General features: G+C 40.2%; 3 protein-coding genes across 8 annotated transcripts; 1 reads left to right on the top strand and 2 right to left on the bottom strand.

Moving 5' to 3' along the window:
• Positions 1-9,364: 9,364 nt before the first annotated feature.
• FEM1C (fem-1 homolog C) lies at positions 9,365-26,186 on the bottom strand. 2 transcript variants are annotated; one of them, XM_027670893.1, is made up of 3 exons: positions 26,138-26,186; positions 24,856-25,585; positions 9,365-11,906 (listed from the first exon to the last, which is right to left on the bottom strand). In XM_027670893.1, the coding sequence occupies exons 2-3, from the start codon at positions 25,397-25,399 to the stop codon at positions 10,597-10,599; spliced, it is 1,854 nt and encodes a 617-aa protein (XP_027526694.1). In that variant the 5' UTR covers positions 25,400-25,585; positions 26,138-26,186; the 3' UTR covers positions 9,365-10,596. The 2 variants fall into 2 exon arrangements, with proteins under 2 accessions (XP_027526694.1, XP_027526695.1); XM_027670894.1 differs by lacking the exon at positions 26,138-26,186 and having other exon boundaries at positions 24,856-25,851.
• Positions 26,187-54,566: 28,380 nt separating this feature from the next.
• ALDH7A1 (aldehyde dehydrogenase 7 family member A1) lies at positions 54,567-70,767 on the top strand. The gene is made up of 18 exons (XM_027670880.1): positions 54,567-54,742; positions 54,818-54,871; positions 55,881-55,946; positions 57,562-57,642; positions 59,997-60,120; positions 60,717-60,849; positions 61,446-61,490; positions 62,243-62,320; positions 63,182-63,279; positions 64,300-64,341; positions 65,452-65,546; positions 66,399-66,483; positions 66,772-66,878; positions 67,596-67,712; positions 68,165-68,262; positions 68,419-68,492; positions 69,472-69,547; positions 70,275-70,767. The coding sequence occupies exons 1-18, from the start codon at positions 54,635-54,637 to the stop codon at positions 70,327-70,329; spliced, it is 1,536 nt and encodes a 511-aa protein (XP_027526681.1). The 5' UTR covers positions 54,567-54,634; the 3' UTR covers positions 70,330-70,767.
• Positions 70,768-86,269: 15,502 nt separating this feature from the next.
• On the bottom strand, positions 86,270-129,532 carry GRAMD2B (GRAM domain containing 2B). 5 transcript variants are annotated; one of them, XM_027670886.1, is made up of 14 exons: positions 129,318-129,532; positions 103,748-103,870; positions 100,295-100,382; positions 99,913-99,979; positions 98,848-98,951; positions 96,550-96,645; positions 95,497-95,568; positions 95,296-95,376; positions 94,494-94,605; positions 93,675-93,797; positions 93,392-93,479; positions 92,866-92,967; positions 90,988-91,081; positions 86,270-87,540 (listed from the first exon to the last, which is right to left on the bottom strand). In XM_027670886.1, exons 1-14 carry the CDS (start codon positions 129,440-129,442, stop codon positions 87,499-87,501), a joined length of 1,317 nt encoding a protein of 438 aa, XP_027526687.1. In that variant the 5' UTR covers positions 129,443-129,532; the 3' UTR covers positions 86,270-87,498. The 5 variants fall into 5 exon arrangements, with proteins under 5 accessions (XP_027526687.1, XP_027526688.1, XP_027526685.1 ...); XM_027670887.1 differs by having other exon boundaries at positions 86,270-87,534; XM_027670884.1 differs by lacking the exon at positions 86,270-87,540 and adding an exon at positions 89,782-90,108.
• Between the last annotated feature and the right edge of the window lie 14,647 nt (positions 129,533-144,179).

The raw sequence follows: 144,179 nt of genomic DNA, 5'->3' as shown, positions 1-144,179 counted from the left end.
CAAAGGATGGAGGGAAATCTGAGCATTTAGGGTTTTTCTAATTTTTTAAGTAGCTGCCATTGCACATCACCAGCACTGGACCACCACAGGCATCCCGATCAAAGAGGGGATGACTGTTTTGGCAGCTGTCTTTCAGCAGCAGCACAAGGCAAGGGCAGATGGGACCAGGCAGAGTGCACCACTGTGGTCAGAGGGGCATGAGGGCAAGGAAACACTGCTGCACTAAGAGAACTCAAGAGAGTTGGAAAATAAAGCCCAGGCATGGACAGAATTGGGAATCTCAGAAAAATTCCTGCTGGAGGCTCAAGAGAGAGCAGACTTCACTCGGCAGAAGTGTCAGATCCCTTTTCCCGCAGAAGTGTTCTTCACCTGAGACATGTTTTCTTTTACAGATTTCATATAACTTTAAGCTTTTTAATACAACAATTTCTACCTCTGAGAACTGAAACGAAGGGTTTTGAAAAAGGGTGATCATGGAGTCTGGTCTTGCTCATTCCTTGCACTGAGGTCAACAGAAATCAGTACTCAAACAAGGTCAGAACTCTTAGTGACAAACTGGGAGTCATGCTTTCCCCCAACCTTCTTAACAGGCAATAACTACTCATCAGAATTAACTGTGGACCATTTTGGCATGTACAGTGCAACAGTATACAACCAGAGAAGGCCCCAGAATTTCTAATTTTTGAGCAGCTTGGCCAATTCTCATTTACATTCTGTACCATTACAGCTAACTGCAACAACTCAGGACCTAATGAGGGAGATCACACTGTATAAACCAGGATCGTCCATTAGTCAGATGCTACCACCTTGATGAAAAGGTGCAGGAACTATATGACATATGATGTAATGAATGTGTGACATGTCTAAACACTGACCCAATCTGCTGCTCTCCAGTAAAGCCCAGGTTGTGAGCAAAGACTTTTTCATGGTCTTAAGTAATTTAATCCCTGGGTGGATTCTCTCATGCCTAGTAAGACTCAAGCTCCCGTTGAATCCTCTTCTTCAGCTGGAACTGTCAGTATGGACTCTGCCATCTGCTCATTCTGGTGTTCCTAAGGAAGTTACAGACACACATATTTCTGCTCTATTTCTGTTGAGTTTATTAAACTGGCCCAACATGTTCAAAAATTACTAAGATGGACAGACACATATATTAAGACTGTGCAGTGACACTATCCTGATTTCTCTAAGAAATTCTTGGTGGTTTTGTTTTGTTTTATAGCAGACTCTTCATGTATGAAATCACCAACGTCAAACCATACCTGGAGCAAAGAGCCTTAAAATTAAAGAACCCCGTTCCTTGCCACAGCCCAAACTTCCTGTGATCATTTTAAGAGGTCGCTGAGTCTGTGCCTTAGTTTCTGCATTTGTATAATGGAGTAAATATTTCTTTATAACATATGAACAGCATTTTGTACTAAGGTCAGTAATGCTGTCAGGAGGAAGTATCAGCAATACATACAGCAAAGCTGATTCATTTTCCAACAGTTAATGACATGGTAGATACATCTTAGCAATCAACTACATTTTCATTTTCCAGCTCAAAGCATAGATTATGGGATGTTATCCTGGATGGGCAATAACCAGAAACCAGTGTAGGTGCTGGAGCATGTCCAAAGAAGGGCAATGGGGCTGGTGAAGGGATTGGAGCACAAGTCCTATTAGGAGCAGCTGAGGGAGCTGGGGTTGTTTAGCCTGGAGAAGAGGAGGCTCAAGGGAGACCTCATCACTCTCTACAACTACCTGAAAGGAGGCTGTAGCCAGGAGGGTATTGGTCTCTTCTCCCAGGCAACGAGCAATACAAGAGGGCATAGTCTTAAGCTGTGCCAAGGGAAGTTTAGGTTGAACATCAGGAAGTTCTTTACAGAGAGAATGATTGGACATTGGAATGAGCAGCCCAGGGAGGTGGTGAAGTCACCATCCCTGGAGGTATTTAAGAAGATACTGGATGTAGCACTCAGTGCCATGGTTTAGTTGACAAGGTGGTGTTGGCTCAAAGGTTGGACTCGATCTCAGAGGTCTTTTCCAACCTAAGTGATTCTGTAATGTTTAATATCAGAAGAGAAACTGAAAAGTACAGCTACCCTCGTATCAGCAAGGAGCAGATCTGTCACATGGAGAAGCTGATGTCAAGGATCAAAAGTCTGTGACACTTTTGAGGGGGTGAAGTAGGGAATGGGAGAAGATAAGGGGGTTATTTCAGAATAGTCTTCTCCCATGAACTGGACACCCATTAGTGGTCAAAGCCTGTTAGGTGAGCTTTTGGAGCACATTTTTCAGCTCAGCTGCATTCAAAAGGAATCCAGTCTGGGGACTAAGAGACCTCAGTGATACGAACACAAACAAGCAGAGTAAGGACAATCTGGAGACTCATTTGAAAAGCACACCCCTGATCTAAACTACATCGCTGGGGTGAGTGTTCCCTGCACAGACCACCCTTCTCACAGATCTGCTGTTTGGCCCCGGGGTTACCACAAGGTGGGACTGGAAGTGCCATGAGCACTCCTCACGTACAACACACTGGGCATCTCCCTCACCGAGTAGGTGAGGTAATGATAAAGCAGGTGATGTATTTCCCTCAACCAGCAAAGCTAGAAAAACAGAGAAAGAGCACAGTCAGCTTAGGACTCTATGTTACAGGATAGCAAAAAAGGTACAGTGCAAGCCTTGTAGCCACACGTGCAAAAAAAAAAAAAAAAAGCAAGTTCATTATTTTGAAACTATGGGATGGAAATAAAAAATAATCCATGTTTGTCTCATTCACTGAACATTTTGCCTCACATTCTAGTTAGGATAATGCTGTGTGTGTGTATCAGGACGAAGTTGGGATGTTATTATCTTTTGGTCTGTGTTTGGCCCTAGCCACCTGCAGAAGTTTACGTTTTTCTCCTGCCAAGTGCTCTGATAAAGCAGTGAACTTGGCCTTGGAGGGAGAACTTCTGTGTAAACTGTTTTAATTGGTCTGTTGTGATTGGTCAATTGCTCGTCAAGGGCAGTTGGAGGACAAAGTGATGAGGAGGGGAGGAAGGCTCGCCCCCAGACTCAATTAAGAAAGACCCCCAAAACACACTGCGCCTGCGTGAGGGGATTTCCAAAGTCCTCACGCATGCACAGAAGAGATGCACTTACATAACCAAGAGGGTGGGATTGAGAGCCCCTGACGGGGCGGTACTGGCCACACCTCCCCGGGGCAGGTGCTCTCAAAAAACTTTATAAGGGCAGAGGCGCTTCTTGGGGGGCCAGCTCTTCACAATGGACCAAGTTGCTTTCAGTGGGGACGCCTGCTTGAAGTGGGAGCCTGCCACCCCTCCGGAACACGCAGCTGCTGCAGGGAGACTTCATTATGGCTTAGGATGGGTAAGACTTGCTTACAGGTGACACCTGGGTGAGTATGGGGGGGAGCCTTCTTTCTAGGGTCTTTTGTGCACTTTTTCCTCCGCCCTGAACCTTTTCCCCCAGGCGCCTGTTTTTCCCCCTTTTTCCTTGTTTGCCACCTTTTCCTAATAAATAGCTATTTTTGCCAACTAGCAACGGTGTTTGGTTTATTCACGTTCCAGAATCCCTCGAACCTGCTTTTCCCCTTGTTTTAGTAACTCCCCTCCCTGTTACAGGGTGAATAGAAGAAAATAACATCTAGGGACCTAAAAAATCAGAATAGGACACAAGCTGCAGTATCTGAAAACAACTGACTATTTACTGCAAAAATCCCTCCCGTTGTAACAAGGAAAGAATTGGCAATTTAAATTCCTGGTTCAGCAGCAAAAAATATTTAGTGAATCAGTGAATCCTGGTATTTTTGGTAGCATACAACCACGAGAGGGGAAAGGGAGAATGGAACCATTCTGTCAGCTTACCTCTGGATTATTCTGCTTTTCGCTCATCCTTACATCTTGGGGGGTTTTTGGCTGGTTGGTGTAGCCTAACCACATGAAGGCTGAGAAAAGGAACTGGCTGAAGGACAGACAAGTGCTGAAACTATGAGAAGATAAACAAACAACACTGTGAATTGGGAATTAGGGTCCTAATCACTGGTGGACTGGAGTCCCAAATGCCTTCTAAAGAGAAATTTTGGCAAGGAACTTATGACTCAATAAATCTTCGGGAGAATAAGCAATCCTTTGAACTTCAGATAGGAACCCACGTCTTATGATCTGATGGGAGACATGGCTGCCATTTTCATTGTTTACATTGCCTCACACTTACTGGCTTTCAACAAGCACTTAGAGGGACCAGAAAGCAATTATTTTTTTCTCCTGTATGCATAATTCAATATTGCTGTCCCTGATTCCTGAGTATAGCCTCTCCTCAATTTTTCTGAATGCTGGAGATCAGCTGCAAGGTAAGACTTTGATTTAGTGTGAAGGGGAAGGGCTTTCTGCTGTTCACTGTGGATGGCATTTGGCCCTCTGGATATTATGTGGGAAACAAACAAATGGATTCCTTTGCCAGAGTAATATACCACACACTTCGTCTCTTTTGCCCTAGTCCTGCATGACTTGGTATGGTGAGTTTGGGTCTTCAACTGACAGCCAGCATTTCCTACTGCCAAGAAGCATTTTTGCATAGTTACACAGCTTAGGTAACAGCAGACATCCTTCAGCATCTGCAACTGCAGAGGGATGAATAACGATGTAAATGATCCTTTCCAGTTCTTCCCTTTCCTAATTAAGAGAATACATTCAAATCACTAAAGCCATCTGTGTTACAATTATCTTACTGTGAAAGCTTGGATCAGTTTTCCTCTTCCAGAACCTCATCATTTCTGATGCTGTTGTTACTGATTAGGCCTAATCTAAAATTTCAGCTCTCTGAAATGTACACTGCCTTATAGGATAGACTATGACTACTGTGTTTAACTCTAAAGATATTTTGAACTTACAATGATAATGTTCTTCAAAGTCTTCAATTCCCTGCCTTCAATAAGGATCCCCTACTTCTTTCACCCTTGAAATATTTTATTCGTCTATTTTTTGAATTGTTCATGCAATAGGGAAGATACTTTAAGAAGAAAATTAATTTGTACAACCTTCTTGATAAAGTGCCTGTTGCTTACTTCTTCTTCTACTTTATACTAAAAGTACTGTTTCCACAGAATTAATAGTATGACTAACTGCTTTTTTCTAGAAACTGGGAAAATAATCTCTACTGTATCATCCAGTTTAAGCCTTTTCTTTATTATTACTCATTACCAAAATTCAAAGGCTTGACTGGACCACCATTTCACAGAAAGAAAGAGCATGAAACATGACATTTTGTTTAAGGTATAATTCTTAATGACATGAAGATCAAAGTCTAAAGCTGCAGCAGTCACATTTAGCTACTCATACTCAACAGAAAAAGCAGTTTACCAACCAGTACTGCAGTACTCTGAAGGAAACAGATATATAGACTCAGACAGGTGTTCTCCAAAACATATTTTTAATGTAATCTGCATTTGGAGCCTAAGGAGAGTAAGAGCAGAGAAATATGCTTGTTATTCCTTTTTTACATTACTGTTAAAGCTAAATTACTTCACGTAAAAAAGAAACTGCAATATTTCCATACACGGAGCTAGCCCTGCATAGGAAGTCTTTGCAATAGAATGGAACACAAGGACAACATCAGTTAAAACCAAATCAACAACAGCTTTTTGTTCTGCCCTCACTGAGGGCTCAACAGTTACTTTTACACTCAAAGTCAAGAAATAAGAGCAGTCTAGTATGTCTCTCGTCAACTTCCCCAAAATCACTTTGAAGCATTAAATACCAGTTGGCTTCATTGTAGTCACAGAAGGTAAAATTAGTGTTTAGTCTACTTTTTCATGCTTCTCAGCATTTTAGAGTATAACAGTCGTTCCACTCTATACTTCAAAGCATGAGGAAGCTATTTCAAGAGCAGTCATATCCTGCCACTGTCACCTTGCAGCTGATACAAAACTGAGAAGAGGCACATTTTTTTCTCAAAAGATTTTTATCTTCTTATTAATCCTCCTTTAAGGATTTTGCTTTAGCACTGTATTCCTTTTTTTAAAGTAGTGTTTTGTAAAAATGGAAAGAAGTTAATTTTAACCAGTTACAAAACAGTTGTTAAAAGACAGCTCTTTGTGGACTTAGTAAATACACAAAACTACTTCCTTTCTGTTGTAAAGTATATATGGAAAACTAACACACTGTTGCCTTGCATTTCAGAAAGCATCTTTACACCGCACTGAACAAACAGGACAGAGACACCGCAGACAGCTGGAATCTTGTTCCCAGCCTAAGTGATACAAAAATAGGAATAAAATTTTAGAATTTTTTTACGAGAATATTTTTCATCTTCCTTGTTGAAGTGCTTCAGTTGAAACCCAGAATGATTAGAAGCTGCTTTAAGCATATATCCCCTTCACAAAAAATGTAACTTCAGAGGTCTCAACAAGCAAGGAGGTATCAGTGTCTTTATCTCAAGGAAGTTTTAACCTGTAAGTTGTTTAATCAATGTAAAACCTGTTTCACACCTGCAGGGTGTACAATTATTTCCGCAGTGTTGTCAACGTTTTTCTGTGTCAGTAGCTCAGAAACAGTGCATCTCATCAGGAAAAAAAGGCCAAATAGGAAGAAAAGAGAAGAACAGTAAAAGAATGAGTTAAAAATATGACAAAAATAAAACCATTCTTTGTGTTCTGAATGCTCTTTAGTTCCTTGTCCTTACCACAGCTTGCAATACCACTGCATTTAACATTAATATGTTTCACTAAAATAAACTTATTCCCACCTCTGAATAGTAACAATAATAATAATAATAAAAAAAATAAAATATCTGGTCCAGGAAATTGGTATCTATATTGAAGTGGAGACAAAACTCTTTTTATCAGGGCTAAGGAGGCAAAACAGCTACTACCCATTAGCACAGGCCTTAGTGGCACATGCATCTCAGACAGGGCCTGCTCTCCCAGCCCTCCTTCCCAGCCAGTAAATCCTAAACTAATCCCTAACACATTACTCAGCACAGGCTCTGTACCAAACTGTTTTAAAATTAAGAGAAATAAAACAGGGTAGTGTAAACACATAGGGCTAAATGCAAAGTTGCTGTAAATGCATGAACTCTCCTGCTAGGACACGTAAGTCCAAGTTATCTGGCAACATAAGTGTTCAGTAGAGAGGCTCACCACCATGAAAAGTTAAATTCTGCATAGAGGTGATAAGTCTTTTGGATTGATGCACTTCAGTAGATATTTAGACAGAACTACATGCAGTATATCAGCATGTCCTAATAAAATGGTTTGTTTCTAAAGAGTAACTAACACAGTAAGCCTTCCTTGTAGCAATATTCACTAGATTTACATAGATGTAATAGTGATTTGCTTTCATTTTGGGAATGTTTTCCATTTTAAAGATTTGCTAGTAATTAACAATTTTTAGATTACATTACTGGACTAATGATCATAAATCAGAGAATGGTTGGGGTTGGAACGGACCTTAAAGACCATGTAGTTCCAACTCCTCTGTCATGGGCAGGGGCATCTTTCACTAGACCAGGTTGCTCAGAGCCCCATCCAGCCTGGTCTTGAGCACTTCCAGGGATGGGGCAGCCACAACCTCTCTGGACAAGCTGTTCCAATTTCTCACCACCCTCACAGTAAAGACTTTCTTCCTAATATCCAATCTAAATCTCTCCTCTTTCAGTTTAAAGCTATTCCCCCTTGTTCTATCACTATATGACTTTGTAAAATGTCCCTCTCCAGCCCTTTTGTAGCCCTTTTTTTTTTAAGGTACTGAAAGGTGCTATAAGGTCTCCTTGGAGCCTTCTCTTCTCCAGGCTGAACAAGCAAGTAATAATGTCCAGCTAATACTAAACAGGGTATTTGTCAGTTATGACGACATAAATTTAAACTATAACCCCTGAAGAGCAATACAGATTCCAAAGCAAAAACTCTAAAAATCCCTTTCTCTGTGACCTATACAAAAAGAATTATTTTTATGACTTGACATACAATGTTTCTAGCATGGTACGATTTGTTGATTATCTCTACTTACAGATTAGCAGAAAAGCACTGAAATAAATAAATTCAAAAATCAAGCTATGTGTTCTCACAAATGACAAGCTGAGTGGCATGTGTCTTAAGCATTACAAACCAGAGCAATTCAGTCAATTGATTAGAATTTTACTCCTGTGTGATGCAAGCAAAACCTGCATGCTGGCTTATATCAGCAATGGTGTGGCCAGCAGGACCGTCCCCCTGTACTCGGCACTGATGAGGCCACAACTTGTGAGGCCCCACACTACAAGAAAGACATTGAGGTGCTGGAGCATGTCCAGAGAAGGGCAATGGAGATGGACACAAGTCTGAGCGGCTGAGGGAGCTGGGGGTGTTTAGCCTGGAGAAAAGGAGGCTCAGGGGAGCCCTTATCGCTCTCTACAGCTATCTGGAAGGAAGTTGTGGCAAGGTGGAAGTAGGTATCTTCTCCTGAGTAACAAGTGATAGGACAAGGGGAAACAGCCTCAAGCTGAACAAGGGAAGGTACAGATTTGATATTAGGAAAAAATTCTTCATGGAAAGGGTGGTTAAACATTGGAACAGGCTGTCTAGCAAACCAGTTGAATCACCATCACTGGTGGTATTTAAAAGACGTGTAGATGTGGCACTTAAGGACATGGTTTAGTGCTGAACTTGGCAGTGCTGGATTGAGGGTTGGACTCAAGATCTTAAGGGTTTCTTCCAACCTATGATTCTTGTAATTTTATACAATATAGACATAGCAAGGGACAAACAGGTGAAAATTGCTTCAAAATAGCAAGTCTTATAGTGGCAATACACAAACAGCACTGCTTTCAACACATCTTTGCTTAAAAATATCCCCATAATTTTCCTAAGAATGGCTAAGCTAGTAGGCACCATGCTGTGCACTGACAGAAATGCCAAAACAGACCAAAAGCGTGGAAGTACTATTCTTATATGCTCCCAACACACATTCTTCCTCAACTTAAATGACAAAAAATGTTCCAACATCAACTTAAAAAATAAACATTAAGTATTAAAAAGACCCTCCTAATGTAATTAATTTGGATTCTAAATATCTTTCCCTAAAACAACTTGTTGAATTTCTGGAGTAAGAACCCCATAGATACTCTTACTGCCCACCACTGAGATGGGACATTAAGTCAAAAATATCCAGTATGCTAGACCACTAAATTTGCAAGTAACCTGTATCCTATCCAGCAGAAATTAATTTCACTTTAAGACATTTGCAGGGCTAATGTGCCATAATAAATCCTACCAATAATCAACAGTAAAGTGCTGAATTATATTAATTACCTGAATCACACTCACATTTATGATCTTCATTTATAGACTTATCAAGTCAAAAGAGCCCTTTCTGTTGTAGAAGCTAAGCTGTTGTGCAAATATTATAAAAATATGTACTTTAATTAGGAGCTATATACACAACAGAACTTCCGCTTTTGTTAAGTAGAGCTGACACAGTAGAGATGAAAAATCCATGCAAGTATTTCTAAAGATACTTAAAAAGAAGGAAAAAGGACACTGTTATAGAACTTCCAATATCCTGGCAGACAGCCACTTACTATACTAGATGATGTCTAGATCTGGACTGATAAGCATCATGCCACAAACATGCTTTAGTTTCTTCTGTAGATTTGCAGATTTTAAAGTACAGCATATATTTGAACTACTTCTCGTTAAAGTGTATCATTAAGGTTTGAGGTTAAACTCTGAGCAAACTTCACATCTAGTCACATAATCAGCACAAGCAAGACATTAGTGCAAAGGGGAAGGTGTCAGTTGTACATAATGAGGACTCTTCCCCCAGCTGCACGATGCAATAGAACAATTCTCAGATTTAAAGTTCAAGTGGACTACAATCAGAAAAAGCAAGATTTTCTTTTCCCAAATTTAGGACAAATTTCCAGAGGAACAAGATGAAAGCAACCTCAGTTACAGCAGTCAAAAAAGTCAAACCCAAGTTTGGAGAGCTGATAAATAACTCCAAAATTCATCATGCTATGAAGACAGCATTCTCAAAAGAGCTCCAAACGAACTGCAAAACAAAATTGGCATTTAAGTTGAAATTGGCCAAGTGCTGCATAGAAATATGCTCACACACAACAGTCATGTTTAAGCCAGTGCATAGAGAAGATAAAAGCACTTATGGTAGTTGCAAATGTTAACAAGTCCATACAACTTGTACAGTTTAGCAATGAGTCCATAGAAAAAGAAGAGAGTAAGAGTAGAAATGCTCAAGCAAAACCAAAAAAAGATGACCTTCCAACTGTATAAAATCCACATGACAATTACAGTAGAAAGACATCAGTGGAAAATACTCATCTCAGTCCCAAACACCCAACAGGCAAATAAGACCAGAAAAGACAAGCCTTTGGCAGACAATTTGAAAGTCTAGATATGGCATTACATTTCTAAATAATCCACAAAATATATTATATGGCATATTCATATTAAATACTGGGTAACCAATTCTGCAGATCTGATGCTAACAACACTTTAGCCAATGAGAGCAAAATGGAGCAAGCTAAGGGAACGCTGGTGTATCACAACAGTGCTCAAGGAAAATATTATCACCAAGTCGTGCTTCAAAAACAGTGCTCTGGGACACTACCCTATCATCTGTGAAGCAAAACAAAGTTCTCTAGTTTTTCAGGGATGTGCCCTGCATAGGATATGTTATGATTCACTATTACACGAGCAGCAAGACACTGCAAAGTAGTATGATTTATGGGCTGGATTAAATTTTTGGCTATTTCCTTCTCATCCAGCAAATCACTAGCAGTTTGTTTATGGGAGTTTGTGGCATCAAAATGTGAACCTGACTTGATAAGAAGATTCATGATGTCTGGATGGTTGTTCAGTGCAGCAATGTGTAATGGACTGTTGTTATCAGAGTCTCTGACATTTACATCAGCACCACATTCCACCAGGATAGCAGTAACTTGTAGAGAGGGGAATTTACAAACTGGGTAGCGACCGACACAGGTAGTATTATTGTCAACAGCAAGGTGAAGTGGACTGAAGTTATTCTTCCCTCTAGGCTGAAGTTTAAGAAACTTGTAGATAGTCTGCTTCTTAAAATGTTCCTGTTCTGCGCTGCAAGGTACTTTCTCCAATAAACAAATTAAATGCAAAATGATGGAAAGGGCTTTGTTCAGCTGTGTTGGATCAGGAAGACACTGGGTTTGTTTCATGGCTCGTTCTATTTCAAGAACACTTTTGCACAGTATACCCATTAGATCATCAAATGTGACAGTTGTGCCTAGCAGGCCTTTTGCCCTATCCTGAAGCATGAATGAGAAAAGTTCAGCAAATGATAGCAAACTGCTGGCTGTCATAGGGCTCAGTGGATCAAGGTTGCTCTGCTGCATGTCCAAAGCATATTTCCATAAGTTGATGCAACGCTTGAAATTTCCAGAGTCTGCATAGACAGCACCTCTGTATCTAATGTAGTACGATGTGTCTGGGTGAGACGGGCCAAGAATACGTTCTCTAATTAATAATGCTTGCATTCTCATTTCATCAGGGTCTGCAATAAGATTTTCTAGCTCTTCTGAGCTGTTTACCTCTTTAGCATAATCATATGCCATAATTAGTGTTTGTGGCACAGGTTTGCTCAGGATATTAGTCCTATCACTGTATCTCATTTCCATAGCTCGCTTCCAGTATTTCAAAGCACCAAGCAGATCTCTCTTTTTGTCCACGAATGTTGCTCCTAGAAGTTCCAGTGCATTTATGCGCTCAGCCTTACTAGTCTGTACATGCTGGGTCAGAAAGTCCACGATATTTGTGTGGCCTGTAACACTGGCTGACAGAAGGGGAGTCATTCCATAACCGTCCTTTTCCATTTTAGCACAATACTTGAGAAGCATCTTCATGATTTCCAGACTTCCAGATTCAGCACAGTCATGTAATGCTGTATTTCCTGCAAGAGAAGAAACATAGTTATAAAATCATAATCAAATTATAGTCTGAACCCCACCACACTAATAGTTAAAAAAAAGTTAAAAAAAGTCCAATATTAATAGTTTTAAAATAACTTTTTCCACATTTATGTATTACGAAAGTTTAGATGACAAGTCAAAATATTCAAGATCTGATTAAATATCAAGGCTACCAGGCAGTTATAAAAATAAAAACGCTTGATATTATGGCCCCAGGTTTTTAAAAAAAGCAAAACCAAACCAGAATTAAAATGCAAGTCTCCACTACATAAAAGCACAGGAGCAGGAATTCCACTGTGTCAAAAGTCAAGCAAATGGGAGACCAGTTCGGTTGAACAGGGAACTCCTCATGCTGCTCAAGAGGAAAAAGAAATTGTATGATCTCAGGAACCAAGGTCAGGCTTTGACAGGGAAGGTCAGGAATTTGACAGAGCTGTGCTTGATATAAGCAGGGACAAGACACAAAAGGCCAAAGCTCAATTAGTATTGAAACTGGCCTGTATTGTGTAAGACAAGAAGAAGGGTTTTTAAAGTACATTAGTAGCAAGAGGAGGTCTAAAGAAAACATTAGATTGATACATGTTGAAGATGGTAATCTGATTATTAAGGGTGAAGTAAAATGGAGACATTCAATGCTTTATTTTGCCTCAGTCTTTAATAACACACAGGGACCATCCTATGCCCAGTCCCTGGCTTCAGAAGATGACTGTGGGAATCGTGACTTTCCATTTGCCTGGACACTTCTCAGGGACTGTATCAGCTGAATGTTCACAAGCCCACGGGACCTTATGGGATTCACCCCAGAGTACTGAAGAAGCTGGGCGATGATATGGCAGGTCCCACCTCCCATCAGCTACCAAAAGTCTTGGGAGGTCCCCATTGACTGGAAGCCAGATGTTATTTCATTTTATAGGAAGGGCAAGAGGGATGACCCAGGAACCTACAGACGTATTAGTCTAACCTCAGTACTTGGACAAATCATGGAGTAGATCATACTGAATGCTACTGAAAAGTATTTACAGGACAATGCAATCATCAGGAACCGTCAACACAGATTCACAAAGGAAAAGTCCTGTTTTAATTAATTTGATATCCTTCTAGGATAAGGTCATCCACCCAGCAGATGAAGGGAAGGTGGTGGATGCAGGTTTTTTGCATTTTAGTGAGGTTTTTGATAATGTCCCTCACAGCATCTGCCTGGGCAAATTGTCCAGCTGTGGAATAAGTAGGTTCATGGTGCACTGGGTGAAGAACTGTCTGAAGGGCAGAGCTCAAAGGATTGTAGTGAATGGGGCTACAGCTGGCTGGCAATAGGTCACCAGAGGTGCTCCTCAGGGCTCAGTTCTAGGGCCTGTGCTGTTCAATATATTTGTCAATGACCTGGATGCAGGAGTTAAATGCACTACTAGTAAGCCTGCTGATGATTCCAAACTGGGAGGTGCTGTTGACTTTCATGGGAAAAGAGGCCTTCCAGATGGATCTGGATAGTTTGGTGCATTCAGCAATCATCAATGGCACCAACTGAACAAGTACAAATGCTGGACTCTGCACCTGGGATTTAGTAACACCAGGCACAAATATAAACTGGGAGAGGAGTGGCTGCAGAGCAACCTTGCAGAAAGGGACCTGGGGGATCACTACGAGTCACAGTGTGCCTGGAGAAACCCCATCCCGGGGAGCATCAAACACAGCACAGACAGCTGTCCAAGGAGGTGATTATCCTGCTGTTTTCAGCATTGCTCAGGGTGGGGCTGTGCCAATGTGAGCAGGTCTGGGCCCCACAATTTAAGAAGGATGTGAAGGTCCCTGAATGTGCCCAGAGGAAGGCAACCAAGCTGGTGACAGGGCTTGCAAGGAATGTCCTGTGAGGACTTCAGATTTTTCTAGTTTGGAGAAAAGGATGCTGAGAGGTGACCTTGTTGGTCTTTACAGCTTCCTGAGGGGGAGAAGTGGAGAGGGAGGTGCTGAGCTCTTGCCCCAGTATCCAGTGACAGGATAGATGGGAACGGTTCAAAGCTGTGCCAGGGGATGTTGAGGCTTGACATGAGGAACCTTCTTTGCTGAGAGGTGGTCCAACAGTGGAACAAGCTTCCTCCAGAGGTCATTGATGCCCCAAGCCTGTCAGTGTCATTGCCTTTGGTCAATGTCCTTAGCAATTTGATAAAATTTTTGGTCAGCCAGAAATTGGTCAGGCAGTTGGACTAGTGATCATTGTACGTCCCTTCCAACTTGAAAAATCTATTCTGTAAGGGATTTTGTAACTGCTTCCAAGTATAAAACAGAAACTTAAGCTGTCTATCTTCACATTGCTTTACTTTTCCCTCATCCCTTGTTACATTTCCCTCCTTCTCTATCTCCAGCAACAATTAAAAATAGTGAGAGGTGTATGAAAATTAAAGCTGGGATAACCCAACATTGGCTTTCTTTTCATCTACCCTACACCTCTTCCTCTCTCCATCTGCCAACCCTTTTGATGGGTATGTTTTGAAGCAATGACTTTATATAGACAATGCAATCCATCACAACAGACCCTCCATCTCAGCTGGGACCTTTGAGACTGCCAGTATATTCTAAGGGAGCAGAATATTTTGTCAAGGGCATGTATACACCCAGACAAACTATTCTTAATGCTTTCTTGGGCCTTTATCCTGAACTCCCACCTTAATCCCTCTGCTCTTGTAGTTAGGATTCCCAGAGCTAAGAAGAAAAACATGCCCTCAACACACACCATGCAGCCATCTATCTTACAAGCATCTTATCATTTACATGCAGATTATTTTTCATTAGCATGACATTGTAAAGTCTTTTATTTAATGGCATTCCAGTTCCAACACCATGTGAGGAAATTTCTAGTAAGCACTAGTGCCACCTATTTGAAAACTCTATTTATAGAAAATTAGAGAGCAAGTATTGGACACCACAGTTGAATACCTAACTATTAGGCTTCAACTAGATTAAAAGTTTGCTTAGCTTCAGATATGAGCATTTCAATGGAGGAGAATGGAAAGATGGAGACAAACTCTTCTGGTCCCCTCTCAACATAACGAAATCTATTATGTAGTTGACTGCTTTTAAAACCACACAATTTACATTTTCCTTGTTCTTTATCTTATACATAATACAGACACAGGCGTAGAAAGTTTTCAGCCTCACACAAAATTAATTAACAGAAAATTCATGTTAAAATCTGCCCTCCAACCCAATTAAGATCTCCTACATCATTAAGCCTGCAAATTCCAGTTAACTGCCCATCCAATCATCACTTTCTGTTACACTGTCAGCAAGTTTCCACATTCACAAATGAGAACCTAATTTTCTAAGGGTTTGCTGCCCATTCCTAGTAATCAGATTTGGCTTTTAAAAGTTAAGACAGACAAGTCTCAGGAAACTTCCTTATTTGCATTTTATGTAGGCTTTTTTTTAATGCCAACAAGAGAGTGATTTACAGTGTGCTTTGCCATTGTATTTCTAGTCTCTAACAGAACTAACGTGGGTTAGGAAACAATGCAATAGAAATCTTCAGCTCACGTGAGGGATAAGTGTATTTGTACTTATCTGAACAGCTTCTATTTATCTTCATACGCTTTAATTTTTTTCCTGACTCTGATCTCTAGAATGCATGGTTCACTCTTCATTCTAGAGCATTAGTTAACGAAACTCTAGTCAAAAGCATGCTTGAGATCTGCCTTAAGAGCCTAGCACTGTACAGACTTAAATTAAAACTAAAATGAAGGTGAAGTCTTTACATTAATACATTCTTTCTCCCAAGAATGTACAGTTTACACTGGCCTGAACACAGTCAATTCAAAAGCAAAACATGTCAAATTAGTACATATATATCTAATAAGAAAAAGGGTTTCATACTTATTAAATACTTCAAAAATAGAAAACGTATTCCATTTTCAATTATAAGAACTTAATGTAGCTCTGTACAAATAACTTTGACATCTTCTAGCTTTTACATATGTGATTTCATAGCACACTTACCTCCTTTCTAACAGGACACAGTAAGAATACACAAAGTTGAAGAAAAAAAAAACAACCATAAAAGCAAAATTCAGAAATACTAGGTCAAACCATAATGACTGTCCTCTGAATTCCACACCCACTTGTCACCAGCAGATTGAGACACCTTAGATCCACAATGTAAACCTATATTCTGTGCTTTGAATTAGCAGATTGTCACACAGCAGCTTGATTTTATCTTCTGTTGGCAAAGCCACCGAGACAAGAAAATGTTTGCCCAATGCTTTGCAAGTTTTGGTATGCAGAAGAAGTATGTAGAGACTAAAAGACTGTTTAGATGAATATTTTCTAATGGGCACTGGGCATTTTGCCTCGGTTTCCTCACTAGTATCCAGACCATCCACTCATCACTACTTCTCTCCCAATCTTTCAGTTCTTAAAACTTCACATGTATATTGATCTCCTACTTCTTCCTCAAACAGGTTTGTTGACCATCTGAAAAAGAACCCAGCATATTCTAAGGCCTCTTTGTTGTTCTCAATTCCAGCAACCAGAAAACCAGCAATAACAGAATATGCAGTGCAAACTGAGTCTCAATCCACGCTCAGCAGAAATCAAAATTTAGCTGACAGACTAACCAAATTCACACAAAAATGCATAAAAAATTATGTTGAAAAGCCTATGACTTAAGTTTAGCAGGGTTTTGTAAATATAGCAGAGCTATGAACACATTTTTTCCCCCATATTTTAAGTGTAGGATCCAAACATTTGAAGAAAAACCCACAGAAAATATCAGATTGTTTTACAAACTGAAAGTGAGTTTAACTTGCAAAATATTATTTTCCTGAAATATTTCTGAATAGTGGCCAGTGATTTCACTATCATTTACTAACAAGTAAGCAGAGGAAGACACCCCAACACAAAGTGGCACCTGAAATTATCTGCTAGATCGACATTCACAAAGCTGAATCTAGTTCATGCAACAGAAAGTGATTTTCAATCCTTGTAATACTCAGGCAATTTTTACCATTAATAGAGAGCATTAAGTCAATTACAGGTCTGGCCACACTACAATCTCTACCAAGACCAACAAAATTTTCAATTGCAAGAACAAAGATTTAACCAAATTTAGGTGGATTAAGAGTTGGTGAATTTGGTATGCATAATTTATCAGCTATAATTCCCTCTGTCCTTATCACACATCGCAGACCAGAAAACTGTCAATACCTCAATATTGAGAAGGATAACACCTTTATATTCCTAAAACAGGAAGCTGTCAAATGCAGACAAATATACAGACTTACCAACACACATACATTTTAAGTCTTCTTGCTATGCTAGAGAAAGTGTAGTTAAAATGCAACTACAGCAGTTAATCCAGAACTAAAGACTGGCTGGTTGCTCAGACCAGCTGCAATCTGTACTTATTGGTGAAAGCAAAAACAGAAGCACCCAGCTGAGCCACTAGTTAACACAGGCACTTCAAGGTGTATTCAAGTCCATACACTATCCCTCACAGCAGAGCTTTAAAACACTGGAGTTGGCACCTGTTTTCTACCTACAAGTCAATATTTTTTGAGATATTTAAAAAGTCATAACATAAAAGCATTTTAAAGACAAATAAGCCAAAAAGTATCAGTAGCACTGAAGTTCTTACTATTGCTTCACAACTATTAACATACTTTTTGCCATCTTGGACAACAGGATCAACACCAGCTATTCATATTACATACTGCAGATCCATCACCGTATGACTGAAAAAAATCCATACAAAATAAGCTTGGCCATTGTCTGGGTAAATTCAATCCAACAGTCTGTATGCCATTAATTTGCAATGCAGCTATGTAGAACATGTGGAAATATGCTTAAGACTCCTACTCTGTCCAACTGGATATCCTTAAAGTAATTTAGTTTTTTCATTCATATTACAATTAAGTTTAAACAGTTGTTAGTGACAGTTTATCAGAAGTAGTGTTGTTTTTTAGTTATTTATACTCCAGTAGCCCTTAGAGTTAAAATAACCACAGTTCATATTAAACCATGTAAAAATTAGTAACACAAGGCCATCATCACTAATTTTTAGAGGCTGCACCTCACTTAGTTTGACTGGATAGTACAGGTAGAGTGGGAAGAATATACTGTAAGAAACACAAGCTTCCATAGAAAAGTGGGTAGTTGTAGACAGATAGTTAAGAGCTGCCAACTTAAAAAAAAAAAAAGACTAAAACCCAACTTAAACCCCAATCTTAAGAAAGAACAACATTACCAGCCATCTACACCTAGCAAGTATCAAGTTAAATGCGAGGAAGAACTTGAAAGAAAACATGGCAGTGGCCTTAATATCTAATTTGAAGGCTAAGTTCCATACATTGGCCAGGAGTTGAGCAGTTCAAATATGTATGGTAAATCAACCATTATCCCGTGAATTAACTCATCCATTTCAAAACACTGCACTGTCTATATTGACAGTAATAAGTAGTTGAACACAATTCAGTAGTTAGTGAAAGTTTTGTAACATTATTTATTCAGCAACAATCTGAAAATCAATATTATATCTACTGCTGTATTAAGAAGAAAAAAGGCTGAAAATAAGCAAAAGTAATTTGAAAGTCATTCTCTTTGATAAGCCATTTCCAAAGAGACACATATAAAGGTGTTGGCCATATTTAGAGTAATTTTTTAAAAGTGAGAATGATTAGGTTTCAGGTAGTCTTTTCAACCCATTTTTAATTGCAAAATGACCTGCAGGAATTTAATCATGTGTCAGAGATAGTTAATATTATGACAACATGAAGGGCTCCTCCTTCTTGCCCAGACACAAAACTGGAGTAGAGATATTCTGGTAGTCTCAATACCTCTCTGCTAGAATGTGTCACTGTATTGTACTGCTAATACCACTTACAAACCATTTCTATCTGTATAAAACTTTACCATTTACATTATTTAATAATTTTCTCTAATTAGAAACAGCAAAAAGAAACAGAATAACCCCACCTCCAGTCCTTCCAAATCTTGTAAACACAAATTCAGGAAAAGACATGGTCAGTTGGCACCATAGCTTTGTATTTTATTCTTGTGTTAACAGCACTCGTTTAAAAGTGGTTATGAACATTACAGAAACACTTCACCTATCACAGAACTAATTCTCTAACTATCCCGTGTTTCCAAACTTACTGGACTGGGGGGTGGGCATTCAAATTCACAATGAGGACAGGTCTTTCTATGTCAGAAGAAAGTAATTCCCAAAATAGACTGGTAGCTTGTGACAGGAGAGTGAAAGAAAATGAAGCCATGACACAGAAATTGATTTGCTTTGATTTGCAACCAATTAAGTGCATCCACTTCCCAGTACTTACAAAATGCTTGATCAAATTTCCATGTGATAAAACTTATAATAAAATTTAACACCAATCTGATTACATATCCAAGATCATTAAACATAAGAGAAAAAAAAATTATTTAAATGACTGAGCAGTGTGTAAAATTAACCACATGTATATATTTTTGCAGCCCTATAGATGAATCAACCACTTTTATAAAGTGAAATTGTTCATGTAATGTTCGTTTTTTTTCTATCAGAGCACTTAGAGTAATTCAGTCTTCCAAGTGTTTTACTTATAAAAAAAAGTAAGTATTGCTAGATGCACATACACATGGACAATGCACAAGAAAATTGTTACACATCCCTATACTCAGTATGCATGGCAAAGAAAAACTAGAAGTATGTCTTCCCCTTTAGAAGAAATTAAAGCAAAAATTAAGTTAAAAAGTAAGTAATTCAGTAAAAAATGCAAAGAACTGCTAATCTCAATAACTTATTTTAATCTAGTTTCCATACTCTGTAACGGAATAATTCCTGTCTTGCTCACCAAAGTACCTAATGAGAACAAGATTACCAATTATTAGATTAATAACAGTGTGCTGCTAATAATCTAATTTCAACATAAACTTCTTTTTAGTTGAAATTCAAGAATTTATTCCCTTAAATGTGTCTTTTTAATTTAATTTACGGACATTCTTACTGAAGTTCAGTTTCCACACCGTGTCACAAACAATATATCTATAAAATGCAGTGCACTGCACCATGTAATACCTACCAAAAAAGAAAAAAAAGCAACCCCCCAAAAACCAACACAGCACATTTTTAGAGCAAGGGCTTATTCAAAGGGGGGGTGGGGAAAGTAACAACTAACAAAACAAACAAGCAAAAATAAAGCCCAAGGGGCTTTGGTTTGGTCTTTTTTGTTCCCCCCCTGCCTTGCCCCGTCACCAATAAATCTATGAATCTTGGCAAGCAGACAAGACAAACAACCTCAGAAGCAAACAGACCTGTCAAGACTCCTTAATGTTTACTGCAAGAGAAAATGAATTATTTTTAACACACACTAAACCATACTGACCACAAAGGAAAAAGTATGCATCTCTATAACCCCCCTATTTCTGAGTCTGCCAAGTTTGTAAAGGATTTTTCCCTTACTAGCAGGTTTGAATGTTACACTTTCCAGTAGCCCATGTAAACAACAATACTGAAATAGCACTAGCCCTTGATAAAGTACTACTACACATATAACCTTGATACAGTACCCATAGAGACAGAGGTCTGGATGCTTCTGTACTTTCCAAAGTGAGGAAGCAAAGTCAACAAGCCTTGTTTTCCATATTATTCTACAAAGCTATTGTAATCAAACACTGTGCCAGTGGAATTTAGGAATCATAATATTATTTTCAATTTTTAAAATGCAATCAAATGCTCCTGTGAAGATCCCAAGAGACACCTAAAAGAGTGCCTAGTTCAGCAGTTCTTATTAGACTTTCTAATAATCAGAAGGAGAAAAAAAATCAGTCTTTTGGCTAGCTGACAAGTCTGATAACTACAGAAGAGGGATAGAGTTAGTGAAGATGACTTACAAAACCACAAAGATCACCCTGAAGAGACCATATAACAAACATCTGAGGAATGGAAAGACTTATTCAGAAAAAATACCTGCCTTTCAAACAGGTATTTTGAAAAAAAGTCACTGCACCATTGCATTCAGATCATCCTGGCTATCAGCACATGTTTACTTAATCTACAACTTAACTCATTAATTCCTGCAATAATGGATATTCATTCCCCTTCTTTCTGCAAATCTGGTGGAGGAGGATAAAGCATAACACAAATTATCAAAATATGCATTCCAAATTTTCAAAATGCAAGATTTTAAGTGTCACGTCTGGAGTTAAAACAGAAGTATAAGATTCCATTAAAAACAGTCTTCATGAAAAATAATTTTATTGGGGCATTTATATTAAATATTGTATTTTAAATATAAAATCCAACAGTCTCAAAGAGCCCAGATCTGTAATCTACAGGCCCTAAGCCCACTGCCACTTGTATTAAGAGAGTAAGCATTTCCCTTCCTACACATTGCCAAATGAAGATTGTGCACAGAAACACATCAGTGAAACATTGTATTAGAGAACCAAAAGGTCTGTTCTGAAGGTAACAGTAAGGGAGCAGTAGCCTAATAAAAAATCACTGGCAGGCTTTGCAATGCAGCAAACATAAATCTGCATGCAGCCGTCACACAACATCCTCCTCATCCGGCGCAGAGGTAGAGCTCTGCTTCACTTGAGCTTTACTTCTAGGGTTATGCCTCCTCCTGAAAAAAGTCGGGTTCCTGCTACTCTAGCATTATCCACACCATTCCTCCTTTTAGGAGCAGCATAAAACCTTGCCACCTGAGATATTAATATACGCAAGCGAAACTCATTAAGCTTTCTTATTATTAGTCTGCAGCTTCTCAAACCAGTAGACTAGAGAAAGCTATGAATTAGGAACACAGTGGTAAATTACCTATGTAAAGCATTGCTTTGGTTGCTTCACATCTAGAGATACCTTTCCAATTTTCCACAATCATTAAATAAAAAATCCCACCTACCCTTCTTACCCTAGGTATCAGTTTGTCCCTATGGCTTATAAAACATTTTTTAAAAACCCCTTTGCTTACACTTCTGTGGCCTATGTGCTACACAGAAGTTTGGGGAAACTGTGAAAGCTCAGATTGCAAAACAATAGAAACTAAGACAACTAAAGGTTTGTACTTTCAATTCAGAACCATTGCCCACCTTTCACAGGAGAGCACTCATCTACCCCAAACACCTTATAAACTCCTTCTTCAGCACCATCTCCTATGAGACAGTGCCAGACCTACACTTCACCTCAGTGTAGCAGCTTAACTGACTCAGACTCTGAAATCTTTATGAACACCTGTACTTCTGCACTTTCATAACTGTCTTTCAAAACCCTCTGCATTCTGAATTTCCATAGTCCAAAATATAGTTGTGGGATTCTGCCTGTATTTTCGAATAGGTATTTTACCTTTCACCTGCTCTATACATTTAGACATGTGTGAACATACCTATTTTCTCTAATATCAAACTATTTGGATTTTTCCCTGGAACTGCCAACACTTCAAAACATTTTCATATTTACATTTTCCTGGGGTTTAAAATAATGTATTAAATTTGACTTTGCAATATGAAAATCTAGTGGAAAACCACAAGAAACAGTTCAAGTAATTTTTGTCCCCTGTCCCACTCCAGGCTGCATAGTAATCTCCCACAACAGCACCTCTACTGAAGTTACGTAGTTCTGCTCTTACAAGGAGCATTGCAATTTTAAATGCAACAAAATCTGAAATAGTTAAAGCTTTTTACATCTTTCACAGAACAACAGGTTTCTCTATACATGGCCGAAGACAGGGCCTACCTAAAAAGATCCCACATACAAGGGCAGCAACGACTTCTACTGCTGAGGAGCAGAGCACCCAAGTGCTCTGTATGTTCCTGCTACAAGCCCAGACACACTTGTCAGCTGTTTAGTACATAGCAGGGAGGGGTAGAAACTGAAAGTAATACAAAAAGTCTTTGAGGTGGAACATGACAATGTAAAATGAATCCTGCTGGATCCATCTTAAAATTAATGGCATTTCTGCATCCAAAACTGAGAAGGTTACCTGCTGAGTCTCAGAAACTGCAGTGCCCATATTGTCGCAATATTAGGGGCTACCAATTTTCTTCAGTTCTTCTGCCTTTCCACAGATGACTTTCACTTTCAGGGTTTATAGTGCTTGCTTGCTTTACTTCACCACAGCTTAACTTCAGAGATCAGACTTCTTTAATATACCAAAAAGTACGCTCCTGTCCTACCAGAGGGGATTTCCACATACTTACCAGCAGATAACTATTACCTACAGACATCCATTTGTACACGTGGCAGTTCAAAGTATAAAATGAGTTTTAATGAGCTAAACCATATTCAATCCAACTTTAATTACAGATCAATTACATACCTTAAGAACTTTTGCTTGTGTGCCTAGGTGCAAGTCACACAGAAAGTAAAGGAAGAAGTAAGAGAAAGGAATTATGATAATAGACAGCACTGAAAATCCTCAGGAATGTGTGGCTGCCACTCAGTTAGTTAAACAAAGACAAAAATGCTAATGTACTAATAAAGCGAACAAAAAGAACGAGTAAGGTAAAGCCTACTCCACCAACACAAAACGAGGGAGGAAAAGAACTGCAGAGTTACGTCTTTCTTCTCTGTTACATCAAATATTTAACAGCACTGTTCTGTTCATACCTATTGTACAAAGGGATAGATTTAAAACTAAACCCCAAGTTTTTAATTGTTTACACACTTTATATTTAGCTTGCTATTCCAAGAACACTGTTTAGAAAAACAACATTTTTATCCTACCACAAGTCCATGATGATTCATAAGCAACCTCAAATCCTTACAAAGTAAGATTTATTTTGTTCTGCCCACCTCTATGACAAATCTGTAGTTTAGCTTTCTTTACATTAAACCCACATATCTGCAAGATTTGCTGAAAAACCACATATTTAACCAAGCAGCTCTTCCAAAGATTACGCTCATAGTTGGTGTTTACCAATAATAATAATCTAGTCACACAATAATCTAGACACTAAGTATATTTCAACAGAAATAACAGTAAGGTACAGTATACTATTACACATGTAATAGCCTGAAACAGGCTGTAGAAGTATTATACTACAAAAAAATTATAACTGATTAGTAATATATATACATATATATACAAAACCCTAAAACCTGTTGAAATAAAATCCTGGCCCAGTGAGCTAAAACATTAACTGTAACTTGCAGTAACTGGTGTGGTTTTCACGTAAATATCACATCCAAATGGCAGTTTGAGATGTAATAAAACCCCCAGTATTCAAGCCAAGAGATCCAACTTATGATCCCATCAAAAAACACCAGAAATCCTCATTTTGAGTGGTAACACCAGGGCAAGTGCAAACAGGGGCAATTTTGAGATCTGTGCATCACTGGAATTCTTCTGTTGAGATCACAGTCACCTGCAGCTTCATTTCTTTAATCCTATTATGTGTTTTTGTTTACCAACAGTGAAAAAGGTCAAAAATTACTCAATAGTTTGGAGGGAGAGGGTGAAGAGCAAAGTCGTTATTAATTTTTCCAATGTAGAAAGTAATTTTCTCCTTTATGCATACTTCCTTGTATTACCCTTACTGGCACAGGTCAGTTCTACATACAGCATTTTGCTTTGTCAAGAAATAGTATGAAGATCAATAATGCACACTCACATATTTGAGTACGTTGTTACACCAACCTACTACAAAGAGGAGTTCTCAGCAAGTTTATTAGCTTTTAACACATGCATAAATATAACATTTCATATGACTAAGCCTTTTTAAGAATTAGGGGCTTACGATTAAAGCTTATCAATTCAAAGTGAAATTTTATAACCCATGTTAAGAAAAGAGTACATTAAAAAAAAAGTAGAAACACAGCTAAAAACACTTTATCTCTTACTATTTCACTTTATGAAAGCAGATTACTTTTGCATGTCAGCCTCCTGAAGAAGTAAATGAGTACCTTTACCGGCATTCACCACAACAAAAGCGAAGAAACTATCTTACCTTTAACACTTTTTCTGTTAACATCAGCTCCTTTTTCAAGTAAATACTGAGCAATTTCTTTGTGACCTTTGTAACATGAGATCATCAAGCAGGTATGCCCGTGACGGTTTGATACTTCCAGGTCTGCTTTGTGCTCCACAAGGTATTTTACTATTTCCAGGTGACCATCAAAACAGGCAGCTCTGAGCGGTGTCGAATTTGTCAGGGTCGTGTTGTTGACAGATGCACCGTGATCTAACAGACATTGAACCACCTTTAGGTGGCCAGCGGCCGACGCTGCCCACAGTGGCGGAGCCCCCTCGATGGTCTCGCCATCAAAATTCACCGAACCACCAACTTCTATGGACGCAGAGCAATGGTCCAACAAGTATTCCACCATGTCGAGGTGACCATAGCGGGCTGCCATCAGAAGTGGTGTGGCACCGTTGGTTTTCTCTGACATCAGTTGGGCCACCTCTTCCCTTGTTTTGCTTGCCAGTAGCTTGGAAAGGAGCCGCAGCTTGCCATCACGAGCTGCGTTGAAGACTGCTGTCTTTAGATCCATTTAGTCTGTACCTCTCTGCTTCCTGAAGGATACAGGCCTGCCTTTTTCAGAGTCAAGAGCTTAATGGAAGCGCTCAGCCCAAACAGAACGTCCCCAGCTTCTTCTCAGATCAGTCTCATCTCGATGGGACAACATGGAGACTCTGAACAGGGTCCTGACGAAGCGCAGGCTGTGCTTGTCATAAATCTGCAGAAGGAAGAATTCTCAATGTTTTCACCTCCTGTTTGGCAAACAAGTAACCGCATTGTGTTTTCCAGCAGCTATACCCAAACAAGTCGCTGTTGTGGCGCGCCGGCGTCCAGCTGCATTCCATGGGACTCTCCCTGGCCGCGCAGTGGCCCCTGAGGAAAGCTACTGGGGGGGGGGGGGGGGCTGATCCTACCACCGTGTTATCCATACCAGCCACAGAACGATCCTCTTCCCCCTCACAGCGCTCCGAGCCGCCCCCTCCGACTCGCTTCGGAGCGCACCCCAAGCGCAGAGCCCCCCGCTCCCGGCGGGAGCCCCAAGGACACGCACCCCCAGGGGAGAGCCGGGTGGGAAAGGCGCCGGCGGGGCTCCGGCAGAACCCCGAGCGGCGGGGAGACCCCGAGCCCGCCGCCCCCCTCACGGCCGCCCCCCGGTGCGCCCAGAACCCGCCGGCCCCCTCCCTCTCTCCCTCCTTCCCTTCACGGTACCCAGCCCGCCCCGCTCGCCTACCCGGAGCTGGCCGGAAAGGGCAGCTAGCCCGCAGGTTACCTTCCCGCGGCGCTCCAGGCCGCCTCCCGCCGCCGTCGCAGCCGCCCTCAGATGGACGCGCCCGCCGCCGCCGCCCGCGCTCCCTGCGACGCCTCCATGACAGCCCGGCCCGCCGCCCCGCGTCCGCCCCGCGTCCGCCCCGCGTCCGCCCCGCGTCCGCCCCGCGCCGGGCCGCCCCGCCGCCGCCAATCAGCGCAGGGCGCGGGCGCCAGCCAGCCAATCACAGCGCTGCTGGGGGCGGGACTACGCCGCCGCTGGAGGGCGGCGGTGGGGCGAGCGGGAGGGCGGCCGCCAGGGGGCGCCGGGGAGCGCTCCCCGCCCCGCTGTGGGGCGGGGGGGCGGTGCAGGGCGGGTGTGAGGGTACGGGGTGGACTCACGTCATACGGACAAATGCGTGCCTAATGTGGGCACTCGGTATATACGGTACTGTGCCCAGTTCTGGGCTCCTCAGTACAGGACAGACGAGGAGTTACTGGAGAGGGCCCAGCAGAGGCCCCAAAGGTGGTCAGGGGTCTGGGGCATCTGCCTTATGAGGAGAGACTGCTGGAGCTGAGCATGTTTGAGCCTGGAGAAAAGACAGAGGGGATCTCATCAATACATAAAAATATCTTCAAGGCAGGTGCCAGGAGGATGGTGCCAGACTCTTTTCAGTGCCGTTACGTGACAGGACAAGGAGCAATGGCCATAAACTTAAACACAAGTTCCACCTCAACATGACAAAGAACTTTACATTGAGAGTGGCAGAGCACTGGAACAGGCTGCCCAGGGAAGTCATGGACCCTCTCTATCTGGAGACATTCAAAACCCACCTGAACCCGTTCCTGTGTCACATGCTCCAGCTGACCCTGCCTTGGCAGGGGGGTTGGACTGGATGATCTCCAGAGGTCCCTTCTAACACTAACAATTTTGTGATTCTATGATTCTGTATATATATGCTTCATTAATTAATAAGCTTTGGGTTAAATGTCCAATTTTTGCAGCACAGAGAATGCTCTGACCCTGGACAATGTCGCTGTTTGATGCAAAATTTGCTTTTCTTGATTGACATTGCAAATGACTTGCTAAAGGCTTAGCACTGGATGTTCGCTTTATTCCTATGATAATGGAAAGGGAGAAAGATTTTAAAAGAGCAGAAAAATTTTTGTCACAACAAAGCATGTAACCTGCAGGCCTCAGAAAGGAAGAACACCACATGCAGAAACAAAGCCGGAGAAGGACCATGAGCATTAATAGGCAGTAATTTGGACATCAGTTTGAAAAAGAATCTAGTGTCCTCCCTACTCCAGAAGAGAAAAAAAAAAAAGTGAGCGAGAGAGAGAACAGTTCGATTTGCAATTTTTAAAAGCAATATAACACAGCCTGGGTGGCCCTTTGTCCCTTTGCACCCTGTGCTGGCAAGATGGTGCATAGGCTGCTGATTGTTTTGTCTGCAAGCGTCAGAAGCAGAAAGATCAAAAGACAACAGTTGGGAATTTAGAGAAAAGCAATCAAAATTCTTAAGCAGCTGATGCTATTAATTAATGGAGAGAGATTAAAAGATGTAACTGCGTGTAAATGCTAAATTAGAAGTAAGTGGGGGTAAGAAAAAAAGAGAACTTTTTTAAGAGATGTGAGTGGAACAGAGGAATCCTTTTAAGAGCTTTACAAACTGTAGTCAACAGCAATTGGGAAGAAAATGAACAGAGGAAAAGGCATACTTATCGTCCAAAATAAGGAAGGCTCTGTCAAGCCAGAAAAATAATTTAAAAATTGTGGGAGTAAATTGATAGAGTCATGGTGGGGTGTGGAAATCCTATCACATGTAAATAAGATACAGTAGGGAACAGTTCTGTGCCAGAGGAAACACAGAGAGACCTGAGAGACCTTCCCCCTTCAATCTCTGGAGTTTTCAGGGCAGGCAGCACCGATGGACCTGCAAACTACATGGCAGTGGGTGCAGTAATGCTTCTACGAATATCAAACACAGCCTGTCCTCACTCTCTCCCAGCTCTGAATTAGGCCAAGACCTGGGACAGGGTCCTGGGAAGAAAAAATGGTTAGGTAGGCCAGAGGGGAATTGGAATGGCTTCTGCCGAGGCCTACCACCTGGACTATGGCAGATCAATCCTTGAATGCAAGCACAAGGCTTGCACTCAAGGGGAGTTTAGGCCCTGCCTGTCAGACTACTGGGATTCTTCTTTAAATAAAAATCTCAATCTTCTGTGGCAAATAATAAATCTGTCTTGGTATTTCAGAAATCTGCCTTAGAATCATGAGTATAAGCATCTAAGAATTAAGCAGAGAAATGAATTATTAAAGAAATTTTACAGGAGTTATACTTCTTAGAGAATGAATCGCCCTTCTGCCATCTTTCATATCTCAGTACACATATGTCTTCAAGAACAATTTAATCATATTTATATTTTAAGAACATTCTCATGGCATGAGTGGATTTAAGAAGGTCTGACAATGTGGCTGCATCCTGACTGCTGTTCTAGGAGTTTCACACTTTCACACTGCCCTATGGAGGGAACATTTACTTGGCAGTACTTGGCTCTTGGGGGCAGTGGGACCCAGCATGGTGTGGCCTCAGCCAGCACTTCCCATAGCAGTTATTTTCTGACTCCCAGGAAGAACCTAAGCGCTACCTCCCAAGGTAAAAAGTAAATATTTTGACACAGTGTGCCTGAAGCATAATGAAAAATGAGAAATACCAATAACTTCTTTAAGGTTTCAGCTTTAATCTTTTGTGTCGTGGGAACACAGATCCAGGGACAATTTAATCTCTTACCTTCACCTCTCTTTGGCCCCATTCTGGATGTAGGAAGAATGACTGCATGTCCACAGGGAAGAGAGATGTTGTTGTCAGGCTGGGATTTCTGGTGGTGCCCCAAACATAGCCCATGCCATAGAAAAGACCAAGTTAGCCTTGATGCTTGTTCAGTTTTGCAGTTTTCTTCTCCAAAACTCTCTGGTTTTGAAAGCTGTGAATGGAGAATGGTGTTAAGTTAAATAATAACTTGTGTTGCAATTACTTAGTTCTCACTTCAGGGTATTCTTGTCCTCACAGCTGATCACAGTAGACAGCAGAAGGGATTTGTCACATACACAAGGGACCCGCCTTGAAGACACCTATGTGCTACCCACCTTGAAGACACCTATGGTTTGGTGTGGAATGATTGTCCCTTCAGTGTCTGGGTCACAGCTCTGTGGCACTGTGTGTCATAGACCAGTGCTTTACTGTTGCGTTCACATCCTTCATTCCAGACTGAAGAAGAGATGTTAATTTAGTGTACAAATGGTAGCACTATATGGAAAAAATTGTCACTAGACCATTCTTGACAGAGTGCTTGGTCTGAATCAGCTGGATGGTTTTCAGGATTGCCATTGATAATATTTTGGGAGTCAAATTCTGATTTCAGCAAGAGATATGATTGTAAAGTGTTGTAAAATTTAGTTCCAACCCTTCACTTCTCTTTTCCTATGTCCCTAGGTGCAGAGGTTTCTTTCTTCTTGAGGCAGACTATGCTCAGCAATACGGCAAAGAGAAACCTCATCTATATCTCAGCTGTTAGGTTTGGCACTAGAAGCAATATATATACATTAATACAGTGATTTCCTCAAATTTTTGATCTTGGTTTTAATTAGGCAACAGATGGTATCCCCAACATGACTATACTTCTGTTAGGCCCTGAGCTAACTCAGAAAGCTCTGTGTTGCATTTTGCAAGGTGGACAGGCAATCCAGCTGCTCTGTGTGGTGTCTGTAGTGTGTGTCTTACCTAAACTGGTACCCAGTGACCTATACAGATCTGGCTGAGAGTTGGGTCAGGAAGGCAGTACAGGGTATTAGACCAAGCAGGCTTCCAGAAAGGGAGGCTGGAGCAAATGGTGAGCTCAGCAGAGAGATGCCTAAAGCATTTGTGACCAAATACCTGAATGTGAGCTGAGACCAAATTATTCAATAAACTGAAACATCTGTTGAAGCGCAGCCTGAATCCTAGGTCTTCCTTGAGGTACTTTGACCACTGGGCAATGAGGCGGAGATGGTAAACTCCTGTCGACTGCTGCCAAGCTTACTTTGTTAAAGCCCCTTCCTGGCTGCCATACCTCTGGCAGCCCTAGTGGGCTGAGACAACCCTGAAGCAGTGGGAGACCCCTGCAGTGGAAGCACTGACCAGGGTATGCAAACCTGCTTCCCTGTGCTGGGGTGAGGGTTCCAGCAATGTCTGCATGTCTGCTTCATAACATATCCCTCTCTCATCAGGACAGCAAGCACCACATGCCTTAGACATATGCTCAGGTTGGGGAAATTGGATGCATGAGGTAGTTGCATATTTAGGCTGTCTTCTAAAATGTGATTGCTCACATTAGATGACAATAGTGATCCAGATGTTCACCCTTCAGTTTAAAACCCCAGCCCTTCATACGCAAGTGCACTACGGACAAACTCGATGACAAAGTTTCTGCTTCTTTAGCTGGAACCTCTTGTTTCTATCATCCTGTCAATAAAATTCTGGGAGCCAAATTCATCAGTTGTTGTAAGAAAAAAATATCGTGCAGAGTAGTGCTAAAACTGTAAGAGAGGGGGCTGGAGATGTGAGTCGGCAGGATCTGAAAAGTTTTGGCAGGTTTGCTGAACCCCTGTGAGCTGTGAGCTTTCTTTGTCCTTTGGCATTTAAATCACAGTCAACAGCAGAAACTGTCTGCAGTCTGCCTGTGGACACAGACTGAGACAGAGAAGTCTGGTCTTGGGAAGTACCTCATTTCTTAAGAAGAAATAGGCATCTCTGCTTATTCACCCTGGAGTGTAAGGGTGAAATTTTGTTTCCAGTGAAGTCAGCTAAGCCAGGGTCTTTATTTCTCTCCATAGCAATATTTGGCTCACTAATTTTCTGTAGCTGTACTATGAAAACAGGGAAGTAAGGAAACAATGATAATCAGTTTGTTTACAACTTGTAAAAAATTTTACAAGTAATACTAATTTTTAAGCTAATAAAGTATGCAGTTTTATATGTGTATGTATGTATATATTTGCATACAATGGAATTAGTTTATAGATTAACTTCCCTAAAATCCACACGGTAGTTTAGTAATGGAGAGACACTACAGGACACAGGTTCTATGCCATGTGATATGGGCATTCCTAACAGGTATAAATAAGGCAGTTTCACAATTATCGTCATAAAGGGAGTTCAGAGTATTTAAACAGTCTAATTAATCTACATCTTTCCTCACTATTCTGGTATTTGATGTGCAAGCTGCAAAATTTCCTTTCCTCTCTCCACTGCCTTGGTGCTCTTTCAGGAGATTGAAAGTACTTCAACAGAGATTGCAATTTTCAGAATTTAAACATTTATATTTTTTAAATCAGTGGAAGTTGTGCACCTAGCTTTTAAAGCAGTATTTGCCAAGCTTGTGAAAGCTGAGTTTCTCTCCAAGACAAACACAATTTTCTCCCTCTCCTGGCAGTTCCTAGCATGCATTGTAAAAGACCTGCATGTCTGAATTCATAAAACCATATGACACTCCTACTTGCCAGTGCATGACCATCTTCTTCAGTAACCACAACCTGACGTTCTGGGAGAGGCTGCCCTAGGCTGCATAGCAGATCTTGAGCAGTAAAACTTATAAATTTAATGTGCGGAATTTAAATGGAACAAAGTCAACTACTAGAGTAAAATTCACTGCCAAAGCAACATTTGCAAAATACGAAGCTGTCTCAGATTCACCAGAACAGTTGTTTAAAGTCAACAGTTGGCTAAGATTAAAAAATGCATAAAAATACCTTAACATTAAAAATTAGCTCACTTAGCTCTCTGTACTTTAACCATGCCATTATTAGGTAAAGCCAGTAGTGGCCATGCTGGGATTGAACAGTGCTGTGCGATGGTGTGAACCTCTACCAGAGACATGTTGGGCATGCACTGCGATTTTGCTTACAATCAATTGGTTTGACTAATCCTTAAGCTCTTTTAAACTTTGAGTTGTGCCCTTCTGACTGCAGGAGCCTCTTCTGTCCTGCAAGACTGTAGCCATTCTGGTATATTATAGATATGAAACTTTGAGAATAAGCTGCTCACAGTCTCTTTGCTGCCCTTTTGATACCCTATTTAAGTTATTACCATGTTGTTTTTCCTTCTTAGCTTCCAGGGCAAGGAAAAGATGGGCCCAATAGTGTTGATAAAGATAAACAGAATTTTAGCTATTGAATTCACAAGATTTCCACAGTGGGTGGAATAAAAAAAATACATGGCATCCTCTGCTTTCCAAGGATAGAACAGACATTTCACCTACAATGAAACCTACTAGGCTAGTCATGATACTTGAGAATATACATATTTAACTCCCAAGCATTTGTACAGACCCCTAATTGCTAATTCACTGCCGTGAAAACCTACAGAGCTGATCAGCCAGGGAGTACTCTGGGCTGACAGAATGCCCTAAAGGCTCCAGGGGGTCCAAATCTGTTGGAACCAAACATCTATGTGGTAAAGTTACTTTTCCTCAAATAGATGGTAATAGAAAGGGGGTTCCCGGGGGTAATAGGATAAATACTCCATTTACCATAAGCTGCAGCTAGCACAGGCACAGAGAGCAAACAAAACAGAGTACGAGTGCTAGGCAACGGTCTGGATTGCGGCACGCCACGCGCTGCCGCTCCTGCAGAAGCTGCTGAGCGGCTGGGAGCGTGCCGGTACTATTTCAGTGCTTGGCTTCAGATACGAGTGCCGTGAGCATCCCTACGTTTTAGTCATCTGCAGCTGTAACTGTCACTGGAAGTCTGCAGAGGCATCGAGCTGTTCAGACCAGCCATGACCTTTTACATTGCCATATATATCCTGAAACCATTCCATCTGTCAGAAAGAATCCCAGTTCCCAGTGGTTTCTGGCCACGTGGGTGCGTGTGTGAGTATGCATGCACCCTGTCACATGCTTACGTGCTTTGGAGAGTTCTGCTCTCATTTTCTGCCTTCTAACCATTTCCACGAGCAGCTGGTCAGAGTCAAGTGTGTGGCCTTTCAGCAAAGAGTTCTCTGGCAGTAGCTGCCTATCAAATTGTGACTAGGGACTTTTCTGTTTGTCTGTCTCTGATTGCTGACTCTAACTTGACTCTGAAGAAAGACAGGACATGGACTAACAGGGAAACTACTTCCAAGCCTGGCTTAATTCTACTTTAGTAGGTGGAGGGGTTTTTGTTTTGTTGTTTTTTTTAATGACACTATTCTCAACAACTGAGATTCTCAGTTCCCTTGTGCAAGGGTATCTCTCCATGGCTGGTGGTTTTCTAATAAGAAAGACTGGTGTCATTTCGGTAGTGGTTCTTCTCTTTGTGGACCTGCTGTTGATCACAGTCATTCCCCAGGCATTGCCCCACATCCTCCCATTCGACAACCAACCAACCTGAGGAAATCCCACAAGCTCTTAGCACTTGCCTTTAGCATCAGAGTTTCACATTTCTTTGCTAGTCTGCAACAGACACCCATGTAACCAATTCCTTTCTTATCTAAGCTTCCTATTCCACTGCTCCAGCATATAAGCATCTACTCCATTTTCCTCTGCAAGCTGAATTTCTGAAATATACTTTACTGTGGCTTCTTGCAAGCAGTTAGAGCAGATTGGAGATGTTTGCTTGGCTTTTAATGCTAACTTATTAAAACTGTTTTCCACAGATTACCTTAGCTTATTTGAGAATTATAAATCTCTTGTATTTATGCCATTAGCACCTTGGGTATTCAAGTACTGTGTTTGGTACCTTGGGTACACCAGAACTCTGGCTGTCAGCCAGAGTGTGCAGGCAGACCATCCCCAGCACCAAATCTGAGGAAAAGCTGCCTTATCTGCGTTTTGGTTTTGGCTTTTTTTCCCCGTTTCATGGTTGCAACAAATGAGATTGATGTTTTTCTGAGATGGAAGAGCTGCTGATTTCACTTTACTCATTCTCTAAGGGATGAATGCAGTGTAGGGCATGGTGGCAGCCACATTTTCCACAGACCAAGTTGATTGAGAAACATTTAAGATGTATGGCAGAAATTTTGTAATAGTATTATACTTTTAAAAGAAAAAAAAATCCCAGAAAATGATTTATTTCAGTTAATATGTCTCGGCATTTTTTGTGGAAGTTTTTGTAGGCCTGCAGGCAGAACAAAGGTAAATTTAAAGTCACAAATAACCAAGTGCAGAGAAAGCCAAATACATCATTAGGCATATAAAGTGTGTTAGCTCTGCTTTCCTTTATGCAATGCCTTTTATGACAAGATTTTGTAAATAAAATATGTATAGCCTTCTGTGACATAAGGATCACTGTCCTTGCTTAACAAATGAACATAGCAAATCATGGAGAGATCTCCAAACACCTAACCTGCTATGGGAAGAGGGGGCTGAGAGTGATGCCAGAGAGCGTTTTTCCAGTGTGTTGCCTTGCTGTCCCAGCCCATGGCCTCACCAGTACCCTGCCTCATCTGTTTGAGCTCTTCAGATTTCCAACCATTAATAAATCACCTGCTTCAAACACCGTTGTTGAACCAGAGTACCACCATGCCTCACCCACACCATCCAGGCCACTTTCATTCAAGTCCAGCATGATGCTCAAGTACTCTCCCCATCTCTGATCCTTTGTTCACTCCTGCCAGGATTAAGTGTAGCAAGGGACACAGGGTGTTATCAAGGACACTTGAGACCTCCAGAGGGAGGAAACAATGCAGAGGCTACTGGCTGCAGAGTGCTCTGAGATGCAGGTGAGAATGTCCCTTGCAAACGCAATAGTCATGGCAACAGCATTGCAGCTTCTGCAGTAGAGCAGTAATTCAGCTTGAGACTTAATTCCATATATTCAGTTTATACTCAAAACTCCTGAACTTATCTCTCCCTGAAGGCAGGGGAGGGTCACCCAGCTTGATTTGCCAGCACTCACATCCATGACAGGTCACAACTGGATGACATTTCTTAGGCTTTTCTCATAGAAGGATACAAATTTCTGTTCTTTGCCAGAGTATCCCTGCATACCCTTGTGAGTGCTGCATTCTGCTGCAGTGCTCAGGAAACTCTGCACGTACCATGGAGGCAGCTGCCTGGGAGGGGTGTAGCAGAGCTGCAATCATCAGAGAACACAGCCTCAGAAAAGTAACAGGAGCTTCATTTGGCTGGAGTTGCAGCGTCAGCCGGCAGGTCAGCACACTAAGCATCATGGTAAGCCTGGCAGGAGGATGGGCAGCAGTCAGCAGTGACAAGGAAACACATTTTTGCATCAAAATGAGATGGCAATATTTATTTGTAGGCACCCAGCATACAAGATAGCTATCTGTGTAGCTCTTGAAGGCACTATGCAGCACTATGAGCAGACAGTAACACTTCTGGGAACACTTTTTTCTGAACTAGTTGTTGAAACAGAATAATGTTAAAGCGTAAATGACCTGAGGACTTTACCTGTCAAACACTGCCTGAGAGATACACAGTAGGATATTACCTGCAAATATGGGCTTCTCACCAGCAAAGCAACTGGTATGTCCCGGGGTCACACATAAGGAATGATTTTAAAGAGGTGGAATAAAAAACTAGCAACAATGGTGCAGCAGCTCAGGAGCTCAAGAACAGGAATCTCTGGGTTGCTGAGGTTTGGACCAAGCTCGTTTTTCCTTTTGGAAACACTCTTCTGTGTAAGATCCCAGGACAGACCGCATCTCCCCTGGTTTCTCTTAGACATCCTCTGATTTTCTTTTCTTTCTGTTTTCTTTGCATAATCCTCCCATTGGTGTAATTTATGGACTATATGCTACAGACACGTTGCCTTACATTTACCATTTTAAACATCACAGAAAAAAGTACATTTACACTGCAGGGAAAAATAAAAAAGGTTATAAATACTGTAGACAGCACTTCAATGAATCAGCACTGGCAGAGGAACTACAAAAGTCTCCCACAGTTGAAACTCTCCACCCATGCTCACAGTTCTTTGGGCAGCTCTGGCCACCCCACTATGGCAAGGGGAGCAGAGGGGAGCAGAGACCCTGCCCTATCCTGCTTACAGTCCCCTCCCTCTGCCTTCAGAAAGACAACCCTCCCTGTTGTCCACAGGCACCACTCACAGGGCTGGGAACACCAGGGATGATTAACTGACAAACATTCTAATTCTACTCAGGACTTTCTGCCAACCCAGGCACCAAGACTGGCTTCACCGAGGGCACTTTACAAGGGCTGTGGACACTTGACAGCCCCTTGGCTCTACAAATTTACTTTCCTGCAGCACAAAGGTACACGTAACCTGCATGCGGGTGAAGCATGTGGTGTGTCCATAACTGATTCTTGCTCTAAATTTTTGAGACAGAGATACACAGATGTCACTCTCATTTAAAAAGAAAAAAAAAAAGGAAAAGAGAGCACAAAACCTTGTGACCAAAATCACACAACATGCAATATCACAGCTGTCGCAACAGCCACCTCCCACAAGCATGATGCTGAACAACATGAACAACATATTAGATGCCGACCCAGATGTTAAAGCCCCTCTCACTGCCTTTTCTCTTCAGCAAGGAACAATTTGTTTTGTTCAGAGCTCACTCTCCTCACATTTGGAATAGCCAGATTTCAGTGTTCAAAATGTAATAAACTATCACGTTTAATCTCATTTCAACCAGAAAAAGCAAAGATTTCCAATGCTATTTTAGTAATTACATTCCACCAATACAAAACCATAGTGATACCTATGGCAAGCTGGTTTACTGACTCACTACCAAGTACAGGAGGAGAAAAGAACACTGAAGATCTGTCTTAAATCTGTTCAAATATTCTTGAGAACCAGAACACATAAAATGCACAAAATACAAATAATTCAAACTGATGCTATTTCTGTGGTTCTCCTTTTCCAGCCTCAGCTCAAAACACTTGCCTTGAAGACAAACATATTCTCTCACACTATTCTCTGAAGTATAATTGCCTAATATTTTCCCTTAAAGAACATGCCAAACAAAGTTTAGTCAGAATGAGCCCGGAAAATGTTTCTTAATGTAAGAAAACTCATCAGCAAATGTTTTCTTTATAGAAAAAAACCCTTCAGATGTAACAAACCCAAAATATCCTTGAAAGGCCTATTTCTCAAAGCAGCAGCACATTTCATAGAATGCCTTTTACAAGGCATTGATTTCATTGTGATGACAAGTGTTCCTCTTTTGTTAATATTTTTCAGTTTCAGCTACAAGATGTAGAAAGCTGTACATTGCTAAGGAAAAACAATATGTGTCTGCCAGAGCTCACAAGATAAAGCCAAACATAGCTAGGGTTTCAGTTTGGCAGCATCTTGTACCTGTAAGCAGACACAGTGACAGGCATGCCTTTGTATATGGCATGCGTTCAGCAGTACTTAATTAACATGCCTTGACAGAGAACTTTACCATTGGTTTTGTCCAGTAAAGAGTTTCCCTTCCTTCATAAAACAAGAGCAAGGAATATCAGTTCTGCTTTATCACAAATGTGGTCTGCTTTCACAGTTTTTCACCATGCAAATGCTATAGTTTCTGTTTCATTCTTTCCTACCTCTGTATCACTCACTGTTGCCTGTATGTAGAGTCATGGAAAATTTTCTCTGCTTGTTTCAGAAAGTCAGGGCTATCCGCTTACAATGCATTAGCAGCCTGCAAAACAAAAAAGTCCTCTGGGTAAGCGGGTGTTCAGTGGCCTCAGAAGAGTTGTAATTTATGCTGTTAAAAGCATTGACGAGGGAGGTGAAAAACTGAAACACATAATAGGATTAATTCAGAAAATTTTGTCAATAGCAAAACAGTCTATGCTGAGCCATTCACAATATTACTTTATTTTTCCAAGACAGGTTCACTACAGGGCATCACTGCAAAGATTATTCCAGATTTAACATAAAATTTATTCTCTGGCAGGATGAATCTGGATGACTCCATCTGCATCACTGTCAGCATGCAGAACCACAAACTTAGAGAAAACAGCCTCAGTAGTCTCATTAATGCTGCAAACTCCTGAAATGCTGCTTATAGGCTCTCTAATTTCAGCAAAGACACCCCGCAGTTTGCTAATTGGCTTGGAGTCTCCCAGACCTGTACTCAAGCTGTTAGCCTTCTGCTGCGCAGAGTGGTTTATCTGGAGTTACTACTGCCCATTACAAAAAGGACACACATATAAAAATATAAAAATGTTTTTATGGTGACTAATGTCTGCTTTTTCCATTCTTAAAAAAAAAATCAGAGAAAGAAAAAAGCAAAAGAACTACTATTAGGACAACATGAAACCAAGAATTCTTTGCCCGTCTTTGAACAACAAACTTGTTTCACTGGATGAAGCTATTACTCGTGCTAATGAAAGAAGGCAGAAATGCTGAAAGAAAAGCTGACATTCATAGTTCCCAGATTGTGAGCTCAATGCTGAGCACTCTCCTGCCTGCAGTGGGGACACACACTTCCCCTGGAGGCCCATCAGCCACCACCAATAGGAAAGTCCATCCAGGACGCTAAAGCTCTTCTTGTAGTTCCTATGCTGCAAAGGGAGGTGTTCTGCTGAATATATTGGCATAGAGATGGCAGGGTAGAAGCTCATCCATCTGCTGTGATTTGTGTTTTCACTCAAATGAAATTGGTGACTCTCAGGCACAGGGTCAGTCCCACTGCTGGCAGCACTATGCAGTCAATGTGTCAGCTCGGGGTGGGGGTGATACAAGGTGCAGCACCTGCAGAAAATGAATCATCAGACTTTTTGCTGTCTCATTCCTATTTATTTCTTTAATTTTTTGCATAGCTTGAGCTGAACTTACAGAAGTATTCTCCCTTTGTGCAAAGATCTTGGAGGAGCTGGGGGTTTTAAATCTGCTACCGCTGCTCACAGATCTGAGCAACGCCCCAGGAGAGAGCAGGCAGGAGCAAGCAGGAGGGTCCTGTCAGTTCAACAGTTGCCAAGCCAATGTAGCTGTAGCGTGAAATTGCAGTTAAGGCTCACACCCTCCGGGTAATTTATACAACTGAATTGGCCTTTAAATTGAGCTGGGCTCCAATGCTCTTTCCCAGGTTACAGAGGACACTCAAGGCAGAATCAGGGCTTGGATGGTAAGGGTGGTGGTACCTACACAGAGAGATGTGTTTGCCTGCCATAAATCCACCACTCCCATTCCCTGTCCTTCCCCTCCTCTCTTTTAATCTCTTTTCCCCTAAAATGCAGGTTGCTGCACAGTAGCCTGGCTGAGGAGAAATGAGCAGGGTCACTAGTGGGTATCCCAGCATTTCCCCTTTGCTAGCCAGAGAGGTTTCTGACATGAGGCCTTCTGGGTCTGGCACCATCTGAACACCTTCCTTGTGGGCTTGGCTCTCCCTCAGCACCTCTTGCTCTGAGAAGCCTGTCAAGATCTCCCACAACTAGGTTTTGATCTGACCCAAGGCTTTTTTTTCTTTTTTTATACACAAGGTTAAGCCAGCATTAATGCATTCAAGTCTAAGTATAGCACAGGTGGTAGGATTCATCCACTAATTTGTGTTTTCCCACAATTCTCGCACTGTCTAGCTCTGCATAGTGTGCTCCAGTACTTAAATATTAGTTTCATTTTATCACTAGATCTTCAGGTGTTTTCCCATGACCGGGTAAATAGCCAGTATCTGCGTTTGACATGGGAAGAACAGAGCCTCAGACTGCAACAGCAGCTTGTCTTGCAGTAACACAAAGCCCTCCCTCTCTCTACCTCCATTTTTCATTATCCCATGACATTTTTCTCATTAAGTAAAATGTTGTGTGTTAATGTTATAATCTCAAAAATACAGGCAGTAGAACCAACTGCCTCCAGAGGTAAGGGGCAAAACACTGTAGCTCCTTTTGGGGTAAAAACTAATTAACTGTATTAAAACAAACCAGGTTACTTCAATTTTTCTAAAGCAGGTTCAGCCTGGAGCAAGCCAATAAATATTTTAATAAGCATGTCTTTAAGGCTATGTGGTGATCTGATTTATAGCACTACACATGAAGCAGGTGGCTCTGGATCTTACGAGAATGGTGGATTTGTAAGAAAATACTGCCTGTTGAAGATCAGAGCATGTGTTATGCATAATGAAGCCTGCAGTAGGAAGCTGACAGCATGAACAATGAATATGTATTACATATGGAAACAAAGACACAGTATAGCCGTACACTTTGTGAAATACATTTAGTCCCCGTTAAACTGTGGAAATGCAGGTGTGGGATCCTTGCCTTCTACACAGTATCCCCAGAGCAGTGCCTGGTGTTTGTCCAGCCATGCTCCCCGTGGCACAGGACTTATTTTCAAATGTGTCAGCAGAAGTTTGGGCTTATTTCTTTTGTTGGAAAGAAAACAGAAAGAAAAAAGAGTAATTTAGAGGTTTGCTTTTGCAGTACGAACAAATTAGGAGTAGGTTAAGTGCAGTGAGCAGTAATTATAGTAAGGCACAGATCTCCTGTCCTAATGATCCCTTAAATATATTTCCCATGTGACCTAATACAGAGCCAGGTGTGGAGTTTCTATGCTTGTTTGCTGCCCTCTCTTGGCAACATAACCAGCCTCCAGGAGAGAAAACTGAAGGTTGTCAAGAAGAGAAAAACGCCAAAGTACACTCGTTCAGAGAAATGGAAGAAAGAGCCTTGTGCCAAAGCAAAATACAACATTTGCATCTTTTTACACACTGGAAAAAAAATTAATTTCTTCTAAGAAGTCAGTTCTTCTCTCTTCTCTAAGACAAGGTTCATTGACTGAGTGTGTATGGGAGAGGGAGAGCTGATTAGGGTGATGAGCCAGGTTGACAGACAAACATCTTTTCCTATACATTATTGTGAGCACCTATCAGGTACCTTGCCATTCTTCCTCCATAAAAGTAATTTTCTAAAGAAGAGTGATTTTTGCTTTTCAGCCCCTAGTAAAATATTTGAGCAGACTTCCAAGGCATTGCCTCAATTGCCTTGTATAAAGATTTCCATCTGTAGTACACATGTATGTGTCTTTTGTTATCAGTGTCAGAAAGGCTGAAAGAAAATGGATCCTGTGAATAACAGTAATTCTTTGCAGCAAATATGAGCTCTGCTCTTCATGACAAGTCTTCTTCCACATTTAGTTTCAAGAAGGGGAATCCATATTATTCAGGATCCTGTTTGCAGCTAAAGAAATGCAACACATGGACCAGTTTACTATCAACTCTGTGCATGCTCACATAGCCTGCAGTCAGCTGTTTGTTCACAGCCATGCACACGGGGCATTCATACTCTAGGAGGATGCAAACAAATGGTGATCTGACTACTCAGTAACAAATACTTTTCCATATGCAAACCTTCTGTGTCTGTCACGTTCAATATCTCACCCATGCATAAGAAAACACACATTACCATTTCAGATAGTGGAGATCCTCCCATGGAGGAAACATTCCTCATCTTCTTGTTGGATAGTAGAGGTTTCAACCTTAAAAACATCTTTCTATCTACAAGAATATGTTGACACGTGCATCCTAGACCAAGGAACACAAGCAGTATCCTTCAGTCAGCTGCCTTCCCCCTGGTCATCCTTCCTAGAGCATCCAAAAAGACCACCACTGGCAATAACACTGCCAAAGAGGCTTTCTGCAGATCCTATTGATTTGATTTTCCAGGAAAAGAAATACATAGGATGTTTTACACTGAACATTTCTGAAAAGTGAAGAAGATGGAATATTAATGTTACATAACTTTTAAGGTTTCTCAGAAGGATGTTTGAAAGTTACCATTACATGAAACCATCCTGTAGTCTCGTAGTAGGAGCAATATACCCACAGCATATACCCACAGCATATTTCAAAGTTGTGTTTAAGATGAAAATAGGAATAAAACCCAAAGAAATGTGTAATTTTCTGTCTTTGAATGATGTTTCTTTTCTTTTGCCCACTTTTAATTGGGATAACATTGCTCAGGCAGCCAGAATTGACTCTTCCCTCAAGAGATATTCAAGGACTGTCTGGACGCAATCCTGTGTCATGTGCTCTGGGATGACCCTGCTTGAGCAGGGAGGTTGGACCACATGACCCACTGCGGTCCTTCCAACTTGACCCATTCTGTGAGATGTGTAGGAAGGTGTAGTACCTGCTTCCAGCTGCACAGGTGTAACCCTGGCCTCACTTTCCTCTAGTTTATCTAGGGATGGGTTTTCATGTTAATTTCCTCTTGGCTTTCATGCACTAGAGCTTTCGTGGTTTGGGACTCACATCCCATGTTCATGTTTTTACAATTCAGGCTGAGAGTACAGACATTCAAGCACGAGCCAGGAGGAGGCTCATGTACAGGCAATGTCTACAGAGGAGAGAAAACTAGTTAGCTCTTTGAGTCCTCTATGGGCCTGACCTACGCAGAATCCCTGGTTTTGTCCCAGTGGTGGGACCGCTGTGCAAAGAGCTCTTTCCCTCCAATCACTCGTCTGTGCTTGTGCTCTCACAAGTAGACATCAGTGCTTCAAAAAAAGTGTTTGGTTTACTGCAGTTCTTTACTAGGCACACAAGTAGACCTTGAGGCAGGACTCAGCCCAAAGGGCCAGCAAAAAGGAGCCTGGGGTTTTCAGAGACTCCTGGCACTACAAACTTGGTTCTGTGATATCAGCCTGCTATTATCACCTGAGAGGTAATTCATACAAAACATCTGAACTTGTGCTAGGGCTGGCAAGTGTATGCTCACCAATGCTGTGACCTGAGCTATCAAAAGCAGACTACAAAGCTCCTACATATGAGGATTTTCATTTCTGGGTTGAAAAGAATCAAGTCTGAATGCTACAGAGGTCTTTCTGGGGGTTGTTTCTCCACACGGTTGGAAAAGGCAGAAGCCTTGAGGCTTCTCTCCCATAGATCACATAGACCAGATCCCACTCATCCCACCCACAATCCTCTTTGACCTGGGGAAAAGCCTTCCCCTCTGGAAGCTTGTATCTGCTTCCCCCTGAACCATCATGTCCTTTGGAATTTCTCAGTCAAAAGAGTTTTTACCCACTGGCAGCTTTCTGCAGGGAAAACACATGGGATTTTTGCTCTTGTAGCCTCCTAAGCAGCACCCACAACTCTGGCACTGCCCAAGCTGTTGGCAGTGGGACTTGCAGTCCCCGGGGGGAAACCACCCTGTCCCTCTCCCTGGCTCACTCTCACACAAGATGTGACACCCCTCCTCCCCAGTGCTCCATGCCACAGACATGTATTACACAGCAGAGGGACACCAGGGCAAGTGCCAGTGAGATCCTATTCCTGATGTCCCTCCTCTGAGACACCCACCATAGCAAATCTTAGATCCCTGTGGAGAGCTGGGTGCTGAGTCCTATCCATTCCTCCCCATGACAGGGCCAGCAGCAGCACTGTGGGGTGCCCGGGAGAAGGGCAGATGGGCCCTTGCTTGGAGCAGAAGGTCATGGGCTGGGGAGGGGATCCTCTCAGGCATGGCAGTGGCTGCTCCTTTGGGGAAGTAAGGTGGCAGGAGACTTCAGGCCTTTCAATTTAGTTTTGGGTGGGTTGGAATTTTGTTTGTTTGGTTGGTTGGTTTTGGTTTTGGTTTGGTTTGGTTTTGTTTGTTGTTTTGGTTTGGATTTTTTGGTTGTTTGTGGTTTTTGCTTGTTTTTTTTGTTTGTTTGTTTTTTTGGCATATCTCACACTAGCTATAGAGTCCCACAAATTCATCTGGTCACCTTCTCTGTCTTCATTTGAGATGCCACCAATGGGCATGCAGAGAACATGCCAGAGCTGCACTGGGCAGATAATGGTCTCTGCAGGGCTTGGGTAGTTCTATGCTGCTGCAAATCTTCCGAGTACCATTTTGCAGTTGCCACAACCAAACTCGTCTGTTCTGGTTTTGTTCCTCCTGGTCAGCGACTGTTGGTGACAATCTAGAGCTGTTTTCCCTATAAACTGCCACCAGATGGCAAAATATCCGCCAGCATCGCTCCCACGCCTGCTCTCCAGCACCACAGGCTGGAGGTGTGGCTGAAGGAGAGGAGAAAGGAGCAGTCCAAGGCAGAGCACTCAACTGCTCCCATCAGGTATGAAACACCTCAAAACGTCCCTGCCACTCGCTGGGACTACACGTAGCCAATGGCAAGGAGGCGTGACGGTAACCTGCCCTTACTATTGTGCTGTCTTTAGCTGTGTCTGGGCTGCACATCTGTACGGTGCAAAAAGGCTCAGAGAAGACAGATAAGGATGATGTGATCGTGATGCCCAGAAAGGAATCCAGGAAGCAGACACAGCTATTGTAAAGGATGTTGAACACTCAAGGAAGTACACCTCGCCTTCAAGCCTGCTCCTCACCAACCTGAAATTTTGGCATTCTGCTTCATAGGTCTCCCCGGGAAGTTCAGGTTTCTCAGTTCTCATATAATTTAAATACTGATCCATCAGAACTGCCTCCTGACTTCCTCAGGATGTCCAGTGTGAGGTGTATTTCTGCTGCAGTAGGTTGGACTGAACAAACTGACACTGTGCATAAAGTTGAATTGCAGAAAGTTTCCACTAAATCGACTTTGTTATATAGTAACCAATAATGTGGAAACACTGATCAACGTAATGTTATATTTACAATGTGTTTGAGTAGCCCCTGGGTGTTCTCAGGGCTATGCTGGCAGTAATCTTAGGGGATTTCAGAGTTGCCATGAAATGTTTATTAATCCTAGGTGTCTCGCTGAGCACCAAAACGAACAATGACTTAGGCTGATATAACTGTACAGAAGTGGATATTTTTATTTTGGGGGTATGTATATTAAGAGAAGAAAGTACTGCACAACTGAACAGCTTCAAAAACGACGGTTAAATAATTTCCCTCCATTTTGGAAAAAGAGTTGAGTCCTTCTGGCAATGCCCTTCTCAGCCTGGAAAGATCAGTAACCACTGGGCTTATGCATGGGACTAGGCTTTGCAGGTTCATTTGCTCTAAGAATGCTGACTGGGTCAAATACAAATCCTCCCCTCTCTAACAAGACAGGCAGGGGAAGGACTTGGGTTTTGTCCAGACTGGATTTAGGAATTAACACTGAACAAGACAACCAACAAGCACAAAGCCCTTCCAGACGTGCTGCATTCTGCGCAAAACCTGCAATATTCATGGGAATATTATACAGAAGGAGGAACTGTTGATAGCTACTGAGCCATGTTTCCTGGGAAGGTGATCTTTGCCCTTCAAAACCTATGGGGCTTCACATGGAATTTGAACTCTTGAATTTCTTTCTCTTTTGGTCTGGTGCCAAGTACCCAGTGGTTGTAGGTCTGTGATTTGGTATTGAAGCATAAAGAAATGAAGAGTTTTGTTTGTTTTTTTTTCTGTCAAGCCCATATTCCTGGGCTTGAACTTAAATATATGTCTCAAAGATATGGTGCCTCTACAACAGAGAGTTAGAGTCAAACATCTGATCTTTCAATTCTTTTATATTCTCTTCTCTCGCCCTCTCACTCCCTGTTAATCTAATATGTAATGTTGTCATAATGAAATCCAGATTCTGCTGAGCTAACATTTGGATAATCCTTTTTTAAAACATGGAGGTTTTTCCTGTTGTTTTTAAGTCTGACATTTCCAAATAATCTATGATCTGGCCTGCTTTTTTTTTTTCTTTTGTGTGTGTGTGTGTGTGTGTGTGTGTGTGTGTGTGTGTGTGTGTGTCCTTTAGGTGGTTGGAGGCAGTGGGATGCACACTCTCCTTAGGGCCATATGCATTACAGTGACAGTATAGCTCCTAATGTGGAAGATGCACTTCAGATTCTGATGTTACTGGATTCCTACAGCAAGAAAACAAAATATACAAAATATCTTATGCACATCAAAATACACCATTGTTTCAGAGTGTGTTTTGCACAGAAGAAATGTAGTTCTCGGGCAATGATAAGCACAGTGAGGTGTCATGGGGACATTAGTTAGAACCCTGCTTTCAGATTAATGGTAGATTAACTTGTTTGAGAGCAATTAGGGATAGTTTTGTTCTCTTCCCAAAATAAAAGCGTTATCCAGTAAAAGCAAATGAACTAGGACACAAGACCTTTCTTTTGGGTAATCAGTTCTTCTGATTCTCAAAATCTATCTGTCTTTAACATTTTTGAGTCAGACTTAATGATTCTTTTGGATCCTTTCCAGCTAGAGATACTCTATGATATGAAGACACTATGGTGTTAGATCCTTTTTTGGCTGTACACCATAATACATGCAAACAAACTGTGAAGAAATACACAGAACAACAAAACTCAAACATACACCTTGTTATGTGTTAAGCTCATCAGCACTTCCAAAATGCTCAGTTTCAGATATTTGGGGCATTGCCACATATCCAAGGCTATTCATCCTCCTAAAACCATCTTATTTCTTCTTTCATTCAGTTAAAAATAATTACATCACTGCATTGAGCTGCTCTTTCTTGCTAAGCTCCTTCCCTGAGAATTGTTTCAAATACTTCCCTGGTTCTTTTCACTTCAGTTACCAAGTTCGTAAAGTTTTCCAATAAACAACTAAAATCTAATTACTTCTGGCTCAGAAAGTGTACTTGTGATGCCTATTTTGAGACCCAAATGCTTTCCTATAAACATGTATCAAAAGCACTTTTAAATCCTATAATTTTTGTTAGATACAGAAGAATTATTGGCCGAGTTAATCAATATTCTGTGGCAAGTGAGAGTGAGGAGAATAGGTCTGGAAGAGAGGGTATGGACAGTAGTGACACAGTGGAGCTAGGGAAGGGTGTTTCTGACCTCCTGGTGACGGTGAAGGAGACAAAGAACATGAGAAAGTCTCTGGTGATCCACCTTGGTTCTCTTGGGGGGCTTCAACCTCCCTGGCACTGGCTGCAAGGGAATAGTGGTGGGACATGAGGTGCCAGGGAGATTTCTGAAGAGTATCAGGAATAACTTTGTGAGATAGGTCCTGAAGGGGCTAAGAAGGACAGATCTTGATCTGCTGGTCAGTAATGAGGAGGAGCTGCTGGGGGAGATGATATTGGAGGGCAACTTTGGCTGTATGTCCTGGTTAGAACGGCTGGGACCAATTCATCCCTGGATGGGTGTAACCCAAAACTGTGTATTCTATAGCCTCCATGCCATTTCCCAAAAACTGCTGTCAGTAGAAGCCTGCAAGGTGGGAAGATCTTCCTGTACCCTTTTATGGAATTCCCCGCTCTGATATCCTTATATGGAATTCCCCGCTCTGATAAGAGGGACTGAGCATCCACATGCCCTTTTATGGAATTCCCTACTCTGAGGGAGGGACTGAGCACTCCCGCCTGAACTGGAGAGTATATAACTGGGAGTTTCAGAGCCTTGGGGCTCTCTCTCGTGGGACCCAGAGGAAGACAGCAGACCACCGCTGCTCCCAACCAGGCTGAGACCACCACCCTCGACTGGACTGCAATCACCATGTCTGACCAGACTGCAGCAGCTCTCCCACCAGCAGGTTTATTCCCTCTCCCTTTGCTTTGGACTCGGGGGGTGGGCCAAGGTACACCACTTTTGTTCATACCCCAGGGTGCTGGGTTTGTACATTTGGGTTTTGTGGGTTAAAACCAATTGTCTGTCTGTATACTTGTACTTATTGCATTATTTTAATAAATTGTTATTCTGACTTATAAATCTCTCTTTTGAATTGAGTTCATTTTGCCTTGCTGGTTAACTTTTAAACCAGCACACTGTACCACGAGATACTGATGGTAAAGATTTGTGGGAGAGTGTGGGTTACAGGGTAGCCAAGGACAGACCACAGACCTCAAGAAAGCAAACTTTGGAATTTTCTAAATTAAAAAGAAAGTAAGGGTTTGGAGGAAGGTGTACAATGCAAGGGATGATTTTCATTGGACTCAGCAAACAGTAGACATAACACTTATACAACTGGTTCATGCCAGGAGCTACTGGCAAACTGACAATGCACCTGTAATATAATACTTGTAACAGTACAGTACTCTAATAAACTTCTAGTTATTTTATAAATATGGAATTGCATTTTATGGAGAAAACTATGAAACATCTGATGCTTCCTGAAACAATTTCTACATTTGCAAACCCTAAAGTCTCCAACAGAGTCTGAGAAATTCCCTGTGCTTCATTTCTCTTATAATCATTTGTACTGGGCTGTCCCATTCCCCTGATCCGATACATCTCTGATCTATGTTCCTGCATCATAAGAACCAAAATAAGAACAAAGTTAATGGGAGTAAATGTGGTTTGGTTATTTTTTTTGTACGTGCTTGTTCTTTCTTCCAACTTCAGTGGTAGGCCATGATATCTTGTATTAGGAACTGTGTGAATGGAGAATTAAAAAAAAAGACATAAACCAGAAATATTTTTAAAACAAGAGAATGTCAAAAGAAAACAATAGCAAAAAAAAAGACTTTTTTCTTTCCGCTGCTTACAAAGGAAAGGGATACAAGAAAATAATTTTAATTGACTCAGCATGAGACAAACCTCTTATAATGATCTTGTGTTTAACTTACTCAATATCTTCCTTCTATCCTTAAAGGTATGTAAGTTGTGAGCTGACAGTAATTCAAAGTGAAGACCGAAGACATTTCTTTTTTTGCCCTTTTGCAGGAAAATGTGGGGAAATACTGTTTTGTAGTTTGTCTCTTAGCCCTGAAATTGACTGAATGTCAGCAACTCTGTTTGTGTGCCTGTTAGGTTCCTTGTTGTAGTGGTTTGAGCCAGGTTTTCCCCCTGAAACTAAGAAAGTGGTAACCCCCAGGGGGTGGTGACCCTTGGGGCTTGACCAATCAGTGCTCCTGCAAAATATAAACATATCTCGGGAGACCGGAAGAGAAGCAGTAGTTCTTGTTGTGAGAAGAAGAGGTGGCCATGTTGTGGTGAGCCACGAGGAGAAGGGGCTCCGGCCCCTTGGGGGCCTTTGCCCCCCCCCCCAGCCCCGGTTGGGGGGCTGCAGGGACTCGGAATGGTGTTGAAGCTGGGCTGAGTGCTTGCAGCTAGGAACTGGGGGAGTTTTCTCCCCTGTAAGTAGAAGTGGGAGACGCTGGGAGCAGCGACGGAGCAGCAGCGGAGACAGCAGCGTCCAAAGAGCAGTGGCAAAGAGCCAACTGATAAGGACCAAAAGGAGCAACACAAGCCGGTATGCAGCTAAGGCAGACACAGAGGTGTCTGAGGAGAAGGAAAAGCAGCAACAGGACAAGAGACCCGAGCCAGCAGCAGGAAGAGAGTTTCGGAGGGTAAGAACTGGACAAACCAAAACCCCCAAACTCGCCAGAGACCCCTCCGAGAAAGAGGAGGGGGTGGTGGACTGAGAGGAGTCCTAAAGTGCAGTATGCACTGCTGAGAGGAGCTAGGAAGCTCATGGCCTCCTGAGAGATAAGCCAGGACGGCCGAAGGAATGTGTGTGTGGAGGGGGTGACCTTGGGCTTTCCCCCCCCTTTGCTGCAGCTTCAGAGAAGCTGGCAGCCATCTTTGAAGCAGAGCACAGAAGCTCTGTGAAGGGGCTTGATTTCCCCTGAAGATACCAGACTGTCACGAAGACCCCCGTGTTTCGTGATATGACCGTGGTGGAACGACCTTGTCTGGGGTTACGTAGTCCACGGAAAGACCCTTCGTTTGGCGTCGAGGGGCCGAGAGGGGCTTGGAGACCCCCCTCGTGTGTATTGACAAGGATGCAGCTGCAACTGCTGCCTGAAAGAGAAGAAGAAAGCCTACTGCCTAGAGAGAGACCTGTTGCTCAGAGACTGGAAGGGGTCTTTTCTTCTTCTTCTCTCCTGGACTTTTATTTGGAGAGAGAAGAGATTTGGCCCACTGTAAATATTATTGTCATGGTAGAGATAGATATAGAGTTAAGATTGTTTGTAATGTATTATAGTATTTATTTATGTATATAGTCTTTGTAATATATTCCTTCCCCCATATTGAGTCTCGTGTTTTTGTCTGGAAAACCCATCTCACATGGGGTTGAGATGTGGGTGGGGGGCTAGGAATAGGAATTAGATTTTGGGCCTTACTGAAACCATGACACTTGTTGTGTTGGCCACATGACAAGACACTGGGTTTGGTTGGGTTTATTGTTGTTGGTTTTTTTTTTCTAATATCTCAAACCATTTTCTGTTTTTATGGGCTATACAACCATATACACCTATTTCTTAGGATTGAAGTGATTCCTAACAACTATTTCTTTGAGTGCAGTGTAAACAGGAAACTTTAAAACATGAGTCACTGTCAAACTACAAAAGTGAAAAGTACTGATTTGAAATACCTCGGTTTACTTCCCCCCCTGTAGATTTGACTGTTTTGAGAGCATGAATCACCATAATTCTTTGCATTCTTCATATACTACCACTGAGAAAAATACACAGTTCCCTCTGAAAATGAACTGAGATAACTATTCTGCAAACTTGACAGAGGAGCCTGCTGCTCCAGGTCAAGGCTCTGTCATGCTGCAAAAGTGTATAAAAGGGAGGAAAATTTTTAAGCATATTTTTGGAAGTTTTTCTCCTTTTCCTCCCCACTCCCAGTTGTCTGAATTGCTTGTACTGTGTTTAAGCAGCTCTAACTTCACACAAGGGTAAAAGCTCTGGGATCTCCTAAACATGGACATTTGACCTCTGTCCTCATTGTGTCCAGTTAATGTTCTCTGGATATTCCTTTAAAGATGGAAGGAACTTGTGCCTTTTCCTACAGATGAGAAAATGAAGCACAAAGCAAGGAAGGGCTACATCTGAAGAACCCTGAAATGACTCCAGAACTCAAGAGTATGGTTTCATAGGATCCAAAGTCTGGCTTAGGACTGGGATATTGTTGAACTGCCTCCCTTTCCAAGCCCCCCCCTTCTAATACTGGGTTGCTTTCTCTAAGCTGGAGCCAAGATCTCTGTGACAATGCTCAGCTGATTCAGATCCGGAAATATGTAAACTTTGATGGACAACATAAGGACAAGTTCTTACTGACTTTCACAAGCATCACTGAAATTAGTCTTTTCCCATCTATTTGAAGGCTTTGTTAGAAGTGAACATTTTAGCAATCTTAATTACAAGCTTATGGCAGAATAATGTTCCATGACCAGTTTTCAATATCACAAATTCCAAGATGCATTCTTACTACTGGACACAGCACATCTAAATCAAGGAGGATGCCAGTTGTTATGTTAGCATGATCACACTGCAGAGTAAGCTTACCATAGACATATAATTTCTCACTAAAAGCCTGTTTAACATACAAAGAATTAAGATATCTAGCTCAGGATGCACATGTAGAACAAATAGAAAAAACAAATACATACTGTAGTGTGTTATCGGACTTACCCCCATCCGTCTCCATATAACCCCCTGTTGCATGATGTTTTTCTATCTTGCAAACTCTCCTGCAATTAGCCTTTCCCAGCAATTGTGGAGCAGAAGCACAGGTTGTGTCTGTGCTGTATTTCAGACACAGGCCTGAATTCATACTCCTGTTGTGCTTCGAAATTCTGGAGGTGTATCTAGGTTTAATGTGGACTTGGACATGGCAGGAAGAAAAAAGCTTGGGCCCCATATTAAGGTTTAACACAGGTCTAACCACATCTTTACTGTGGTGGATGGTTGAATAGCAATGCAACTCACACAGCCAGTCCTGCATATCTGATCACTGACCAACTGCAGGCAAGTTGGCCCCAGGTCCCTCCTGAAAGGACTTTGGCACCACCTTTGACAGCAATGATTTCATCTTCTTAGGCACTCTGGAGCAAAAACTACGAACAGTGCCAAGTCAGGCACAGTGCCAGGGTTTCAGATTTTCTCTGGGGCTTGATCAGTAGCTACTGTACCAACAGCTGTGTGCAGTTGTGGCTGGAGAAACTGCTTGCTTATGTTGATGGAAAAATACTCTGGAACTGAAACTAAGCTCTGGAATTGAAACAGTAGCCCATTGCTCAGCTGCTGCCCTAAACATTTGAGAGTCCCACTTTTTTGCTAGAAACCAACATATATGTTGAAAATATCTTGCAGCTGTGCGGTTGTGAAATATCCCTTTGACCATATAAAGACATATAAGGCCAAAAAAGGTTAAAGTCTGCAGAAGATTGGGCAATGCATTAGAAAGCATCACCTCTCTATGACCACCAGCCTGTGCCACCAGTACCCTTCTCCATCAGGGAGAAGCAATGACCATTGCTCCCTGGGGATGTGGAAGTCAGGACAGGGACCTGAAGTCACAACCCAACTTGTGAGGCACTATGGCATTCTGAGGAGAATCCAGGAAGCCAACCTCCTGGGCAGAGTCAGGACCAAGCCAGCAGCATCACCAGATCCCTTTGTGAAGGGCAGAGGCCGTGAGTTCCCAGGTCAGGGTCTGTCTTGCTACATCCTTGTCCAAGCAGAGGCATGGCTGTAGCTGAGCAATGGCAGGAAGAACCAAAGGCTGAGTTTCAGGCCCTAGGTAAGACTGCTCAGGTCCATTAAGGTTATTGGTGTCTTTTGGTCCTTGATGCTCTTGAAGCAGCAGGTTGACAACATTGGTATTTAATTCCAAGAGAAAGCCTGGGTACTTGCACTAGAGTGTATCTCTCCTGCCCCTCTGTGAGGTGTCAGGGTCAGACATTACAAGGAAGAGCTCTGCAAAGTTTCCCTGGGGTCAATGGATTTCTGATGGGCATCTGGTCCATTTCAAATGCAAAGCTGTGTCCTTCTGTTCCAAAATTTCATTATGCCAGTGAACGTTATCCAAGGACAGTTATGGACACACCTATTACTTCCTTAATAGGTTTTTCTTCCCCAAGGCATGTGTGGAACTGCTGTAGGATCACCGGATGCTGTGTGCTGTGCAGCTAGCTGGAGCCTATTCATCTATTTATGTGATCTATATACCAAATCAACCTTCCAAGGAAAAGGTTTACACTATAAGTAACAGTCATCAGGAGATAGAATAACTCGAGGAATGCTGCACATGCTGGGTAACTAAATCAAAACAAGCTCACTCCAGGTCAGGTGTTATGAAGACCTATCCAAGAGGTTTTCAGTAGTCTCTGCTGGCCAGATGATGAACAAACAGCTCTGGGGACTGATCTGCTGAACCATCTGTAGGATAGTTTCTTGAGGTCAAGGTTATTAAAGTACAGCATCAAATCAGGGGAAGAAAACCTGTGCTGCTGTTCTCTTGATGGTGTTTGCACTGTAGGTATATGTAAGGTTTCATCCCGTGATTGAAAAAAAATTTACCTTTCAGATGTATTAATTTCCCTTTTGAGTTGTTTCTGCTCGAGGTTCTTTATGTATTATCCACAATGATGAACAGATTGCTGTCTTTTTGATACAAGTTTTATAGTATCCAAACCCAGTTTCCATGTGCAAGAGACAATTTGACATTGCATGCAGAGAAACCAAAGGCAAAGCCAGCTCTTGAACCTTGCCAAGACTACTTTGTACTACTAATCTGTTTACATCATCCAAAAATATTTTTCATTCTACAGAATTACTTGAACTACTGCTTCTTAAGGAGGAAATTATTTATAGTTAATGCAATTCACATTAAGCAAAAATGTGTAACTGTGGAAACCAAAAAATAAATTATGGCATTCTTAAGATGTGGCATTTTTCTTCTCTCCTTTAACTATGTGCTAAGATTTAAATCTTAGTATCGGAATTTATTCCTAATTGGTTTGGTCATTCAGAAAATACTACGTTTCTGAAAACAAACAATATTTCATGATCACAGTGAGTCATCTAAATTTCTAGAGCCTTTTAAGGGGTAGTACAGTAAAAACACAGGATCAAAATAATTTTCAAATTTGCAAGGTGAATGCATATCAAGTGACGTAAGGGTGTTAGTCCTGTATATGGGAAAGAAAAAGTTTGTAAAGTCACAAACACTGGAGTGTGGATAAAGTGGCCATCTTAGAAGCTGAAGACACTTAATTTCACTGGGATTCAAGCATGGTATTAAAGAATAGAAAGTGTCGTGCACAGTCCTATATATTACTGTTACTAGTTGTTGCATAAGGACAGCTAGTTTTTTTCCTCAGTGTTCTCTTATTTTCTGCAGCAATTAGAAATACCCGACTTGGGGACACCTCTGTCTCAGCTCTTGAGGTGCACATGGAATCACAAAATGGGTCAGGTTGGAAGGGACAACAGAGGGTCATCTGGTCCAAAACCCCTGCTCAAGCAGGACCATCCCAGAGCACATGGCACAGCACTATGCCCAGATTATTCTTGAATCAGTGAGGGAGAGTCCACAACCTCTCTGGGCAACCTGTTCCAGTGTGTTGTCACTCCACAGTGAAGGAGTCGTTTCTCATTTTCAGGAGGAACTTCCATCAATTTCTGCCCATTGCTTCTCGTCCTATTCCTTGGCACCACCGAGAAGAGCCTGGCTCCATCCTCTTGGCACCCTCCCTGCAGATAATCATAGGCGTTGCTGAAGTCCTCTCTCAGCCGTCCCTTCCTTCAGAGAAGTTTGCAGCGGGCGTGTATCCCGGCCAGGACACGGCAGGCCCGCGCCGTGCTGGGGGCGGGCCGGGGGGCGCGGGCCGGGGCCGCCAATGGCGGCGCGCGGGCGGGGCGTGCCGGGCGCCATTGCCGGCCATGCTGGGGCTCCGCCGCGCCGCCGCCGCGCTGCTGCCGCTGCCTCGCACCGGGCCGCCCGCCGCCGCCATGGCCACGCTGCTCGTCAGCCAGGAGCGCTACGCGTGGCTGCGGGAGCTGGGGCTGCAGGAGGAGAACCCGGGCGTCTACAACGGGCGCTGGGGCGGCCGCGGGCAGGTGCGGGGAGCGGGGGGGGGAGCGGGTGGAGGGGCGAGCTTGGCCCCGCCGCTCACTGCTGCCGTCCTGCTCTAGGTAGTGACCACGTACTGCCCCGCCAACAACGAGCCGATCGCCAGCGTCCGACAGGTGAGCGCGCCTGGGGGGCATCGCCAGCGCGGCGGGGACGGGAGGGGAGGGCAGGGGAGGAGCCCCCGGCCATAGGGGCCGGAGCAGGCCCTGTTGGGGCGTTGGCTTGGGAGCTGCTCCAAACCGTGTCCCCGCTGGCAAAGGGCACGAAACTCCTGGCAGCGGTCATGGGGATGTTGGGTCTGGGGGCCGCAGGGGGTGTTGGTCCCGGGGTCCAGGGGATGTTGATTCCAGGGGTGGCTGCTGGAGCTCGTCGCAGACGAGCAGAAATACTTCTGGAAATACGCCAGTGGCTTTCCTGGAACGAAAACAGGCTGTTAGCCTTATTTTTTAATGTCCCCGGCCCCCTCCCCCGCCTCCCACTCTTGCGAGTATTGTTGGAAAGAGCGAGGGCCCCTCCCTTCCTCTGCTCGTTTGTCCCTAAAGGGAGTTGCAGGATAGGGGCAGATTGCGGCTGTTCGGTGGGGCTGAGTGGCCAGGGGGAAGTAGGAGGGAAAGCGACGTGGCATTCACGTGGTAAATTTGTGAAAGTTTTTAGTATGAGAATAGCACTATGGTGCTAACCTACTCTTTCTGTATATTAGCGCTCAATTAGCCTTTGATGCCCAGTAAGACTGATGGAGTAGGACAATCCTCCCAGCCTTTTTAAAAATACTGTTAATAACAGTAATATCTAAGATAAAACAAAACATATGAAAATATATATATATATGTCTCCCTTACCATTATTCTTTAACATTATCCTTTAACATCTGAAGGAAAATTTCTGCTTGTATGTTTTGTTTGTTTGTTTGTTTAGGTAGCACATAGACTTTTCCTCAACAGTGGTTTCAAAAGATGTGTCATATTGGGACCAAATTGTGTTAGGATAGAAACATTCTGTGAAAGTGACAGCCTGTAGTGCAAGTACTCTCTACTAGAAAAGTCTTGAGTGCAGAAGCTTTTCTGTGGGATTTGTTTTGGGGTTTTGATTTTCCTAACTTTTTCTTTGACATGCTTCTTTGTATAGGCTAGTTTGGAGGATTATGAAGAAACAGTAAAGAAGGCTAAAGAGGCGTGGAAGGTCTGGGCTGATGTAAGTTACCAGAGACTTCTCTTTTATAACCTATCTCTGGCAGATACAGGGTATTAAATTGTCCCATCAGGTGGAGGTGTAAAAATGTATTCATATTTTGTGTGTTGCATTAAAGCAAAAGTCTGCAATGGAAATCTTGAGAAACAAGCCCACACAGTTTGTGCCTGATATCATTGGGGTACAAAGATGAGGACATTGACTTGTGGAAAATGTTTGTTTTTAAAAGCCAAGCAGACTTAGCCAGGCTTGTGCCTTTGAGCTGCTGCCAGCAGGTCTGGTGAAGTTCAGAAACCTTGTAGCAAGCAAACTATCCCTGAGCATGTGTTTCACTTCCTGTCACCAGCTTCTTTCTCCTGCAGGAACTCTGCGGGATATTTGGATCAACTCATGTTGATCATCTTGTTCTCATGGGGTGAGGAAGGCTGCTGGTTGTAAACATGCTTTTTTTGTTCACCTGCTGTCCTGGTGTTTCACAAGACTGCTGTGTTATTCCAAAGCTTTAGTGTTACATAGCTGTGTACAATACCTAAGCTGTTTTTCCTTAGCAAGCTGTAGTTCCCCATACACCTCTACCAGCTGTGTCCAGCCAGCACTCATTCTGTTGATGGCTGTGCCAGGCTTGATTCTTACAGCTACCTGCTGTTTCTTTGGTAGAAGCTGAAAACTGGATTTTATAAGGTACTGGGCATTCTGTATTTTAGCCAGCAAAGTTTTGTCTTGTCTGAAAATAACAAAGTTTAGGAAAAATACAACAGCTTCCTCAGGATATATTAGTATGTGTTCTTTTGTTACAATCTGTGAGTAAAATATTGGTGACTTGTAAAGCATTTGGAAATAATCTGAAAGCAATCTAACAGATAAAGAATCAACATATTAAATGTTTCTTCAAAGACTTTTCTCAAAGCTCTTTGCTATTAGTTTGTGAATTTTGTTGTTTTTCATGAGTTTATCTGAAAGATTTTGCCTGTAAAGAGATAAGATTGCATGGTTTATGTATTTGTCAGTCCTGTTTTTACAAAGAACTGCTAGTCCTGTAAATCCTCTTGCATCTGTATGATTTCCAATTGATCCTGGCTATTGATTATTATTTAAAATACTGATACCATATGAAAAAGATCTATTAATAGTTGATATATGGACTTAATCTTTCCATGAATGAGGTTTCTGTGTGTCTCAGAATCTGCTGGCAAAATAAATATCATACTGAACGTTTGAAAATGTAGTTTTAAGAACACTTCCAAGGCTCAGAAACCAGTAAGTGTGCTTTTTATGAAAAATGCTTGTTTCTTGAGATGCAGTTGCTTGTGTGGGGGCATTGTGGGTAATGTAGCTGAGCAGAAGTAGCAGAACTAATAATCTGAATGCTGCTGGCAATATCCAGTGGACCTGAAGTTTTGAATGGACATAAATGTGCACAGTGTTACCAGTTTCTGTGAGGCAGGAAACAGTTGCTTGTAAAGCAGTGAGCGTGATAAAAATGAACGAGTAACAGTCTTGGGAAAGAGCATAGCGGTCAATGATTGCTTACTACAAGGGTAGGGGACCCAGCAGTACATATGCAGCAAAAATCACAGATGTTTAATCTCACATAGATTCTTCTGTTTTTTTTGACTAGATCCCTGCACCTAAGCGCGGAGAAATTGTGCGACAGATTGGTGATGCCCTGAGACAAAAAATCAAAGTTTTAGGAAGCTTGGTAAGGTGTTTTCCAGAAGTAGCTTAACTTTGGGGGGGGATAAGGGGGAGTGGGGCACGGGGGCAAGGGGTGTGTCAAAACTGGTTTTCTCAGTTTTTAATGTACCAGTCTGCAATACTAACCTTAATGATTGTTAAACAATTGCTGTTAGTTCTGTTAGCTTCCTTAAAGAAGTTTTAATTTAAAGAAGACGGAAACATTTTAAAACAAGTATTCTTGCGTGGGAACAGTGTGAAGCTGTGTTAGGGGAGGGTTATGTTGGATATTAAGAACAGGCTCTTAATCCAGAGGATTGGGAGCCACTAGAACAGGCTCTCCAGGGAAGTGATCATGTCACCGCACCTGTCAGAGTTCAAGGAATGTTTGGACAATGCATGTTGTGACTCTCAGAGTGGTCCTGTGCAGGGCCAGAAGTTGACTCAGTTGTCTTTGTGGGTCCCTTCCAAATCAGGATATTCTATGATTCAGTGATTCTATGAAATGATAATATATAATAGGGAAAGAAAATTTAATTCATTCTGAGCCTGTACTCTGTCTGGGAGGAGTGTTACAACTGTTGCGCAGCTGTTTTCCCACTTGCCTGTCAGATAGGGCACTGTCTAATACTAAAAGTACCCTGAAAGAGATCTTCCTGTAATATAGAGCTTTTAACCTTGAGCTCTTTCTGGTGATCTGCAGGATTTTGCCAACTGACATATGGAAATATAAGGCTTCAGAAGCTGAGATGGTCTTAATGAGATCCACTTGCAGTGCTGTGCAGGACTTAAAGGTTGAAGGACCTCTCCTTTAAAACACTTGCTAGTTGCTAGGAAAGAAAAGAAGACAAGTGGGGAACTTGCCACTTTCCTTTTACAGGGCTTACCTGAATGAGCTGCTGTTCAGGAACAGCTGTCAGTGAATAACTCCATGTGTAGTCAAGCCCATATTGTTAACCTTCAAAACTTTGTTCTGCTCTTTCCCTTGATGTTGTCTCCTCAGCAGAGTTTCTGTTGTGGAATTAGAGTGCTAATGTACTTTTGTATTCAAAAACAGTACAGCTTCCCTGGTGAGTGTGGACAGACAGAAGTTTACTCTGTGTTCCTTGAACAAAACTTTTGTGGCTTATTGTCATGTTTTCCTAGTTTCACCAAAGTGATAGTATGTCTGTTCAGCTTTTCTATGACTGAGGAGGAACTTCAGGGTGAAAGAAGTACAGTAGGTATTCAGATTTTAGGATTTTCACTGGATTTGGAATATATAGAAGGAATGGTATAGAAAGTCATCTTTCTTATATGCCATTGGAAATTTTCAGCCTTGTCTCACAATGTCCTTGTGAAGTATCCTGGTATTTCTACTGCACTTATGGACTCACTGCTGCATTTTTTAGTAAATATATCTGATGCCCCTCCATTTTTGGTCACAGATCAGGGCCATTCCTTCTATCTCGAGATGACCACAGTTGTCATAGACATACATTTAGTTACCTTTATTTTAAGATTTGCATGGGGAGAAAAATCCCGTGGCAATCCTTTGAACCTGATTCCTCATTTAACAGCCTTTTCAAAATACAGTCATCAGTCTAAAGTGGTAGATCGTATTTGCATGAAAGCAACATCTAGATATCAGAGCATGACAACAAAATTAAGTGGGGATAAATGGATGACTTCTCAGTTTCTAAGTTTCCAAATTTTCTCATTTTTGGAGGAAAATATTTTCAAATACCATCTTATTCTCATTGATAGTGTATATGTCAGCTGAGTAAATCTAACATGCTTTTAACAGAAGGATATAGCTTAGGACTGACTTCAGCTAAAAAAAAAAAGAAAAATAAAAAATAAATTGGTCCTAAAAATCTCAGGTTACTAAAATACTAAAGATATGTAGATGTTTTCAGCAATGTCTGCAAATGAAATCTCTCAAATTCGCTTTGATATGTTGTCAAATGAGAAGGTTGCTTATGTAAAATATAAATGACCACTTTCTTTTGCTGCAGCAGAGTAGTCCCACTTTCCCAATATGTTCCATGCCTAATCAACAATGTATTCAATGTCCTGATGAAAATCCAGTGTTTTGTTAATCTAAACATATGAACCTCATTGGTATTGGATACTCCTTTCAGTAGATTTGTTTTATTAAAATTTCTCCATTAATTTCTCCTCTAATTTCCTCCTATTGTATGGAGATGTGACTGCTGTCTTCTTGTTTATTGTCTTATGTCTTTAAACTGTGAATAACTCAGGAAGAGGTGATTCTCTTCTAATGAAAACATTTGTATTTAAATCTTACCTGGTGTACAGATATACCTGACATTGTTGGGAAACAAAATATATGGGGGATGCAAGGGAATTAAAAAAAAATTGTCTTAATTTTGTCAGGTCTCTTTGGAAATGGGAAAGATTTTTGTCGAGGGTGTTGGGGAAGTGCAGGAGTATGTTGATGTCTGCGACTATGCTGTTGGTTTGTCTCGAATGATTGGTGGACCTATTTTGCCTTCAGAAAGTAAGTATGTATGTTGTTTTCTCTGAGTTTGTTTGTGGTTGGTTGGTTAGTTGTTTTTTAACAGAGAAGAGTTGGAGAAGTGTCTTAAATATGTGATGTTGTAATACAGCAAGATCTCTGTTCTGTGAATTATTTAGGGAGATTTAGGAATGGATGTGCTGGTGGGCAGTAGCGCCACCTAATGAAGTTCCTAATGAAGTGGCTGGTAAGCAAGTGAGCCCATCGATTTTTCTCTGCTATTTGAAGCATTAAGTTGTCTTTGATTTCTTTGTTAATGGAGGGTGGCAGAGGAAAGTATGTGAAAAGTTCAGTGGTGCACTTAGAAAAAAGAGACCTCTTTTTCAGTTATTGATTAGCACACAGTCATCATGATGTTAACTGAATAACTAATTATGTTGTTGTGCCATTAGCTTTTTTCACAATCTAGCTAACCTTGATCCAGTAAACTGCAGAGCACATATAATATAGCTCTTCACAAGCTAATGCTGTGATGGTCTGAGAAGTGATGCTAGATTCCTTGCTTACATATTTTCCTTTTTTAAAAAAGATAACATTAAATGGATGAAAATTGCATTATGTTGTATCTTTGCTTTCAGGACCTGGCCATGCCCTTATAGAGCAGTGGAATCCTGTTGGATTAGTAGGAATCATCACGGCCTTTAACTTCCCTGTGGCAGTTTATGGGTGGAACAGTGCAATTGCAATGATTTGTGGAAATGCTTGCCTCTGGTAAGATCTAGCTCTCCAACCTGCTAATGGTATTTTTAAATTAGAGAGTTATTATCTCGGGCATGAAACTGCTGCTGAATGATGTTTCTGTATAGTTGATTCTATCTAATGTAGGCTTGATTTCTTTTTATTTTTAGGTCCGTTTTTAGTCAAAGAGCTTTGTTTTATTTTGTGATAACCTCTTTTTTGAGATATTAAGATTGGGAAACATCTAGGTCTTAGCCAAATGGCCTGTGAATAAAAAACCCAGATTGAGGTCTTGAAACAGTGGTAGTGAACAGTTCATATATTCAGAGTTGGTACAGCTAAGATTAAAAGTCTGAAAAAGTAACTTTATTTCCTCTTGTGCTTCCTGCTTTGCTTTCTGCCTGCTTCACTCTAATGCTTGGCCTAGCCCTTGTTCACATGGCTTTCAGTAGAACTTCTGAATGCTCAGCTGTGGAAAGAAGCGCTTGAGTTCCTGTCTTAATATGTACCTGAAAACCAGCCTAACCAAAGTGTGCTGTATATGAGATACCATAAAAATTGCTTATTTGAATAATTTCTTATTCTTAAAGAATTGAAATAAAATTAATGTATTTTTTTTTTCTTTTTAGGAAGGGTGCTCCTTCTACATCCCTTGTTAGTGTTGCTGTTACAAAGTGAGTTCTGATTTCTTTGCTCTCTGTTTTGCTTTTTAAACTACTGCTTTTCTGTTTGAGGTAGTGAGCAGCGGTCAGAAGAAATGCTTTCCCCTAATAGTAGTTGTGTATGTAGGTTGTTACCTATACTGTTGGCCATTTTTTTCTGGAACCAGGGCTGCATTTCTGCTGAAGGTGGGCTAGCTGTGTGGTTTGCTTCCTTGTGAAAGATGAACTGCTCTTGAAATTTGGCTTCCCTCGGTCACACGATCGTGTTTCAGAATCATCTTATTTTCTGGTATCTCAGTACAACCTCAGCACGCAGTTTCTTGGCTAATTCTTCTGGCTGGCTCTCTAGATCCATATCCTGAAGACGCTGTCACACAGTCTTTATTACCCAAAACATAGTTACAACTTAACATGCATTTCCAGGGTTCAAAACTCATTTTTGATAAAAAGGAAAACTCAATCTCAATGAAAAGAACTTCTCCAAAGAATAAATGCCATAGTGATATTTACTTCAGGTTTATTGTTGCTGTCCTTAATATATTAGCACTTAAAACACTTATTTATTGTGTATTACAGATAACATTTATTTTAAAATGCTAAATATAAGTAGACCCCTTAAAATTGTTAATTACTAAGTCTTGTAGCTCTAATATTATCTCCTAAGAACAATGACCCCAAACAACTACTACCCCAAAAACCCGAAGACAGTTTTAATGGTTCAGTCCCTATTTGCATCTCTGAAATTTTTACATCTTTGATTCTAGGATAATTGCCAAAGTCTTGGAGGATAACAAGTTACCTGGAGCAATCTGTTCTTTAGTTTGTGGTGGAGCGGACATTGGGTAAGTAAAATTTCTTGTGTTTTGCGAACCTCTATAGAAGGAATATTCTTTGAACTACTTCTCAGAAAGTTATTCTGGTCTCCAGGAGTTTCCAGTAGACACACACGTTGCCATGATTTTTATCAGCTGGTCTGAAACTCTGGTCCTGATCTAAATATAATAAATATGTGTACTTGCTGTTGTGAGATCAGCTGCTAACAAATAGCTTCTTGGATGAGGAGACTAAATTTATATTCTATATCTGCATATGCTTGCACCCAAAGAATACAGCTAATATTAAATTCCACTCATCATGCTCTTAGGAGTTTTCAGTGTCTAGCCCATTGGCCTTTTGGATTACTTGTGGAGGAGAATATGTCCCCATTTTCCAAGCTCACACAGGACTCGGCACTTGCTTATAGATGTATACCTGTGCTTGGAAGCTGTTCAAACCAAATTATTTTGTTTGATTTTTACAATGTGGAAATTCCTAGTACAAATGTATACTCAGATGTATCTTTTGAGCATTTTAAGAGGAGACAAAACAGATGGCGAGCATTAAAAAAAAGTCATAGATATACGTATTTTCTTAGAGATCATAACAATTAGATCTGATCTCACTATGTAATTTAGACTGAATTTCAGTCTTACTACAAATGATGCTTTTATGGCCTGAAAAGGTAGAAGGAAGTGGCCTTGTTCCTTGTTTCTCACTAAGAAGGTTTCCTATCATTAGCTCAGTCACTTACCAGATGTTTCAAAGAAGTGGTTTTGACTTTTAAAGATCTCCCTGATTGAAGCTGGTGTATGTGAAAGGTGCAAGCTGCTTTTCCATTTATGTGCTCTTCCATTGGACATGGTGGTATGTCTCCCATTATGCAGGACAGCAATGGCGAGAGATGAGAGGATGGATCTGTTGTCCTTCACTGGCAGCACAAAAGTGGGCAAGGAAGTAGCACTTATGGTTCAGGAGAGATTTGGTGAGTGTGTATGTTCTCCTCCGTTTCTCTCCATGGCTGGTAAAGGCAGTGGAGCACCATAGGGTTTTAAAATAGCAGCTTGTTTCAGCTGTGTTACTTTTTTCCTTTTTTTTGTTGACTTGGGGAAATAGGAGTTGAAACTGCTCAGAGATATGTACTGCATTTTTTAGTTAGTTCCGTTACAACTCGGCATTTTTTTCCAGGATATCCACAAATCCACGGTCCTACAACTAATTAAGAGAAGGCCGTGGTGGTGTCCATGAATGTAATTGTGTGTAAATTGTCAAGGTGGAAAGGCCCTATGGTCTTTTGGCAATGCGTTCATGAATACATGTCCACTCACCTTTTATTCCTTATAAATATAGGAGAAAAGTGATGATTTTTGAGGTGCTGTTTTTGTTGCAAATATTTAAAAGTGTACAGGCATGAAGTGTACAGCAGCTCAGCTGCCGGATTCTAACTTTTTAGTTTTGAACAGAAAACCTTGTGAACATGTTTTTCTCATTTTATGCATTTGAAGTTCATAGAAGTGTAAAAAACCAAACCAAAACAAAAAACCCAGAACAGTTTACTCAGGGGTAGAATTGGGATTCTTTTGCTCAGATTTTAGATAGAACAATTGCCAGAGAAATAGGTAAGCCTAGTTAAATTTTATGTGTGCATTTTGATCTCTTATTCTTCTTTGAATTCTTTTTCTTTGTCTGCATCACACTATTCATGCTGCAACTTTTTCCTGTTTTCCTCTTTTTCTTTCCTGTGCTATTTTTTCCTGTTTTTTGAGCTTCTTTTTGCCATAACTGCTGTCCATGTATCTTTCTTCACAACATGTGATAGATGTAGTATTCGGTGTAATTTTCTGCTTTGGCTAGAGTGGTTAGTTGGTTGTGATGCCTAAAACCTTTTGTTCATCCAGAAAAATATGTTTAATGAACAATAGCTCTAGTTAGAGGTGACCTCACTGACTGAAGTGCAGTGAATATGTGTGTGCATGACATAACTTATTTTGTGTGTTTTTACTAGGTCGAAGCCTGCTGGAACTGGGAGGAAACAATGCCATTATTGGTAATATGCACTGTAGAAATTTAGTCCTGTAGATGATATTTGGAAGTTAGTGTGCACATGTTTGTAGCAAGTTGTCCCTTTTTTCTGTTTGATGAGGGGTTTTTTTGGTTGGTTGGTTAGTTGGTTGGTTGTTTTTTGTGAGGTTCCCCCCCCCCCCAACTGGGCTTTTAAAAGTACATAATAGAATGTTTGGGTTTTTTTCTGTCTTCGGTATTGTGGAAGGGGTCCAGTTCCCAGATAAACAACATAAATACTGTAAAGCTGAGCAACATGGAAGAAAGAAAATGTAAGCTAAATACCTAAATTGCAATCCTGTTGTGTTATAGTCTTTTGTTTCACCTTGCTCATATTCTGAACAAATATGGTTATCTACATATATCTCATCTACTCTTTTGAAAATCACATTTGAGCAAGTCTTTCTTTTTTCCTGTGCTACTTTGTAGCCTGTAGCATAAACTTGTTTTAGACTTTGAAAATTGTTTCATTTTTCATATCAAAGTCCTGCTTTTTCTGGAATTGGCTTTGAATGATTGCATAATCATTGTTTGATTGGATTTTATCCCAAATTTAATAATAGTTTTGGATGCTTAAGAGAATTTTGTGGAACTGGTTAAGCTAAGTGATATTTTGGGAATCATTTGAGGCTTATAAAATGTCTCAATGTCTTCTAGCTGGAGGAATTGGTTCAGCTCATTGTGTATTTTTTAGTATTGTACACCTGTGTGTTTAAGCTACATTTTTGAAAGGCCATCTGGATATAATTTACCATTGTTACTTTATGCTGGTGGACAAGGTGGAGAAATGGCAAGAAATTGCTTGCATTTTCTTGAATTAAAATAAAGCTGAATTTCTTTGCAAGCTTTATTGCAAAAGGCTCTCTTCAGTAGTTCAGACCTTCATTTATGTCCAGTTGCATGTATCTAATTCCAGTTTTAAAGAGATAATAAGAGTTTCAAGGTATTTCTGTATATCTTAACTGTGCTGTGGTAGTGCAATGGCTCTTAATGCTTCTTGACCAACTTGTCGGTTTATAATATTGTGTAGGCATCTTAAGTCTTGTGAATTGCCTGTTTACTTTAGTAACATGCTCATGCTTTAATTTTTTTAAAGTGTTTGAAGATGCAGATCTGAACCTAGTCATCCCATCTGCTCTATTTGCCGCAGTGGGAACAGCAGGTCAGAGGTGCACAACAGCTAGAAGGCTGGTGAGTAAATGTGTATTGTCTGGTTTGGGTATCTGCATTTTAACTTAGTTCCAAATTAGCTTAGAAAATGCCTGACAATTCCTAATACTATGAAGAGCAACAAATAATATTTGAAACACATTTTTACTTAGTATAAGTAAATAAGTATGATGGAAAAATAAGACTCTAGTTTCATTCCACCATAATTCTAGATCTAAACAGTTTCTTTGTATGTGTTTTCAAAGGTATGTAGTGCTAAAAACCCAGAAAATAATACTTGGCATACTTCTGTATTTCTCTCTGTTTTCATTGCCAGAACTTCTTTGCTTGTGACTGCTACACATTTTGGTGCAGGCTCTAGATTTCAGCAGAGCAAGGGGCTGTGTGTTGCTTACTTTGTTAATAATTTTTAACCAATCATTTTCAACAAGTTTAAAGGTGTTAGAGTGTCACAGTTTGTATAGTCTTTTCAGAGTTGGGTTGATTGGGTAAATATTAGTCAAAATTGATTTGGGTGTATTGGAAGGGCAGTGATTCCTCAAATTGTAGCAATAAAATTACTTGAATGTTTGTCCTAGAACACTTAACTGAAGTGTTTACAGAACACATTGATGTCACTGATATGAGATGGGGTAAAATTAAAGCAGGGTTTTGTTTCTTCACTTGCTTTAAATCTTCATGGTGAAGATTTCTAGTTTGTTTTCTAGTGTTGGTGCCATTTGGAGGCCTTACTCTGTTTATTTTTAACTTTGTGATTTGCTGAATATGAGCAACACTGTCTTCGCACTTCATTCATCCCTCTTCAAAGTGCATTAGTATCCAGGAATAGTTACATAGGCTATGTTGTCTTACACCTTTCTTTCCACATTTTAGTTTCTCCATGAAAGCATCCATGATGAGGTGGTGGCAAAGCTTGCTAAGGCCTATGCCCAGGTCCGCATCGGTGATCCATGGGATTGTAAGTAACCATTTCCAGCTCATAGATTTAGGAGACAAGTTTGTTTGTTTCTTTCTCTTTAAATTCCAAAGGGGTTATAGGTCAAGAATATCTAATTTTAGCAGTTTATCTGGGAGTGGAAATAGCTGGTTTCATTTAGAATACAAACTCTGAAAGGAAGATGAAGAATCTGGCTAATACTGCTCATCTTGGACAGATTAAAGTGTTAGTCCCAAAATGTCATGATAAGAGTACTTGCAAATGTATACAGTTTTGCTGAAAGTATGCCGCTGAACCTTCTGTTTTTAGCTGACACTCTGTATGGGCCTCTTCATACCAAAGAAGCAGTGAAAATGTTCCTTGATGCAGTAGAACAAGCGAAACAACAGGGTGGCTCTGTGGTCTGTGGTGGAAAGGTGACTTTAACTTTTATTTTTCCTGCTACATTTTGTGCTCTAGGAAAAAACACAGTAACATGGTGGCTTAGACCAAGATTGTTTCTCAGTTTGTTCTGTCAGCCACTACAGGATGTTAGTTTAGTCAGTCTGAGAATGTTTGAATAACCCTGTCTTCAGGGTAAAGGTGATTGTACTTGGAAACTACCTTCTCCTTCAAGAAATGGTTGAGAGCTTTTGGCTCTTTCCTATACCACTCTCCAGTTGCAGGTGATAGTGAAAATGAAAACAGCATTGTAAATGGTGAATGTCAAATATATAACAAGGAAAATAGTGGTTCTATCCCTGAATTCATAATATCAAACTGCAGGAAATACTGAAGATTCAAGACAGCCACTTGCATATTTTCGTCATATTCTTGTCTTTCACTGGCACCTTCTTTATTCTTCATACCTTGAAAATTCCAATTAGCTTACAAGTCGGAGAAAAGAAGTGTTTTTAGTCTCAGCTGCTAGAGTTTGCAATTTGGTTACCTCCTTAGTTGACATAAGCTGTGCTTCTATATTTTAAATACTTAAACAAGTAAAATTTAAGTTACCTGCTCAGATTACCTGAGCTTCTGTTTCTGATTGCTAGACACAACTGTAGTAGTCAGACCATGAGGGATTCCTTTCCTACACTAGTGCTAAGCTAGATGCTAATTTAAACTTACTCAGTTGCTTTTTATGTGTTTTGAAGGTTATAAATCGCCCTGGAAACTATGTCGAGCCGACCATTGTTACTGGCCTTCCTCATAATGCGCCCATTGTCCACACTGAGACATTCGCCCCCATACTGTATGTGCTGAAATTTAAGGTAAAATAACAGTGGGGAACTAGTCAGGTGTCAAGGATGCTAACAGAAGAGTCAGGAGAGAGATGTCAGATGTATGTCATGTCCGTGCAATTTTCCCAGCACTTCAAGAGGTGGTAACTCTTGTTCTGCACAGTGAAATATCCACTATAATAGCTCACCTCACTGCGTAGCTACATTTGTGTGAAGAGCACTGGAGTTAAGAGCCTGTACAGGAATAGATTTCTATTGTTTGTGTTGTATTGTTTATATTGTTTCTATCTGTTGAAAAGCAGAGAGCGTGTTTTGTGCAGTGGTGGAATTATTGCTGTCATGGCAGGTGTGTGTTTGCCCAGTGGCATTCAGTACGTTTTTGTCATAGCTGTTATATGTTGGGTTTTTTTCTCACAGTGCTTCTTTGTAACTGCTTTGCCTTGAATAATCGTGGCTTAACCATTTGTACGTGTTCCTTCTAGGAGGAAGAGGATGTTTTTGCCTGGAATAATGAAGTAAAACAAGGTCTTTCCAGCAGTATCTTTACCAAGGATTTGGGAAGGATTTTCCGCTGGCTTGGGTATAACTTATTTTTCTACTGTCCTGAGGCATAAGTTCACAGTCTTTTGTGTATTTTGTAAACCTATGCACAATCCTAGCTGAGCATTTTATAGCCCTCATTTTAGGAAAGGAGCCTTTCCTGATCCTAAGGAGGAATTGTGTCTTATCCTTGTAGGCCAAAGGGTTCTGACTGTGGCATTGTGAATGTTAACATCCCAACCAGCGGAGCTGAGATTGGAGGTGCTTTTGGTATGTTACTTATGCTTTTTTGCCTTTTCCTGCAAATGGGAAAGTCCTCTAACATTTGATCTAGAGGCTTGGTATTATTCCTCAGACCTCACTTTTTTTAAAAATTGAGAAATTTTTTTGGTTTTGTAACAACTCTGGAAGAGAATAAAACATTACCCCTGTAAAACTGTTATAATTTAGGTCTCCCCTTTTTTAATCTATTTAAAGGTTTTAATCTATTTAAAGTCTATTTAAATGACTAAATGTGAAGAAATCAGTGAAGTTAATTTTGAGTTATACTGCTTTAGCAGTAAAGAGATGCTGACCAGAGGTAGTTGGATTTAAACCCCCAAATACAGATATTTTAAAAATTATCTGTATTTAGTTTTTAAAAATTCCATGTGTTATTTCCTCCTTCCCATCAAAGGAATGTAAGTCAGAGGTATGTTCTGAAGGTGTTTAGAGGTATGGCCAGGTGGAAAACTGTTTAAAACAGTTTTAATTAAAACAATCTTGAGCATTTTTGTTGTGAATATTTGCATGTTTATTTAAGATCCACAACATATAGTATTTTCATGAAAAAGTCTTAAATAGGCATTTTTGCCTTTATTTCTCTTTTTTGTACATATTTAAGGAAGTGAGGGAGTAGAAGAAGAAATATTCACCTTACCATTTAAACAGTACAAGAACCAGCACATTCTGGTACTCTTGTCTCATGTTAAGACAAAATATCTTTAAAACAAGGTTGTTTGGTGCCACCATGATGGGATTTCAAATCCTGGCAGATATTTTTTTGCATAAAGCATGAGGGAGATGGCTAGCTGTGGATATTTTGTGGGGTGGTGTTCTAGTAATTCAGTTCAGATAGGGAATAAGGGCAAAGGAATAGTTTTTCCCTGTGTATTTTTGTAAAATGTCTCACTTTTTGGGAGTTAGTCCAGATTCCCATTCTCCAAAAAAAAAAAAAAATCAAATTTAATTTATAATCTTTTTTCCACAGGTGGTGAAAAGCACACTGGTGGGGGAAGGGAATCTGGAAGTGATTCATGGAAACTTTATATGAGACGGTCTACTTGGTAAGACAGACTTTTTAAATTCCAAATAAATGTAAACTACAGATAACTTTTAAAAGTTCAAAACATATAAATCTTTGACTACAAGGAGACTATCTTTACTGAATGTGAGATAACTATATATGAGTGTAATTGCCTTTTCTTCATGTTCCTTAGAAGATGATTTGAAGGGTTATTGTAAAGACTTTTTTTTCCTTTCAAAAGGAAAAATTGCTTGATTTTAAACTCATCTAAAAATTAAATTACTGAAACTTTTCAGGAAATACATATAGTGGCAACCACAGTGAGGGAACCACTATTGCCACTGGTGGGTGATTTAGCTACGTTTTGGTTATCTGACCCCAAATTTCCTGACAGCCTGTAGTGGTTGACCGTTCACATTCCCTGCTGGCCTTCACAGCCTTTACCTGTGCTAACTTTGGTTTTATGAATGTGAGAAATCCCACCTTGCTTTTTCGGTCTGGATGATGTCACAGTAAAAAATTAAATAGATAAAGAGAAATAGATTCTCTATCAAGGAATAGAGAATGGGGAATGTGGTCTTTCCCTGTATATAGTTACTAGGTTGAAAACTGAAGTAAAGTCAGTTGATAACTTTAAATAGGCAAACTGCTTACAGAAGTCTTTTGTTTACATGTGACAGAAATCAGAAGGCTTGTACGTAAGAAGTGGACTGCATAACCTGTCTCAGTGATTAAGTCTGGTCTCTAAATACTTGTTTCTCTTCCAGTACAATCAACTACAGCAAGGATTTGCCTCTGGCTCAAGGAATCAAGTTTCAGTAACAGCCTTATGAATGGCCGTGCTATGAACTCTCCCTACCACTTCACAATCAAGCACCTTCTAAGCATTATGGGGATAAAAATTTATTATCTGAAACCAATTTTGTCAGAAAATCATCTACTCTAAAATTGCTTCACTTTCTATGTATGAATTTACTACTTCAGTCTTCAAATGAGAGAAGTATGTGGTCTTTGGGAAGAAGGGAGAGGGAATGATACTAACAATCTTGTATTCAGGTGGCCTGGATAACCTGTTGCCTTACTGCTGTGTTTCAGTACCAGCACTGTATCCCTTCCCTCTCCACCATTCGCTGATATTTCCAGCTCCTACGTCTGTGCTTCAAGCTGTGTGCCAAGTTTCCTGCAGATAACTGGTGCCGTGGGGGTGGGCAGTACAGGGCTATTTTTCAATGCATAAATAAAGGTACATTTTGTGAGATAGCTTGGGCTTGTTGTTTGTTTTGTTCATTGTTTTGGAGCAGGAACATTCAGCTGACTGTTCGTTTTCACACACTGGGCTGCAAGCTGAGGGAATAGTCATTGGACTAAAAGGGCTGCTTTTGCTTTCCTGCTTCTCCTTCAGAAAGAAGACATTCACTGAATATGTTGGGAGATATAGGGTAAGGCCAAGGACTACTGTAGTCTTTTGGAACCTTCTCTTAACACTAGAAAGGGTTACAGCCAATTCAGGTTGTCACAGCTCTTGTGACACCCTACAGCCAAACTAGCTGAAGCACTGAAGATACAATCAGGAGGGAATACTCTTCCTGAGGGAATTTGCAAGGAAAAGGCAAATTGTTTTTATGTGTTTCACCTCAGATGGGAATTTCTTGTGGCCACTGGAGATTACAGCCAAGAACAACTCATTTAGGAGCCTTGCTCAAGACTCAGGATTAGAAAAGGCACAGTGATACTAGACTGATTTTAGCTTTCCACAGAGTAACTTCTGAGGTTTTTAATGTACTGTTTTTGGAGATTTCTTTTCCTTATGTACCAAATTTCCACAATCTCTAGGCATGGCAGAACTGTTCATTTTGTCTCAGACTCTAGGAGTCTGATTTGACTTTTGATGTTATAATAGCAATGCCATGCAAACTGTATTGAAGGTCCACCATACCACAAGGCTAGTTGGTCTTCTTTCACCTCAGTATCTTTCACCTTAATTTCAAAATCAATAGTGTTTAGAATTTTACATCTGTATTATAGAAGGTATTTGGTGTGTTGCTTTCTGTAGATCAACCATTAGGCAGGCAGAATTTTATCCTTCTGAGTCTCTTTCATCCAGGTGAACTCTCCTCTATTACTTTGTGCTTGGCCATTTAACTAGGAAATGGATTTCATTAAAGAATGTTGTATGTTAGCACAGAGAAGGAGCTGTGTGCATACCCTAAGCAGAGAGATAAATCACTAGCAGATAGAGCAAAGAAACAATTCAATTCCCACATTTAATCATTCTGAAAATAGCACAAATTTATAGAAACTGTATTCTTCAATGCTGTTCTATGGCACTGAATGTTACTATGAAACTCTCAGCAATGAAAAATAAGAATTCTCTGCTGCTTATTAATAGTTTTTTGATAGCCTCAGGTCAATTCTGTTCTTCTTGAAAATAAAGACTTTTTACTCTTTTTGGGTAAAATAATTTCACAAGTCCAGTGATTTAATTTACAATAATAAGGTTGATTCTGCCATCTGGCTTTAGGTATGTGCACTCAGACCATGAATGAGGCAAAAATGGGATGGCAAGTCTAATGTTTGACTGGTCTTCAAATCATTATCTGAAAATGAATATGAATGGAAAAAGTGTGGGAATGTGGTGAGGGTGATTATAGCAAACCATGCTAAACTACTTTTGAAGGTTAGCTTGACATTTCGATACATAACAGTCCCTTCTTTTATACAAAATTTGAGTAGTCTTACAAAGGGTTTGGCTTGAAATACTTGTGTAACTACCTTTGTATGTTATAAGTAAGCGCGTTAGATTGACTTTATGTAGGCAGATAATGTGCTCTCTATGTAAGTAGATTACAAATTCATCCTGACTTTTGGAAAGATCCTGTTATCTACATTGACATTGGACTACTAGTATGGCCTCAGAGCATGTAATCATAATGCTTCATCTGCTTTCCAGACAGCTTTGAATTCCTTACATTATTTTTGCAGTTTGCTTCTCCCCACTCTTTTATATATATAGTTATGTGGTGTTGAACATTCCTACCTGAATTGACTACCTGAGTGACTTCCAGTGAAGTAGCTCTGGGAAGAGTGTCTTTTAAAGACAGCTGCACATTGCAGTATGTTTTGGCAAGAATTTAGGTGCCTGTAAGCAGTTATGATTGTGATAAAGGTTTAAAGATATGATAAGCTCCCAGTTTCTCAGTTTCTGCTTTAATTTGGAAAGTCCACTCAGGAGATTGTAAACTGCATTAGCTGTCAGTGGGTTATCTCACCCAAGCAAAGCAATTTTGAGAATTCATAAAGTGTGTCTTGGAGCTACTGGTATGTGCAACATAATGGAACTTGCAGTTTTAATACAAATTCTGTCAGCATCTTCCACAGTTGCATAAACTTAATTACCACTGAGTGTGTAACACCAGTGAAAAACAAGTGTTAAATGACACGTGATCAATAATTCATTTGTTAGCACAATATTGCTTACTGTGAAATGACCTTGATGGAACAGTCTTGCAAGTAGCTTCCTTTCTTTTTGTGATATTATTACCTGAAGAAAAATGAAAATTCTACTGATTTAATTTTTGCTGATAAACAGAGCAGTTGCTTTTTTAATGAATGATGAAAATGTGAGCTGCAGGCTGCTTCTCCTCTATTGTATCCTATCACAGTTCCTAATTGCAGAGCTGGTATGGGGACTGTTTTCAGGAACCAAGAATACTACTTGCCAGTAATAGGTCTCAGCTTGAGATTTTGCAAAAAGTGGTCCTGCAGTGCTGAATTTAAAAGAACCAGGAAAGTGCTCACTGTTATCTTTCAGTACTAACATACCAGCCCATTCATGTTGTATCATGTTGTTTTCTTGCAGTATTTCTGTCATTCTGTTTATGTGTTGTTGCTGAACAAGTTGAAAACCACATGGCTGCCAGATCTCTTAATTTGTGGCAGCTGTCTATGTTTCTGTACGAGAAACCGTATGTATAGCTGCTGCATTCAAGACTCATTAGCCAGTACTAGTCCATTTATATCTCAGCATTAATCTCAGCAGGAACTGTTTGAAAAAGTGTAAATTACAGGAGACGTCTTTGCCTGGATTTTCTTCTGAATCACTGGCTGTGTTGGTGCTGCATTAAGGTGCTGGGCATGTATTGGAGAAGTGTATACTCTTATTTTCCTGATTTAATCACATAGATTCAAATTCTTGAGTAAAAAACACTGGCTTAGCAAAGACTGATTTTAGTGTCTTCTGTTTAGTATTCCTTGATCAGCAAAACCTGCTGTCATTTGCACATGCCAGGTGTTAGAAAACTAATGGATTAGTTGCATTCAGTCTGCAAACTTCTGCTGCCACTGACATGCTCCTTGCAGAGAGTGTCTTGCCTTACTTTGCATTTTCAGCATGCTTGCCTATGGATAGGTGGTACAAAGGTAGATAATTTGTTATCAGTCTTTCATTTCTGCTTAATTATTAGCACTGATTTTCCATACAGCTCACTACTTAACAGGGAAATGCACCTGCATTTTGGGACAGGGACTTACGCAGGAGAGCGTAGTGGAGCCTTTTTTGAAATCGTTGTGTTCCTCCTGGTGTCGCTGTTGGTCAGGCTAAAGCCTTTGCATTTGCTAGCCAGCTATGTAAAACAGAGACCTCTTTGTCTGAATGTCTTTTATGTTCCGGTACATCTGGGAATGCTGCTCCTGAGCTAGTAATTAAATACACTGCATTCTGCAAAAGCCTCAGTTGATTAGTGCAATGGCTATATAAAACATTAACTTCAAAACCCAAAGGATATAAATAATGGTGTTTCAGCCGGGTACTCCTTTCCAGGGAAGAACAAACGGTTTAATACATACTTTACCCACTATGTTGCTGTTCTCCAGCATTACAGCTCTTTTCCTGAAGCCTGATTTCAAGGTGGGCTAATAGTGAACAAACAGTGCAAGCTAGACCTTTGAACTTCAGGGGAAGGCACATCTTTGCATTACATTAAAATCTGGAAAGCTGGCAATAGGTGGCAATTGTGTTTTGCGCTTCCCTGGCACTATCCTTACAGGTGTCCCAAACCTCCTCAGATGTGATAGTGAAGTTAATATCACCTGTTTGCATATTCAGGAGTGTTATAGAGGTAATGAAATTACAGCATGAGAGTTTAAAAATGGGAGATAGAGGAGGAACAGAGGATAAATATAATATCTCTTGTTCCTAAGGATTTTATTTATTTCCTGAACTAAGTGCTTATTGTCTCCTGTCTTTTATGGATTTTAAGAGGCTACTCACTCACTGGCCTGTGATTTAGACTGACCTATAATGATAGAAACCTCTCAGTCCAGTGTGACAGCTGCACTTGAAAAGTATCTAAAAAGTGTAGCACGCAACTTTTCTTTAAGCTGTATTTCTTCTAACTACAACTTGGACCACAATTGCCAGTATTTTTATATGAACACATTTATCTGAAGAAGTATGCAGAATTCTCATAGAACCCTGGAATACAAACCTCCTTCTAGCTCATATGTGACTGTATTCACTTACACCAGTATGTGCTCCTGATTATATGTTTGAGAAATGGGGGATATCTGTTTGCCGCATAAAGAGTAAAGACATTCCTCCTCCTCTCTATTTAACTCAGACAGCACTTGATTTATGGTCTTGGTTTAAAGCAGAACAAATGGCAGAATAAGGTTATGGTGATGTTTCATGATACAGTACAAGTCAAACTATTCTCCGAAGATTTGCTACTATATTAAGTCCTTGTAGGTTAAAAAACCAGAGTGAGGACTTCAGTTGAAAGAGAGGGTATTTAGGATCATGGAGTGAAGGCAAAAGAGACAGAAACTTAAGGGCATAGAAAAAGGAACGGAGCACAAGGTAGGAAATCTAAAAATGGTAGGTCAAGCATTGCTGTTCCACAACCAGCTTAACCAACACTGGCTGCTGGCCCCCTGTTTTGCCTGTTTGTTGCCTTCCCATATTTTTTGGTTAGCTGTGTTACTGATTTATTTATTTTTCCCCTGCCAATTCAATGCAGAAGTGACTCCCTGCAAAGTCTGAAGAAAGACACAGGCAGCATTGTAGAGAGACAGGACCTAGAACCAGATTTTTAGATGCTGGATATTACATGGGGTATGCTGGGGGAGGTCTGACTATTGTAAATGGGAGGCGGAGCAGAGTGCACAAAATAGGATAAATTGAAAGACCATGTTTTCAAATATATAAAAAGATAAGAGAATTACTGTGTGAGGAGAGCAGGGAAAGGAGCCAGATGTAGTTTAAGCTAACACATAAGTTTGCATTTATGGCATATTTAAGCATAAACAGACATACTCACTATGGTATAATATCATCCCAAACCTCCAAACCTGTTCAGAATTCATTGATTATGGCATGAATCTAATAGCTGTCAAAACTATCTATTGTGATTAACGAAAAAACCCATGTCAATACAGGCACCTCAGAACAGAAGAAATATTCTTGTTTTGATGGCTGTGTTTCTCTTAATGTTTTCTTTAATGACATTGGGACAGTTTTTACAGCAAACATGTTTTGTGAAAAAAAGAAACCAAACCAAAACACCACACCAGTCCCTTTGGTCTGTGTTTTTAAAAATCATCTCTGATGTTGCAAACCACGCATTTCAAATCTCTGAGATTTATGTCAGCCATTGTTTGTCTAAGTACTCTAGCTTGCATGCTGATCATATCATTTTCTCTTCCGGGTGTTCACTGCCTTCTTCCTTCTCAACAACAAATACTGAAAGTTCACAGAAAGGCTAACCCTTCCTGGTACTGAGCCTGTGTTATTCCATGTTGTGTTGAAATAGTAAATATGAAGAATAGTTCACTCAATTTTTATGAGTTCTTCAAATCACAAATTTCCTAATTACTGTGAGAAGTTTGTCATTTCTCGGAGTGTAAGTTTGTTTCTTTGGGGCTTTTTTGAAACTGGGATAAGACATTAATATTTTGGGGTCCACTGGGTTGCAAAAAATAAGTGATTTGCTTGGCTTACAATGGCCTTCAGCTACTCAGAAAATATATTTTGAATTCTGTATTTAAGCTGCTAAGAAAACTTTTGCAATGTGGGTTAAAACATGGAAATCATGGTCTTTCATTATTTCTCTACCAGAGATCAAACCAAATTCTGTAAGAGAATTGCAGCAGATATAACCCAACTCAAAACAATAATTTTCCCCCTAAATACCTATAGGCTAACATAATATTCTCTCTAGCATTTCCATAACTTTGCATTTATTTTAATTATCTGTTTCATCATTCTGTAGCTTTCCATTTCTCAGCACTGAGGGATTAGTCAACTTTTATTATAGTTCAGTAAATGATCAGAGCAGAGCAGAAAATATTTCTGCTCTTTCCTCATTATTGTGTCTTAGCATTGTTTCTGTTTGTATAATCCTATGTAATTACTTTAGATTGATATTTGCTGGGGGTAGAGAATCTGGATCTACCAGACTGCTTAATTAAGACTCAAGGTGTTAATTTTTGCTTTCTTCCATGAAGGCAAGATGAATACAGTGAATGCAACCAATGCACAAAAATCAAGTTCTTCCTGATCTCTGCTCTGATCAATTCCTTCACAGCTCTTCCCCAGGACAGAGCATGCGAGACGCTGTATTTTTCTGCAATATGCTGTTCTGTAGTTCTATTTGTCCAAGAGATGAGAAAAGCTGTCTGCCCTTTCCTGCTGCCCTTCCTGGCCCACAGTGGAAGCCTGCACCCACAAGGTGCCCTCCCAATTTCTCATCAGCAGGGCAGATTGCCAGGGGTCAGAAGTACCATATAAAGGCCTCCTGCTGTGTCAGCCACAAACATGACAGCCTGACTGCAAGGTGAGAGCAATGCCCGAGCATCTTGGACTGAAACAGGTCTGGTCCTGTACAAGATTTCCAGAGGAATTTTTTTGCTCCACAGTCACATGGTGCAGTGACTGCAAGGTAAAAACACAGAGATTTCAATATAAAGACATCTTCCTTCATACAGCACTGTAAAGCAGGATTTTACCTTGTGCATTGAATTAGAGGCTGAACAGGTTCTTTGTTAATCTGTTGCCTCATCCTGCTCTTTCCCACACAGGACATGCTGACAGGACACCTGCTGCTCTCTGAGACAATGCTGTTCCCCATGTGGCCCACTGCAAAGTCTCTATCAGTAGATGTCAAAAAGCATTTGCCTGCCTAATTCAGTAAGTTGTCTCTGAACCAGGACAGGGAACCTTAAAAAACCTAGTTGTAAATGTTTTCTTTTATGGCCAGGGGTGTATATCCAACCTCAGTCTTAAGTATAGGCAAGTGCTGCCAAAAGGGAATTAGAAACATAAAGCAGCATCTTCCACATCTACCCACAGGAGATGAATGTGTTATTATCCGAGACTCATCATTTCCAGTTCCTCATTCCTCTGCCAAACTGATTACTCAGATGCTCTAATCTATTTAGCAAAGCTGATGCAGCAGATCTGATGCAACATACCTTTGCACTCTGGACTTTTGCACAAAATAATCCCAGCTGATTTTCCTGGAAGCATATTAGGGCTACAGGCCCACTGGTGGGGAGGGGAAGCAGCAGCACATGACCAGGAAGGTGGTGAAGGTAGGGTGACAGTAATGCTGGTCTTTAATGAGAGCAACTGATGGCAGTTTGGACAACAGCCACAGCTGGCTTCATTTAAGTGCTTAATGGCAGAGGAAATGGAAATATGCAAGGATCTGAAGTGAGTTGGGCAGATGAATGACTAAATCCTTAAGGATCAGGCAATGCTGATTTCTTTACAATAATTTTTAATCTCAGGAAAGATACTAGCCACTCAACCTTATGAGTGGTGAAATAAATAAACATATCATTATTGTTAATGATAATCCCTCACAACAAGTGTTTTGTGAGGGATTGCTCATTGCAAGTGCTAGAGAGGTGGTGGAAACACCAAAGCACTCTGCTCTCCCGTGGCCCATGACACGTGCTATTGCCAATAAAATCCCAGGTAAGCAACTCACTCATCAACCAGCCCTAGGAGAGAAACTGATCAATTGCTCATGACTTAAGAGGAGTAAGAAGAACCACTGAGCCTCAACAGAGTTGTGAGTGGATATTTTTTTTTGTTTGACTCATTCACACTTCCTGAACTGTGCCTCACTAGGCCAACTACATATTGGTAAGAAAATTACTGATTTTCCCTTCCTTCATAAACCTATATTGAAAGTAGAAGATTGCCAGACACTTGCACAGTGCAGATTCTCTGTTGTCAGTCATTAGCATTGCTGCCAAAAGCCTGTCAGTGCCCTCAACCAGAAGCCACTGTTTGCTCAGACCTCTGAGCCAGTATAGACTCACCCACTGTAACAATTCACACTGTATAACAATGCTTAGTATAATATTATCATACGTGTTATGCAATTGTATGTGATGCAAAGCAGTGGGGAAATACCCTGGAATTCCAAAAAAGACCAACAATACAGAGAGTTTTGTTCTTTGAACTTATTCATAATATAATTTAGGCTGTTCATACTCTCTTTTTGGTGGAGCAGATTTTCTACTGACTTCCTTAATAAGATTGGCAAAAGTTGTTCTAGACTCATGAGATATATGAGGACAAATATGTTGGAGGAAACATCAAGACTTCATTCCAGTGCATAGACCATCTATCTGTGTTTCATTTGCTTGAACGGCACATCCCCATTACTCTGCAATGATGACAAACTTTTGCAGCACTCAAAGCTACAATTTTCATCCCTCCAAGACTGGTAACAATGCTGCAGTTTCCTGTCATGAGGTTGCAGTTGTTAGCCTGTATGCAACCTTATTTGCTTATGAAATTCTTGTGTCAAGATCAACATAGGAAGGAATAGTTCTCTCCTCCAGGAGATGAGAGTTGGATGCTGGATGAGAATCCACAGTGTTGGATGAGAATCCACTAGAAGGGCATCCCCTTGTCCAACAGCAGTGGCACATACCTTTAAGTGGTGGGTATCACCAGGAGAAGTAACAGCTACCAAAGTGGTGAAATGGCTGGAGATTTAAAATTTTGCCAGTGAAGGTACATTATCGAAGGTCTTTGCCTGGTGGTGACAGAAACAGAACTGCTCTGCACAGAGCACTTCCTCAGGCAGAGCAAGGAATGGATGGTTGGGGAAATCCTGTACTGCTTCGAGCTTTCCAAGTCCAGGCTTCCAAGTACCCTTCTAGGATGGCCTGGGACACCATGCTATAATAATTTAGTGGCTCAAATAGCACAGTTGTTACACACTTACTCAACTATGCTTAGGGTCATTGTAATAACTTCTGAGTTGATGGAAAAACTGTCAGAGAAAAAAAAATCATCTTTTGTGATTTAGACATTAACTTCTCTATTTTTCCAATGGGATTTGAGTACCTCTGTTTCTGCAGTACACTCTTGCACACTGTAAAGGAAAGAATGGATCGATTCAGACCAGAATAAATATTCAAACTCCAGAAATCAAACTAGCTTAAACATCTCTTACTCTGAGAGCTGGAAAAAACCAAAAAAACCCAGCAAAAAAATGTAGGTTTCAGAAAGGTAGAAAAGAAAACCCAAAACCTTGAGAAGAACATTATATAATACAATGTACAGTTGTTATTGTATATCTCCAAAACAAAAAGAATGACATTTTTTCAAAAAATGCAGAACTATAAATAGAATTTCTAGTACTAAAGGGCTTATTATAAGCATTAAAACAGACACAGGATATAATGGCTCTGCTTCTTACAGCAGACCAGAACTAATTCATCAGAGAGGTGAATCGGAAAACTGGTAAGCAGAGAAAGTAAGAGATGCAGGAGATGATTATTTCTGTTTGTTATTGGTGTCTGGAGACTAATTTCACTATTTAAAAAGAAGAAAAATTTCAACAAAGTATGCCAGCATACAACCTTGCTTTTGCAGGAGAGTAAAGAATATTGCGCATAGCATGGAGTCCATCTTATCCCAAGGCATACTTGCTGTGACAGATGTGCTTCCAACTTTACCACTAGAAGTTGTCACAGCTTTAAAAGAAGGTCTGATTTCCTCTCATTGCAAGTAGTAGTACAGGTTTGATTGCATTAGGTAACTCTAACTGCTCCTGGAGTGAATACAAACAAACAAAAAAAGAGGAGCTTTCTCTGATGTTCACAGTTCGAATAAAACCAGGGCTGTGCAGAAGCCTAACTTACTGCTGCTGACACATTTGGTCCATCTCACTTGTCTGTGCCCACGGCTCCTTGGGGAAGCACAGAGGTAGGTGTACAGGGCAGTTGCACAGAGAAATTGCCCCAGAATATTCTTGCAGTTTCCAATGTTGCTTCACTTTACATGGAATACAATTACACAGAAAATAACAGAGGGAAAAAAGGTAGTAATGTCAGCAAAACTCCTAAAACATTATTTCAGGCATTGCTCAACAGGCCTGCATTTGATACTGGGCTGTCTTACAGACTCTTATCAACATCTCTGGTGGAAAACTATTTTTGGTTAGCAGATCAGCTTTTGGATCCAGCACACATCTGGTAGAATAAGATGGGAAATAGAAGCAGAGGATGGTCTGTAAGCAGAAGGGAGTAACTAAGTACTGGAGCTCTCAATATCCAACTCTAAGCACTCTCATTTCTTTAGTCCTAAACCTAATCCAAATCCTGTACTTACATTAGTTCAAGTTTTTGTGGTAGGAGTTACCGTGGTGGTCAGAGTGATTTCAGAACAGAAATGTATGAAGGGACTTGGAAGAGAAGTGTGTCAGATGTGTTCTTACAATCAAGAAGTTTTTCTTTCACTCAACAACGTTCTTCCTTATAGCCATTACTGTTGATTAGAGTCTTTAGAAGCGTGATCATTTCCAAATCAGCTATGGTAGATTATATTGGATTTGTCATGTGTGCTGTTAGTGGCATTGCTTAGAACAGTTTCTGGGAAAAACAGCAAAGGACGTCTCTTCACACTACTATCGTAAGTCAGGGTCAAGGCATTTATTTTTCATGATTCATTTGTGAAAGAAGGTTCATAGTTCATTACACACATCATGGAAACAGCTGTTAGTACAAGCTGACTTTCTTCCCACCTTGCCCCTGCTCCAGAAAGTGCCCATGTGTGTACATTGCCACGACAGCAAGCCCTAAGTGCGGGAAGGATTCAGAGCTATATTTTGCCCTGCGTGCCAGGTTCAGCATGTAAGGTTTTAATTAAGTTACTCATTACCTTTTCTTCTTGAAGGGAACCCTTATCCATCTATTTGAAGACAGTGTGAAGAGCTGGTTTTTAATTTTGTACTTGGCAGCACATTGGAATGATTTTCCTTTAATCTCCTGCTAAGCACAGCTAAAATGCCTAGTCAGTGGAAAATTACCTTATCAATACCATTATGTGAGAACAGCAGTTGAAGAGGCCTTTATTGTACAGTCCAAACTACCTGCATTGCCAAAGATTAATAAATCCTTGTTATGAAGCCTAATGTAGAATGTCACACCTCCATAACAGGATGCAGCTACTACATCATCATGACATGAGCTTGCTATTGGTTATGTAAAACCTGAAAGATACCTTTTCAACTCTAAGAACATAATGAACTTCTAAGCAGTTTCCAAATGAACTCAGTACAGAAATTGGCAAGGTAAGAAGGTCACATAGACAATACAATACATTGGCACTGGCTCTACACACAACAAACAAAAGGAAAAAAAAACAATGGGGGGAAGAGTTTTCTAGACTGAATTCACAGAGGCTGGCAGCTAGGGAGTCTAGTCCGTATGAAATGCATATGGGCAATAATTTTTCAGACAATTATTTTCAAGAGCTAATTTCCATGTTTTTTGATACAGTTTATTTAGTGAACAGACATCCAACTCAGGGTGGTTACTCCTTACACCTACAGTTACACTCTTGGCCTTGCAGGAGAGGGAAGATTTTTTGGCACAAATGCTGCCCGTAGTGGGGAAAATAGGTAAAGTGATTCATGCAAATCATTTGTAACTTAATGGGGAGTATCTGGAATATTCTTATAGTTCTGTATATATACTTCCACAATTGTGGCAAAGGCTTTTCTGGCATACCTTGAATTTGTGCTCAGAGTCTGCTTGGTAAAATGCTGCAGCCTGACCCCTTGTTTGTAAATTATGATATGAAACCAGGTGCAGAAGGAAAACAAAAACTTCTGATTATCATACTAACCCTGCTGGTATTCTCTCAGAGCATATTTCTCATCAGTTATTTCTGGGGATCATCCCCTTTGAGGGTCCTACCAATAGCAGGTGTAGTCAAGGCTTCCCAAGCACAGGATATAGGCCTCGTCACCAAACAATCTTAGACTTAGAATCTCAGTAGGCACAGTCTTGCTGGGTATTTTGACTAAAAGGAAACTTGGGATTCAGTGGATGTCACCAGGAAGAAAAACAGAAGGTCTGAAAAAAACCTCTACGTAAGTATCAGTGAAATGCCTGTATTTTGGACAGCAATAGTGACAGGGATCATGACATTGCATGAAGCTCAGGGAATAAGCTCTCCTAAGTGCTGTGGAGTTCGTGTATATTGTGCATTGTTTTATTGTATGGATTTGACTGATTTTTTGTTAAAATACGGGACGGCTACTGACAAACAGGGAGTAGCAACTTAAGGGAGAATTAAGTGAAATTTACTGGCATATATTTTGTTATGGCTGTTCAGTGACCAATAGGATATCAAGAGGCTCTACAACCATAAAGTGGTATTACACTGATTTTAAAACCCAAGAAAGCAAAAAAACCCCATCCCTTTTGTAAGGTCTCATTACATGCAACCACGTTTAGTAGAAAGCTCCACTGGGTTCAAACTATAAACCTAGAAGTGTCAAATGAGATTAGTCAATTTTCCCTCCTGAGCAAATTTGCCTGTCAGACTCAGATAGCCTCACCAGGCAAACTGAAAGCAGGTGCCGGTAAAATGCTTTCAAACGACATTATTCCTCTGCTGTTTATAGAGGCATACTGAGCACAAAAGGAACTGTTTGCTCAGTTTAATGTTTGATCAGTTTTATGTCATGATCATTACTGCATATCACACCTGCGCTGTAAATGCAAAATCTCCTCTGTACTTGGGAATAACACAATAACACCTCACTAGCAGTTGCAGCTGAACCAGCTGAGCAATAGCCTGCCAAGGCCTGGATAACACCAACCTGGAGATTTATTTAGCATTTGTCAGCTGACTATTAGGTGGAAACATGGAAATGAAAGTGCAGGCGTAGCAGGAAGCAAAAAACATTACTACACACCTGTTTGAAGGTTCATGTGAAAGCAGTTAATAGTATTAAATAAGCCCACATAAAACCACACACAAAACTGTTTGTCTTTCCTGCAAATGCTAATGGGAGTTACTGCCTTTCATGTTCTGCTGAGAGGGGGGCTTTATAATACTTCTCTCTTAGAGTGCTAGCTGCATCCTTCACACCAACAGTATCCTAACTTGATACACGTCTGGCACATGATTTGGCAGAAAACTAATTCAACAACCCCTCAACCCAACCAGCCTCTCCAAATGCATATTACTTTTTTTGTCTCCTTTTTGCTACCTGTGAAAAATGCACAAGAAAGTAGCAACCATGAAACTGGAAGAGGGGAGAAATGGAAAGGAGGACTCTTTCCATTGACAGCAGCCTGAAGATAAGAAGAATTCCAAAAGATCAAAAAGTCATGCCTGTAATATACTTCCATGTTCTCTTCTGTCCTCCCTTCCCCTCTACCCAGCAACTATCAGCAATTTCGTATATGTTCATACCAGTGAAGTGGAGAAAAACACTTTAAATTACTCTCGGCAGGCCAGGAGTTTCTTTCAAAGACCACTTGCTGGCAAGTCAGGTGTTGTCTGTGGTTCCTGCTGACAAGCACCAAAGGGTCTTTGGAGCCTCCTCAAAATTGTTTTCTAAGAAAGAAAATCAAGCAGTGTTTACTTCGCCTCTTCTCCCTTACAAGATGCATTCTTATGAACTGAAGAAGGTTGGGCTGAGACTGTTTAGAAAAAAATATTGGGTCACCAACTACAACTAGAGAAAACATTAGTGATGTGTCCCTCTTGCCTTTCATCTGCAATTTCAAAGTATCTTCCCAGAACCTGGTACTCCTATTAGGTCCTTCATGGCTGGTGGAACTCAGCTGTTTTTCTAGCCTCTATGCTGTGAAGGACAACAGACAGATAAAATTGGAAAAACAAACATGGAAGAATTTTTAAAGTTGGCTTTTTAAAGCAGATTTCTATGCAGCCTATGCAGCAAATTATGAATGCTCATTATTAGGAGTGTGTGCTAAGCATTTTGTGTGGATTTCTGACTTCCCTGAAGTCACAGATCTTTCCTATTTCTGCAAACTTGTACTTTTGCCGAAAGGCAAAAGCCCTCCTCGTAGCCTTTGTATGTACTACCTACCACAGATCTTAGGAGAAGTCCCCCTACTCTTTAACAGACTCCCAGCCTCACAGGAAGCAGATTTTCCTTGCTTATCACTGCTGTTGGTACCTTCCTCTGAAACATGACTGGGGCAAACCCCCTCCTCTCTAGGCGTAAGATTGAATCAGGATTTAAATCACTACACTTGCTTGCAAACTTTGTCTGTGCAGGGTCTTGCACGCGCTCTGTTTGAAGTACCTCAGTACTTCTCACTGCCCAGCTGCACACCGACACCTGAAAAGAGTGACATTCCCGAGGACATCCTTCTCCTCCCTCCAGCAAAAGGAGGGTGAGGGTAGCAACAGAAGGGCAAGAAGTGGCCACACTGAATCGCATCAGTGACCTCACATGACCTCCAAGTCACAAGACAATTCTTTCTCTGGAGCTTAGTTTGTTTTCCTCTGTTTGAAGGATACCATTACACCTTTGTCCAGACTCACCTCCCCAGGCATGCTGCTGCAACAGGCTAAAGGGCATACTTCCACCTCTGATTACTCATTCCCTCCAGTAATTATTTTGTTCACTTATGGCTAAGGATAAGGAGTTAGCCTGCCTGATATACATAGGCACATGCCAAATATTATATCTCTCCTTGTTCTCCTAAAGCAAAGCACAGAGTTTCCAATGTAATGGAGTAACTGGCTAACTCAGTTCAGCTGCTGGATACAATCAAGTTTTCTTATAGTTCCTTTGATAAAGGTGACTCGTGGCATCAATTTTTCAACCATAAACAGAGCTACAGACTTCTGTTACTGATACAGAATTCAAGGGATGGAAGTAGAAAAGGTAGAGAGTGAGGTTAGAGTCCAAAACATTACATAAGCCATGTAACTGTAGAAGAGAGTAGGGAAAAGGATAGAAAAAGAAGGAAAAAACCCAAACTACTTATTTCAATGCTTTTCTCGTGAAACTGATTTTTCCAATAAAGCCATGATAGCTGAAGAAGCAAAGGTAGAGGCTTCAATAGGAAGAACAGTCAAATATCACAGATTTCTTACATACTGTGCTCTGGTGGAGTCTTGAGCCAGGCAGCCATGTTAGAGCACACAGGGCTCTCTAAGCTGCCTAAGCATGCCAATACTCATCCAATATCCTTCAAGGAGAAACCTTGAGGACCTTCAGAAAGTTATTAAAATTTCCTCAAAACTCTGGGGGCCAAATTTGTATTGTTCTTATTGCAGTCTGGGAAGACCTCATGTACAACTGAGCAAGGACAGTAGCAGGATACAATTCCTAACCCTTTCTGTTGTGTACTGGGTTTTGCAAAAACTTTGTACTGTGAGGTATAAGCCTCATAATTATGACCTTTGACTAAAACTGATGGATGGAATTGGGTTCTTTCAAATTATAGTCAAGTTGCTTGCTTTAAAAAAGTTTATTTAAACATAGTAGATACATTTCACAGAAATGGTTATAAAATGCATAGCATATTACAAACAATACTGTTACTTTACAGATAGTAGTTGTTATTATCCTAAATATTGCTTTTTAAAAACTAATGAGCCTGCTTGGTGAATCAGAAAGCTAAAAATCCCCATCTTAGGCACTCTGAAAAAAATAGTATGTGATAAAACAAAGCAGGTGTCCACTTTTTCATTCACTCTACTGATTGTTTATATTGTTGCACCATTAAATTGCTAGTCCCTATTATGTGGAAATATCCAGTCCCTGGAGTCACATACCAAGGCTAGATTTCCACTAACTGGAGTACAAATTGCACTTGCTCAGCCAACCAAAACCCCATTCAACTCCAAGGAAAGCTGACCGAGGGTCTTCACACTGACTAACGTAAAGGACAGAGATGACATGAGTGGTAAAAAAAAAACCAAGTGGCTTTTCTAAATTGTGCAGGTGTGTCACACCCATTCTGCCATTCATAAACAACTAGACTGTAAGTTGGCAAGTCCATACAGATTTCAAGCTTTACTCCAATAGAAACTGAATGCTCAGTAGAAACAGACCTTACCCTCAGTGGTGATACAATGTCACAGAAGGTGGAATTGAGCCTTTTTACAGCACCCGAGAACTGAGCACACCTCAAACATTCATGACTTTGCATACCCAAATGCAGAGGCATCTATTTTCTGATCTTTGGGATGTCAGGGTGCAAAGAAGTAAGTAAAAATGAAGAGCACAGCACCGTTCCATAACCAAAGCTAAAACAGATACCTGCTCATTCACACAGCACTTCAGCACATCAGTCATGACTGAAATTCTTCACATTTACATTTGTATGACAACAGGCATAAAGCAAATGTTGAGGTAAAAGGATATGGACCAGGTTTGCACTGGTGTAAGCAAGTCTAGAATCAAGCAAGCTATGAAGTCCAGTAATTCACACACAAAAGAGAAAGAAAAATCCCCATATTTTTAAAACACATAGATACATGTAGATCAAACCATGTATGTTTTCAAAACATATAGATATATGTTCAAGAATAAACTGACTTTTTGCATTATGACATGAGCTTTACAGTAGTTTAAGCTTGGCTTGGACTGAAAATAAAGAAGCTTGAACTCTGGCCAGCAGAGCTCCTTTGGAACTATCAAGACAGAAGAATGAGGTTTGAAGCAATCCAAGAATATTGATGTTTCATTCACCATCTTCAAGAAGTTTCTGTAAGTTGTTCTGTATCTTAGAAAAAGAGAAGGAAACAGGTGGGACACAAGAAGTGTTATACTGCATTTAAAATAAAAAATAAGATCAAGACATGCTTTTCAATGTACTCTCTGTGAATGTTAATTCTGTCAACTTATTCATACCAATGGTATTCCTGTTAAATGTTTCCTGCACTAGCATCAAAGGAAACACCTAGATACAACTGACCATCACGATACCTAGCTTTTATATTATGAGTATCTATCTCCTGCATTTTTCTCCTACAGATTCTCTCCTTCATTAGGTGTGAGAAAATAAGATAGAAATAAAATTTCAGCTTGAAGCAATGGGACAAGAAATCCAATTATTTTGAGCTTGATCAAAATCTGATAAAGGCCTCAAACTTCCAAGTCACAGCTCTATGGTTTAAGTGGATAATTCAAACAGCTTTGTAACAGCTTCCTCTATGATGTGTGCACAGCAAAATAAGGTTTCTAACCATTAGCAGATGCGTCCCATTTGCCAGGTTTAGTCCACTGATTGTGGGTCATCCTCTCTTAGCTACACTGAAGGCAATGCCAGCCAGTGGCATCCTCAAGAATAATTTGTACAGACCTAATTTTACACAGCCTATTATTCCACCTTTCATCTCCTTGTCCTTAAAAGCAGAGAGGGGGGAATATAGTGGGTCACATCCCCTGGCACACAAGTACTTGATATCTCAGTATCTTAGTAACTCACAGTCACTGGTTACAGGTTTAGTCCCAGCTACTTTCAGGTTTTTATTTGAGAATCCATTTTACTTCCTGTTCAAGGATACCACTTTCTAATCCTACTTCATGATTTCTATCCCAGATGCATACCGTTTTCAAGAGTGGGGGGAAAAGGGAAACAGTAAGAGGTACCTAATTTTTTAAGAGTTACAACACAAGCATGAATTTCCTTTTAACAAGACAAGTTAGCGTAAGGGAATGAGTAATATTAGGACACATTTTCCCTCCCCCATGTAACGCTTTATCCTCTGATACACATGGTGCATTTCAACAACCTGTTAAATAAAATTAAATGCCAAATTAGCAGAATTTTGGTAAGCCATGGTAGTTCCTTGGCTCCAGGTATAAAGGAGAGCTTGTAAAAATCACAAGGTCACACTGAAAAAGTCATTGCGACATACTCTTGCACTGAACATCTTTTAACTGCAAAATAATTTTTAGTTTTCAATCTAGATAATCTCTGTGCTCCAGTTTACAGTGCTGCGCTTATAGAAGAAGTAAGTGGAGAGACGACAAGTTACTCTTACTTTTTACACCACCTCTGCTGCTGCACCACTATTTGCTAAAGCATATGAAACTGTTAACCAACTGTAGTAACTTTGCTCAGAGAACAAAAAGCTATTAGATTTCTACCAGTTTTGCAGTACAAAGAGTAGGGTCAAACATTCTGTTTTAACCACTGCTGATCTAGATTAGAGAGAACCAGCACGTAGCATTATGCAGCTACGGGCAATACTGATTTATCTTGTATGCAGAACACTTCACTGTCTTGAACAGCTGTCAAGTAAGTTTTTAAGGGTCCAATCCTGTAGACACCAAATGAAAAAACCACATGACTTAAGGGGGGTAACTTCTCTGGGAACAGCTGAATGATCCAACCATCCAGCTGTCTATTACTGTGTCTCCAAGCAGAGACTATATAAGGTAGTGGGAAAGTGCCTAGCCCTGCTGCAAAGGGCTGGCTGGCTGGCTTCCCACTGAAATAAGGCCTCCCATGAACCATCTCGCCAGCCTGTCCCAGACAGCTAGAAAGCAGTAACCTCTTAAATGACCTAATTTGGCTAAAGATTCTATCTGGTAACCATCTGGAAAGCATTTTCCCCTTGTACTCACACTGTTATTATTCAGAGCACAGAGAGGGGTAATGATAGCATTACTCTAGATTTCCACAACAAGGGAATGAAGATGTGGGGAAGAAGTTCCTTTTTGGCAGTATTTCTTAAATCTGTGCCACAGAGGTGATATTATATAATCTTAGCTTTATGCTATTTGACAAACTTGGTTTGGGGAAAAAAGGTGTTGAAAGGCCTTGGCACAGACTCAGTTTTAGAAACAGAGGCAAAAATATCCCATGTGACTTAAGCACATAGGAATTCAAGTAACTTTTGGGTTTGTTCCACCAGTACTTTTGTTATTCTTGACCTTAGTATGTGTTCCCAACACACAACATTTCATACATCTGTACTGGATGCATTTATCAGGGTTTGGGGGCAGGATGGGACAAGCTTTGCAAGGGCAGCAGCTGTGGGAAAGAATCAGGGGCTGCCCTGTGCTCAACACAGCCATTTCAGCAGCCTCCAATGGACCCACCGCATCAACCCAGCCATGAGGGTGGTGGACCATCTGGTAAAGTATTTTAGAAAGGTGAAAAAACACCATACAGAGACAGGAGGAGAGTAAGAGGATGGGAAACAGCAAAAGAAACCCCAAGCTCTGAGAAGGAGGTGGGGGAGGAGGTGCTTCATGGCAGAGATGTCCACACTGCAGCCCATGAAGAATCCATGCCAAAGCATGCATTTCCTGAGAACTGGGGCTCTTGGAGGAGCTCGCACTGCAGCAGGGGGAAAATGGGTGAAGAAAGGAGAAGAAGAGGGAAAACAGTAATGCACTGAATGTAATCCCCCCACTAGTCCCATGTGGGTTAGGAGTCAGCAGCAAAGGAGTCAAGTTAAGCCTGGCACAAGGGAGAGGATAGGTGTTCTATTGGTTGTCCTTGTTTATCAATACTCAAATCTATTTTAACTTAGTACTATTTTAAATTGATTTCCCCTGAGTCGAGTACGTTTTGACTGCAATGGTAAGCGGGAAGCAGTCTCTCTGCCTTTATTTTGACCCACAAGCTTTCTCCTCCTATTTTCTCCCCCTGCCCCACTAAGAAAGGGGAGTAAGAGAGTGGCTGGGTAGGCATCTGACTGCTGCCCAAAGTTAGCACACCACAACACCTGAAGTGGAAATAAGGTGTGCAAACCCTCTTGTTATGTGTAGTTTTCAATTAAAGTCACCAAATACATTTAGTTTTGCAGTTATATGAAAGTCAGCATTGTTTTTCTTAATCAAAAAAACAAAACTCAAAAAAAAACCCCAAACAGGAAAATTCATCAAACAGTCACAAAGGTTAAGTTCAAAATCCTTAGCCCTGATATATTAAAAGAAGAACTGAGATCACTACATGTAATAATCATTCCTGAAGTGTCCACTTCAGGGACAGTATTCCTAGTTATAAGCATCAGGCCAAGGCAAACTCCTACACATACCAATATTATACTTGGGTTAATTTGTAGTTCAAAAACCAGTCCTTTGTCTAGGAAAATGTGCCAGCTTTTGGTATCAAATCTGGAGGTAACTTGACACTTTTCAAAATAACAGATCATAGAAACATAGCGAGAACCTGATTAGTCTATCAGCATTTGATTATATCATAGGATGTTACCTTTTCCAATTTCACAAGATTGGCAGTTAACTCATCACAAAGGGCATCAGCATTAATTTGAAGATGAGATCCCAAACCTTGGTGCACTGGATTTCTGTCAAACAGAATGAAAAAGTAAGTGTAACAGACTCAAAAAAAAAGAGTAAAATAGAACTGGGGTTCACCTATAGAAGGCAACACAGTGGCAACATTGTGAACTGTACTTATTAACAGAAACAAAGTACTAAGTCACTTCTTTATGTGGTCTCATTCTCCAGAAGTTTTGATGTAAAACTTTACTGCTATTTCCACTGAAAAGGTGCATAAGTTCCACATCCTATGACTTGGAGGAAATCAAAAAGCCCACCCCCTTGAGAATGTAGAAGTGCACATTAGATCTTCCTTCCTGTATCTTTTACTCTTTGGGATCAGAACACCAGAAACAGGACTGTCTTGAGTTTCTGAAGAGCAACACACCATTCTGTTAATAAAAATATGCCAGAAGTGAGAAAAAGGCTTTTGACATCACCTACTATGCAAGGCAGGTTTACCCCACTCCTTGCATTGTTGGTAACATATAAACACAAAGCCCTTTAAGATAGAGAACCGTTTCCTTCCTATCCCTTTTTTATGAAGAACTTAGCTCTGTCTTCTCACATATGCACCCAAGTCCTACTGCTTTCCACACATGACAGCTGAGAGCAGTTGGGTCATAAGCAGGCCAGTCATTGTTCGATATGACCAAAAGTGCAATGTCAGAGTGACATGCTTTTTCATGGATGGGTCATCAAAGGAAGCTGAATTAAAAAGCACACTTATTTAGGAGCTTGATATAGGTTTGAAACACTTTGCAGACAGTTCCACGATGCCTGAGTCAGCTCTGTCTTGAATTTTATTTTCCCTCTCTTTTTTTCATAAGGTGCTTCTCCAGCCGTCAGCATTCCCATTCATGCTGCATGTGGCTACAGGTTTTGCACTGACTTTACAAATGACTTTTGAAGTCATGTTTTTCAGAGTAGCTCAGGAAAAAAATCTGTTATAAGAAGGGGAGAAGAGCTAATGCAAAATATAAGGCTCAATAAACTGATTAGTATTTTCAGCAGTATCCAGTTAACTGCCTTCTGTCCTCTGACAGGTGCAGGAAACCGACACAACTTCTGGTGGCAAACTGCTGTGGAAAACACATGCCTCTGTACTGCCTCTCCATTTAATGTTTGCATATTTTCTATCTATGAAACATGGAGACAAAACAACAACAACAAAACAAACAAACAAACTAACCACAGGGGAAGATGATAGCCAGGATTAGCTACAGGAAGGAACTATTTATGGCACGGTGGTTCCTTTCCCTATTTCCTCTTCAAATACACAAAGAACTGTTGTCCCTTGGTGTGTTTGGATTTTGGTCTGGTTTGGTTTTCTGGTGTAGGTTTTTTTTACTTTAGCAAGACAGGATATCAGTTTCTAAAGAGAATATAGGCAGCCCAAAGCTTTAGAAAATGGTACACAAGCAAGACAGATGTACTGGCCCAAAGATTATGCAGTATGTTCTATTATTTTAGACTAATCAAATTACATCAAGACTGAAGACAGAAGTTACACCATTTTCAAGGATTACTGCTCTGGAAAGGAGCTGCTCACTTCAGCAGTTTACAGTGAAGTTACTCACAGCTATCTAAAATATTCTCAAGACAGTAGTACACCATGATATATCACATTTGTACTAATAGTCTGAAACAAAAAGTTGGGATTAGGCTAGATGAAAGAACTACAGAACACTAAAGGATCACATAGGCACTGCAATATTACAGTGGTTTCTGAAGAAAATAGATGAACATGAGAAAGACTTGAAAAAGACTTTAAACCCCCAGAGTGAGTGTTTTACAGACTGTATCTTACTCCTTAATATGTGAATCAAAGGATGTGATGGACATAAGACGTTCCTCCAGGACACTGATTTTATATCTCATGTAGAAGGTAGAAAATATTAATATACAAACACTGCAAGAGAAAAGAATAAATTTAAGGAAACTTTAGTAGTAACTGACAAATTTAAAGTTAAAAGCCACTTAAATTGTTACTTGTACATATTCAATAATAAAGGTATCATTCTTAGAAACACTTCAGGAACACAATCACTGGTATTCATACAGTTATGAAAGTCTCAGCCTTGAGTATGGCTTTTCAAGTGACATAAAAAATGAATTTGCAAGTACTTACATATTGCAAACATTTCCTGAATCAAAAGACCCCTTGCATACACAAGGCCAGTCCCAGCAGGCTTATATATATATATACTTCTGAAAAGTGTAAAGGCCACAATTCCCAATAATTTTCCTTTTTCCAGGTAAGCTTAGATTATATCAATTCTGTAAATGTAAGAAAATCCTAATTTGGACAATCTTGGTATTAATCACTAACTTACACAACTGCGTAAAACACAAGCACATGGTTCAGAGATAAGAGCTTCTGGGACTTCACTTTGTGGAAGAACCTGAAAGCTTCAGAATGGCCTGCAAAGAACAGAACCAAATGTTACTTTGATTGGAGCAGACCACAGCATACAAACAGTGTTTTGAAGCATGCAACAGGTAATACAAACAGAGGGAAAACCAAGACAGAGATCTTCCAAATTATGCGAACTGTCATAACTATGCAAACTTATCTCAAGTAACTTCAGCTGATGGAGTCTGCCCTTGATTCCTTACCATTTCGAGGACTGTTTCGGGCTTTTCCATCAGGTCCACGTTTATTATGTGCATCTGAACGAACAGACTTGGCCTCCGTCTTGGAAACTTTCAAGTGAGTCTGTGTTTCTACGACATGATAATCTGTCAAAAGTAAGATTTTTAATAAAGTTGAAATATGAAGTCAAGGGAAATTGCTGGTAGTTTAAGTTAGTCAAGCAGTAGGGGAAGAGAAGGATTTTAAAAGGTGCATTTGTGTCATTGGATACAAAGCAGATTTTTGTGTCCTTGAAACAGTTTACATATGAATTCTGCATCAACACAAAATAAAAACAAGCACCGGGATTGAAAAAGGATAATGTATGTTGCATGCATATTTCCATATCCTTTGAAAGATGGCAACTCATGAAGTAACATTCAGCATGGGCTACATAAAACAAGTACTGCTGTACTCATTTAACCTATATGTAGTGAGTTTCTACACAGCATTACTGCTAATTAGGTGAACAACTTGAGACAACAGCAGATTGCAAGCACCAGTGTTAAGTATTTTTCTTCTGTGTTTCAAAGCAGGAACAGCTCCTACATTGTATCTGTGCTAGCATGGGTAAGCAGTAGTGACAATTGAGATCTGCTGATGACCAAGTCACTGCCTGAGTCTGGATTGCAAAGGGATATAATAACAAAAATGCAGGTATTGGGGACTTGGGGAAGACCTCAAAAATCACATAATTCTCCAGGACTGTGGAGAGTGTAGATTCCACATCAGAAGGGAATTACAGAAGCATAACTGAGAACTAAGTCATACTCATTTTCTTGGGGCTCCACGACCCCACTCACCTTGGAAGCATTCAAGCTCTGGTGTCTGTGAGCCTGTGCTGCTGGACTCTTCCATATCTTGTCTTCGCTGCTGTACTATTCCATCCAGATCAGAATAATCTTCATTGAAATCCTGATCGGGAGAAAAAATGACAAAAAGGCTCAGTTCTGTTCTAAATCTAAGCAATCTGATTTCCTTCAACCTCCCTCTGCAATTAGAACCAAAAACTAAAGCTTTAAAACTGTTTAACCAGGAATAATCTCTGATATCAAGATGTTGACATCAAGTTAGAAAAATAAGATCTGTAAGATCACCAGAATTCAAGCCTCATCTCCTGCTTTTGTTTAAGTAAAGAAATTAAGTCTGTGTGCAAAAGTCAGACTGCTAAATTATACAAACTGGAGAGTCCAGGATGGCCATTACTAGACTTAGACTCTGGTCATCACATGAGTCTACATAGCTTTTTCATATATCTGAACAAGCTTACAGAGGAAGGAGTGTTTCTAGAAACACTTTAGAAACTATTCATGGCAGATGATGAAGCAACTTTGAGTACAGTGAAACCTGATTGCAAAACAGAGATATGAAGAACATACAAACCTGTGGGATAAATCCAAAGCACATGCATGTATATACACTGCATGTAATCAGCTAAAATGACACCTATGCTAATTGCTCCAAGTGTTTTCTAATGTTAAAAAATCATGGAGTTTGAGAAGCAGATGTCATGATTTCCATCAGTTTCCTTTCATAAGAGATTATAAACAGTACTTGCAATGAAAGATGCCATGCAATAAAAGAACAAACTTCTAAACCATTTACCAGGGGGAGGGTTGTAGGACGATCAACCCTGAAGCTGTTTTCTGCAGAAGAGGGATTTGGACTGTTGCCTACGCTTGTATCCTGAAAAAAAGCAGCAGTGTTAACAGGAACACACTCGGAAACTACCTGGTGTTTAACAGCAGAAAGGGAGTAATAAAGAACACAAAGCTACACACCATCTTCACTCCCACTAGTACTTACCTCAAGATGTCTACAGATAGATTTTAACAGCTTGTAGGTGGTATCTCTGGAGAGTAAGGAGACAAACATGTACTGAAAAACAAAAGTTCAACAATTGTTTGAGAAAAGGTACACACTACAAGCTTCCTTTTATCTAAATAAAACTTACAAGTGGTTTTGCAGTATCTACTTTCAAGAACTTTAGTACAGCAGGAAAAACCTGCACTTCTTCTAAACCTATGACTTGAGGTTAATCACAACAGGCACATAAAAGTTACCATGTTCTGCTGCAGGAACCAGAGCATAATCCAGATCTGTTCTTTCTTTTAAAAACACTTTCCTTGCTATGTTTTACCTACCCCTTAAAAAACCCCAAACAAACAAAATCCCAAATCCAAAACTTGCTTTTAGTGTTCAGTCTCCTGTACCCACAAAATATTTGTGCAATGAAAGTATGTTGGTTCTAAAGCTGCTCTTAGGCTAATCACACTTCCTACTGACTGATGCAATTATTATTCCTGAATATCACTGTAAGCAGCCAGTTTTTGTGTGTCTAAGGTATGGCTGGTTAGGTAAGAGATACAAGTAAATGAAACAAGACTGTCAGAGCTGCCAAGGCAGGTAACCTTCTGTGCATGCACTTCCCGACCCAGCTGTTTCAGTTCCCTCTATGCTATAACAGCAATCTTGGAAAACAGGGAATAAAAGATTACAGAGAACAGGTGGCAAACAGAGATTCTGTGGTTCTGTTTTTATTTTTTCACCAAGTTCTACATAGCTTTGTTTACTGCAGATCCAAAGAAAAAAAAACAGGAAACTAGTAACAGGAAAAAAGTTGTCCTTGCCTGTCAAAAGAGAGGAGGCAGAAGTAGTTAGAATCATTCCCCAACAAACCAGATCCCTCAGGGTTCTAACTCTAAATGCCCACATGTGACCAATTCCCATAGCTGTTTAAGTGGCCACTCGGTACTTTCCAGATGCCTTCGTATTACTGCTGGTAAGTAAGAAGAAAGAAAAAGTAGAAAAAAAGAAAGTGGGTAGGGTGCAATACCATTGCCCTCTACCAGTACTTACCCTATCTGTGACTGTTGCTATGATCAGGGCATTTGGCACAAGAAGGGCAGTTTTGGTTTTCTTCAGCAGTGTCACTGACAGCACGGGTATACTAATCTGAAACAAGATCGAAGCAGTGTTCGAATCCCAACATGTGCACACAAATCTGCAACACAACCTTTCGCAAGGGGCAGCCTACCAACTGTGATAAGCCAGACCCTCTTAGAGATTTCTCCACTACATCCCTGATTACTATTATTTCATATGGAATAGGTATGGTTCCAGATTATTACTATTTCTTAACTACTTCTGCTATTATGAAATGCTAATCCATGCTTCTGTTTGTGTCTTCCTTTCTTGATCCCTTCTGGGTCTCACAAGATATAGGCTTAGTTCACTGTAGATCTGCAGAACAAACCAGTCTTAGAGCTAGGCTTCTTTGTTTAGAAACCAAACATTTCAGAACACATCAGACAAAAGAAGCTTGTTGAAGAGTGAACACAAAAGTCTTCTCACCAGTTGCAGATCTGCAACAAGCAGGTGAGTAAACAGCCTGTCCTTCAGCAATATTGAAAGATCCAATATCCACACACACTCTGACTTAAACTGATTCCTGTGTGTGCCAACCAGGCTTGACTACATTTACATTGCAAAGTTCTCAATCTTCACTCCTGCTTTGTGTTTACATCCAACCCCATTAGCTTAATTAACATCTACTATGTTTCAGAGAATTTCACTTCAGATATTCTGCATGGGCTCTTCTTGTAAAGTTCATGTTGCAAAGGAGCAAATATCTGGTTTGATGCTCAGTTGAAAAGCTTAGAGGCTTAGCGATTTAGGCAAATATAATAATCCTGGATATACATGATTAAGGTACATATCCTGTTAAAAATTCCTTTGGCACAGACTGTCACAACTATCTGAGAAATTTGGAAACAAGGTTTAAAGTGTCCATAGATTGTTCAAAAAGCAATCACAGAACTGAATTAAAAACATGTCACTAGAGGAGAATGAAGTTACTCTGTGCACAGCTTCTTGTTAACTTTTATTCAGAACAGTACCACAAAATCATGAAATGAAAAATTGTTCCAGGTAACAAAAAATACATTATTGCATAATAGGTTGCTTACAAGACTGCCAAATACTGTTTGAAGAGAAATCCTACTACGAGGTACAAAAAAACCAGCTTACAAGTTTTCTATGTCAGTTCACAATTCACCTCCAAGAGCTTTGAATCAGAGATGATACTGCACGCTATTTTGATGGATAACATTACTGTAATCAGGACTAAAGTGTACTTCAGTGGGATTAAGCATTTACTTATTGCTTAATGTATTAGACTGAAATGGTAAAAATACTGCTTTATTGCTACTTTATTAATATCTCAAGTAATAATTATTTCAGAATACAAGGTTAACCTGCAGGCAACTTGGAAAACAATTTAAAAATGTAAGACAATGTTTAAATTCAAGAAAGGCTCAAGGCCAACATATAGCCAAATAAAAGCTACCTAGAAAGAAAGTGATCTCTGTCAAAGCCTATTCAATCTTGCTGAAGCAATCTCTTATTTTTGAATACGCACAATTGTCTTCACCGTGTATTCAAAATTCCTGATTTGCATAGTTGTTCCCTGCACCAAAGCTTTCAATAAAAAAATTCTGCAGGTAGAATTCACGTAAAAAATTTTATTAGAACATGTAGATCTGCTATTTCTCACAATAAACATTTTATCAGCATGCTTAAATTGTTTTACAAGTTCTAAGCAATAGAGGCTTTGCATCTTGGAGACTTTGTCAGTGTATCTGACTGCTAAGAATGTTCTTCTTCCTGGGAGTGATAAAAGAATGCTTCAAAGAGCTTTGCCACTCAAGTCAGAAGCCAGTTTTAGCTCTTCCTCTTTAACTCCCTTAAAATATGCTGATTCTTCTCCCCAGTTTCCCAACTATAGTCTTGGAGTCCTTAATACTTTTCAGCCTTCATTATTCCCCTCCTCCTCTTTTACATACTTACCCCAAGAGAGACATTTTTGCAGTTTGTGCTATACAGGTTTCACAACACCCTCACTGCTGCTTGTCAGATCCTCTCCTTTCATCAGGTTTTTTTTCAGACAGAAAGTCCTTAAGCAAGAGATTCAATCTCTAATAAAGAAAATAGTGCTCCAGTTCTAGAGTGAATTTTGGGCATCACTTCTAAATAGTGACTGTATTTAAAAAACTTAGAAATATTAGTATTCTAGTCTTGCATAATAATTTGAACTTCTGGTGATGAACAAATTGTTAAGAATAGCATTACCATTCCATACATAAAGATTTTACTAACCTTAGTGTCTTTACCAAAAACTTTGGAATGGAAGCAAATCCAGTTTTCAGAAAGGAATAACTTTCCTTGGTACAGAATTTCTTTCTGCAGAGCACAGGTAAAGCCTGAAACAAATAGATACTCTATAATCTTCAAGGTAATCACAACCCCAGCAAAGCCAAGCCAATTCAGCTTTTGTTTTGTTCTTTTTTCAAAGCCATATTATATTTAGACTTATACCTTTGATAAACATTGTCAAACCTCGAAATTTTCAATGCTTAACTGACACTGACAAGCTCAGAAGATGTCACAGGCCTAAGTTTAGGCTCAAAATATTTGAAGAATGATGACTGAAATGAATAGTAACACGCAACTGGTCTCTACAAGTCAAAAATCCTTTCTGAGAGACTACCACCTAGCTTCCTATAAACTTTTTGACTAGCTTTTAGGTAACTATATTACTTAAATGTTAAGGGTTTAACGAAAGTTTTAGCTTTAAACTTCTAGCTCTATAGCAGTTGTCTAAACTAGATGACCAGAGGTAGAACACACATAAAGTAATACTGCTTTTACTGCATAGACATTGAGCAAACCACTTCTCACTCATGAACTGCCTTCCTTGTATTACTTTTAAGAAACATTTGTTATAAACGTCTATGTAGAATTCCCTTGTTGTAAGTACCACGGGCAACAGTAGAATATTTAAACATTTGATGTCCATTTCGTATTAGTGTTTTTAAGTATCAAAGCATCATCAACAGCAAAAACTCAAGCTAATCACTTGACCAGTGCTGTCTCAGTAGTGCCTTTAGTCAGGAAGATTCAGTACCAAAAAATACTGCACTAGGCTACTCTGCTGAGGATTGCAAAGTGGGCTACTATTCCCAAACAAGCCCAAAATGATTTAAGATCTGCAAGATCACATCAAAATGGCCATTGCATGTAGATGAAGGCCCTGGAGCTCTAGGCAGCCGGAGTTAAAGGTTTTTAAAATGTAGGTAGTTCCTCTTGTACAGCACCACAGTTGTTGGGTAACTACATTATCTAGGATCCACAGCCAACAATGACACAGGGATTAATACTTACTTTGTTTCAGTGGCTCATCAATGGGAACATCTAGAAACAGCTTATGAAAGTGTGCATTTGCCTTCAGCTAAAAAACAAAAAGCCCCACACCCAAAAGACACATACTTTATTAGATAGTCTGACAATCAAGTGACCTGCTCCACTTCCTGGTCTCCCCATACCTTCTCATTTTGCCCACTTGTTTTACAATAAATCCTCATTTTTTTCTGTGTGCCTATTATCTCTATAATCTGCTTTACCCAGACTTTAACACACTGATGCAAAAGGAACCTATACCCTTATACAACCACGAACTATAATATTGCTAAACGAAAGGCTTCTCATGGTAGTTATGTGTTTACTCTTACCATATATAAACAAACAAGTAAATTCTCTGCCCTACCTGATTTGAGGCACGTTTTTTCCTTTCAATCTTGGAGTCACTCTTGATATCCATTGGCAGGACTGGACTATCTGTGCTGCTCTTTGTCCTGAAGATTAAAAAAAGCATCTGATATAAGCCTGGCCTAAGTTCATTAGTCTTCGTATGTTACCAACAGGATGTGCTTTTCCATGAAACATATTAATCCTTTAAATAACTATTATCTAATTCATTAAGAATTATACAGAAATAAAGAGTATGTCTTATTCTTAAATTATGTCAGTTCTCCCTGAAGGTGGACTTTTAATTTAGAAGGGATATTCTAAATTATTTACTAGTTGTAAGAAAGTAAAAAAATTTCAAGACAATTTACAACTTAGTGAATTAGCTATTACAGTGTTTAGCTTCACATTAATTTGTTTCTTGGCAATATGTGAAATACTAATACTAATCAGATTCCTTACTAATGCATGATGAAGTAAAATAAAACTTAGTAGTTGAGAGTGAAAGGTAGTGTGCTGAAAGCTATGAATGTGTATTACAGGAAGTGAGCTCGTTTGAAAGTGCAACAGAGAAGAAATACACATGCACAAGTCAGAGGATGGCTATGAACTGTGTTGTGTAGTGTAATGAAATCATTAAGATAACCAGCAACCCTAGAGGAGATGAAACGAAATTCTGAGTGCCAGCTGTATAGGAAGCTGTACCTGTACAGCCCTAGGCATCTATACTGGAAAACAAAAAACCCATCATACAACTCTAGAGAAGAACAACTACAGAGGAAAGTCTCTGTGGATGGCTGGGAAAATAAGTTTTGTCTGTTTTATAAGGGAGGAATTAATGGCCTGGACTGTTCAGAAAAACAGAGAGGTTCAATAATTGTTTCATAAATCAGGAAGAGAACATTACCTCTGAGAGCTATTTAGCACAGAACAAATACATATCAACACACTATAAAAATCAGGCAGCTCTTTTTCAGATGCCTTCAGTTGCAGATTGAAGGGCAGAAGTAAAAACACATCACAGGACTCCTATACAGAATGACCTGAAGAACATGCTGTGCTAAAGATACAATGGGGAAAGAAAGCTGCTCGTGAAGTTATGAAGAAGATTATTCCAGGAGGTATTGAAAAACACCTGAAAGACAATGCAGTTTTTTGTCAAAGCCAGCACGGCTGCACGAGAGGAAATTCCTGCTTATCAAACCTGATTTCCTTTTATGACAAGGTAACCCACGTAGATGATCAAGAGAAGCCAGCTGATGTAATCTTTTTGGATTTCCATAAGCTTTCAATACTGTCTCTCACAGGATCCTTCTGGACAAAATGCCCAGCACACAACTGGATACACACATCATGTGGTGGGTGAGCAACTGGCTCACAGGTCAAGCACAGAGGGTAACAGTGAATGGCGTAACATCAGACTGGTGACCTGTCACTGGTGAGGTTCCACAGGGCTCCATCTTGGGCCCTGTGCTATTCAACATCTTCATAAATGACTTGGATGCAGGACTGGAAGGGATACTAAGGAAGTTTGCAGATGAGACAAAACCGGGAGGAGCTGTTGACTCCCCTGAAGGCAGGGAGGCCCTGCAGAGAGACCTCGACAAATTAGAGGACTGGGCAATCACCAACTGTATGAAGGTCAACAAGGGAAAGCGTTGGATTCTGCACCTGAGGTGGGGCAACACTGGGTGTACAGAAAGACTGGGGAATGAGAGATTGGAAAGCAGTGCCATGGAAAGGGACCTGGGGGTCCTGGTCAATGGCAAGTTGAACATGAGTCAGCAGTGCCCTGGCAGCCAGGAGAGCCAACCGCGTCCTGGGGGGCATCAGGTAAAGCATCGCCAGCCGGTCGAAGGAGGGGATTGTCCTGCCTCTGCTCTGCACTGAGGCGGCCTCATCTTGAATACTGTGTGCAGTTTTGGGAACCACAGTATAAGAAAGATATTAAGCTATTAGAGAGTGTCCAAATGAGGACAACGAAGATTGTGAAGGGCCTTGAGGGGAAGCCGTATGAGAAGTGGCTGAGGTCACTTGGTTTGTTCAGCCTGGAGGAGACTAAGGGGAAACCTCACTGCAGTCTTGTAAGGGGAAGAGGGTGGGCAGGCACTGATCTCTTCTCGTGAGCAGTGATAGGACTTGAGATAATGGCCTGAAGTTGTGTCAGGGGAGGTTTAGCTTGGATATTAGAAAAAGATTCTTCATCCAGAGGGTGGTTGGGCACTGCAACAGGCTCCCCAGAGAGTGGTCACAGCACCAAGCGTGACAGAGTTCAGGAAGCGTTTGGACAGTGCTCTCTGGCACATGGTGTGACTCTTGGGAATGGTTCTGTGAAGGGGCAGAAGTTGGATTCAATGATCCTTGTGGGTCCCTTCCAAATCGGTATATTCTGTGATTCTGTGAGAAGTTTCTATTACTGCACCATATCCTGCATAACAAGTCTTCTTTACTTGTCTAAACTTGAGAGGTTCAGAACTAACATTAAATTCTCTAAGGGTGAGAGGAACAGAAACCCTAAGTATAATGGAGACCCAGTCGGAAAGAGATTGTATAGTAGGACTGACTTAGATAAGAGGGGAAGTGGCTGCATTATCTCAGGTGGTTCCTCAGAGAAGAAAACTCTGAAATACATGTGCACATGTATTTTTGTGCTTACCTAAAGTACAAGTTACAAAAAACTCATGCCTACCCCTCACCAAACATAATCAATTACATTATGAGACGTAACACTAGAAAGATTTGGGGGGGAAAAAAAAAAGTAATGACATATTTCTTCAAATATCTTTTCCTCAAAGATGCTTCATGAAATTAAGTGATGTCTTTTAAATAGTTGCCTTGTGATCAAACCCACAATGTCAGGTTGACCACTGACTTTTGAATTCACTGCTCAGTTGACAAAGTGAAAAGGATGCAAAAGCTGTGTGCAAACCTTTCAAGCAGGATTTTAGCATTACTTAGTTTTCTTTCAGAAGAGTTTAAAATGCATTCCAGTTCTCCAACAAAGTAATAATGACTGCTTCTGTGGAGACATTACAATAATCTATTGCAATATAGAACTGAGAATCCAAAATTAAAACTTATGTCATAGTTTTACCATGGACAATCAATATTCCAGCATGAAAGTGTTCCGGAAATAGGCCAGGACTCAAACTGCAGCTCAGTTTGACTGCCTGTCAAATTGATTGTGAAAGGGTTGTAACTAGCAGTGGCAACAAACAGTGCAGTGTATTTTTTCCTATAACAAGGAAACTAAGCCAGCTCAAAGATTAAATTCCCACTATTCTGACTGCTTGTGTTGGGTAACAGAGCAACCCTGGAAAGTGGGGCTGACTCCTGTTTATTTGCATAGTGTGCAACCTAACCCACAAGTAGGATTTCTGATAAATATTGCTACTCAGTCTAGCTTTTTTAATGGGTTGTAACCTTTCTAATAATCTGACCAGAGGAAAAGTGACAGTATTTCTGACATTACCTAGCAACATCAACTTTTTTCCGATCATCAAAATACTCCATTTCACTGGTGGGGGTCTGCAGGAACACAGTAGGCAACTTTCCTGCCTTTCTCTTTTCATCTGTTCCATTTTCTCCATCTGAACTGCAGAGGGAAAAATAAACAAATAATTAGAAATCCAGATAGAAACGTGTATTGCAGGATTCATAGTGATGTCAAATGCCACTGCAACATATTGACAATACAGCACATAATAAAGAACATAATTATGACATATCTTTCATATTAAGGTCCTGAAAAGTCTTCATCTACTGACTTGACTGTATTATACATTTGAACAGTATTCTTAGCTCCAGTACTGGAATTTCAGCAAGAGAGGAAAACTGAAATACTGCCATGGATATTTCAGCGCTCATAAAATTTGTAGCTTTAGTTTCTGTTCCAAAGAGTATGTCTCGTTTAGGAAAAAAGCATTCCATGTTCAGTACTTAGACTCAGATGACTAATGGAAATTAACTTGTTTGGCAAGCTGGGAGAAAAACATCCTGCATGACAGTATCTAGTGCTTAGCAGATTATTTGTGGTTCAATGTTGCAAGAGGAAGATGGGTCCTGTTTTGCCTCTAACTTACCTCTTCTGTGAGAGTCCACATGCAGAATTTTTACAATAAAGGTTCCTCTACAAGTACAAAAAGCACTGGTTTTATTTTACAAAAGCACTGCCACCACAGTGCATTGTCTTTGCACATCACATGTCACTGCCTCAGAAATATATGTTAAGGAACTAGAGTCTGAAGGCTGAGAGAGGTGCCATCAGAGCCTCTCCCTGGCTTCCCTTTTCATAATTTTCTAATAAACTATTAACTCAGAAAATTTAGATTGAAAAAACTGTCATTAATAACTGGGTCTGAAGAATGACAATACTTTAAAGTGACATGACAAATATATACAAATATCTGCCTGTGGAAACCTGACACCTCAGAAAGACTCAAGCATGCTCTTAGCATGAAAGAACAAAGCCAAACTATATTGCCCACTAATTAAATGCCTGGCATGAATGACCCCATTTACAGAGGCTTTCCATTAAAATGTTTAATTTCTGCCATTTTACAGCAACACTACAGCCATCACGTGACAATGTCTTTACTACAAACAGTTTCTTTTCCAGCTAAGACAAAAGTTTTGCTAACAGAGGTTCTCAGACTGATTTAATCTCTCTTCTTTAAGGAAGGACAAAAAAAGATCCTTTGCTTTTATTACACTCTAATGAATAAGATCAGAACATCTTAATTGAGATCTAATGAGGTGTTATCCTACCTCACAGCTAAACTAGAGCTGATGTCACAGGACAAATGCCATGGTTCTCAAGGCATTTTATGTTTATATACAGCAGCTATTTCCCTATCTCTTCCTTCCTCAACCCTTAGCACTCCCCAACACAGAGGCACTGAATTGATACTTCCTAAGTCATATTTTACGTAATTGAAAGGATTACAACAGTAATAAAGGATTAATAAGGAAGAAAACTATTATTACCCCATACCTTCACTCTTGGATCAGCTCTGCCTGATCACAAATCATTAGCTTTTTTTTTTTCAGCCAATATAAATTAGAATTAAACAGACAATTCACAGGATTTAAGTAGAACCCAATCTGCCTGAAAAACCCAAACAAACAGCTGTTCGAAGTGGTTGAGATTTTATGCAGACAGAACTACCAACTCAAAGTGCTCCGTGCAAACATAGGCGAGTCTGCAAAACCTCAAAAGGTCTTGTTCACAGTCTTTGTGATCTGTTATATTTCTATGCCCCAAATCCTCGGGCTCCAAGGGCAGCCAGAGAATACCAGACGTGAGTGGGATAAGGAAAGGATGAGGCAAAATCGTCAGCTTCAGTCACACCTGCATTTCAAAAGAGCAGCTCAGCATGGAAACTCCCAAGTGAATAGGACTACATAACACAGCAGTGTTTTTAAGATGTAGTTGCTTGAGCCTGAAGCCTGACTGGTGCCCATCATTGCCTTGGGCAGTCTGTTATTCTTACCTGGCAATGCAACTGATTCAGGTGGCCTGTCTCACACCTCTGTATTAAAAATAACTTTAAAAAAACCCTATAACACAGGTTTTAGTGTTTACTTACACCTGTCAGCATGGTTAGATGCTTTGCTACTCTTAAATGCTTTTTTTTACTTACTACCCTTATTCCTTTTTCCTCATCCATAAATGAGTCCCTACTTCACAGTTAAACCTATGAGCCTGTTCTATCCTATCTGTCTTCCCCACTAACTTCTACTATTTCTGAATCTCTACTGTCTGAACTCATTCCATCTAGCTGCTTTCAGATGGCAGAGAGTTTGGGTATCTCAACATGCTAATCCTGCTGACAGTTGTGTGTGGAAATGCTGAGCTAACTCACACCAGTCTGGTCACCTCTCTAAGATGGTCTTCTGCAGCTGAGAACAATGACAACGTACCCAAACACAGATGTGAGAAGACTCACCCATGCAACATGTGCCAATGGCAGTAGCAGTTGGCTGTATTCTACTATCTGACATGGTTTCACTATGCCTATCCTTCACCCTACCTCCTATATGCCTTCTTCTCATAGTGAAAATCTACCTAAGGATTTGTCCTTACACGTTTGATAACTATAGCTCCACACAGCACTCAGTAGGTGGTTCTTAAGTATCAGAAGAACTTTAGAAGACCTCCTGGAGAAGATTGTTCCTTCCTAAATCTTCCTTTCCTTTTCTAAAACCAGTAAAATATTGTTTATCTAGTCAGAAGTAATTTAAAGCAGTTCTTACATTTTTGTGCATGAGTCACTATTCACAAATGCTTTGTAAAAAGACCATAAAAGTCAGGAATCCATAAAAAAAATTAGATAAAAAGCATTTAAGAAACAAGTGAAGCTAACTACAACTGTTAGCGGTAGTTGCACATAAAAGAACTGTATTTGCAAATATCAGGGCAAAGGAAAAAGACTTTGAGACATCAGGATTGTTGATACGAAAATAAAAGTTTCTCAAACTGAACATATATTGTACATTTGGTACTACTACCAAACCCACTTAAAATAACATCTAAAAGAAAAAAAAATTGTCTCTAGTTTCTAAATAAAGAACAGCTGTCATAGGGAATATTTTCAAAGCCAAGGCCTATACTTACTACGGGATCATACATTGTATGCAAACAAGTTATTATAAACATTAGTTGTGTTTAAGGGAAAGTGCTATGAAATCCATAAACCAAGGCAGTGGACTAAGTTTCATTCTAATGAAGTTCAAAAATACATTATTCATCAATATATTTTAAAAGTCAGAGGAACTTCCTCTCTTCTGGTCTGAATCATTTCTGTGAAACAAAAACTTGCTGGCAGATGTACATAAAGTTCTTTGTACTGCATAAAATTTTCTGAACTTCAAAAGGTTTTCTTGTTTGTCATTAATCTTCTCCTGGACCAGAAGAATTCAAACTCCCTGTGAATGTTATAATGTACCATATTAATGGGATTTTTTCTAGAGAAAAAAAAATTAAACACATTAATCTAAAATACAAACTTTTCCCTGTTCCCTTCTAAACCAGTTTGAGTAAGAAGCACTGAACAAAAATAATAGGTCGCAGTTTGGAAAGTGAGCCTTAATAAACAACAGTTGTCTTTGACAACCCCAGTACAGAACCAGACACAAACACTTCTCAGGCATACATAAGATACCAAAAATTCCAGAACTGTACGGTGGTTACTGTCTTTAATTCCCTGCAACCACACAAATTCTTCTACAAAGCTTTCTCAGGACACCACTTGGTCTACCTAATAAAAGGTCTAAAAGTTCAGAAGCAACAATAAGTTGTGACAAACCAGTCCCCTGGTCCACAAATTACAGATCAGTTTTGCAGGAGGGGAAAGGCCTGTTGAATAACTGGAGAAGTTAGCTACAACTTAAATTTTTTGTAAAACTGGAGCCAAACCAGTATTTCCCTAGGGTTTAAAGCTGATGCAGAGTTGGTGCAACATTCCTTCTGTGGATGTAGCATACGTATCAATCACCATGTTACCTTAGAAGCCCTGTTGTTCTGCTTTGTTTCTTTCATACAAAAAGTATTAATTTTGCAGCAGCAGTTAGACTGCTATATTACTGCAAATGATCAACCAGTAGTGTGGATTAATTTCTCCCCTACTGTCCACAACCATGCTTGTACACCATGGGTGAAAATATCCATCACAAAGAAATTCTGTATCCCTTAGTTGTGTTGGATTTACTTGGCAGATCAAAAGGATTTGACAAAGGAATCAAAGTAGTGTGAAAGGTCCAAATGCTAAGAGATAGTGTTATTTAAGCTATTCTTACTCCCTGACACTGGTCTCTAATCAGAAACTAAAAGCCAAAGGAAGAGACTCCAAATACTTAAGGATCCCAAATCATGGAATCTTCTGAAGGAAGGAATCCATAACGATCATTGAGTCCAACCCTTAGCCCTGCACAGGACCATTGCCAAGAGTCATACCATGTGCCCGAGAGTATCATTCAAATGCTTCTTGAACTCTGTGAGGCTTGGTGCTGAGAACCACTTCCCTGGGGAGCCTGTTCCAGTGCCCAATCACCCTCTGGGTGAAGAACATTTTTGTAATATCCAATCTAAACCTCTCCTGACACAACTTCAGGCCATTCCCTCAGGTCCTGTCACTGGTCATCACACAGAAGAGATCAGTGTCTACTCCTCCTCTTCCCCTCACAAGGAAGTTGTAGACTGTGATCAAGATGACAGACTAGGGCAGGCTTTGGAAGCAGAGGAGAATGAGCAGGATGAAGAGATGTATCTAAGCAGTAATCCAGGAGACATAACTGAAAACATGCTTCAGAGAAGACTGCAAGAGGGTATGATGAAATGTACCAATGCTTGAAAGGACACTCTGCTAAGCACACTGCAGGTCAGAGGTCTCCTCCTAGACACTGACTTTCCTATCACATCGTAGAGGAGCAATAATCTCAAATTACCTTGTACTAGGACTAAAGTCTTAAGTCTTCTTTCAGAAGATATCATTCCACTAAACATCTTTTCTATGCCACACCAGTCTGAACAAATTTTTTTTGCATGTGTGATTAGATTCTGGAGTGCTTTATCTGATGGGCTTGCTTTCATACTATACACAATTCCATTACTTCACACCTGGACCGAAGAAAATACCTTTCCACAGTAAGCTCTCCTGCTGTCCTCTTAGAGCAAAGTGGTCTCCCTACTGGAAAAACTAACAAAAGTGCACAAGCTGAGGACTTAGGTGTTATCTGTTTGTACAGTCTGTTCACTCAAAGCAAAATGCCTCCTGTAGCTCTGTAGTCATGCTTCAGTGTTAGGTGGCACACAGCACTGTTTATGTGAGAAAAGACATCTCCTAAAAACAACACCTCAAAATAATGTCATGACTTAATCTAAGACCAAGTATCACTTTTACCATGTAAATGGAAAGTCAAACACTATCACTGACACCACCAAACTATCAAAAAAGGCAGAAAATGACCTACAACTACCCTAATCACACAGGACCAGAGAGCTGCTTAACAGCTGCTATAATAGATGTTAAAGATGGCCATAATGTATCAATTTGGTATTTATATAATTCCATATATTTAGGACACAGCTTATGCTTAAGGCTGAAATCTGAAAGAAGTTAAGCAGCTGATTCTGAAGTACAGTATTTTGTTTGTCTTTTGTATATCAAACAAACAGCCAGCAGATGTATTTATACCAAATACAAAGAGCAGCAAAGTATTAATGTGTGTGGAGATGTGAAACCCTGCATGAATGGTTTGTTAATAAGAATAGGTATGAACCAGACTGAAATTTAACTACCTCAGGTTGTTCAAGGAGCAGGTTAATTCTCTTCTCATGAGATCAGTCAAACATGGCATAATGGAGGCAGAGTTACACAGCTGCACATTAACTGTATAAAATAGGCATGTGGATGGGCAAACATGCATACACACCATGTGTTTCCCTACGCATTTCTAGGATGAAACATGTCTGCAGGCACAGCTGGAATCTTGATGTCAGATGCCACCAAAAGAGGAACGAACCCAATTGTTAGGGACTACCTTAAACTCTGAATCTAATTTTATACATGAAGGTAATTAATTACAGAAATACTTGCTGTGCTTTATTCCATGCCTATCTCTTGGAACACAATTACTCACTCGTGAGTAGTTTTGTATGTCTGTGTTGCTATATCTTTATTAAAAACACGAATGAAATTTTTGAGTTAATACTGAAGAGAAACCCCTCTAACACTGTTAAAGACAGAGGAAGTCAGGTTTTTCTCCCCAACTGAATAGACATTTCACATAATAACTAGATCAAGTTTCACACTGCCTTACCACTTGGACATCAGCAAGATCACTGTGACACTGCGGACGTCATTAGCAAGTATGTAAATTCTCTGCTCTAAATACCATCTATTATTAACTGTCTGTATTCCCTGTCTAATCAAAACCAGACTGGTATCAAGTTCCATAGAAAAAACAACAAACCACAAACCAGAAGAATTCCCTGTGCTCTGAAACAAGAGACACTATAACAAGATATTTTATTAAGTTAACACTAGAATAGGAACACAAGCCATTTAGCTCTCTTGTCTTTTCATGAGTTTCCGTTTCATATATCCACTTCAAAAAGCAAGAGCCCTCTCATATGTATCTTCACTCAACTCCACACATTCCCACGATGCAGTTTTCATGGGAGTTTCAATAGGGTGACCAACAACTATTTATCTGAACAGAAGCACAGACAAATCTAGCACACGACACAATTTTTCCGGGTGTAGAAAAGAGGGTAAAGGTACTTAAGTGCCCAGTCTACCAATTGTTCTATACCAAATCCAACAAAAAAGACAAATACTAGACCTATATACAATTCATATGTTCAATACATCTATCAACCAGAGCTGCTCCTTAAGTCAGGCAGAAACACCACAAATCTCTGTGAAAAAACACAAACATCTTTGCAAATGAGGTGTGATCATCAGAGCATAAGCATAAAGGTTTGGCCTCATTACCTGAAGCTACATCTCTGGTATTTGGAGGAAGAACTCCAGAGCAACATGCCTCCACATGAGGCATGTTTTTCTGCCAGTTTTCCAGCATTAATTGTGGTTTCAAAAAAAATTAAGCAGTTACATCAGACTGAAATAGGATTAAAAAAAAAAAAGACACCAGCAATCATATTAACAATTGTTATTAAGAATGCACAAGTCAGAAACGAAAGCAGAGTCTGAGAGCAATCTTACCAACATTTTTTTTCTATTCTCTGCTTATAAAAAGTGAAGCTGCCATGAATCACTTGACGAGCAATGTCTGTGTTATGGCACTTCTAGAAATAACGACTTACTATGCAGTACATAACGTGTTTTAATCAATGTACACAAGAAAAAATAATTTTGGTTCTTCTAGTAGGTTACACACAAAGAAAAGGATGCTGATCAGGCAGCAGTTTTGTTGAGAACTGGCATTGATAACAGATAATCCATAATCAATAATAAGATTTCCCTGTTTCAAGTGTAAAGTGTATTAAAGATATATTCTGCTTCTACATATCTATGTACCTTTTTTGTAAGGTTCCCCAGCAAGACTAGTGCACAACAAGGCCAAATGAAAAACATTAACTGAGATGAAAATGAACATCTGTGTCTATCCACCCTATTTCATCACACCTTCCTTGTTTAAAATGGAACAGTAAATGAGGAGACAAAATTTGAAGTTTCAAGGAATATCCAAGTACATTTTTGATGTTTCATCAAGGATAGATGTGAACTAAAGTAAAATCAGTGTTGGAAGCTCACTGTTCACCAAGGATCTGGCAATGCTGAATTTCCCATTTTTGTATTTGCAGCCTATGATTTTTCTTACAGACCTGCCTAGGTGTTCATGGGAAAGCCCAGAACAATGTAGATAATCTAATACAAAAGCTACTATTTCACAGTAAGAAATACCAGCTCCCAACAATAGGTCTAACCAACACTAATTGCAACAGTGCCTTTGACAGTGACACTGAATATAACAAACCATTTTCCTTCCAAAGTCTTGGAAAAAAACAGCCTTATTAGAATCAGATGTGACATGTGGTGGCCAGATTGCTGCTAAGGCCAGCTGAACTTTATTTTCTGTGTTACTAGGACAATGAGCCTGAATGCCCTGAAAGCCTCCTTCTTCAATATGAACTTTTTCACTGGCCAGACACTGTCCTTCATGGCAAAACACACTCTCTCCTATGCTGGCCGTAGCATGCTTACATGCATTTTAAAATTTCACAAAAACAAGTAGGTATGTATATAATTATGTTATTTACTGAACTTTCGTATTATAACCTTCCTTCTTGTCCAGAAAAAGGCTGAAAAACCTACATGGTTTTTTTTGAACTAGTATAGCACAGGTAAGGTAAGGTAAGGTAATGGCCAGTCTTCGCGAACGAAGATTTGGGGAAAGGTCTTTTACCTTTCCAGCCTGCGCAATGGATTTTTTAGGTGAGACACAGCAGGCGCTGAACTGAGCCCACCCTTTAATCCTAAGGTTCATCTGCCGGGGCCAAGCAAGCTTGGACAATGGCAGTGAGGTCCTCAGGACGTAGGTTTGTTTAGAGTGACCTTCTCATAGATGGATGGCCTCACAGGGCTAACGGGTTCCATCTGCCCGGGAGACCGAGGAATCGAACCCGGGTCGCAGCAGTGAGAGTCCTGCATGCTAACCACTAGGCCACCAGGGGTCTCAGTATAGCACAGATGGCAGCTACAAAAGCACCATCAAGTCTTTTGTCTAGGTGGTCTATCCCAGAGGGCTAAACTGAGGCACCTGCTGGAATGGGTCTTTGTAGAAGACATGCCTAGGTATGGCTGGTTTTATGGGGGATGTACAGACCTGTTGTTTTATAGTAAGGTAATGAAAAGGCTTCTCCATTCTATCCACAGAGGATGAAGGCTTCAGTCTGCCTCTACATTCCCTACTCTGCTGAAATTCCCTGCTGCCTATCTGCAGTCTGCATATTATTTCCTGCCACTCTTTCTGGAACCTTATTAACCTCCCTAACCTTAGTGTGCTATTTTTCAAGGACAGAGGCAGAATACAGTCAGTGCAGGTAGAAGTTTAGTTAAAGGAAGTGAATACTTCAGTACAGCACTGAAGCCCAGTTACCAGAGAATTAAGAAAAGGTAACTGTGTTCTCCTTGTACGTACAACCCCTTTTACTCAACTGTCCCACCTCCCAGTACTTGATTCTATTGCTGTAATGATCATCCCAGCATGAGATGTTATGCCATTTTGCGAAGATGAAACAAGGACCCTACACAGTGGGTGGGCCAAAAGCAGTTGCCCAGGTCCTCCTGGAATCTTCTACTCCCCCTTGCACTACCTGGAAGGAAAAAGAGGTGTTTTAAATACTTGTAAATAATTATAGCCTTCTGGCAAGAAAACATAATCTCTCTCTAATTTTGGGGTAGTTCAGAGATCCTCTAGATAAAGCAAGAAGTTTCTCCTCAAGGAAAAGTGAAGGATCAGAGAAACACTTGTCCTACCATGCTCCTATTATCTGCAGTGAAATTAATTCCGTGATGACAACATTTAAAGAGGCTTTTGCTAGCCGGATTCAGAATGGCACCTATGAATTTCAGTTAAAATAATTACTGCAAAAGAGGTCTGTAAAGAACATTAGACCAAACGCAAGATCTCTATGGTATAAGAGTAACACAAGTCTAAAAAGATTAATTTAAAGGATATATATGGACTTTACAACAGATATGTACAGAGCAAGAAGATCATTAACTCCAGCAGCGGTATCATTAGATAAGCACTTATTTTCTAACCACATGACTGCAACATTTATGGAGATAGTGGTATGAAGACAATACTCTGATACTATGTTTATGCATCACCTGTCAAATACCAGCAATAAATCCTGCTGCCCAAAGCTGATCTGTAGTTGCATAACAAGCATTTGTCACAGACTGCATATAACCAGTAAATGCAGCACATTCAGGAATATTTCAGGTTAGCCACATGAGACAACCGGGTGGAAAGAAAACGTTGTTCAGATCCATATCATGCATTTACACATGGAACCATTATTTTTAAAAAGCTGCTTTTATAACTTAAGCATGCACATAAAGTGAAAAAAGTAAGAATGACAGGGGGAAGAAAGGAAAAAATAGAAGGAATTAAAAAACATCATCATGAACAAATGGAGGTTAACTAGGTTGAAAACCTTTCCTGTGACACCTCAAGTTTAAATGTTTCATTTGCAAGCCTATCCTTCTTTTCAGATCATATGCTACAATTTTAGCTATAAAAATAAGAAGAACTACCAGGGAAAAATTAAAAAATATGATACTTAACAGACATTAATATCTTCATCCACTGAAAGTACACACCTACACCTTTTGTCCTTTGCAAAAAAACAGTAGAAGTTTGGCTGCTGGAAAGAAGCTAACCTGGATCAAAGCTGAAATAAAACTTTGAATCAGTAATAAACCATCTCCCCTTTCTGCTCTGCATTTTGTATTTCTCTCAAGTAAGAGACTTCAAGAAAAAAATAATTCGTGAATAGTGATTACACACAGGTCAGCCAATTTTCTTTTAACTTATCAACTGATAAACAGTTATTAGGAAACATCTGTTACAGTAGAATAATATTTCAGACAAACAAACCATAAAAATCACATTCTCTCTTTGTCCAAAAGTACACAATTTGCTTGCAAGCATTTTCCACTGCTTTCAGTAGCATACTTTTCCCAGTATCTGCAAAGTATTTTTGCTCCAAAAGGAAAAAAAAAATCTAAAACCTTCCATACTTTTCAGACTCTCAAGGCCCAGCCTTTTAATTTCTTTAAGTTACACTCAGTAACCAGACATTATGCTGTAACCATAAGGGGACAGAATGTGCCACAATATTAGCTGTATGTTACCATGCAGGAACTCAGCACATCACACCAATACAGACAGACTGAACTGTACCAGAACAAATACTATCTGTGGCACCAGAAAGTGCTATAGTGACTTCAGAAGAAGCAAGTATGGGTGAAAGCAGAGGGATGCTGACACGGAATATGAATTGCTTGCTACTACACTTCTGCCATTTCTCCTTCATGTGCCACACTCTTGTTTTCAATGCTAAAACATCTGTTCCACCAGCTGTCTCTGCAGCAGGGCTGACAGCTTCTAAGGCAGGTTCAGTGCCACCACAAATATAACACATCCCACTTGCAGGTCAGAAAACTGAACCTCCTCTAAATACAAGGGTTAACCCCTTTTTGGTCTGAGGCCAGATCAGGATGTAACAGTCAAGAATCACCACTTGGAAGGTTTTTTCCATCCTGAAATTTTTTTTTTTTTTTATTTGCTTGGGAGGAACTCCACGTAATGAGAAACTTTTGGCACATCACTGCTTTGGGTCTGCATAATAACAGTGCCGACCTTACACACAGTGTTACCTCTGTGGTCATAAAACTCACATAGATCTACTGCAAACTTTGTAAATATATAATTATCACTAAACATGTCAGAGAAGCCCATTTTCTAAATCAGTATGAACGTACTTAACCCGTTAGCCCTGTGAGGCCATCCATCTATGAGAAGGACACTCTAAACAAACCTACGTCCTGAGGACCTCACTGCCATTGTCCAAGCTTGCTTGGCCCCGGCAGATGAACCTTAGGATTAAAGGGTGGGCTCAGTTCAGCGCATGCTGTGTCTCACCTAAAAAATCCATTGCGCAGGCTGGAAAGGTAAAAGACCTTTCCCCAAATCTTCGTTCACGAAGATGGGCCATTATTATGAACGTACTTAACTCTTTTGTATAATGTTCCTGAATCACTGGCAGATAAACAGAAACTTCCCAGTTTCTAAGCCTGAAATAATTAAGAACAACTAATTGAACAACAAAAAAACCCAATCCAAAATACTTCTACAGCTTCAATTTTTCAGAAGCACCTATCCTCCAGGGACATCTTTATGATAGCAACAGAAGCATATCAAGCTATAAAGTCCATCTCTAAACTGAACAACATTTTAAGTGTACCTCCAGGAAGTATGGTTTCTGTATACACACACTCTACACACACATCTCTGTCTCCTGAGCTTTGGAAAACACAAAAAGATTCCATAAGCCTCTATAACCGTGCTAGCATTTGTTTTTTTTTCAAATAGAGGTCAGCATGAGCTCTGTTGGTTGTATATTGTTCCCTGGAAGTACATGAAGGGAATGAAACTCCACCATATCCACACACACTTATGCACAACATTTTCTAAAAACAAATCTGCAATAATTCAACTTCTGGAAAGCTCACTTCTTGCTGAATCAAAACTACGATTCTCCTCTTCTTCAGCTGAACAATCCCCCATAAAACTTCTCATTAGTCAAATCAAATTTACTTGGCTTCTGAGCTAACTCACAGTTACATGAATACAACAGTTTCTCAGAAGGATCCAGCTACCAGTCAAATAGGACTGGCAAACAAATTTCAACTTTGTTTCCAGCCAGCAAATGTTTCAACAATTTTCTAGTCTAAGACAAAGCATTTCAAGTTTTTTTGCCTACCCCAGGTCTTTTCAGCCTCCTGATGCCCAGGCTAGTATTGCTGAAGATTGTAGCCTACAGCGTAACAGACCTCCCAGCTTTCCTCTGCATCACACCTACTGAACAGCAAGAATTGACAGCTAAAAAAATATCATAGTATCATAGCAAGTGAGACTTCCCCATTTATCACGCTGGTTAAGACTGACCTTGCTTCTAAAACTAGCTGATTCAGGACCGAAAGATTAAACACCTGGGGTCAAAACAGTCAGTCAGTTCGTCAGCTGGTATACATGCACTGTCTCTGAGATCAAGCTTTCTATGCCCTGTCTTGGGCTCCTAGTTCTGTTCTCAAAAGAAAACTCAGATACAGATCTTGCATACCTGAAGAACTTGATTAGGTTCATTGGCATAATTCTGCGTGGGGGATCAGGATCCAAGTCTTGAAGTCAGAAGACTCTAGAGAAGGTCTGGGAATTATGCCTCATTTGTAATGTGAAGTCACTGATGTGATTACACCATTCAGGATAAAGGACACTTAGAAGACACTTTGATTCCCAGTGCTCTCTAACAAGCAAGTTATTTCTGGCAACAGATTTCACTGTGATACATACTTTGGGAACACACCTGCTTAGAGATCAGGGATAGAACAGCTGAGGAAAAAAAAACAAACCACAAACCAAAAAAACTTCCAAAACCCACAGACCTTCTCAGTGTTTCTTTCCAGAGAAAGAGCTAGCTGCTAGTAACTTGTTCGCCTTTTTCCTGGAGGCTAAGATAAAATTTTTCTGAAAAATAGTTCTTTGGGAAGAGGAATCATCTCAGATTAGGAGAAAGTTAACTATCTAAATTTCTTTTGAGGAGAAAGCCCCGCAGTCTTTAGATTCTTGTTTTGCAGATGCTTAACTTCTCAAACACTATCCTTGGGACTGCCAAGACCCATGTGAATTGGGAGGCTGGTATGGAAACAGGCAGCTGTTTGATTGCAGTAACATTTTCACATGATGGTCATTGCCATGGCATACAAGAAACTAAACAACTCGAGATCTCCACAGGAAGCCAAAGACCAATGCAGGAGATGAACCTTTAACCCTTGATGCCCCCAGTCACCATCAGAGGCTGGGAAGGTCAGCAGCCCTGGGGGAGTGCAGAGAGTCCTTCGGCCCATGGGAAGCCCTTTGACTTCCCTACCTTCCACCAGCCCGACAGCCTTTGCCACCCAGCAAGGCCTCCTCTTCCTCATGGAGAACATTAAGTACTTTCGATATGTACACCTGCCCAATTTTTACAGTACCTCCTAGGCTAAAAAGCAGAAGTCTCAGTATGGGTATTGCCACAATGGGCAAGGACCATGGTGGGGAACCACGCCAAGGCAGGCGACCGACCACTGCCTTGCCTTGTCCCATCTGTATGTGACACAGAAGTCACACTGGACTCCCATTTTACTGCCTCGTGCCTGTATCAGACTTTGTGAACTTCTGGAAAAGCTCTGGGTTTTCTTGGCACCCAGAAGAGAGGATCACAGCTTCCCACTGGAGCCCATGCACATTGCCGTAAGCGATAAAACACAGCTGCTGTACTTCAGAAAGATTTCCAGGCTGCTGCGTGAAATCACTAGAAGCAGTATTTATATGCGTTGCTCCTAAAGTATAACTTCGGAGTTCAACGCTGTGCTCGGGTGCGGACCTTGGCTGAGCGGGGGTGTTCGCGCTCCATTTAAGCCTGACCGCGGAGCCCCTTTGGCGACTCTTCCCGGGGCACTTCGAGGCCCGCGCCCCCCAGGGCGCGGCCCCACCGCGCCGAGGGGTCGCCCCGCCGCCTCCGGGCCGCGGTTCCGCCGAGCGACTCCTGGGGGCCGCCGCCGCTCCCCCCGGGCGGAGCCGCCCCTGGCGGGTCCCCCCTGTCCCGGCGCGGGCAGTACTCACAGCCGCGGACCGCCCCTGCTCTCCCGCCTGCCGGCGGCCCGCACAGCCCTCGGCTCCTCCGCATCGCACCGCGGCTCAGTCATGAGCACCATCGGCACGGCAGCACCCTGGCGCCCAACAGCACTCCACCGCCGGCGGGACGGGCCTCCCCGCTCCGCTCCGCCCTCGTCGCCCCTCCCCCGCGCTCGGCCGGCTGGGGCCGGAGCCCGAGCCGCCAAAAACCGGTCGATCCGCCCGGCCGGGGGCTCCGTGCCGGCCCGGGCCGCGGCCGAGAGCTGAGGGAGCGCTGCCGCCCCACGCTTCCCTCGCAGCCTGTCCTTTACGAGCCTTAAATTATTCAGTCGGGATGCTGTGTCGCGTGAGACGCCGCCTCCCGCCGCTCCAACAAAAGCCGTCCTTAATGTTTTATACGGGGGAACAGGAGATACGCGCTTTCAGACAGGCGCGGTCCCGGGGGGGAAGGCGGCCGTAAGCGGGGCCCCGGTTTCTGTCAGCGTATTTCCCCGGTGACTCCTGGAAGCAGGCAGTAGCCTAAATATCGATGCTGGCCTCTGGACGGCTTGTACTAACGTGAACTTCTGAGGTGACTAGCTGATATTTCCATTTGTGGCAGCCTCAGGTGGTTTTGGTTCCTTTGTCATGAGCAGCACCCCAGGCCGGTTTGTCGGCCCAGAAAATCACAGAATCACAGAATCGATCAAGTTGGAAGGGACCACAGTGGGTCATCTGGCCCAACCTCCCTGCTCAAGTAGGATCATCCTAGAGCACATGGCACTGGATTGTGTCCAGACGATTCTTGTATTTCTCCAGTGAGGGAGACTCCACAGCCTCCCTGGGCAATCCTTTCTAGTGTGCTGTCATCCCCACAGTAAAGAAGTTCTTCCTCATAGTTTGGTGGAACTTCCTTTGCATCAGTTTCTGTCTGTTGTCTCTTGTCCTATTGCTTGGCACCACTCAGCTTGTCTATGAAGATGTTGTGAGGGACGGTGCTGAAAGCTTTGCTGAAGTTGAGGTAGACACTATTCACTACTCTCCCCTCATCCATCCGGGTAGTTGTTCCATTGTAGAAGGCAACTGGGTTGGTCAAGAGTGATTTCTCTTCAGTGAATCCATGCTGACTACTCCTGATCACCTTCTTGTCGTCCGTGTAGGTAGACATGGCCTCCAGAATGTGATGCCCAATCACCTTTCCAGGACTGAGGTGAGTTTGACTGGCCAGTAGTTCCCTGGCTCCTCCTTCTTGTTCTGTTTGAAGACTGTGGTGACATTTGCGTTCTTCCAGTCCTCAGGCATCTTTCCTGATCTCCATGGCCTTTCAAAGATGATGATGGTCAGCAGTCTATTATATTGTCTGCCAGCTCTTTCAGCACTCGTGGATGTATCCTGTCAGGGTCCGTGGACTTGTGGATGTCAAATTTCCCTAGGTGTTCTCTAACTAATTCCTCCTTGACCAAGGGAAAGTCTTCATTCCAACATTCTTTTACCCAGGTCCACTCAGTCAGAGATCCCTGAGGGCTGGTCTTGCCAGTGAAGACCAATGCAAAGAAGGTGCACAGTAGCTCTGCCTTCTCTGCATCCTCTGTTACCAGGGTCCCTTTTTCATTTAGTAACAGGTCCATATTATCCTTAGTTTTCCTTTTGTTATTGATGTATTTCTAGACACCCTTCTTGTTGTCCTTGACATCCTTGGACAGATTTAGTTCTAGATGGGTCTTAGCCTTCCTTGTATTATTTCTAGTAACTCTGAAAAAATGACCTAATATTGTGCAAAAAAGATCAAGTATGACCTCCCCCGGCCTTCCCTTGGCTTGTGCTGGTGGAGCTATGGGGCAAGTTTGTGCCCTCAGGAAAGTTAAATTTAAGGAAGCATTTGGCACAAGTCATCTTGCATGGCAGGCACAAACTGTCAACATGCATATGAAAAATGTTTTCACTGCCTGCTTAATGCCCAAGTCAGGTTTCAGTTTGGTGAACTAATACTTTCATGAAGTTAAGATGGAGGTTGTGGTTGTAAGGATGCAATCTAAAGAGTGCCAATCTTGGGAATGAAAGTTCACAGTAACAACTCTATAAAAAGGTCTATTTTCATGTTTTAATGTATTAGAATATATTAATAATTATAATTATTAATAGAATTAATAATAGAATATATTGGTTTCTTCCTAGCAGCCAACTGTTCACATGAGGTAAGGGGAGAATATGTACAGGACAGTGGCTTCTGTTAGTGGATATCTGTGTAGGAAACAGATACTAACATACATTTCAGATTAAAAAATGTAAGAAGCAAATTAATCACCTCTGAGTGGCATTGTTAAGATTACTTGAATACTTAGTCTTTTGGACGTGCAAGAAATGAATTTTGGGTATTGCAATACATTCAGGAAATCAGTGAAAAGAAAGAGGTGTTAATGGTGAAGATGTTCAGGACTGCCATAGCTTCTTGGGCACACAGCAAATGTGAGATTGCTGTATGATTTTATCTAGGCTGTGTCGGTTTAATTAGCTCCAGTCCAAGAAAATGTGAAGACTGTAAACCAAGCTGCATAGAAAGGTAGACATTTAAAATGGCTGTATTTCTGGGAAACACCAATAACTAATGTTTATGTATTGTTTAACATAAAAGTCAAGGCATATGTGGAAAAAAATGAGGTGTAATTTACAAGAAAGATTGTTAGGTCCTGCACCTGTGAAACATTGATTGCTTCATTATGCTTCCCTGTGGAGCACCTGAGTGAACTTTGCACTGCTTTGCAGAGCCTCTCCCACTCCCTTATGCCAGAGACAACCTGTGGCTGGATACCAGCATCTCATTTATCTAAAGATAACAGAATAGGGGCCATTTTAGCTGTCTGGACTGTGAGTAGAATTGGAACTGAAAGGATTAGGGAAGGCAGGGTTGGAATCCCATGTCTGTTCAGGCTCAGGACCCTTTTTGCAGTGCAGCAACCCATGTGAGGTTTTGTGTTTCCCGCGGATTTTTCTCATGTAAGTGTGTACTAGGCGTACACGGGATAATTAGAATCAGCAGGAAAAGTGACTGCCTACCCCTCATCTTGTTTTTGGAGGCTTCTCATTGCACTAAAAATGTATCTGCTGCTAATTTAGTCCTAATTATGAGGCGGACTTGTGGTTGAATAACTCCTGTGTAACTATATGCACTTCAGCAGAACAGTGCTGGATTCTGTAAGTGAAAATCTGACTTTTAGATATTTGAATAAATAAAATCTGCTGTCTTTTGAATGGCTATATTTTCAATCTGGCAGATTTAGCTACAGGAGATAAATGCTGTTTTGTTCACTCATCTCCAGAGGTTCCTGTCTCTGCCTCAGTGGTGCAAGAACTGGAAAGGAGTTGCTTGATTGCCTGGAGCTCAGTCTCTGTTTTGGTTTCGTCTGGCTCCATTCTCAAGGTGTGCAGAGCTCTCTGATTTAAATAGATCAGTCAAGTTATTTAGTGTAGAAGAAACTTACTCTCAAATAAATTGATAACTAGAGCCTAAATGCTAAAAAATTAATCCTGGCTTAATACTTTTTTCCATATCATGATACCTTAACTCTTGTCAGAGAGTTGGTTCTGGCAAATTGCCAATACATGCCTCCTTAGTGCAGTTTGTTATCATTTGATAATGACAGTGGAAGTATTGAGCGATGACTATAGCTTGTGATTTTTTTGGAGGATTTGAAAAAAAAACTGTGGCCAAGCTCTGTCAAACTGTACGTGACACAGCAACTCCAGAGTAAGAGGACACACTCCTGAGTGATCAAAGTTCTGATTACCAGGATTCCCAGTAACATGCAATGAGGAGTGCTCTATATGAAACAATCAAATCTGCAGCTGCTCATGTTGGTGGAATATACTTGAAAACCATATGCTTTTATTTTCATAAAGTCTTACAAACACATGCCAAAAGTGCAAAGAAGCTTTTACTGTACTGTGATAATTGTTCATTTATATAGATATGGTAAAGCAAGTATTTGAAGACCAACCTGTCACCAACAGACACCCATTCTTGTGCAAAAATGTGGGCTGGGTTTTTCTCTAATTGATGAAATGCAGACTGGGGAGAGAAAGAGAAAGTAGTGTACTCTAAAATTACTGATTCCTGTTTAATACCTGCAGTACTAGTGATGCCATGTAGGCAAAAACTGATGTGGTTCTGCTCTGAAGAGTACATAAAACCTCAGAGAAGGTTGGGCGTTTTCAGTAGCTGGGACCTTCAACATTATGTATAATATAGCAAAGGATGAAAAATTAGAGGTGAAACAATGTCACTGTAAAAGATTTCAGATACTTATTAAATCACAGAAAAGCAGAATGGGGAGAGACTCACAGAGTCATTGAGTTCATTCCCTGACCCAAAGTAAGGCCTCCTATTCTTGTGTTACTCCTGACAAGACTCTTGTCTAAGTTGTTCTTAAAAGTCAGCAATGTGTCCAGGCAATTGATTCCAATATTTGCTATCATCCAGGAGGCACCCTCAAACCCTAACATGGTCCTGAATCCTTGTTGCTGAAATTTAAAACCCTTACTTCTTAATTTATTCAACATGAACAACAGTTAAAAACTGTCTCTGGTTTGCCCTCATTTTCATCTTATCTTTAGTCTCAGGTAAAACGTACAAATTGTTTTCTGGACTTCTTTTTTTCCCTATGAACTGCGTCTAATAGGTTCAGATCTTTTCTGAAGTGCCTTGCCCCAAGCTGGACACCAGTAGCCTTACAAAGGCTGCATAGAGAGGAGATTAAGAGATTACTTCATCTATCCTATACACAGTACCATTGGTCATATTTCGTAGTAAAGTGTTTATGTGTTTCACAACAGGGTGAGGCTGGCTAAGGTTTAGTGTTCAAGCACTATGACCCAGTGAAGCTTTCATAAAGGACAGCTGAGATGTTGTTCTCCTCTAGTATATTAGCATCAATTTTCTAGATTTGACTAAGTATGACTGTCTACATATCCTTTGTGTATTTTGCTCTGTTTTTTTTTTTCCAGTCTGTTTCTTCAATTTATCAGAATAATTATGAATCCTATCTTGAATGATATGAAGAAAGAAAGAATAAAAGAGCCTAATGGGGCACACTGGAAAGATCTGTATAAAAAGCAGTAGAACTGCTGCCCAGGCTTAGAGATTCTTGGATAGGATATTGCTGTTTAACAATAAAAAAGGCAATCTAGCTGGAAATAAAGAAGGTTAGAGATTGGCTTAATCAACAAGGTTTATTTCAGTACAGTCAAGGCTATTCATACAGTATTTCTCAGTTTATATGGCAAGTATCAGCATGCCTGAATGTGAGGAAACTTACTTGGAAAGAAACAAAGCAGAAAATGAGTACAGTGATTGCCGGCATTCTGTGTACGTTGAGCACATTTCTCCTCAGTAGCGAATTTTTCTGTATCTCATTGCAGGTGCAAAAATGTATTAAGAGATACAACCTTAATAGTACCTGAATGCAGGTACTTTTGGCTCATAATTCATTATGTATGTCTTGTCTTCAGTTTTTTATATGATATTCTGCATTGGTAGGATTCTGTGAAAGCTACAGAAATTCTAGGAAGCCATTAAGTGTTGAAAGACTTGCTAAGTGAGTCCTTGCAGCTGAAATGTGGTAGGAAAGCAGTCTTATGGTAAATACTATAGAAATAGGAGCTGTGATAGTATGAGACACAAACTAATAGACAATTGGAAAGGTGTTTAAACAGTGAAAAAAAATCTGATTTCTAGAATATGTACAAGTCAAACACAAGTCAGAGTGAAACCAGGCTTACAGCTTGGGAGATGCACAGTACAAAAGAAAAAATAGCTGCACTTGAAGGGTGGTGCAGCATTAGAAGTTGCCCCGAGAGGCTATGGACTCTGGAGGTTACAAGACTCAGCTAGACAAGGCAATAACTGATCTAATCGGGTGTTGATAATACTCCTGCCTCAAGCAGGAGTGTTCAAAAACAGTGTTCAAGTCACTCAGCACACTTGAGGTATTCTCAAAATAGATGGAATAAGCCAGTGCCCAAAATAGCCTGTGGAAAATAACTAGGGCCAGAACACAGAGAGTGGTGCAATTTTGTAAGGAATGAAAAGCAGTTTTGGCCAGTTGATTCTCACTCCTTGCCTGGGTTAAGAGTTTAGTAATTTACTTGTTTTATTTAAAAGTGTGAGATTACTTTATAGAAACCCATATCAGGTCGCTGTTTTCTTCTGGGCAGTTTACTGGAAGTCTTATCTGCCTATCCATTCCTGTTTTTTGTTTAAGGTAGCCTGGGTTACTGTATTGATTGAACTCTCCTTTGGACAGGGAAGTATATAGGGCAAATGGAGTAAGCTAGGCTGAAAGGTAGAGTATTTCTCATCACAAATGTTGAGGCATACCGAGGCTGTTTGTCGTGGCTCCATACTAATGCAGTTGGATGAACTAGGCTACACTACAATCATGGACTGTAACACCCAGCAGGAAAAAAGAGACAAACTGTATCACAAAACTTCTGGCTTATTGGTAATGTGGTGTCAGCCCACCTCATAGTGAATGTGTAACACATTGTACTTGTGCTCCATCAAGACATTTACAGTCGTATTTATACCAATGACCTTCACAAGGACCTGTGTAGGGCCACAGAGGACGCACTGCATACTGTTGAGTCTTGCCGCTGTGCCTTGCTGGGCTATACTGATCAAAAGAACAGTATGGGAATGAGGGTGAATGGAAAAAAAGTGTTGAAATAAAGTAACATTCCTCTCTCTCCAAATTGTTCCCGACAAGTTTTTCATATTGTGACAAAAGCAACCTTGTGACATGTAATAGTTCAGTTCTGCTACCTGTGAGAAGGCACTCAGACGGTTGGCACACGGAGTGTCTTCTCTTAGTTCATAAGGAAAAAAAAGCAGTTAAGCCATGTTTTTCATGCAATATATTACCCTGGATGCCTCATGGGTGGCAATGCTAGCACGTTAAAATACTGTAATGACTAGATCTTGTAATTTAAAAGGATAGGATCAAATCCCATGGCAGCAAAATGCATTTTTCTGGATTTATAATACCTATATATATATATATATATATTTATAATAAAAGAAATATGTTATCATTTAATATATTGTCTAGCTATGCTGGAAAAAATAAAATGCAAATATTACTTGTTCTACTCTGGTGGATCAGATTAGTTTGATTTGTCATCCTCTGATTATAAATGTCCAAGGAAATGCTGGGTGACATCCAAGTGTGACATCTCTGTATACAGATAACTGGGACAAAAATTTCAATCCAGGTACAGCTGTATGTTTAGGACATCAAACAGATTATGTGCATCGAATGAATAAGGTACATGCATGTGTATAATTATTGAATCTGTGTATCATAGGGGAATGCAGTGGATCCTTTTTGGAACCAGATATGCATGCATGCAAGCAAACATTCACAATATGTCTAAATATAGTGATCATTTTGTTGAGAGAAACCTTTGGTCATCTAGTAGTCTCTGAAGAATAGCAGTATGGTATGTTAAGTATATAAGAAAATGAAAATTAGCTTCTTTGAGAATAAATTGAATCTTCCGTAAGAAAATATAGTATCCAGACATTCCAGAAGCTTAGGAAAGATTTGTTCTCACCCTTAGAAGAGGAAGATTAAAGTGAGGAACACAAGATAATGGGAAAGAGTGGGTCATTCTATCAGTTTTCTCACAGTTGTTACATCAGATGGGGTTGTGAATAATAAGCTGTTTGACTGAGCTGATAGAGTTACTGTTCTGTCTCATTTAGAACTAAGAGCCGTATTACTCTGGAGGAAGAAAAAAACCCAAATGTAAATATGTCTTCATAGTCAGGCCACAAAGTGTAAATGCCAAATCCCGGACGCAAGCCATTGAACAGTAAAGTGGTTGCCAATGTTCCAGGTGCTCATAATTGAGCTATAAAGGCAACACACCTATTAGAAGGTGGTAAGTATATGTCTGTCTTCTTAACATGGCGGCTTGAATTAGTCTGAACTAAGCCTCAGCTTTACAGCAGTACATTGGAAGATTCTGACGGGTATAATTTCAATGCAGAATTTAGTTTAAAAATGTTTATTTTTCTACCAAAAAATTTTCAGAGAGAAAACCTAATGTGGGGATAATTTCTTATGCCCAACCAAAAAACCATCTGTAACAAAAACATCTTTGAAGTTTATGTTACTAGTTGCTGCACGGTTTTTCTGTTATTCTACTGTATGCAAAAGATAGGTAAATATTAATGCCAGATCACAGATGCAAAACATGTGTTTTGTGTTTAATTTATTTATGTGTTGTAATGCAACAAATGAGCTGCCAAGCCAGGATTAGCGTCACGGGACTTTTTGACTCCCATTTCCGTGAGTTTACATTTAGAAAACAAATCTCTCCATGCTGTACATTTTTCTGTATTTTTAAAAAAATTGTTTATAATCTTTGTCTAATATCAGCATTACTGGCAAATACCAAATCTTCTCTCTTTTTTTTTCCCCCCCAAGCATTTAATGTCCAACCTGCAATGTGATTACTGCTAGGATTGATTTAAACATACATAGCAGTATGACATTCACAGACCTAGTGGTCAGTAGTCCTGATCTAAATTGATGAAAAAACACATTTTCTTTTGTTTAATATGTTTTGGTTTTTTTTTTCCAGAGTCACTCTCAAGATTGGTAAAAACCAAAAGGCTTGAGATTTTTCTAAAGTTTGGAGATCTGGGTACAGGGTATTGACTCACATTATAGGGATGGGCTCCAAATGGGAGGTTGAGATCCCTGTTGTTTCAGCATGTATTTTGATCTGGACTAGTGAAAAATGTTCTTTTTCTAATGTCCAAACAACTCTATACATTCATGCTGATAAAATGCTGCATACACATGTGGCGAATACTTTTATCAATACAAATTTCCCATCTATAATGCATATAAAGCTGACATCTCAGCTATAGCTCCAGAGACTTAATTTGCTTCTGAAATCAGCTCTGCTCTATGTCAAGAATAACATACTGCCATGGTAATAAACTGTAAGCTCCCCTTTATGAAATGTTAATAACCCCCTGGATTCTGGCAAATTCATGCTCTTCCACATGGTGCCAATTATAGAGAGATGAAAACAGAGGTATATAAAAACTTAGGCATATAGTCAGTTTTTGTCCTCAGGCATGAATAATTAGGATGAACAAGAACAATCATTAATATAGTAAATTTTCTCTGTGGGTGCATCTTCATATATGTGAAAAATGGGACTGTATTGAAAATAGAGTCTGAATGCAGTCTGCATTTATTTTTCCCAAAAGCATTTTACCTGATTTTTCGTGTGGCTCATTTTTGCATAAATGTATCATGACTGTGACAAACACATGAAAAGCAAGTTTGATGGGAGCTCAGTCCAACTACTAGCTCATTGTGTGCTATCATGCATTCTTCTTATTAGATTGACTAGTATTCACAGCCTGGTATTCCATCTTTGCTATTGATAGAGGTATCATTTCACATCAGGGCCTTATGGTCATATTATCCTTACTAAAACAGCAATTGAGTAAACTGGATTTTTAGAAGGCCTGCCCCTACCACTCAATACTTGGCAGGCAGGTTGATTATTGAGAAATCTGAGGTAAAGGACTCTGTTCTTTGTAAGGCCCAATCATGTTGCTGTCAGAGCATGTATGGCAGCTTTTTGTGTACTGTTATCTAGTGGTAAATAAAAAAGCAGGTAAATCTGTCTGCCCAGTGTTCTGGACAGGACAGAGAAAAGAGGACAATCTTTGTATTTCCCAAATTAGAAGTGATTAAATGTCACCTTCTTGTTTTGCACCCTCCTTATACCACTGTATATACTAATGTCCCATGCCTGATTGGAAAATGAGATTGAGAGGTATACAGAAACAGATGTGGATTTTTTGTTTAAAAAACAAGCTCTAAGTGATTAGTTCTAGATAACAGTCTTTGAAAGTTCTAATTAAAACTTAAAATTTCTGTTTCTGTATTATCTGTCCAAACTTGTGGACATTATCTCTCTGACATTTGAGTTGGAAGAAAGGACGGTACGCAGATATGATATTACAAAGCCCTAATAACATTTCAAAAGGGAAAAAATGAGGCCAACAGACTCATTTATAGTAGTGACCCAATTACTGATATGTGTTGTTACTCCATATAAAATATTTGTGCACAGCCACAAAGAAATGTAACTCAGCCACACAAATACTATGTAGAGGTGACCCTTTCAAATCACTCTTGACAGTTGTTGCACTGAGCAGATATTAAGGACAAGGGCTTGGTAAAGAATTTTCAAATGGGTTAAGAACCAATAAATGTCTAAAGGTATCTTTGAATAGCTTTTAAAGCTATTCATATTCATACTATGGATGTTTACTTGCTCCTACAGTAGATGGGGAAAGATAAGTTGAAAGTGCCAGAAGCTCTCCGACATTGCCTTCCCTCCTTTTTCTGTGCTGTTTGAAGTGTGCATGGTTTATCCAGAACTCTTCATTGCAATGAAATTCTACCTCAGTGGTGGTCTGCTATCCAAAAAGCCCACTCTTCCAAAGTAAGGAAAAAAATTTCCCTTTAAAACTTTTTTTACTATTGTTCTATCAGCAAACACTTTAGCAGTATTCATGCATGCAAGTGCTCAACTTCCATGAATACTCCTTGTGATTAAGGTACCTTTTCTCTTGAAACATAATTTATTAAATATTGCGAAGTTCGTATAGGCCAAAACACGTAGGAAAATGTTTTGTTAAGCTCCCTGATATAACAAAGCTTACATTTGTTATGTACAAAGATCCACTCAGATATCACAGATATTTGGATGACCTGATAGAGGTCACTTAAAGGCTTGAGTTTATTCGTATATAGTGTTATACAAATTCAAAGCCCTATTTCAGTGTCATAGCTAATGAAGGAAAGAACAACACCCTTCTGTCCATGATTACAAATTTCTCCTTTACAGTAGCGCTCCCCTTCCCAGTGGAATCAGTGAGATAAGAATTATCATCTCTGCATGCATTGCCTTCTCATATTAAGCTTTGTCTTCTGGATATCGTCATTGCTGTATTTGTCCCAGTGCCCTCTCATGTTGTTGCCCTGTTCCCCCTGTTATCAAGTACATACAGAAACCCCAGGCATATTGGTATTTACCTTATAAATACCGATCCAACACTCTCTGTAGGACTGACTGGGGTGTCATTACTTGAGTTTCGGAAGCTGTTCCGACTTTCAGAATGAAAAACGGAGTCCTCTGAGGAGTTTCCTTTTCTCCGCATTTTAATGGAGTTAACTGCAGGTTTAGGTAAATTCCGTTCTAGAGTGATTCTTGAAACTTGCAGCCTTTCACTGCTGTAGGAAGTGCTGTCTTGGTGTGAGTCCAGCTCAAGCCAGATTTAAAAATCAGTTAATGAGTAACATATTGATGTGACGTCATAAGGGAGTTTACTTTTTTATCCGCAGCACTTCATAGGTTCACTTGAAAGCAGAAATCTTCTAAATCTAAGTGCACTGTGTCTTTGAAATGTCATTATTAATAGCAATATCTGTTTTGATGAATTAAGAAGGAATGTAAAACAAAAACTCTTATTTCAGATGATGTTTTGCTGACATTACAAAAACTGTAACGTGGTCTGTTATAAATTCTACTTTGTGAATTATCTATCTGTCTCTAAGTACCCAAGTTTGAATAACATATGTATATATTTCAGACATGACTACGTCCACCCATCCTGACATGTCAGATTATTATATTGCACTTCTCTGGTGACAAATTTGTGCACATGTGTGCATGTACCTGCTATAAAGTCAAATCATTGCAGATCAGTTTAAAAATAGATATTATTAATTCTCAGTGCACCAAAAGCCAGTGGGACAAAACCAGTTTGCCTAACCAGTTTTTCCATAGGAATTGGCAAACATTAACTACTAACACAGTTTTCTGTTTGTTGAAGATTACTATAATGATTAGGTTAGTCAAGGAAATGATCAGAGATGTGTCTTTAGATTGCAAATCCTCTTATAGTACCAATTTAACACTCGAGGCATCCAGAAGTTCTGTTAGACTTCATTTAGGACCTGCATGGTAATGAGGGTTTCTCTATGAGACTGATGTTGAATGTAGTGCTGTCTTTCTATTCTTAGCATCTATAAACAGATTATTTCACAATACAAATGCATTTGGACTGTCTTTGGACTGTACACAGGTTTTATTTGTAAACTCAGAGACATCTAGTTATACCATGATGCCTTTTTTTTTTGTCTCTGGTTTCTTTGCATAACTAAATACTTGTCTTTTTAAATAGAAAATTTGTTTTGTGGTCAGTATTAAACTGTAATGAAATCTATAAATGTGTGAAACAGTAAGTATTGAAATATAGGATTAGCCTAATAGCTAAGAAGCAAAAGTAAAGATGAAACAGCTATTTCCTTGGAAGTAAAAATTCCGAATAAATGTGAGAAGTCTTGAGAGAGAAAAGGCAGAAAAGGAATGAAATACATGCTCTTCATCATCTTGGGTATTCCCTGTGAAACTTATACTTAAGAAGCTGTATTTAAGCTACTTGGAATCTGACTTAATGCCTCCTTGAGTAGCTACTCTGTACATCTTTGGTTTCCTGCTGATTAGGCCTTTTTGTTAGTTTGCATTTGATACTACGTGATCATAGGCCAGACACAAGGCTGGCCAGCTAGGCAAAGTCTCTGTACTTTATTTCTCCTCCATAAAACAAGTGATATAACCTTCAACAAATATTGTAAAGAAAAGCTTTTACCTTCTCTGGTCACAAGGTGAATTGGCCTTGACTGTTGTTTAGTTCACATCTACTCACTTAGGATAGGAAGTCTTTATTCTTCTCAAAGAAAGAAACATTCTTAAAACTGATTAGAAAACTTAAGTGACATACTGAGCTTGTAAATCATTAATATGAAGTATTTATCTTTGAATACAATCTATTTGTACAGTAAAATGTAATGAAAACCCTTCATTAAAAGTCAGAATGTCAACTGTGTTCACTTGGTATGTTAAAGAGAGAAGGCAATTGTTTTTTCCCCAAATGGATAATTTCAGAAACATTTTAGCAAGGAACAATTACGATATGGTTCCTTTCTTCAATGTTATGCATCTTTGCCATAGTTTACAAAATACTCATGTTCTCTCACAGAGTACTGTGTCTGCCTCTGAGAACTATTTTCTGTCCTATCTATCAGCAGGGTGAGTCTATATTTTCCAGCCTGCAATTATGTCACTACTTGCACATGTCTGTACTGAATGGCTTCTAGGTTTGCCCACACTAGTGCAGTACTAACCAGGTCAGGTACTAGGCTAGGGAGTTCAATGCTTTTGTGTCTACACAGCTGGTATTATTGAGCTAGTCTGGGTTTAGCTCAGGCCTGACTACATAGAATAATAGTATCATTTAGGATCAAAAAGACATTTAAAATCAAGTCTAACTGTAAACCTAGCACTGCCAAGTCCACCTTATGAACTTTACTGCAGTGGGACTTTGTGTTATGTAAGGTCATGTAAAGCAAAACAGGCTTGGGTGACTGTGCCCTGAGACTCTTACTGCTGCTGCTTATTAAGAGTTCTTACCTTTCTTGAATGTTGCAGCAGTTACTGCCTGGATTAATGGAAAGAAGAGGAGCAGGCCTTTAAGATGCATTTCTGGTGGGAGCAGAGAGGTATAATGGTGGTAGTGCTGTCATTATATGCCCAAGAGATGGAGATTTCCTCTCCTTATTATCAGGCTCATACAAACTGAGTTTGCTATTGATTTCTAGTGCCTCTGCACAACTGTGATCTTGAGATGTTTTGGAAATCTTTTAGGGCTGGAAAATAGTAGATGGTTATTTGCTCCATTAGGAGCCCAAAAAGGCTGACTTGATAATGCCTGTGTAAAAGATAAGACTTGAATTCATGCCATTTTTATTTCAAGAGCATCTAAGCTATATGATCAATTTCGGGATTGCCATATTTGGATGCAAGGATATGCAAATCTTGTAGTTTATAATCACTAGGCAGATTTTTAAAGCAGTCAATCACTCTCTATGTTTCTGATTCCTGGTATCCTTAATTTTTTTTTAGGGGTAGGTTTAGATAGCTACAGAAATTTCACGTATAGAGGTGTGGGGCAGATACAGTACCTTATTTTCTTATCTGCTTACTTCAGACCTCTTAGATAGATACTAGTATCTTTTCTCTTTCTGATGTGGTGGATCAGGTGTGGGGAGAAGTTGATACTCCTGATGGTGTGGCTATCTGCTGTACACAGACTTCTCCCCAGAGAATTGTTCTTCATCATCTGAAGAAATTGGTAGCTCAGTGGCTTGTAAGCTTGAATACTATTTTTTACTTGATCTCTTGCTGTCTCATACAATGAAAACAGCTTTCCCCCTTTATTTATGTTCCTCTTCCTTTAGTTTATTTTTCAACTCCATATGTGTATTTGGCCCAGTGTGTCCTTATTTTTCTCAATTATCAAACTATGCCCTTTAATTCTGACCTTTGTCACTGACACTCTGATATCGCTTACCAGCTAGACTAGATCTTGTGGAGTCTAGCACTTTGCAATCGTTTCTGATAGGCAGGCAGAAGGGAAAAAAATGTGGTTGGTGTCCTTGAACCTCATACAGTTTTATTCTCAGTCTGCAGCAGTCATTACTAAAAGGTTAGAATTTGTCCTGAAAAATGTACAAATATATTTTATTTTTTAAATGCTTATGACTACTGTGATTTATTTTTTTTAATTTGCGATAAAGTTAATTACTCCAAGAAAAGAAATGGTTACTCACCATTGCTTTCTTGATCCCTGGAGTATTTCTTCTGAGGACAGTGATACGGGGAAATATATTAGCAATGCCAATTGTGTTGCACTCATTTTAGGTCCTTATGTCTTTACTAAAATATCCTCTTGTTATTGGATAGGAAGCAAAAAGTTATGAAATCTGGGTATTCAGAGAAAGAGGTTTCATTTATGCTAGGAAAGCCTTTGTGCCGTGTGATAGGTAACTGCCAAGAAACTACATAAAGTTCACAAGTTGAAGTGATGATAAAGGGAGATGTTGTTAGCAAAATATGTAAAGGGATGTTGGGAAATATATTCTGAACAAAACATTCAGTTTTATTACCATCCAAGAATGAATCAAATCAACAATAAACCAGCTGCTGTACTTGTGGCAGAATGTCATACTATTGATTTGGGATGGTAGTGAATGCTATTGTGTAGAATCTTATAAGAGTTTACATCTCGACTGGAGTGCAGCTACAAAACCTTATAGATTTTTTGACAAAGGGCAGGGAATTGATGAGTGGGCATTTGCTCTGAGTCTCAGAATTTATAGCCCTGTAAATTGGAATAAGACTGTGCATTAGTCCATTATGATCCCTACAATTACCAGGTGGAGGATAGAGGGAGCAACATTTAACTAGTGTCCTGAAGAACTGAGTTCTTGCTTTATTTAGCAAGCATAATTTTTGTTTTCTGTCATATATACAGCAGCAGCTGCCCTGATTCAGAATTGACATTGTCTTTCATGGTTAGGATTGCCTTCAGTTTTTGTTTTCCTTTTTGCTGCACAAGTCTGCACAAAAATTAGTATTTTTCCTCCAAACTGTACATTTGAAAAGTGTGCCTTTCCACAGATAATTCCAGAAGGAAATATGGATCAGATGAACTTCACCCTAAAATCGGTTTGGACATTTTAAGATAGGTTTTATGGCTAGTGTTTGATATTCCTTTTTCTAACCTTAGATTTCTTGGTTTTCCTTTTGAACTGGGGTTTGATCTGTTCTACCCTATGCTTAATTTGCAACAGTGAGATACACTTAGTTTGTATGTCAATTGTGCCTATTTCTGCTTAAACTCAAACAAATACTGTGTTGAGTATGTGGGATGCTACAGGATCTGGATGCTACGATGCTGAGGATTGCTGTGCCTCCTTCTGTCCTGCTCTGAATGCTACACAAGACCAGAACTCGTAGAATCACAAACACATTTACAGAGCAAGGAGACAGAAAACTTCAACTGGTTAGGTGCAGTGAGAGAGGTAGATGAATATGTAGAATGTGTCATAGAAGAATTCATAGAAGAATGACACCTAGAGGTACATAGGAATGAACTGAATGGTGTGGTTTGTGGAAGCCAATGACTGTTTTCCTCTCTAGTAATCTTGCAGTTGGAACATTCACTTAAAACTACGTCTTTTCTGCTCCCTCGCGTGGTGGTCACCTCAGGAGATGCTGTTTTGCTTACTCCAGTGCATGAATGATCCCCTTCCTCCTCCTGGAACTCCCATGTGCTCAACGTCTGGAGGCACATAGCTGAGACTAACCCACTTGAAATATTTGGGCATATCTGTATTTGGATGCTTCTAACTCCAAGCAGGAAAACCTTTTTTAAGAAATAAACCCTCAACCACTGAACTTGGAAGAAAGTCACTGGGGTGGAGAATTGGGTCTGATGTGGGGTTATGAAAGGCAACTATAACTTAGAAGATGGGGCTTTGTAAAATTTTCTTTTAATAGAGGGAAATGCCAAATTCTAAAAATCCAAACTTTAATGCTTGAGAAACTGAGGCTGATAAGGAAATATAAGACAAAAAGTCTTGTTGCCCTGTGTGAGTGAGAGGCTTGGGTTTGTTATTAGCAAGAAAAAACCACATCGTTTGGTTGAGTGAAAGACTACTGCTATTAATAAAGCCTAGATGTTTGCAGGATATGCTTTAAAAAGTTAAATAAATTCAGCTTTGTAAGCAACTGCATTTCCCATTCTCTAAGTGATGTCTAAAAGCTTGCATTAATATCACTCCAAGCACTAAAAAATGTGAATTCATCTATTCTCTGCAGTACTGGAATACTACTACTACTACTACTATCTTTATTTACACAGCTCAATCTGCCGAGTTTGTCCAGGTCACACTTTCAAACTTTTTTTGTAGTAATGATGAAGATTACAGACAAGCATGGAGTAAAATGTTGGTCAGAATGAGAAGTGACAATATTTTACCAAGCTGGTGGCTGCTGACATGAAAGGAAGAAATAAATTCAGTAAACAGCATTGTGATATGTGGAAAATTTCTCCTTATCCATAGTACTTTCATCTTTGAGGTGAGTTTATGATAGCTGCCTTCTGGCTAGACCTCTGCTTTATTAAACAGTTTACTTGGTAAATGAAGTATTGGTATGTACAGTGTAAAATACCATTGCTGACTGTATAGTGACACCTCCTGTCGAGCACTGCATGGCCAAAGGCATTAGTGAATAAAAAAGGAAATTTTAGCAATGCTTACCTACGGTAGCAGCACCAAGAAGATGCAAGAGACAGTAATAACATCCATGAGATAGCAGCTGGTAACACAGTTGTCAATAAAACAATAAAAAGGTGGTAATACGAATTAAACGCCAACAAGGCCAGCTTTAGTATGTCAGTGTCAACATCATGGCTAGGCTTCGCAAACGAAGATTTGGGAAGGGCTCTACTGTAACAAATTGTTAAAGCAGAAATGGCATTTGAGGTACACAAAACCCCACCTAGGTGAACAGAAGCTTTATCAGACTTCTGATCCAACCAGTGTCAGACAACTCTGTGGTGCAATAGTGAATTTAATTTGTAGATAGGAGGCATAGGAAAACCTCACTTGACAGAAAATTGCTTACAGTAATCAATAAAGATGATCTAAACAAGTCATGTATTTGGTTGCTTTGATTTTCTCAGGGAGTGATTAGACTAATCCATGAGGAAAGTAAATAGAATCAGTAAATTTAAGCACTTCAAACCTGTTTTTCTGTTCTTTATAAGAGCAGTTTACTACTCTGATGTAGTCCTGATCAGAATATGGGCCCAGCTGTTAATATGTTCCCTTTCTACCTCTAACCATATATTTTTATTTAACACAAACAATAGGAGGAAGTGTTGGAGAGACAAGATTAATCTTCGGTGATTACACAGTAGAGTGCTTCTTGAAAGTCAAATAAAAGTACATATTTTGTTAGAAAGAACCTTTTTCCTTTTGAATGCCTTTTCAGAGGTAAAATTCTATCCCTGCATAGGCAGACATCTCTTTTTATATGCTGTCTTTCTCGGTGCAACTGTGTTAAAAGCAAAACAGTTTTTGCCCAGGCATGACCATTAGAAGGAGCCTTGTCAGTGCAAAAGGGGAACTAAGGTTTAGTGCATTTCTTTTCCATTGGAGCTCTTATATTTAGCTCGATTTCTGTTTACATAGGCCTCATGTCTGTTCTGCATGAGGGACAAAGAAGAGCACAGAAATTACACTGTTCAGAAACAAAAATCCTGTTTGCAACCTGGATATTCCTTTGTTTGGTTTCACTCTTATTTTTCCCTTAATTTGCTTAACTTATTTCATCTCAAGTGAGTTGCTGTATATACTTATCCTTTGTAGAGCATTATTTGAGGCATTTGCCAAGTTGAGTGATTCCATCTGTCCCTCTTGCCACCGCTTGTTGGAATACCATGGTTAAACCCTTGTGCCTGTGCACTGGTGAGACAGAAGACTGGCTATCTAGACCTCTGGGGCTGTTTCTCCTCTAGCGTGAGGGAGGCAGTGAATTACCTAAACCGAGGGTGTCAATGAAGGCTGCTGCTGGAAGGCACAGGCTGGTGAGCTGAACTCTGTCATTCCTGTAGGTATTTAAAAGACCCATAGATGTGGCACTTGAGGGCATGGTTTAGCTGTGGACTTGGCAGTGCTGGGATAGCAGTTGGGCTCAGTGATCTTAGAGGCCTTTTCCAGCCTAAATGATTCCATGCTTCTAACTCAGTGGTAGCTGTAGACCCTATCTGCTGCTGCTGTGTATCTGGTTGTGCAGCAGGGCTGCAAAGAAGGAAGGAGTCTGCAGAACTTTTCTGCAAATGGGTGAGGTGTTAGACACATGTATTTTTCTTTTAAATTTTTTTTTTTGTCTGAAGCTTGTAGGCCTACAGCCTGCATGTCCCTAATGGGAAGATTTATTTTAAAGTACACATCAGTTAAAACTGATTGTTGGGCCAGTATTTACTATTTAAGAGACTTTGCTCCACATCAACTACTTATAAAGAAATTGCAATTACGGAGGGATAGTTACAACAATAGAGCCTCATTAGTCTAAAATACCTCTGTGCATGTTCTAATGAGGAGCTTAACATATTGTACAAACAACACCTAATGAAGTTGATGCCACCCTTGAGAGCTGAATGACAGTAGACCTGTTTTTACAATCACGTTAAGCGAAACTTGAATATGTGAAGGTATTTGAGGAAGGTTAAAAGAGCTCGACTGATTTTGATCTAGTCTCTGTTACCAATCAATGCTGAGTGTTTGAAAAGCCTATTCAAGCAGCCCATGTCACTCAAATAAGTGAGATAGGGAGAGCCTTCAAAACTTCAACTCTTCAGTGTGACCAGCAATACAGAACTTGGTCCTTGAAGTACCTAATACTTCAGATGAGTCACCTAAAGCTATTGTTTGGCTCAATTTGCAGTAGTTAGTATGGCTTAAAGCAGCTGAATCATGATAACTTTAGTCTGTTAATCTCTGCATGCATTCCTCAGTAACTGGGATTAGGTTTTTAGCAACCTTCTTTACATACCTGTTTTAATATTCGTATGGCAACTTTTCCTCCCTTGAATGAAGGTGAACAAATTTAAAACAGCAGCAAAGTTGACAACTTGCAAGAAAAGCTTTTGTATTAGTCAGTAGAATATATAGAAGCATGTTTGAAAATATAAGGAAGCATTTTTAAATTCTGTACTGATATGACAAGCCTTTTTTACTTTTAAGTGATTACATAGTTTGTTATTAAAAATTAAAGGGATTGGAATTTCCATGCAGACCATTACTCTGCATTATGCTGTATTGAAAATTACCTTCTACACTGAACAAAAAAATGTAATAAGCTACCTGGTAAACTAATAGCATAAGAAGCCCAAATAAGTTGTTGATGCATGTAGAACAATCTTCTATTTTGAAAACTAAGTATAGATTTGTAGGTGAGTTTGTTATACCAAGCTATTAATTTGTTATTGATAATATAGTAGTACCCTAAGTGAACAAAATCTGTTTATACAGAAGACATAGCCCAGTATTCCAGTAAAATCGGAAATAATACTTTAAGGCTTTTTAACATCTAGCTATAAATTCCTAATATTATTTTTCATTACTAGCAATTTAAAATTATAATAATATTGTCTATTAATTTTCTGAATTATTTAATGTGGTAGTAAATTGTTTGTGTTAAGGAAAGACACAAAATATCAGAAATACTTTTTTCTCACTTGATAGTTTTGCTGGTAACCTTTAACATTTTTGTCGGTTTTATATCTAAAAGGTTAAATTAAACCTCTGCAGTGATACTTGGAATAAATGTTGCTTCATAATCAGGATGGTTGCATAGTTTAAGAGGTTTGATTTTACGTCCACCATTCTAATGCTCTATTAATCCTATGTCATAGAATCATAGATTTACTGAGGTTGGAAAAGACCTTCAGCATCATTGGGTCCAACCTTTGACTGAACACCACTATGACAAATCTTAGCACTGAGTGCTATGTCCAGTTGTTTCTTAGACACCTCCAGGAATGGTGACTGCACCACCTCCCCAGGCAGTCCGTTCCAATGCTTAACCACCCTGTCAGTGAAAAACTTCTTCCTGATATTCAACCCAAACCTTCCCTGCCACAACTTGAGGCTATGTCCTGACTCTAAAAAAATATCCTTAAAAACTCACTGCTTTATACTAGGTTCTTGAGGTGTGATGATAACTTTCCATGTACAGCAGCAGTTTTCATCAGCAGATTTCTTTCTGTATATTGTTATTCAGGCAAGCACTCTATTTTTTCTTTGCCTAACATGTTGAAGCTAACTTTTGGGTTCAGGCTTGTTTCTGAGCTTTCCCTGAGAAGCTAGGAAAGGTAGATTGTGATATGATTCTTCGCTGACAGTCTGCAATTATTGTCTTGAATTCTTCTCCTCGAACTTTAATTAGGCCTCCAGCAATAAGACACCTATTTTATAAATTCTTATGAATCTGCTAATGATTATACCACCACTGGTTTTCATTAGGACTCTTATTTTTCTGATGCTGTCTTCTGTGCATTAATGGCTTAGTAGTTTACACACTTTCTCCCTCCCTCATCCAGTAAAGTTTTCCTATGAGTCAACCCATTATTCCTCCTCTCCAATTCTACATGTATAACTTTTTTTTTTTGTGTGTGTGTGTAGCTTTCTTCTTCCACGACAAAATTACCACCTTTTGTAGTTAAGCTGCCATTTTTACATCAAAATTTCCAGAAAATACTATATATCCTGCCCCTGCTTCCTGGTATGCCCTCAAGGGTTATGGAAGTGCCTAAACTGATTCTTTGAAATGAAGACAAAGAAGAAATAAGCCATTTGGAAAAAAATAGTCTTGCTCTTCGTGTGCAGTGAACTTATGACATTTATCAGGGAGTAAACTGGAAAAGGTTCAGGAAACAAAAGGTCAGGTTCTGTTCCCTACAATCCAATTTTTTTTTAATCTGCATTGTAAATTGTATTTTCTGTGTAAATGATTTTCAAACCTGTTGACTGTCTCTTTGAATTAATAAAAAAAGAAAAGTCTCTCAAGGTATAAATTAGTATTTGGTTGAATAATTTACGTTAGCACTAGAGCAGCCTACGTCTCGGATTATTTTAGAGAACAACAGTTAAAAACGGGGAGAACCCCTCTCTAAACTTGTAACACTAGGGCAAGGTTTAATTTTCTGATCTAGTGAAAAAGAAAAAAATGTGATGGAGACAGCACCACTCACACAGGTGATGAGGAGAAAGATGATAAAATATTCTTCTCAAGCTTTATCCTGTTTTCTTCTTTTTCTTTTCAAAAATCGCTCCCCGCAGTGGGTTATTTTCCTGTTCGGATTCCTTTTTTCTTTTAAAGCCAAGGGTACTAAATATACGGGGGAACAGCACCATCTAGTGGATCCTGTCACCCTGGTGGCTTGTGCTGGGTGTTTGCCTTCCTCTCCCTTGGGAGCCACAGTCAGGGACCCTACACCTGCATCTCTTTTGCTGGTGCTGCAGCTACCAGTTCCCATTTGCTTGGGATGGTGGCTAATGCAAACGATAAACTACAGGTCCTACAGTCAATTTTGAAAGCAGTATGCAAAAATTTAGTACATGACTTTTCTACAGCTTGGGGCGAGTTCTGGATCTTTAATAATCCATTGAATTATTTAATTGTTCTGAAAACTATTCTGATAACATTTCAATTAAAAGCATCTTTTACAAATGTTTCGCGTCTGAGAACGCTCTTGATTATCTCTGCAGTATATTTACTAATAGTTAAGACAGCTCTTCAGCGATGATCTTTTTTTCAAAGGAAACTTTTTCCACTGTGATCCATTCACCATTCTGACTCATAAAATGTTGTCTAAATACAGTTTATTTTTGCAACAATAGAAGTTAAAGCTACTTAAGTGGTTGAGCTAAGAATGATGGAACAAGTGAGAAAAATGAGATCTGAAAGCAGCCAGATATCAAAACTGATGCTTAGTAATTCACTTGTTATGAGTTATTTGCTAGTTTTAATGCAAAATGACAAAAGCAAGAAATTTATAAACAGGAGAAAGTTTCATAAATGTTTACTTTGTAGAAAAAGTATGTTTATTATGTGGTTTTTTACTCAACGTTGTCTATGTTATGTGCTAGTATTGCATTTTCTACATTTGAGATTACTGGATAACTGAGTAGAACGTGTCCACCAGGTAGGAGTGAGTACTTGTGAGATCCTGCTACATAAGCTGTATCTCATTTTGTGATGTAGATGTTTGCGGTTTCTTAAGTATAAGGAAGGCTATAAAAGTTATGGTGAGGAATTCATAGACTCGGAATCATAGAACAGTTGGAAGGGACTCTAAAGAGCATCTCATTCCAAACCCCACACCACGGGTAGGATCACCTTCCACTGGACCAGATGGCTCAGGGCCCCATCTAACCTCATCTTGAATACTTTCAGGGATCCACAACTTCCCTGGGCAACCTGTTCCACCACCCTCACAGTGAAAAATTTCTAATCTTAACCCACCCTCTTTCAGTTTAAAGCCATTCTCCCTTGTTCTATCATTACATGCCCTTGTAAAGAGTCCCTCTCCATCTTTCTCACAGGCTCCCTTCAAGGCTGCAATTAGGTCACCTCTAAGTCTTCTCTTTACCAGATTGACCAACCCCAACTCTCTCTCCCTTTCCTTATAGGAGAGGTGCTCCATCCCTCCAGTCATCTTCCTGGGCCTCCTCTGGGCTTGTTCCAACAGGTCCACATCCTTCCTGTGCTGGGGGCCCCAGAGGTGGACTCAGTACTCTAGTACTCCTGGGGTCTCAGGAGAGCAGAGTAGAGGGGCAGAATCACCTCCCTCACCCTTCTGGACACGCTGCTTTTGAGGCAGGCCAGGATACAAATGGCTTTCTGGGCTGCAAGTGCACATTGCCAGCTCATGTCCAGCCTCTCGTCCACCAGTACTCTCAAGTCCTTCTTGTCAGGGCTGCTCTTGATCTGTTCATACCCTGGTCTTGATACCAGGGGTTGCCCTGACCCAGGTGCTGCATCTTGCACTTGGCCTTGTCAAATTTCATCAGCTTCCCATGGGCCTAATTCTCCGGCTTTTTCCACGTCTCAGGGTATTTCTCATCATCCAATTTATATGAAAGAGCTGTAAAATATTATGTGTTGGATATATTAAATCACAGGTCTGGAATTAGTTGTGGAGAGTGACACGTAATAGATCCTAATCTGATCTGATTGCAAAACACAAGAATTTAATCTGAACATGACTGGGAAAAAGGTGTCTTCAAAGGAAGTTTAGCTCTGGAATTTGAATTTAGAAAGAAGAATTGTTTTTGCGTATGCTAGGGAATTTATGCTTAGTCAGAAACCATTCATGATAACTGTATAATCCATAGTTTGCTTTCTGGAATACACTTGTTAATATGATAAAAGCTAATCCAAACTGCGTAATGTATGAGACAATCTTGCAGATGCACATGGTGCAATAATCTGTCAGTGGATCAAACTTGGTTTAAAGGCTGTTGCCAAGCTTGTGCTTGGAGAGACCCCATTGATAACAGTGCTTCATTTGCCAGGATGGTGCACAGAAATGTGATCAGGACAGAGAGGCTACTTTATGTAAATGAGAGATCTCTGGGAGTAAATCAGGTATCTGACTTTTGCTTTTCCCTTGTAGTGATATACTAGTATACTGGATATTATATACAGAAGTGAGTATACATCTTAAATTCTGAAAATTCAATGCAAACTCTTCAGTGGAAATTTTTATGGGGGGCAAAAAGTTTTTGTGTTTTTGTTTTATGACTTTTGTGTGTTTAAAAGAACCCCTCATCCCCTGGCTAAAAAGGACTGCATAATCCTTTAAAAAGGACTAATATCTTTAGGACCAAAAAAGAAGTATCTGAACAACATTTTATAAATTAAACTTTCTCAAAGGAAATGGATAGAAGAGGGATCAAAAATGTCAATTGCTCCATAAATATGCTGAAGTGTTCTAGTTTACCTTCATTTTAACCTACATCTATCTGTTTCTGAACTTTTGGCTTTAGAAGGCTACTGCAGTGTCTAACTTCGTCTCTTGATATGAAAACTGATTTTTTTTGCCCAATTTTTCTGAGCAATGAGTAGCTCTGCCTCTTGCATACAGATAGGCACAAAGTCCATAGTCAGGGTTCTGGATTTCTAGAATTGCTGGCTGCCTGTATTTGCCTCATATTTAAATTAAACATTTTATACATTTGCTTATGAGGACAAGCTTTGTGGGCTTGAGAAACAGTATTGCACAAATTAAAAGAAGGATTGAATGTGCTTGAGCTCTTTTTCATCATAAATGCTAAATTTCATAATTTAGTTACCTAGATGTGGGATCAAATATCTTCTTAATGGACATTAAATGTGTCTTGGCTTGGTTCCTTTGACCTCAATGTGGCAAGAGTGTTGAGGCTGAAATAAACTTTGCTGCAAATTTCCCAAATCTAGTTATTAGCACATTTTTTTTCCTCTGTTAAATTGCATCCTTATTCTTGTAGGTTTCCTTCTCCAAACAGCTGTTCAGATTGTAAGAGGTTGCCCTTCTTTTGTGGCTGAAGATGAGAATACTTAGTGTCCTCTTGATTTTTTTCTGAGCAAGGTAGTTCTTCAGATATTTCAGTGTTGAAAATAAAGTCTTATCCACTGCACCTTTTGTTGTTGTTGTTATGGTAACAACTGGATCCGCTAGTGCACATTAGGAAGGACTTGGAGGTGTTTTAATTTCTTATTATGTTTGATTTTATTGGATGAAGCCTTTGTGTGCAGGAAGGCAGAAGGGTGTCAGCACACTTCTTGCAACAATCAACACCCTTGGCAAGAATGAACCATTAATTTTGGTAATACTTCCTGTGTTACTTATTCAATGGACTTCATTGTAATAAATACAAAACTCTTCTCTCATCTGCCAGTCAATCAAAATGCAGGCAATTGTGTGCTATTGGCAAATTGGCCTTTCAGCTCATCCCAAACCATGGAAATTAAATCCAAAGTGTGCAGATGGTGATATGCAATCTCCAAGGCCTGTTATAAAGCTAGATAAAACTGCTAGCTGAACGTGCCTCTGTTTACTTATCCTCAGAGGAGCTTCAGCTGGTACATGAAATTCATGATGCCTTGCTTTCATTCTAGGATACCTTGTCTTTAAAAGGTTAAAGAGGATGTTGGTGAAATGTGCAAAGAGTGCAGCCAAGAAAGGAAAGCTGTCCTGGCCTACGTTGCTTTACTGAGGGTACACAGTAAAGGCTGCATTGGGTCCTGTATTGCCTTTTGATTTTGGGCTATGCAGCATCAAAATGCATGCATGCCCTATGGGGCTTCAGCTTTTATTCTTGGTACCTCATTCAGTCTCTGTATAGTTGTTTTGGCTCTTTTGATAAAAAATGTGCTCTTTCAGAGACCAATAGTCTCTGTAGCAATTTCACATGTAGACTTTCAAATGCCATTCT

Source organism: Neopelma chrysocephalum, unplaced genomic scaffold (assembly GCF_003984885.1).
Source record: "Neopelma chrysocephalum unplaced genomic scaffold, ASM398488v2 Primary Assembly neopelma1_96942, whole genome shotgun sequence".
Taxonomy (NCBI): Eukaryota; Metazoa; Chordata; class Aves; order Passeriformes; family Pipridae; genus Neopelma; species Neopelma chrysocephalum.
The sequence above is the reverse complement of the archived record's forward strand: the minus strand, read 5'-3'. Positions and strand labels throughout refer to the sequence as shown.

Bases quoted from the DNA above. Each gene is read 5' to 3' on its own strand.
- GRAMD2B (XM_027670884.1), bottom strand. From the start codon at position 129,442: ATGCGGAGAAAAGGAAACTCCTCAGAGGACTCCGTTTTTCATTCTGAA. The intron at 95,377-95,496 runs GTAAGTACTAGT...GCTTTTTTTCAG, and splicing joins CTATCTGTAGACATCTTGAG to GATACAAGCGTAGGCAACAG. The intron at 91,082-92,865 runs GTAAGATACAGT...TCTGTTTGACAG, and splicing joins TTTGATTCACATATTAAGGA to AAATCCAGTGCACCAAGGTT.
- FEM1C (XM_027670893.1), bottom strand. From the start codon at position 25,399: ATGGATCTAAAGACAGCAGTCTTCAACGCAGCTCGTGATGGCAAGCTG. The intron at 11,907-24,855 runs GTAAGATAGTTT...CTTCTCTTGCAG, and splicing joins TAACAGAAAAAGTGTTAAAG to GAAATACAGCATTACATGAC.
- ALDH7A1 (XM_027670880.1), top strand. From the start codon at position 54,635: ATGGCCACGCTGCTCGTCAGCCAGGAGCGCTACGCGTGGCTGCGGGAG. The intron at 55,947-57,561 runs GTAAGTTACCAG...TTTTTTGACTAG, and splicing joins CGTGGAAGGTCTGGGCTGAT to ATCCCTGCACCTAAGCGCGG. The intron at 61,491-62,242 runs GTGAGTTCTGAT...CTTTGATTCTAG, and splicing joins GTTAGTGTTGCTGTTACAAA to GATAATTGCCAAAGTCTTGG.